Source organism: Anopheles merus, chromosome 2R (assembly GCF_017562075.2).
Source record: "Anopheles merus strain MAF chromosome 2R, AmerM5.1, whole genome shotgun sequence".
NCBI lineage: Eukaryota > Metazoa > Arthropoda > Insecta > Diptera > Culicidae > Anopheles > Anopheles merus.
Window position 1 is genome coordinate 51,202,907 of NC_054082.1, and position 144,179 is coordinate 51,347,085.

Below are 144,179 nucleotides of genomic sequence, written 5' to 3' on the forward strand. Positions count from 1 at the left end.
ATAACGAAAGTTGTTGCCATTGTATGGATGTAAACTAAACAAAAATCATCCAAGCTACCGCTGGAAAGTAACGCTGATCAGCCTTTACTAGAATTTTATAATAGAGATAATAGAGATGTTTTTTTTTTTAATGTGTTACAAGTTGTTTTAAGTATAGTGTTATTTCTATCTTTCTGCCATTGCTTCCTTGTTGCATTTCGATGTTTATTTTTTGAAGTATATTAGGGGGTAGAATTATTTTAAATTTATCTGGTATTATGAATGGGACAGACTTAGTGTGGGCGTAGTTAATTAATTTTGAGAAATATTTTATCATTTGATCTATTTGGTTTGATGTGTTAATATTTTGGAGATTTTGATTATTTGTATTGAGGCGATTATTTAAAATTTCTTTGAATAAAGTCCAGTTTGCTTCTGAGTAGCTCGGTATTCCAAAATATGTTTGTTTTGTATTAGGCCAATATTATATTCAAAATAGACAGGTAAGTAATCTGAGGTAAATTTTTGTATGGTAAAAATGTTGCAATTTTTTTCGGATTTGTTAGTTAAAAGTAGGTCTATGGTTGAGGGGAGACGGTTTGGGTCATTTGGAAAATGGGTGTGCTCTTCAGAATGAACAATAGAAAATTTTCTATTAATTTTCTCTTTGATTTTCCTCGAAGAGGGTTTTTCTCATCTGATTTGCTTGAGCAATTTAGATAAAAATACCGAAATAGGTAATAAACAGAATATCTTAAATGCTATTTCTGCGCATTATTTTGAATAATATTAACACGTCTTCGGTTAAATTTACTATCAGATTCTAAGTGTGATATCCCCCAATGGTACATGATTATTCATACGAAATGTAAGTAGTAACGTTGACCACAAAACACTAAACATTTTGCCAAGAATTGGTGTCTACGGTATGCTGAACATTTATCCTTTTTTTTTTTCTTCACGTAAAAACATATACCAACAATTGCAGAACGTCGACCTTACATGGTGGTAATGAGGACCGACAGCACCAGCTTGTGAACGATCCCATGCAGGGTAGCACATAAGATTAAGCCATAAAGTTTAAACCACCGCCACCAACGCCACCCAGCGATCCAAACCATGCTAGCTGACACGACCGGCGATTGTGGTCGACAATCGCAAACTTGGCGCCTTTCCACACGTGGAAAGAACAGACAGGAACAGAGCGAACGAGCGGGGTGAGACAAAATTAAAGAACAAGCTGAAGAAATGTAGGCAAACAGGATCATGGTGCTTTTTTGCTCACCTTTTTTTGCTTCGCTGTTACGGCTGTCTATGCACATGTGTATGTGTTTCAAGGACACCTCGTACGCAGGGAAAGTCAAACAGAGCAGAGGAGTGCGTCCGTGGAGGAGAGAAATGAAATGAGGATAATTCGAAATTCCCACCAAGCTTTGGCAGCAAAGCCAAGCCAGGATGGGTCCGGAAAGTGAATCCCGCTGCCATAAGCCCGGGCCAGGATACAATCGGTGGAAGGAAAATTGAAAAGATAAAACACCATACTGAAGTGCGAAAAGACTCCAGTTGCCGAGTTTTCCATCGGGGTTTGACGGAAAGATTTACCTGAAGCGGAGGCGGTGACGATGGTGAGGTGGCTGAAGCAGAGATGAAAGCGAATCTTGGCTGTATGCAGGATTTTTCTATGTGCTTGCTTTCAAAGCTACCCACCAGACCAAACCAGTTCAACCCGGCCCGAGGCCGAGGTAGGTGCCCAGGGATGGAGTGAGAATAAGCCGTGCTTCTTGAGGCTTATGTGCCGCCTCCGTCTCCGATGTGTGCTGACACCGATGTGATCTCTCCCGGGGCGAGAGCTGAAAAACGAAAGCCACGTAAGTCACGGCCAAGTCGGTCTCAAACCCAAGAAATGGTTTCAACTCCCAACCAGCCCACACTTTCACCAGCACTGGACTGGCTGTGCATTGTGGCAAGCGTTGTGTCAAGGATCGGACTCACCGCAACGACCACCAGCGAGTGGCTTCTGTCGTACCAGTAGAAAGGCACTCCCAGGGACTGAGGCAGGCATTCTGCAAAACGCAAAACTCGAGCATCAGTACAATCGGCATTATAAGCAGTCACATCAGAGCTGTCCTGCGAAGGGAAGACAAAAAAAGCGTGCCAGTTTGAGGCTGGTCGGCGCCAACATCGTCTTCCAGGATCATCGAGACCATCGAGAGGCTCCGGCAGTGCCAACGATGAAAGAGCAAACCGAAGGTGACATTTTTAGTTTTCGTAATCCTCGGTCGTTAGAGTTTTTTTTTTCATTCTTCCGCTGGTTTTCCCTCAACTCACCCACTTTGAAAAAGACTTTCCCCCTGTCATTCTACGTTTTTCATTTGTTTTGGTTTAGCTTGCACGGTAGCCAGAAATGGGAGTATAGGGTGGAACCACCTATCCTGGTACAAGCACATCTATCGAGAGGATTTGCTCCACTTCTATCGCCCTATAACAAGGACGAACATTTAACTTTTTTATTTTGTCCTGAGAGCTCTCTTTTACACTTTTTCAAAATGTCTCTCTCTCTCACACACACACTCTCCCATTCTCTGTATCTCTCTGTTTTCCCTCATTCGCCTTCCTTCTCCTATTGTGTTGAGAAAGGAGTGGATTTTTTGTTTTCTACTGAACCCATCTTGACGTCAGTACTGCTTAGAGGAGTATCCCTTGCTGTGGTTCATTTTGAGGTCGTTTATGCAATTCTGCTTCTACCATTATCTTGTCAAGCATCGTCGCCCGCCCAACCGACTGACCTCCGCTGCTGGATTGCACTTAACCCAGAGAAAGGAATAACACCTTAAAAAAGGTTCTTTTAATGGTACTTGATGATTTGTTGTCCTGGTCTGCGTGAAGAAATTCCTGCTTTGTCGTAAACAGTTTACGAGGTGCAAGAGATAACAATAAAATAGAAGAAAAAATGAAAAAGGAAACAAAACATAGTCCTTACAGAAACATAGTTTGCCCGTTACTGATGCGTCATAGTTTCTGAACATTGTTGTACGAAAAACAATAAGTTGTAGGAATATATTGAATTATTATCAACACCGTTTCATTCCGTCAAAGTTTGCAATGAATAAAGAAACACCACCTTCAGATGAAGCCCGAGTGTCACAGAAGAAAAAAACTGTACATTTCACAACTGCATTTTATACAATCTTTTGGCCCTCCGTGCCGTGCCAGCCCATTGAGCAATGCATTAATTTAGCTTCGTTTTGTTTTTATAATAGTTTTCATCACTGCTCAATGCCAGTTGCCTTTGGTTTGTCACTCGAACGTTACACACTTCGGGATGTGCCCGGCAATAAATCAATCAGGGGTGACAGATTTATTGAACCAAGCGAATGAGACGAATTGGTCCGGACGAAAATTAAACAAACGCACCCCCCGCTCAAACTGAGCGTCGCCGGAAGGGAAACAAAAAGCGTCTGAATTTTGGTTTCACAATCGTACAAAACCGGGCGTTTGTTTGGGTAACGAGAAATAACAATCGAATTCGTAAAAGGAGAAAAAAGAAAAAAATAGTAACATAACGAAAATTTCCACCGCAAAGCTTAGGCAATAGATTGCTCTCGTCAAAATAGAACCGGAACTGCCGTACCGTACGACCGGTGGATGATGATAGAATAATGAAATTTGCGAAATCGAAGCATACTACACAAAACAGATGGCCGATCGAAATCGTAGCGTCCAAACAGCCCAGGTAGAATAAAAAGTAATCCGTCCAATGCGTCACAATTGAACACAATACAATCTGCAACCTCAGCCTGTCGCTGCCGTTTCTTAATGCTGTTTAGGTTTATAATTCGCCCAATTCATGTCGCCAATTGCTTCTGTCGTATCTTATTTTACGGTGAAGAAATCTTCATTAAAAAAATGTGATTCTCGTTTATGTGTGGGATTATTTTTGCTGTAGCTGTTGTTTTCTATGTGAAAAGGAGAAAAAAAAATTCAACGATAACCATCATGTAACAGTGATAGCAAGTGATCCACAACCAACACCAATACCGGCAGCACAACGAAAACCGGAAACGGAACGAAATCACAATCTGTTACAAAAGGAAAAGGTCGCTATAATGAAGGTGAAAAGTTCGATGAAAAAAGGCTCACAATCAAGGTGAAAAGTTCATTCGCGAAGACAAAGAGACACGCCTATCGTTTCATTTGTGACCAGCATTTTAATTTTACTCCTAAATTGTATCACACAAAATGTGGAGTATGATGTCTGGTCTTGTGTTTGAAGTCTTTTGTGGTGATGATATTGCTTTCCGTTTGAATGGAATGTAGATAAGTATAAGTTAAATTTGACAAAAACATGTCAATAGTATAAAACTTTGCTGCTGAAATGTGGAACATTTATGCAATACAAATTACAAATACAAACACCACTCTTCAAAATATTTTGTTAGAAAACGATAGTTTTATGCTTTAAACAGTTCAATAACAACTTCCTTCTTTTACAACTTTGTTGAAAATGTATGATTAATTCAGTGATTTTTTTTTTCATTTATCGCCCAATGCACGGATTAATTGCTATTTCGTAGCTTATTAACACGATCAAAGATATAAAAAATACCCTGGCTTTCTCTAACTTACTATCAAGAGTGTTCTATCGTTTCACTACAGAGTGAAAATTAACGCTCTATAGCAGAACGATTGAAAATGAGAAGTCTTTTGTATTTTTTTAATAGCATTTAAGTTTTTGCAATTGCTAACGGTAAATAGCCACGATACCTTTCTATAAATTTTAAAAAGTATGTCAAATATATTCCAAAATACCAATTATGTCATGGTGAGTATATATTTATCTTGATTAAACCTGGAATTTCAGCATAACTAGTTTCCTAATGAAACAAAAAAAAAATCAATTTAGATTGAAAAGTTGAAACTTGGGCAATATTTTATCCACATTACGCTGTTTTTTTTCTTTTTTAAGCGTAGTGCTTTTGTAAAAGAAATTCAATCTTTTTGTTTGCTACCGAGCAACGGCGTTTTGCCCCTTTTTAACGATCTTCTGAAACCCACCTTTTTGGCAAAGTGTTTTTCGTAAATACGACTAATTAAATGAAATTCGATTTTACACGTTTCATTTTTCATTGGGGCTGTTTTCATTTCGGCCTCCGATGGGTCGCGTGTGCCTTTTGAATTAATATGTCATTAACGTTCAAAGTTTCTGTTCGCGGTGCCGTGCAGAAAGGGGTTAAAAAGTACCAGACAAAAGGTAACGCACAGCTTTTCAACAAAAACAGAAAATCAATGAGGCAACCGTTTTTTTTTTTTGTGTAAATATACGTTCAGTGATGAGGCGTGGTATTATTTCATTCGTGGTGTAATTGTACAGGAAGGAAATGTGAATAAAAAGCAACATGTTTCCGATCACAGAACAGACCATCAATTGCGCTGATATGAATATAAAATTTGGCTTCATTTTTTATCACCAAACCATAGTGGAATTCATTATCAATATAAAAAGAACTTTCAAAGTGGTTTTGATGTTAATATGTTTTTTAATAAAAGAAGCCATCATTCAAGAAATGAGTTAAAACTGGCGCCGGGTAGAAAATTGGATATGGTTTTGTTGACATATTTAACTTATCATATTATGTATGATACATATTTTGTACGGTTCGCTCAAATACTACCTCGTGGTACATAAAAATAATTTTGTGAAAAACTAACAAAACAAATCTAACAATCCTTCCACTTCATGATAGCGACATAAATTTAGACATATTGTTCTTCATGCACCTCAATCAATAACAATTATACTCACCGATCGGGCCTTTGATCAATTTTCACACAGATGCGGCTTTTGCCGGTTGTTGTTGTTTTTTTTGTTCAGTGAATTGAGCCGAATGCTTTACCTATTGTTCGACGTACTCAATTTGTCTCATTTGAGGGTTTTGGGTCACACTCGTTAGCTCAGTTTTGTTCAGCTTTTTTCAATTGAGAACATTTTTTTTTGTTAATTTTCATTTCCCACCATCTCATACATACACATGCTAATACGGCTCACCTTTGGAATTGCGATTCATCGTGACATTGTTTGCGTCAGGGTGTTCGGGGTGCTTGCATTTCCGTTTTCCTGTTTACGCTCACCATTTCCGTGCACCCACGTTGCCGCCGCTTTATTTCACCGCAGTGAAGAAACACTCAACATAAATAAATCATTTTGGGTCGAACGAGAAAAGTTCCCATACACACGTGCGCACATACGTCGATATTGCTCACGAGCAGCGCACAACGTGTGATTTTATCCATTTATTCAAATTAATTTATTTCATTTAAGGCTTTAACGGTTTACTCGCGGACCGGATGTATTATGTTGCCCTTCCATTTCGCATTTGCTCTTGTAGATAATAAGTGGATTGTTTTAATGTTGTTTCACCGAACAACATCTATAGTTTTGGAATTCTTTCCGCAAATGGATTGTTTATGGTGCTGGACACTATCGCAAATTTGAACACTTGAATAAATGACGTTTCCAGTGTAATTGCGTTGTAAATTTTTAATTAAAACAAGAAAACGATGTCATCAATAAATTTAACACTGGATAAATACAGAACAGTGACCACGATTTCATGTTTTATAAATTTATCTATTTTATTTACAACTGCAATTCATAATCATAATTTCCCTTGCACTTTACCACCGCACAGCTGCGAGTGCAAGATTCGTTTTAAGTTTTCATATTTTCAAACATTCTCAAAACGACTCGACCGCATTTCAACACCGCTTGTCAACCTTAACATGCTGCAGTGTTTTGTTTCCATTTTGTAACTAATCGATCGATAATACTTATAGTAGGACATTTTGCTCAGTTCTCCATACACTCCCCATTTCCACCGTGTGAAGTGAGTCCACAGATCCAGTATCCTGTCATTTTATGCCCAGCCCTTTAGACCTCGCTTATTGATATTATTATCTAGATAATGAATCTAACTTTTGATTTGTTTGTTTTTCCTCACTGTGCTCGCAATGTGCGGAGGCGATTTTTCCTTTGATTTTGATCATTCGACTAACTTGTGATTTTTTTTTTTGCTGTATCTGGTTTGGTTTGTTGTGTTTGCAGGTAATTTTACATATTTACAGTCTTGTAACATTCAATTTTAAATCAAACCAAACTCGTACGCTTCCCTCCCGGGACCTACTGAGAACGCCGAGGGCAGTTGAGATAATTGTGAGATGTGTGCCTGCGTTTAATCGTGGTTTATATTTCTGTGACGTGCTATGCTGTACATGGCGATCACTTGTTTGTAGCAATATTTAGCAATTTCAATTTCAAAATAATTTTAATATTATTCGAGCATCCTTGAGTGGCCAACAAGTTTACTCGAATGAGGAAAAATTAGTGTTGTAGAACAATATAGGAAAATGATTTTCAATGCGCCAATTATTCGATCAGTATAAAACATCGTCTTACTGAACGGGTGCTTGCGTCGAGTTCGCTGTTATGGGTAATGATTGAAATGCATTTGATGAGTTTTATAGTTTTTTTTAGGAATTCACACTTACCGATTCCCGTTTATAAAGTTTCGTACTATTATGCAAAACAAAAGAGCAAATATTTTGACTTTTACATTTTTCCATATAATCTAATACTTTAAAAAGCAAAAAAAAAAATCGTCGCATAAAAGTTGCAAGTGTTGAAAGCGAATCAAGGACAAAAAATTGTACCATCAATAAACTGTATTTCGTATGTGAAAATCCAATTTCCCCATCCAGCACAACCCGGCTCGGTAAAACGGTGGAAGAAGCAAAAAAAGAAGAAGAAAACATCCATCATCGATTGTGTTGACAGCTGTAACGGGCAGGGAAGTTCGAGCTAAAACGAGCTTCATATTACACCCGCAAGATAGTGGCTTCCGACATTGGCCTTACCTCCAAGTCTTTTCCAATAGTACAAGGGAGAGATATAGCAACAACAACAACAACAGTAGCAAAAAATGCCATTTTTAACGTCATCAATCACTCCGTCGTTCTGGCGCACCGGTATGCACTGTGTACTGGTGTGTCGTCGTCGTTATGCAACGGAAAGACTACCGAAGCGTCTTTCGTTCCTCCCATTTCCCGTAGTTATCGAGATACAGCCAAAGTACAGACACTGTGATAAGCAAGGTGCTCGTGGGTAAGCAGCACACCGCCAGCAGCAACGTGTACCGATTCGGGTAAGCATTTCCCCCATAGGACGAGCCACCTAGAGACGTGCTTATCCAATTTATCGAACATGGTAAGATCGCTGGAGAAAAAAATAGATAACCACTCGCATGGGTGGCACAATCGGAGGTGTGTGGTTTGGTGCAATGCGCTCACATCGTAGCTTCATGCCTGCGCCCCCGCCTACTGGTAGTGTTCCTTATCACGTTGACAATCGATTCCCTTGCCTGGCAGCTCTCGGGTACGGGTCGCTCGAGTTAGATCTGACTGAGTTTGGGGCTTTATTATTCGCTAGCTAGTGTGTTGAGTTAGGTCTAATTTGCTTAATAGCATACAGGGGGCTTCCTTTTGTGTACTGTTTAATTTCGTTTTGTGATGTATGTGTCTAAAGTTAGTTCAAAGTTGCTTGCTTTTATGATCATCTTTCGCTTACGTTGTACAGATCACCTCTAGTTGCATCCTGTGATTTGATCAAAAAACGATTTAATATTTTTTCACTATTGAGATGAATCTGCTGCAGGTGAGGAGATGCGTAATGTGACATATTTCTCTTCCTATAGTGACTTGAGCTTGAGTTTGACTATTTACATCTATTTACAGAACCAAATCGTAGGTCGATTGCACTCAGTTGCATTGGAAAAAAGCTCACTAATGTTTTTTTTCTGTATCCCTTTGGCCATTTGTGTCTCTCTTTCTCACTCCCTATTGCAGGTGCAGATGGAACTGTGACTATACTATCCTTACCTGTGCTGGATTGTTTCTTTTTTGTGTGACTTTTGGTCTGCTGCACCGCCCGGGACCAACAATTGCAACGCCACTATACTTACCCCCTCATTGATCTGCTCACAGCAAGGACACGACTACTATTCACAGCGTATTCATATCACAAAATGATACAACGGTTTTAATGAACGCCAAACGAACAAAAGCTCAACAGCTGTGTCGGTGTGCCATAGCAGCTGGGATTCTGGCGGCAGCTGACGTTTGGTCTTTCTCCCGCTCTGCTCTTCAGCACCCGTCCAGTCCAGTGCGGTAGTGATGGCTTCCATTGGAAGCAAAGCCGCTGGACCGCACAGTTAGATTGAATCTGCCGGTGCCATCACGGTCGAAATGCTGGAAGCTACACCTTCCCGAACTTACTACCCCTTCGCGTGAGGAACGGAGACACCGCGGCGCACTCTCACAGGGCCGTATCACCGACCCTGTGAGACTCCTATAGTCATACGGTGCTTTCGCGTTTCATCATGAGGGGCGTATCCGCGGACACTTCGTCCTCGGGCAGACCGATGCACACTCGCGTCCGGGCCGTCGGGCCAAGGTGCTGCATCGCGATGGCCGATGGTGGGGGAGGTGCCGGCGATCCCTGGTTGCTGGTGACGGAGATGGCGGTAATGTTGCGGACGCCAGCAATTGTTCCACCGTACGACGGCCAGTGGTGTGCGTTCGGGGTGAGCGTGCCCGGGACTACTGGGCCAGTGCCAGCCGTCACCGGATGCCGGGGCAGGGTGCAGGTGGTGTGTGAGGCCGTCGTGAAGGTCGAGGGCATGTGGCACATCGACACGTTCGTGATGGAGTTCGAGGCCTGCGGGGTGCCGTTGCGGAGCGTGCAGTAGCCAAGGGTGGAGGAGTGGTTGGCATGCAGGGCGGCCGCCATCGACGAACCGATGAAGGTTTGGTTCGGGGCAGTTGTCGTCAGCAGCAACCTGCTCGGGCTGTTTGTGTCAATGGTCGATATGTGTTGCCTTCGCTTAATGTACTCCATCTATGAAAAGAAGTAGGAGAAGTTGAACGCAGGGACAATAACATTATGTGCATTAATTTGAGTGCATATTCATAGTTGGATTAGCCCAACGGGTTTAACTATTCTTCATTCAAGATAATTGTTACACCAGTAAAGCAACAAAGTATTTCAGGTAGGCAGATTAGCCTCTAATGAAGACACTGGATGCTCTAGTGTTGTTGTTACTTTGCGAGAGCTACCAAATTATGCATCACACACATGGCACAAATAATTACATCCTTCCCGAGCTCTTCCTTACCTGATCGTCCGAATCGATAGTGTCCGGAATAACGTCCGGGTTCTTCTCGTCGCTCTCGTTGCCATCGTACTCCTTGCTGGCGACGCTCTTGTCGCTCGGTCCGGGTGACGACGTCCGTACGGTGGTTCCCTGAGCCGTTTCCTTGTTCCGCCGGCCACTCGCGCCGCACGGAAACTTGAGCGCCAACACAATGGCACAGCTGCCAATAAGCACAGCTGCAGCCAGCCCGATCGCAATGGACAGGGTTGGCGTAAGGGGGAGTGGAGATCGTGGCCGCTCCACTGCAATCAAAACGAACCAAACGCGGAGAGAGGGGTGATAAGTGATCCTGCAAGATGTGACGCTCCATGTTGGGGTGCTGGGATGGGCTCGGCATTGAAACTTACCCTTTTCAGAGTCCTTCATTTGCTTCTCGGGCAGTCGCTGGGTGGCGGCACTCATGACGTACGGTTCCGATCGACCCTTGGAGTTGAAGGCGTACACGGCCAGCTGGTAGACGGCGCTTGGATGCAGGTTCGGCACGGTAAACCGAGGTACGGGTGATGTATTGTTGAAGCGCATCTCCTGCGAATGGCTGTCGCGTAGCTCGAGAAAGAAGGATTGAGCTAACCCACCGTTGAACCCTTCGTAGCAGCGCACGGCGAGCGACGTCATGGACACGTTCGCTACAGTGCAGTTGTGCACTTGATCTGGGCGACCTACAGCACGAGAAAGAGAGAGAGAGGGAAAGAGAATGAGAGGGGAAAAAGCGCCCATTGCAATGGGAGGTATCATCCGTGCGCTGTGGTGCATCGACCATAGAAGGCCAATGCCGAATTTCAATGGTCTTACGACTCATGGCGAACGGGTGCGCTCCACGTGCTAAATTGGAACGTAGTGCTTGTCCAGCGCACGTGGGAAGCTCTGCCAGTAGAATAAAAATGGACGCCCATACATCCATCCGAGCTAGTACTCATAAAAAGTGCACTTCCAATTAGACGTTCGTTCCTTCGTTGATGCTACTGCTGCACAGCTGACGATCAACGTTCGATAAACCAGCCAGGTGATGAAATGATTTTTCTTTGTGAGCGTAATAGAATCAGCAGCACAGCAGTGCTGTAAAAATGAAGAAAGGAAAACATCCCGCTATACCATCGTCTGTTACGTTGGGAAAGCTTTTCTTTCCTTTTCTGCCCGAGAAGAGGCAGTAATTGGTTGTTTGTTAGCTCCACCGCCAAACCTGCTTCAAGACGAATGTGACAGTAAATGTGCGGCGTGGTGCGCGAAGAGTTTACGGTACCGATCCATCGTCCGTGCACTTTTGTATTTTCGTTTCGTAGAAGAAGCAAAAATAAGATTAACTCTCAAACACCTCAAACGCCGAGCCGCCATGCCCCCTGCTGCAACACAAATGCAGCTGCAGCATTCGCCACAAGCGGTCGATGCTGATGAAAAGTGATTCCTAAATAGCTGCCAATGGTACTCGACACTTACTTGCCGTGTTGGGGAATTGTGTGAGCCCGCACTGGTTTCCTACCCCCTGCCAAACTGTTTTCCACGAATACCGGTGCGGGAAAGTTGTACTCGCATTACGACAGGCAAGGGATGCTCCAGATGAAGCCAAGCTACGGAAAGCGGTCCTTTGCTAGTACGAGTGGTTCCCCAACGTGCTGCTGCCAAACAACAACTTCCAACACAAACAAACTAACATAAAACTTCAAAAAACTTCAGCGGCTAAAGGAGCCGCTCCACCAGCAGCACATACTGGGATGGAAAAGGAATGCGAGATCGGTGCACACTCGGCATTCCCATTTACTTCTTTAAACCTTTCAGATCTCCCGTGCTTACTATTTTTCTTTCTATACCGTTCGCAGTCGTTTTGCTTCTCTGCACCTTTCTAAAAGACCACAAACAAACCTCGAAATGAACCGGTCTCTTTGAAAATTTGCCAAAGTCACCACAAAAACATAATAGAGCTGACGATGCTGCTGCTGCTGCTACTGCCGCCTCTGTTTATTCGCAGTTTGCCAAGATTGGTGTTCCTTTGCTTCACATTGTTGAATTAAGCTGGAGCTCAGCAGCCAGAGCAGCTACGTGAAATTTGGTGGTTTGCTTAAATGTTTGTTTGTCCCGTAGCTCCCGTTGTTGGTGCTAGCAGTACACACAGGACGTAAGGTTTACAGTGTGTCAGAATACTTTGCCCGAACCATTTAAATGCGCTACTTTGCCCAGCTAATCACAACGGTATGATGACCGCAAGGTGCACCATCATTAACTCAACGTTTTGAGCTGGCAAATAGAGCAATGGAGAATTCTTCATGTTGATAGCACATGTATGCTCGGCATTTTGTTTGCAAGCAGTTAGATTCGTAAATGGGTTGATGATTGTCTTGTAAAAAAAAAATTCACTGCTTGCCGAACTGATGTTGGATTGGAAGAATGATTTGGATATTTTTTTTTGTTTCGTCAGTGAGGTGTTTTGTCATGTTGGATAAGTTTATGTCCAATTTTGTACTCTCTAATTTTAATTCTGATCCTCTAATTTCAAAATTTAATTGGTACTACATATAACATCAAAATGGTAAAAAGTAAATTAAATATGAAATCTTCAAATATATGAAATAAAAAATATATTAAATCTTAGTCAAGATTTAACGATTTCATCAGAACATTTATTATTGTATGATTTTTTTTGTATTGTTGTTTTTTTAATTCTTTAATTCTATTACTAATGTATCATTAAACGCATCAAAAGAAACGAAATTTAATTTCAAACGAAACAAAACCAATCTATTTGAGAGAGGTATTTGCATTTTCATTCACTCCAAAGGTTTCCTTTTCAGGCAATTCATTTCTTTTAACAATAATAATAAATGTTTCAATAGTTGATTTTAAGGTCCTTCCATTTCTAGTTGATGATTTGTCTTCTAATTAGTTTGTCATAAACATAAAATTTAGATATCCTATTAAGAACCTTTAATTCATTTCATATTGTATTCTACTTTCAGCTACAAGATTAACTGCATACACCTCAGCATATCATCGTATCCCAGACGAAAAAGAATAAGCGACAACAACAACAACAACAACAACAACAACAACAAAATGGCACAACACGGTACTAATTCCCAGCTCAAACATCTACATACTATCTTCATTCGCTGTACGTTCATTCCATTACCTTGCGGGCTGTGTATCATCCCCCATTCTTTTATGTTCCTACAAATGCCGGAAAATTTTAAAGGCGACCTTTCGCACAACACTTTTACCCACTTTTTGTGCTATTGTCTTCGAGCAAAGCCACAGGAGCATTATGGAAGAATGAGCCATGTTGCAAGCCTCTTCCTTCAGCAGGGCGGCGCTTCGCACAGCCACAAAATGCAGACAGGTGTATCCCTTTTTTGCTGCCTCTCCTTCACAGGTCGATGATTCTTTTGTTTCTCATGGTACGCAACCGACACAAAACACAAAAACCGCCCGTTGCAAGCAATGCTGCCCTATCCGTGCTACCTTGTTACCCTTTGGACACCATCTTTGGCCAACGTTTGGGTTCACCGCACCGGACACGACGATGATGTTCGAAGCTCTTCCACTCATCAGCCATCAGCCATGTGGCTACTACGGCTTCAACCTGGTAATAAATGAATAGAGAAACCGACGCTTTGGATCTACCAGCATCTGACCAGGTGGTTGAAAATACAGCGCCGTAAGCGCCTTTACCGCGTCACCCCAAGCCGTCTGTGCGTTTGTGGTGCCGTGAAGGGATATTTTAATTTTAAACCAGAAAACATCATTTCCATCTTTCGACTGTTGGGTACACGTTCATATCGTCCTTCGAGTGGGTGTGTAACTATCCTTCCCAGGGATCGGTGTGGTACGGAAACCTTCTTTCCACGAACGCATGTCCTGCCGCACATAAACACACAATTGCAAGCCTTTACTGTGGTCCGCTTGGGTCCATGGTTTTCGGTGCAATAAAACATTTTGGAGCCAAATTCAGGGACAGGATGTAAGAAGAAAGATTTATTTTTTGTTGATCCAGCGCAAAGAGGTGTGCTTGGAGCGTTGCCGTCCTCCCTACCCTTTTGTTCTTTAAGCGTATTATTTAATATTTAATCTCTTCTTTGGCTAGCACCCATGGGGCACTAGCCTCATTTCCTCGACATCCGCTCTGGGATCTTTGCAGTTATAAAAGGGACCAATGAAATAATAAACCTTTGCAGCGCACCACTCACCTCACAATGGCTGGAGCCAAGTGTAGCAAAACAATTTGCTTGACAAAAGATGAGCCTGGATTATGCTGGTTAATTTGCACTGCGCTTCCGAATGTGTTTTGGAACAATTGAACGGAAGGCTTTACTAGAGAGGTTGTTGAATGGCTTACCTTTCACCATTTCGCCATTCGAACATCCCACTGCTAGCAGACATCGGTTTGCCTCAGGAACATTTATCAAATAATTACTCCCTTTACCATTTGACCGTTTACCGTTGAATTAAAACAAATAACCTGACACGGTACATTTTCAATTTAGTTCACCAATCAAAGAGCCCCGAAAAATAGAACCAAATATTCATTCATTAACGAAAGACGGAGGCACCCAATCTAGCATGATTTGCGCTGCTCTGTCGAACGGAGTGATAAGTAAAATTGATTTTCTTTGTGCCGTTTTGCTGTTCGGTGCGCCGAACGAACCCACGGATGGCGGGGAAAGAAATTTATTCGAAGAATATTCTTAATGAAATCCCTCCAGGAAGGCTTCAGCGAACGCCGGCCCCGGCACAAGCACACTAACATCACCGGTGTACCGGTTACCGCCCAAATGCTCAATTTGATCGAAGCGTTTCACTGAGGTTCGCTGGTTTGAATCTAGCTCCGTTCGCCTTTTTTGTTAGTATAATTAAATTTTGCATTCCGTTTCTCGTTGCTCGGTCTTTGATGTGCATCATTAGATTTTCTAACAGCTGATTAATGCTATCAGTAGACAGTGTGCAGACCGTTTCGCAATAAATATGCTAATCAATCGTGTTGTTTTTGCCCGGAAATGTTTTAGCACTGATCCGGTAAACGAACACACGTTCGTTGTGTAGTGTATAAGCTTCGGCAGAACGGTAACAGTTGATGGTTTACTAATGCTAAGAAATAGATAGAAATATTCCAACAATGTCTAAACCATCGTTGCCAGCTTCTATAAACGTGCAAAATCCAATAAACCTGGAAAACAGATTTGAAAATAATAAACTCCCCGTTCAACCCCGAATCAGCTTAAAACAACTCATTTTGCTATTCCTCTTGATTAGACGAAGCATTTCCATGGATTTAATATAGAACCTTACTCATCCACCGTCTCGTTTGGATGGTATGGGCTAGTCACATAGGAAACACTGCTAAACAAGTAATACTAAAACAAGCTAATGGATGCTTGCCTTTCACAGGACTGGATCTGTGGAAATATGTTTTGTTTTTTTTTCTCTCTCTTTTTCTCCATGACTGGAAAAGCTGTGCATCGGGGTTGGGTTTTGATCTGGGCGTATGAAACAACCAGTCTCTTTCCTGATATTCCAAGCTCGTACATAGTTTCGTTCAAGGGTGTTTGGGAGGCAATCGGTTGATTTAAAAATTTACTTCCCTGCAGCGAGTGCGATTGGATTATCTTCCACCCACGGGTTCGAGAAGAGGACGATGCTGTAGATATGCTTCCGTGAGCTGTTCTGAAAACTCACTCAATCGATTGAAGCATAACGATGGTCGATGAGGTTATGAGATTTCATTATAAATTCCTGATTAAGGAAGAATAGTACAGAAATGTGCTCGCTTACGGTATCAATCTTGGCGTACCGATATCAGTTTGGCTCACACAGGAAAGTTGTTAAGAATATTCCAGCAGCATGTTAGCAGCAAATCAACCCTCATCGAACTTGTTGAAACTAATTTAATTTACAAAATCGAATGAATGCACAAGTTGAATCTAAGAGTTGTTGCTGAATGGTGCCGTAATTCCAGAATCTATTATTAAGCCATCACAAACATTCATATTCGACAAAAAGAAGAACAATAAGCTGCCAGAACCAAAGTATCCGTTCAGCGAATTGAAAACATGTCCAGCTTGAAACAAATCTTTCAGCCGGGTGAAAAAATCTCATCAAACTTGCACCGAACGGAACGCTTGCACAAAAACGCTTGGAATCGAGCAAACGAGTGAGAGTTATTGGAGCAAAGGAGAAAAAACTCGTACGACATCTAACCTAGAGTAATCTCCATCGCAGATTCGATGCGGAGTTCATCGTCTCGTTCTCGGTAACGATTCGGTTGGAAAACTCACCTGCAGCAATGATGTGGAAAACGCACGGCTGTCGTTGCTTGCCGATCTTGTTGGTCGCCGAGCAGAGCAGCGTACCGTAGTCCAGCTCGGTCATTGGCGTATACGATACGATCGATGATGTGCCTGCGAGAGTGTGTGTTGCAACGGCGGCAGGTGGCCCCGGGGGTTCATCATTTATTTGCCAGCACGACAAACGCAAAGGTGGAGAAGATATTGCCAGAACAAAAAACAAAAAAAAAACAACAAAGAAAGAAACAAGCGAGTTAGTGAAAGTTATGCAGCCAACTGGAATTAAAATGAACCCGAAAACCGGAGAACGAGTTGAACACGAACGCTGAACCCGTTGCTCCGCTGGTATCAGGGCATTTTCTGGTACCTTATCGCTTTGCACAGTTACAACCTGCCCGCCGATCTCGGGGAGGAATTCAACAAAGAGGACTAGGCAAACGGATTCTAGGTACAAATCAAATCTCCGCTCTCAATTTGGCATACATTACCTAGTCTTGAAATGTGGCTCGCCTGTACGTCGATGCTTTCGGCTGAATTATTAAACGTCCACTTGAACTCCACATCCGGTGGATTAGCGTCGACGACGCAGCGTATCTCGGCATTCTCCTGCTTGGCCACACCGTACACCCGCGGCTGGTTGGGTGCACAGGTCGGTGCATCTGTTAAGCGAGCGCAAGAAACGAAACGTGACAGCATGGCAAAACTCATCCCCCCAAACCCCTTTGTTCTAGCGTTGGGACTGGCCCACTGGTCCCACACTTTCTCTCTCGTCAACCGGGTGGAAAATGAAAAATTCAATTATTCACTTACACATCACATTGAGCTCGAACGTGGGACTGCTGCCTTCGCCCTCGGCGTTGAAGCCGACGCAGGTGTAGTTGCCGGCCGTGGTTCGAGAGACGCCCTGCAGAACGAGCGAGTGCTTGCTAACGATGACACCCTGCGATATGTTGCGTGTTAGCGTTTTGTTCTGCATTTCCGTCGTTGGTAAATTGGCCGAGAGAAGAAGGGTAGCAAAAATAGTTCAACATGAAATGCACCGCACAACAACAAAAAACCTGCCGTCTGTGAAAACTGGACACTTACATTGTGCTTCCATTCGACCTTGTAGACGGCCGGGTGAGCCTTGACGATGCAGTCGAAGTAAACGTCGGTACCCTCCCGGATTGCGTCCGGATCCAGGGAGCTGCCGAGTCTGACGGACGCGTCCGGAACGTCTGCAAGTGATATCGAACGGCGTTAGCGCCAAACGGTTGCGGTTCCCCTTGCTGAGGTGCATACTTACACTGAATGTCCAGCTGCCAGCCATCCTCGAGGGCGTCCGACTGCACGTACGTGTTGTACGCCTTGCACGACAAATATTTGCCCGCATCGGTTCGGTTCAGTACGATGGACAGTGTGCTTGTGGTTTGGTTGCCGTCGGCCGACGTCTGCCACGGGAAAATGTTGCGAGCCGTGGTCAAAATGTCACCGTTGCGGGTGTCGGAAACAAAGCGGGTTAGCTCGTAAGTGTGCTGATACAGATATGTGGTAGACCACGTGTGCGTCTACACGGTTTACTTACCGTTTCTTTGCTTTTGTCCAGGCGCACACCGTCCAAAAACCAGGTGATGGAAGCTGCTGGCCGTGAACCAGCACTTTGGCACAGAAGGTCATATCTTCGGCCGGCCGACAAGGGCTGATGGGCGCCGATCAGTCTTATGTTTAGTGGAGCAACTGGACACGAGGGCGGAAAGCAATTGAGCAAACAAGTTGAACAGAATAGAAAAAATCATTTAGTGAAGACAAACACTTTAAACCACCAAACGCCAACAAACTTACAATTCATATCGATCTGGACGGACTGCTCCACCGGATTCGCCCGGGCATGGTTACTCGCCCGGCAGACGAGCTTGGTGTGCAGGTCCTGGCGAGTGAGTGGCCCGAGCGCAATCTCGCTGCGAAGGTGCTTCCCGAGTGGCATGTACTTGGTGTCGGCCACCATTGCCACGCCGTCCCGGTACCAGGTCACGGTTGGTGTTGGTCGCCCACCGTACACGTCACAGCGCAGCTTGATGTTGTCCCCTTCGCTGTACGGTCCAGCCACTGTCGTGCGCTCCATGCCGAGCTGATCACGTATCACCATCCGCTCCGGGGGGACTGCAAGTAATCAACGGTTCCGGGCATTGCGTTTCGATGAAAGAAAGAGAAAGCGAGACCGAGAGAGAGAGAGAGAGAGAGAGAGAGAGAGAGAGAGAGAGAGAGAGAGAGAGAGAGAGAGAGAGAGAGAGAGAGAGAGAGAGAGAGAGAGAGAGAGAGAGAGAGAGAGGTAGAGACGGAAGAAAGAAAAAGAAGAAAAAGTAAATAAAGTTAGCACCAGAAAAGTAATAAAATTTCTGATATAATAAAACTTGTTCCTGTACACGCGCGAACCGAATCATTTCCTGGATTCGGGCGGCAGGAAGCGATTGCACTGGAAATTCACGCTTTCCCTGCTAGCTCTACAGTCCGTGGTCTCTCCCAGGTTCGTCACACTTAGCACACGCTCCCGAAGCGCTCCCGGTTTCGTGCTAGAACAGGATGTATACTTAATGGAAAATCTTGAAAAACTTGCCCTTCGCCGCCGAGCGACTCGGTTTGCCTTTTCGCGTGCCTCCGTGCCAACTACCTCACCATCGCCTTTCCCGCACACCAGTGTTCTGGAGTGACCGAAAAACTTTGCCAAACGGTTGTGTCGTCTGCAAGGGGCTACTAGTGCAGTCTCATTTTCTTGTGCACTAATTTTAATGATCTGCAGTTTAATTACGTTTCTGCCAGCGTTCCTTGCCTTCGTCGTTGCTGTTGTGAAACATGCTAAAGGCAGCTGGTTGGTTTTACTTGCTTGCGGTACCATCTTGGTAGCACACACACACACTCACTCACCTGGTTGATAGAGGATGAGCCAGGGCACACAAAAAAAAGGAACAACTCTCGCAAGCTCTTGACCCGAACAGTACTTGGCAACCAAAGGCAACGGAGCATAATGAAGGGTGCGCAATGGTTGCTGACGAGCGACCCATGATCCATGATGAAGTCCACCAATGGCAACGAAAATTAAAACACGAAATTGACACTCACCAAAGAGTCTTTTGACTGCCGTTAAGCAGCCGTCGCTTAATTATGCACTGCAGTGAATCTTGGGACGGCACATTTAAGCATCTCTTAAAGAACAGCTCAATGCTGTGCTTAATTCAATCGGATGTGCTCGTTCTTCCTGGTGTTACAAGTGAATTAAGTTACATTCTGCACTGCTACTCAAGCGGTGAGTTTACCATCTACTACCCCAAATTAAACTAAACTAGCGTGATGTGCTTGCTAATGATTCAATTCAAAATACCAATAGTTTAAGCAATCATATCATATCATATTTCGTCGCTAAGAATAATGTTGGCATTTAAATTAGAGTGCTCTGTAGTATGATGAATATTGTTTCAATAAATGATACGGTAGCATAAAGAGATTTTGATCGTATTAAGTTTTGTGACAACCATACTCGCTTTTGGAAAGATTCCGGGTGCTAATGATGATCGCCTCACTTTTTTGACTGCTTTTTCAATGAATCATATGATCCCAATAAACATATGAATCTTATCAAAATCGAGAGATACAAAATGACAGTCAGCTATAAAAATTAATAAATCATTTACCAAATTTTAGAACGCCTTTCATGACGTTTCCTTTCAATCATAATAAAATTGAAGCCTAAAAATACCTCCGAAATAAATAAAAAAAAATTTATGCATTTTTTCCGTACAATGATTTCTATCAACAAATTCAAGAAACTTGAACAGCCGAATACTTTAAGCATAGCATTAAAGAACAGTAGAGATTCAAATGATATAGTTACAAAGATTATACAAAAAAGTAAAACACTATTTATTGATCGTGGCAATCAATTGTGAAAAAAATTGTCAATTAAACGTGAAAAAGGGCATTACAAAAAAATAACATAACAATTACTATAAAGTATGCAGCACTATATAGCAATTAGACACAATGCAGAGTGCAAAACACATGAGTATTCTTGTCTTTTGTACACCTGATATAACTGCAAAATGTTATAATGTCTTTGAATTCAAAATCAATTTCATATACTAGAGTCGCATTAAATCCTAAACTCATTACCGCTTTGACTTGAATTATGAAAATTTTTAGCATAGGCACTTGATCATACCTCTGCATAATTCACTTTTCTAGAGCAAACCCTCTACATTTGAAAAATAATAAGGGGTTTCCTAGAATTTCATTGCAAAAGCTTTGCAAAATTTTATAAAATTGCAATGATATTTTGATTCATGTTCCGGAAAGTTTCAAGCTCTTGTTTTGAACAACGAACGTTCTAATTCAAATTTCCGACACCATCAAAATTTCGTCAATAATCTCCACAGGTACTTACACACTACCTTTTGATTTTTAACTTCTTTTAAGGCTTGAGCATCCAATGCTGAATGTTCGAAGGCATCGACGGATAAGTCGTTGCATTCATCTGTACATCAACATTTTACTGACTCTCTATATATGTTAATGAAATTCCAATAACAATGACTACAAACAATTCCTATAAAATACCTTTCGTATGATGCCAAAATCATTTGTCCGAGGATGATTTTTTTGTCACAAACCTATCACCACATATGAAAAAAAAAAATCGTACCATCCGGTTTTTTTATTGGAAAAATCTCTTCACACGAATCTGAGCGTCGTGTTGCGTTACGAATAGAACTTAACATAAACGCAGCTAACTCGCTCGTAAAACAAACAAACCAAAAACAGAACCAAAATCAAAAACTAAATAAAATAGCTCAGTAAAATTGCCAATAAAAAATGGCAAAATATAGCACATAAATGAGAAAAATGCCCATCAAGGGAATGAAGCCACTGTTAGGAGACCGCCACACGGCAGCAATCATATGCATGAGCGAAAGGACAGTTTTCACATACCGAACCCAAAATGGAGAATGTGTACTGGAACCATTGAGTTGTGTTTTCAACGAGTTAGCACAATTCTTTTCGGTCGGTTAGCGCCCGGGGAAACTGCCGGCTCCATGAAACGGACAACCCACGTGTGAATGTGAATACCCGCAGAGAGAGAGCGAGAGAGGGAAAGTTAAAAAAACAACAGACGGTACACATACGCACGCATATCCCCCCCCCCCCCCACACACACACACACACCCAGCCACGCATAATGCATGAGCCATCCATATTTTGGAACACTCGGTGTTACCGCCTGCCTATGGTCTGCTTCCCCTTTGCAGTTTGCGGAATTTGGAATGCGCAGAAACAGAGAATCCGACTATTGTTCTACATATTTCATATTTTATTCGCGGCAAGCACACCACATGGTTGGATGAGATGAGGTGCGGCCTCTTGCTTTCCCCTCCTTCCCTTAAGACTCGCCGTCGAATGGAAAGCGGTCGCGAGTGAGTCGTTGAATATCAAAGCACTCCCTCGTGGCTAATTTTCGCTGTAAAAAGTGAAGTCGTGTAGATGGGGAGCAGTAGTAACCGAGCAGCGTCGTGTGTATGTGGGATGAAATATGGACTCGTTGAAGATCCAGGCGACCGGGAAATGCGCGCTGGTTCTGGAGCCTGTCTAACCTAAGGGGAATCCAGGTCAGTGACCTAGGTTTGGTAGGCAGTGGGGAGCGGGAATTGAAGCAAAAGTAAAACAAATACAGTTTAATGGCCGTTGCTGTGGCGTTTGGCGTTGCTTCCCTTGTCGAAACTGGATGCACAGTGCTCCTACTGCTGCTGCTGCTGCATGGGTGGCGTGGCTTCCCCAGCTCGAATGTGCCCCGGGGATGTACATGCAGTACAGCTTTGGAAATTGTTTGCCAAGAAGGATGATACTCAAACAGACTGGAAAGAAATAAGGGAAAGTGTGCAACAAGAAAAAAAACGGAACTATCCGTTACAACCACTCATCATTCGGCAAATGCCATTTATAGGGCGGAATAGCGAGCCGGCAATTGGGCCGTACACTCACTCCACGGTCGCCACGGAGACAACGGAGGACAAAAATGTACTAATGCTGCATTGTTAGGGGTACATTTTAAAGCGAGGAAAATTCTTATTTCCACCCTGAATGGAAATGCTAAAATAAAATACCAAGCACGGACGGGAGTGCATTTGCTCACTCTATAAAATTCTCGGTGCTACCCGCAAGCGGATTATCGGTTGGGTTGTATTGTGCACGGCATTTAGTTTCCCGGCAGCTGGCTTTCTGTCTATAATGCTGATGGCTTGCCGAGTATTGGCTTGCCAACAAATGAAGGAATACACCGGTGGCATGGTGTAAGCAGCATAAGCTCGGTGTGCAAATAATCCATAAAATATTCTTTGTACCTCTCGTTCGTCCATTAACTTTTGTCTCATCCATAATGCTCTGTTCTGGGAATAAAACCTTCCCCGTAAGCTTGTGCACTAATTTACCAAAGCCCCAGTTTTCGGTCCCCAGCTCTAACGCTATCGATTTTCCATTGTCGGAACAATCATAACTCAACCAAACCCATCACTGCATGCTTAGTTTTGCCCGAGGTTAATCTTCTTAATGAAAATAAATAACAGACTACGCAAAAAAGGGGTTTTCTTCTTTGAATTAGAAGCTAAAACATGGCATTCTAACGCAAAACCATTCCGTTCAGGCGAGCGTTTACCATAAGGATTATACTTTCGATTGTTAAATAACTTATTTCATCTCTGACAGAGCCGCTCCAAAGCTGCTTTCCGTTTACATAATCTCTTCTCCCCGTTGCCCCACAAAGTGTCGACCGCTGTTTCCTTTCCTGCTTCTCCAGCCCTTCCTTCACCACAAAAGCTCATCAGTCATCGGGCTCACATTGACAACCGACGCACCTCCGGGAAAGCAATTATCCACCCATCGGCCGGCCGGGTTGATGCGTACATCTTCTCTGCTCCTTTAGACCTTCTCTGTGTTTTTTCCCCTTCCTGCTAGCTACTGTTCTTCGGGTACTTAGGCAACAGGAACGAAAAAAAAAATCATGCGGGAAAATGCAGAGATACCCGGGTATGAGGTACGGGGCACAAAGGGGAGAGGCGCAAAAACGATCCATCCCGGGCTCGGCGGTCCAATCCGGTTGCCGGTCAACGACGGCCTAATGGTTGCGTTGTTTGTCCAAATCTCCCATCATTATTCCCTGCTTAAACCATTTAAACATAATTAATTTACAGCTTGGCGAGTTGGCCGATCGGCGCGGGAATGGCATCGGGGCCACGCAAAAGGGAAACTCCCCAACCGAAAAGCTTTCCATCACCGTTTTTTCGGCCTACCCGGGGCATCACTCGCATCGGCTAGCGACTGGAACTAACGAACGGATTAGTGACAGCGACGAAATCGGCTAGAAGAGAAAGTACTTTCGGGCCATTTTTGGCGACGCGAGAATAAGCAAAGACAGCAATAGCAGCAGTAGACGATGGGTGGTTAATTTTCCCACCAATCCTTTTCCCCGAGTGCGGAATTTAGCGAGCTAGAGTGTACGGTGGTTTCATCCCGGTGGATTCAACTTTTGGTGCGATCCGGACCGACAGTAGACACTGATGATGATCCTTCGTTTTTTTTTCATCATTTCTTTTTGTTGCTTTTGACATTCACAACAAAAGCAGGATATTTGACGTTAAAGAGTGCTTTTTTTCGTTGTTGGAGCAATGCGAGGACCGTCAATAGAATTATTTAACGAGTGACACATGGGAGCGGTGTTTGGTGCAAAAGGAGAGCGAAATACAATTAAGTTAAACGAGACACGTTGTTTTAGGCAGACGCTGAGCATCTTTGCGATGAAGCAACAATACATAGAATAGTTTTCAAAAGAAACCCATCAACACTCTACTGTGCGTTTTTTTGTTTGCAAAATCACTTCGAAACTTGAATGCTCGTAAATCATTTCTCAGTCCACGAAACTGTCCAGGAAATGAAGTTCTCGGTGTGGAATGTATCTTTCAACTTTAACGAACGCACGGGCAAGGTATGTTTGTGTGTGTGTGTGTGTGTGTGTGTGTGTGTGTGTGTGTGTGTGTGTGTCTCGAGAACGTTCCGCAAATGGAAGAGCACCGACGGAAGCTGACGCAGAAGCAGGCATTAAACACACATTAGAGCAAAGTGAATAAATCTCTTGTGCAAAAATAAACCTTTCGCCCAGATCTCTCACAGAGTCCCGTGGCGGTGGTTTTTACTTAACTGCCCATCCCTCAGTTCCTCGTCCCTTTCACACCATCCCACTCGGTCCCGATTCCGGTTTGCCAAAGAGTGCAGTATTACGATTACGCTCATCCTCCCTTTCCTTGCACATTCCCTCTTCTTCCCAACCCACCCATCGGGCGGCTTTTGTGGTTTTTCCACGCGAAGCTAAGAAGAAAACGTTGATTGTTCGGTTTTGCTAAGCTGAATGGCTGCCACACCCGGCCCATCCCGCGTGTAAGAACGTGGCAAAGCGTAGGACGAGAACCTTTCTCAATGGCTGGCAGCCTTCCTTACGGCCAAGCTGGCGGGAAAGAGTGGCCCGAGCCTTCCCAGCGCCCAGTGCCAGCACCAGAAAGCATTAACGGCCCCTTTCACGTGAGCTGCAGCAGCCCCAGCCGGAGGTTGCCCACAGGCTTTATGGATTGGAAGTGCCAGTGCGGGGATGAAATCGAGCCAGACGAACCAGTGCGAGGGTGCGAGGTAGAAACCAGTGGGCACAAGGATTCCACTTAACGGTGTAGCCAACAGTCAGCCAAGCGAGACGTGAAAGGCACAAACGGAAAACTCTCGATACCTTTCAGCCTCTCAGGCAGGACGGAGGGTCTGAAACAGGGACGGAGGAGCGGGGCTAAGAATGGTGAATGAATAAAATGCTTCTAAGGGAGAGAATTAGCGCCAAGATTTCACCGAATCCGCCCGCAGCCGGTTGGCACTGGGCGGGCGATGCGCAAACAAAGAAAGCGAAGCGAATTAAAGCAAGCAAAAGCAGATGTTTTCTCGTGCCCCGAACGAAAGGCTTCGGTGTTGCTTGGATCGCTAGCTGGTTTTTTTACCAACTATTTCCGTCCTGCTTTTGGCCTCACACTCTGGTAAGCATAGCTTACCAATCTGCTCGAATTCTAATTGCCGATTCAGTTTTACCGTCTCGAAACCATGGACGCTTACACGGCATTGCGAAACAAAAACCACTGCCTGGGTGCACTGAGCCGAAAATAATACTGTACCATTCCACTCGCAGCCCTCGGACCCTGGAACAAACCCCAGGAATAAGGTGAAACAGCACAGCGAACAAGCGCACAGTTCCGTAAGTAAGTTTGCTGAGCAATAATTCTTGCATCGTACTTCCACCGCGTGCTCCATGCACTTTGACTTCCTTCCATCGGGGAAATGTCTCGCCGTTTCATTCCATTTCTTAAAGTGCAACCATTCCACCCTGGGTCGATGTCTTTGGTGCCTGGACGCCCCACCGGATTCGAGCTTCCCGTAACGGCAATTGCAGTCGCTTAATATTTTTGCTACCGATAATTTAACACAGCTGCAAATGGAATGGTGAATGTGGAGTCCCTCTTCTCGTATCCGGAGCGGTGGGCACGTGGTACTTCGTTCTTCATTGGCAAATTTAGAGGCTCATGAAGCACAGGTACGAAAGTGGGCAAAAATTAACCCCCACCAGCTGTTTTCCGATATCCGGTTTCGAGTTTGGTGGCCGATATGGGATAGGGTTCGACCGCGGTGTGAACTGTGGTAGAACGCGGTCAAGATTAATGTAGCACGGACTGTAGCGTGAGATCTCTGCGCAAGGGGTTTCTTTCTATTTCTTCCACGACAGTTCGATTGCACTAAAAGCGGTGCAATTTATCTAACATGGTTTGCGGAAGCATTGCATGGATGGAAGTCGATCGTTCTGTTCTTGCTGGACTAGTCAAACAGTAGGACCCGAGGTGGAAAATTGGTTTTAAACATTTGCGAGTTCCACATTGCTATAAATTAAACATTCAACGAACCGTACTGGTAGCAAGTAGAAACAGAAATGGTTGCGGTTTATTTGAACAATTTGAACTAGTTTCCAAACTGAGGGACCTTGAAAACTGATTTATTTTTTACAAATCTTTCTTGATTTACACATAATTTATGTGAGACATATAATTGAACTTCCACGGAGAATGGGAAGCGTCCCATTTTGAGGACACAAATTATCCCGTGATGATGATTTCAGCCTTCTAGGCTCATTCGACGTATCACCTTGAAGTGGCTCTTCAAATCACGAGCGCTACACAAAGCGCCTGGTTCGATTGGGCGGAAGGATTTTATCATTTGCCAGCCACGTTTCCATGGTTTCGATAGCACTTTTTACGACACGCTCACACTACGCGCCTTATCAAACCCCGGAAATGAGAACGGAATGAATGACAAACGGCAGCCATAAGGAAGGATCAAACAGCTTTTCCCTTCTCTCTCTCTCTCTCTCTCTCTCTCTCTCTCTCTCTCTCTCTCTCTCTCTCTTTTGCTGCCTATCGATGATGCGTTTGACGATCTGTTTTGGCTACGGTCAGCTATATTTCCGGCAGCATTTCACTGGATTTCTGGCCGACCGGATATGGTTGTATGTGTGTGGCAGTTTGGTTTGTGATATTCGGGTGTTTGTATGTGTGTGTATGTGGTATTCCAGTCATAGGAAACATTCTGCCTCAATCCATCCCGTGGCAAAATGGCAACCACTGATGAGCAGGTCGAATTTGAATACCGCCCGAATCTATCCACCAGCATCGTTTGGTGCTATCTCGTGCTCTGCTGGTTGCTTTTATATTGTTCGTTTTCCACCATTTGCTACCATTGCTGGCCGGGGGACCTCCCAAGTGTCATCGCTGTCGTGTTTTTATGTTTATTTCGTTCCATTTCATTTGACGTTTCGCTTCGGACGTGCTTTTGCGGTGCGCACTGTTTTGGGCCCGAGGTTTTTGCCAGCGTGTCTCGGGTTTGTATGGGTCATTTTTCGGCTACCGTTGGATACATTTAGATTTTAACGACTACCTTTACGGCGAACATCAAAGCGAGGGGTCCCGCATCCTGTCATGGTCAGGCGTATCCTATCAAAACATACGTCAACGTTCGTTTGTCGGCCGTAAAAATCGATCAGTCTGAAAGTGTCCAGGTTAATTTTAGTGACTTCGTGTCTAGAGTATAAACTAAACAGGAAATTCCGTAACATGCATCAACAATTTTTCTCTTGAAAGATACATTATGCAAAATTTAATCTTATTAAGCATAGCTCTCAGATTAATTTAAAAACATATTTAGAGAGTAATTGCAGACGAATGTCAAAATAACTCACAACTTTCAGTTTCGTATCAACTCAGATAGTACTCATTATTTGCCAAGACGATCAGAAAAGGCAAAAAAGACGCCTTTTACAATACATAAATACCTTAAAGCTCAACTTTTGTCCCCAGATGCTATTTTAATGCCCTGTCGTTGATGCCCGTTAATATTGATTGTTCGAATCAATAAAGGAATAAAAATCAATAATAAATAAATGATCTTTTGGCAAACAAGTGGTCAAGTGGCATCATTGATCTTGACACGACTCGTGCAGCTCATATTGCATTCAGTACAAACACGGAGAATGGAAACACAATACAGTACCGTTATGTTTTAATATGCTTTTATGCTGCCCTCCTCAAACATCTTTCCTGTGAATAACTTCCTATGAAAATAAAAAAATGAATGTTGTATTCTGTTTTTTGCTACACATTGTTCAATATTTTTTGCTGTAGCAATCCCTGTAAAACCGAATTCTAGTATAAAATATATATTTTAAAATGAACTTTAATTTATACGCTCCAACCGAACCAATATGCTGTTGTCCCTCTCCACAGATAAACAAAAAACGCTTCCTTTCATCTTCGACTTTCATAACGAAATTAAAATTTCTCGTCAACAGTATACGACCCGCATCGAGCAAAAGGTCTTCATCGACTGATAACATTGTGCGATGATATGGCGCTCGTATCGCTTCGCATCAATTACACCGCCCGATGGGAGGAGCTCATAAAAATGGCATCGTTATTGTCACTTTCACTCAAATGGCGCACGATGGCGCTCATGGTAGCTTTGCCGCACAGCCAAGGAAGGATTTTTCCCTCCCAGTCTGCCTAACAGCACTGCCTCGCACATCCCGCAGCCAGGCACACAACAACGGCTCTGTACCGCGTGAAATCTAATCTTCACCGGTCTTGCGGGTGAGCCATCGCTACGTTTCGTCGCGCATTCACACTTGACTAGCAGCGACATTATAAAAGGTCGGTAAGATCATAAATGCGTCATCGTGAGAAGCAATCGAACGCAAGCTGCTTTTTTGCTGTTGATGCTGCTGGCGCGCGAAAGACTCCTCGCCCTCCCTCAGCGGAACCGTCGGCGCGAGACGAGCCGGTGAAGATGGAGAAATAATGGCCTCGTGGAAAGGCATAAAAGTTCGATTTCATTTCCCGTCCGATACGGGCACGTCCGTCGGTCGACCACCGCAAAGCGTACACTCAACGCGTGATGATGGGTAGGCAGGTGGGAGGGAGCTGAAACTTGGTTCCCTGCCGAAATGCGATGCGTTTTTCAATACACCAAAGTTATGCGCCATAAAAGTTATACATTTCTATCGGTGATCGCGCATCGCGGCTTCGTTGCGCGTTCGCGGTGGGGAAATGTTTTTACTTATTTTGCTCTGTTTTTCCATTCCGTGCGCGACAACCATCGCCTCGCACCTCGCGGCTTTCCATCGTGCCAGCGGATGCCAGCGCTGAGGATGAAGGCATTTTCGCCAAACCGAGCGTACGCGCTCAAGATCGTGCCAAGGACGTCAGCATCAGCGCGATGGCACCATTATACCGAGACACTCCAACTCTCGAGATATTTATTGTGGTTTTCAAGATCCTGTCCCCATCCTGCCCCTTTCGGTATGGGCATGGAAAGCAAGCGGGACTGTTAGTCTACGGGATGGATGGCGATGGTGCCAATGGGAAGGGAAAAGGGTCGTGGCTCAACCATGAACCTTGTGTGAATAGGATATTGAAAATTATGCAACATGGAAGAAAGTTTTCCATAACTTCTCGTCTCCTATGCGCGACATTTGAAACCTTTCTTTCCGGCACCCGTCGGTAGAATAATACTTTTCGCTTTCGGAGAAGGGACCAGTGGCGGTATGAGACAGCTGCTGCTGTTGTGTGCAGGAAAAAGGCGATTTTCCAATAGAAAAAATTTAACAAGCATCTTTCCGACCGTTCGCCATCGTGGCAAGTGTTCGATTCCGGTTGTGCTGTGCGGTATTTTTCTCAGGGACTTTTCCGTGCGTGAAGGTTGACAAATGCATCTGGATATGGTAACAGCTTATGCCACAGACTGTTTTCCAATCACAAAGCAAAGAAAGGAAGAGTATCGGGAAGAGAGAGAGAGAGAGAAAGAGAGAGAGCGAGAGAGAGAGAGAGAGAGAGAGAGAGAGAGAGAGAGAGAGAGAGAGAGAGAGAGAGAGAAAGAGAGTCGTTGGGAGTAGTTGTTGCGATCCACGTATTAAAAGTTTGTGTCCGCTGTTTGATTGTGGAATCGGTGTATACATGTTTGGTACATTTCCGCTATGGCATTTATTTATCCGCCTCAAGAGTTTCTTACAATGTGCACAAATAGTTTGCCTTTGGTACTGTTGTTGTTTAATGCTACAAGAAAGCTTGTTTTGACAAGCTTGTCTGTATAGCATTTAAAACATACTGCAAACAGTTTGAATTGTTTGTAGAAAGATTATATCAGTTGGTGAATCGTTTAAAAAAGAGCAACTGTGTGTAAAGCTTTTCAAAAATATTTGTTATCCATTTACAATAGAAATAGCTTTTATCTTATTCATTACTTACGAGTTCATCTCTTCATGCCTTTGCTAACCCAAATGATTTGCAATGGCCTATCGATTAGAGCTGCCGGTTAGAGCAATGTGGCAACAATTTTAGCCACAATTTCAATTCATCGATAATTTAAGCATCGATAAGCAACCGAAGCAATTTCACGACAAATGCAAAATGTAAAAGTTTACCAAACCTACACCATTTTCTTCTCTAACCTTTTTCTCTTTTCACGTTCGCGATAGTTTCCAAGAAACAAACATGACATTTTACATTGCTTCTACTATTTTTGTTCGGCAAGTTTCATCTTCTCCAGCAAACTCTCGATAGAATCCTCTGCTCTTCCGTACATTTTGCAACAAATAGAAACTGAAGATAACATTTATCACGTCCGATTTGATGCCAGAATCTATTTCAAAGTGCTTTCGGAGGAAAAAGAAACCCCGGATTTGCTAACAAAACATGCCGAGAAACATGCGTTTGACCGTTGATCTCGGCCCGGTCCCATACGCTGACAGTCGGGGGGGCTGGGGGTAGAGCACGGTATAGTGTGACCATCCATTTGGGATACACGTTTTATGTTTCTTCCATTTCCTCAGCGGCGCCCACTAACTGGCGGGACCTGGAGAGGGTCAATCGATGGAATGTGCCTGGCCTTCGTTACGTACCGACAGAAAATGAAGAAGGGAATGTTCTTCTTTCGTTGCTCGGATTTTGTTTAGTAAACCCTTGCTTTCTCTGTTCGACCAGCTGTGTAAGGCTTGTCGCAAAAAAAAGAAGTCAGCTAGGGTACAATCGTTGACAAACAATCGCTCGAGATGCTGGTGCTGGCGAAACGAGCCCTGTTTCTTGCGTTCAATCAGCCGGAAAGAGGTGATCTTAACATTGCCTGCTCTTGATGTCTGTGAGTTTGTTTTGTTGTGAATGAGGCTTGCAAAGGACCGTGGGGGAAAGGAGAGTAACGGGCTTGAAGGAACCAAGTTTTCCTCAATACCGGATCAATCAATCCTGCCAGCAGTTCAATGTTTTCCTTCCATTAGGTCGACCCATCGCCGCCGGTAGCAAGAGGAAAGAAGGAAAAAAAACAATAGGATAAGCACGAAGAACAGGAAAAACAAATCGTTTTCACAATGGAAGTCACCACGGGACCGTCCTAGACGGTTACACTCTCCGTACCCTGGTCCTGCCACGGCTCATTCACTTTTGCACGATTGTTTGCCGGGGAGATGATGGCCAAAGCGACCATTTCTTGTTCCATTACTATTCTTGCTGCATCCGTATTTGATGACCCGGGTCGCACAAGAGCAGCGAACGAGGTCGCTCCGGGGTCGTACGGAGCCCCGGAACGGATGGGAAAATAATCAATTTAACATAAATCGATCTGTTGAATGAGATGATTATTTGCAGCGCGCTCTGTTCCCAATCACCTCTCGAATGATTGCAGATGATGGCTGGTTGAACGGTTTGTCGCACGAGTGCAAGAGCAAAAAGATCGATTGTGAGGACCGGGCGAGCTGGGTGTGGTTGGGCGCCCCAGCTAACAAGCACAAACAGTCGTAAGTGGGAGGTAGTTGAGAAATGCAACAACGGAAATGAATCGGTCAGATCTCGTTAGTAGAAAAGTTTGAGGTCACAACGATTAGTGCACCCGGCCACGGTTACTCTTCTCGAGACCGTTCCACGGGGCGTGGGTCAGCTGGACGACAAACAGCTTGACAGTGGTATAAGCCAAACGGCCAGGAATAATGCGACGGGATGGCAAACAGCAGCCTCGCCCACGAACGATTGTTACTGTGCCTCGTACTCGAGTGTTGAGTCCCTGCGCGTCCACCACGGGATTTGCAGTCACTGGCAGTCATGCGACAAACTCATTCCGCTTGCTTTCGCCCTTCATATTTACGCTTGCTCAGCGGGCCCCGGGTAGGGCTAGGGCTCATTTACCGGGGAATGAGTCGTTCGACAGAATTATTCCAGAAGGAGCAATACAGCAGCAGACCGAGGCCGGCTGGGTGAAACTTTTGCTTCGCCATTCACCGGCTCTGATTACAGTTTTGTACAGTTTGTCTTCACTAGAGACAACAGCGGTGTGAAAACAAAACCTACACAAGGAACATGAGTACTGCCCCGGAGGGAAAAGTCAGAGGCATAATGGAGAGCAAAACTTCAGCATAAAATCGTTTCTTTTGCTGTACAAAAATGCAATTATCAGCTCAATTACTCTGCTAGCGAGGAAGTGAACTGTCTGTGCAAATTGAAATTGAGATTCATTTTTTTATGATTTGTGTTGCACTATGCTGTTTGAAAGAGGACAATTTAACAACTTTATTGTTCCCATTGCTCTTTTGCCCAAACCCATCCAGCATCCAATCGAAACCGACATCAAATTATGACAAAACAAACGCCCTTTAATAGAGCGATAAAAAGTCATCGGTCAATCGTCAAACTCAGCACCTCGTGACGAAACGCTCTATGCTCGTGAAATCTCATCCGGGCAAGAGTTCGAAAAGACTCTAAAAAGAGTAAATAAAACTCACTACTTTACGGTACATGGATCGTTACGCCGCAGCGAACGAACACTTGATGACTTCTTGTGGCCGTATGTAATGGAAAAGCGTACACAAGTCCCGGCACATCGACACGGGCAAGCTGAAACGAGGAGGTCCGTTTAATAAAATCAAAACCAGCTAGCAGAAATCTCCCAAGAAGCGACCGAGGACGACACACTCTTCCAATTCCCTGCGACAACGACGACGGCTTTTCTTCCGTTCGACCGGCGTAACGCGACGCATGGAAGTGGACGGAAGAATGGAGGAAAATAACAAAACTCACATTATTACGTTATAAATTTCCACTTTAAAAGGTTATCTAAGACCACCTTCAGATGGCAAGTACCGATCCGCCTACAGTGCAGTGTGCCCGGGACGCCCGACAAACTTGTCTTCTTGGGGCTTCTGCCACACCTACGACATTTACGCGGCAACTGGATGACTGGTTAAACCACTGGCTTCAAGGATACTTCACCTCCCCTCAGTGAGTGTGGAGGGGTTTGGGCTGCCGACAGAGCAGATTGCTTCCCATCGTAAGGGGTATGTTTGTAAACGGTTTAGGTTATTTTTATTCCATCAACTTTTCACTCACAACATCACACTCCCCCGTTCTGCTGGGTGTTTAAAACACTTTTTTGCAACAAAAATTTTGCCCTTACAATGTGTTGCGATGGCCCTGGGTAAGTAAATGTCGCAAAATGCATCCCTAGATAAACATGCAATTTTATGAGTGTTCCCGAGACACCGCCATTCAAGAATCGATATTCGAGCCGTTTGATGCGTACTAAGGGGTTTGGCGCAGCACTTTACTGGTGGTAGCTTGTTATGTTTTGATTTTCGCTAGCAGCATGCTTGATTTTTATTATTTAATTTGTTTTGCCTAGATTTTGTCAGCAATCGGACTCCTGTGAGAAAATTTGAACGTTTTTCATACCAAGAATTGCAGCAGTAGCTCTATCAGTGAGCAAAGTCAAAACCTTTGTGCATCTTTAATTTTTCCTCAATCTTCTTCTTCTTCTTTTGGCACAACAACCGCTGCCGGTCAAGGTCTGCCGGTACCCACTAGTTAAGTGAGCTTGGTTTTCAGTGACTTATGGATTTACCCATAGCAGAATAATCAGTCCTACGTATGGGGGCACGGTCTATTTGGGATTTGAACCCATGATGGACATGTTGTTAGGTCATACGAGTTGACAACTGTATCTCCAGACCGGCCAAAATTTATTTCCCCAATCTATTTCCTAATAAAAGGTAAAATAATAATAAAAAAATTAAACCCAGTTTTTTAGCTAAAGTTTTAATTTGGCGTAATATTAATTTTAAGTAATTTGAAAAACATATTTTTATCATTCCTCTCTAAAAAGGAATCCTGTAGGCTGTCATAATATAGTCATTGGTTAATCCAATTAAATAGCAAAAAGTGAACTCAACACCCATAATTAAACACAATTCCGTGGATGATCAAGCTACACAATTGTAATACGTTGAATAAACATCAAGTTGTGTTAAAATGCACAATTTTCAAATTGCCTCAGTTTGTTGTGATTTTAAATTAAAATGACACCTTGACTCATTATCCACATGTTACCGTGAATCAATTTATTACAGCCAGATAAAGGCTCAAACCACATTCTCCCTGACATACCGTGTGGCTTGCCCATGTACGCCAAATTAGATTACGAACGATTTAATAAAGCTTCAAATGATTCCTGCCACGTGCGAGTAATATTATTCTGATGTAATTCTAACCATGCCAGTTATGTTTCAAGTCTATGTGAGCATGTGAACCGTGAGATTTCATCTGTAACGTTTAGCATTGCATGGCTTTTCTTTGCTTTCGTTGCGGATCAGGAAATTCGGTTTGACATGGACCGAAAGCCTTGCAGCAGTGATTGGCAAGCTGCATGCTTTGCTGTAACATTTTTCACCCTCTAACTACATGTGCTGTTTAAGTCATGTCCGTCGTGCGTGTCGATAAAAGCCTCTTTGTGAACTCTTGTCAAATGTGTTACATTTATTTGCTCTCTGCTGGAAAAATCTGTCCCCTGTCACGGTATCGTCTCAAGGTGCGTGGTTTGTACACAAATATCAATTTATTATCCCACTAGAACAGATGCTAGGTTATGGAGGAAGTGTGCATAACGAGTCGTTTCCAGTATAACCCCCCTCCCCGATCCACACACACACATCTTATCCTTCATCCATACCCCTCTGCTGAAGCACACAACATTCCACATGGGAGCGAACAAGCAAACTGTCCTCATAGTAGCATGGGAATTTCATAAAGCTGCTCCTTTGCGCGGACTGATAACTAGCATGTCTGTTATATCGACATAGGTTGTTCTCCTCCTCCCTTCATTCAGCTTTCCATTCCGATGGATCACATTATTCTCTTTGTTGGTCTTTTTCTCATCGATACTCGATACAACTCAAACAAGCCCAAATAAGGTCGCCCACAGCGTGCGAACTGATGGACTGTGACACAACAGTCCTCCTTCGGTACTCGCTTACGAGCAATCTTGACGACACTAATCCATCTGGAGCAGCGAATCGAGTGGCATTCGGTCGTCAAGATGTCAATTTGGGAAGTTTTGTGACCTGCCATGCCATGTCATGTATGTTTGAACGGACCTGCGAACGGTCCCGATTATGATTGGTCTATCTTTGATTGTGTTTCTTTTTTCGCTAGACATGGGACAGATCGAGCACTCGAGACGAGTTTTTGATAACGACCTCAATGATTCCGTTCGGTCCGGAACACTCTCATGCTCGTAAAGATATGTCACTACCTTCCCGAGCGTTACGTAGGACTGTATTACGTACACTCTTCTACGATTCGCTGTAGTTTCTCTTTAACGACAGGCTCACGACGACGATGCTTTTAAAGCCTTTGTTTGATACTACCGCCAAATGAAGCACTGGCGCGGGTGGAGGAAACCAAAAAGTAACTATATTTCTATTGCATGGAAGTATACTTGGATGTTTAATATCCGGACGGGACGATGTAAGCTAGTACGTAAAGAATCATCAAGCTGACCTTTATGTACTACCAGCACATCGAATTGGTCCCCGGTGGAGCGTAAAAGGCGAATCGGGCGTGGTTTTAATGCTACGAAGTACAAGCAAAGCTATTGATTCTGATTTATATTTAATCATTACACCGTTCAGTGGAATCGGCGATAAAGCGTTGTGGCTGTTGGTAAGCCTTTTCCCCAAACGACTATAGCCGAGCACGGATTCGCGCAACGCTAATGGTGATGATAAGTGACGCAGAAGGGATCGAAGATCGAGGCAACGGCTTGGGGAATACTTTTTCACAGTCAAGTGATTGATAACTCGAGAGTGGAGCTAATACATTGGGGTGAAAGATGTTCAATGCTTTAAAGAGGGGAATTGTATTATTTCTGCAATAGCATTTCAATGCTCAAACGTTAATGAATTCTGAGGATATATCGAATAGTAACAGATGATTATCCAAAGTATTACTTAGTGGCTGTAATTCTTTCTACTATTGAAGAGCAACTATACGTGACTATTTTTAACTTATTTATTTAGTAGCAGGAGTTAGACCTACGATTGAGAACGCGATACAAAGTTTTTACCCATGACGGGCATGTTGTTAAGTCGTGCTAAATAGCCACCATGGGACCGGCGCTGCAATTACTCTTCTCAGTGGCTCTTACAATTAAATGTTACTAAAATAAGACAGTGTTACTCCAATGATTTCTCATAATTCAAAAGCAAAGACAACCTTTTCAGGACGATAAAGAATATTTTCTTCATGTCAGAGAAGTTATGCGTTAGTATTCGCTTACCTATAATTGTGAGATTTACAACACTGTTTCTAGTTTGTGCTACGATGAAATCCACACGACATCGATACATGCCGCTGTCGGTTTCGCGTACATTTTGCACCGCCAGTTCACCCGGTTCCTTTTCGAACTGGAAGTAGGCTCGATCACCAAACATGGAGTCGTCCGACCAGCGCTTCGCCGATCCTGCTTCCCGTCCACGGGTATCAGCACTGCAATGAAATTAAAATTTAACAATCATTAATCAAATATACTTCATCACAAAACAATAATTGAACATCGGGCGACACGATTAATAGACGTTGTGTTAAAGATATATTTACAAATATCGAAATAAACTAATTTCACGGACCAATAAAACCACAGACACATCATCTTCAGGCTATTTCAAAAACACTAAGCTTTTCCAAAACCTGAAATTATTTCCCTGGAATGCATACAATTTCAAGAGATTTTCGTTTTCCATCACACAGTTGCTAAAAATAAAATCAAACGCCACTCAGCGTTCCTTGCTTCTAACGCACAGTTTACTGTATTTCAAGACAAATCTCAATCAAAAACTGTGTTGCTGTGTGCGCGCTGCCTTCTATCGTTCACCTCCAAAGTACCGTGTGTCCTCGTGGGAGTGGAAACTTCCTTACGATCCTAAGGTAAGACCACCAAACACGGACCGACACTTCAGACTCTCGTAAAAAAGAACAGTACACCGAAGATGAATTATTTATTCACACCTTGAGAAAAAAAAATCCTCACGAACGAGAGGCAAAATCATCACGGCATATCGTCACGACCTTTCCCCACCCAAGGAGTTGAGATTGCTGGCCGGCCGCGAAAGGACAGCAAACCATCCCAGGAAACATGATCTACATAATTGATGAAGAATTGATTGAAGTGTTGCGAAATTGAAGTAGAGCGAGAAACATTGTCGTCACCCGCAGCCGATGATGCGCAATGTCATTTACTATTGCGCTTATTTGGAATTGTTTGTCCACCGGCCGTTTTCGAAATGCTGGGTGCGTAGTGTTGGATCGAAGTTGGGTTGACAATCGGTGGAAACAATATGATTTACGATTTCTATGTTTGTTTGCACTGATTTGCGTTGGTGGATCCTTTTTCTAATTGGGATTAAATAAACAACGACCATTTTCAAAATCTCCTTGCAGCGTAATTTTGGAAGTTTTTGTGTATTATTAATTATTGATCATGATGTACGGTTGTTGAACACATTCTAATTAATTTAATTAATTACGCTAGGCTTATTTGCATAAAGGAAACTTAAAATTGAAAACCTTTCAAATGATTGCAAGATGTTAATATTAATAAAGTATTCAACCAAAAAATTTTTAGATAAGTAAATAGATGAAGTTTTCAATGGATGGGATGTTTGGTCTAGTGTCGCTTAATCCTCTGACAAACTTGGCTATCAGTGGCTTATTAAATACCCTTAGCTGTATAGTCAGATATTTGCATGAGGAGAACGGCTCATACCGTATCCTGAAGATACGAGGTAATAAAGTTGACAAATGTTGACAAAAAAGTAAAAAATGACGTTAATGAAAACATCTAAATAAAATCAGTTATTTGACTCAGTTGTGATCTATTCCGAAGTTAATATTAGTAAAATGCTTGTTTCCAATTCATTTTTGCTACTGTTTAGTGCTTTATGAACAAACTATCTAGCTATTTTCTAAAGAGGCTTTTTATCATATGGTATAGCATTTTGTCGTTAAAGTTTTGTTAATGTGTAAATTTTAAATGCTGTCACGAGAAAGCTCTTGTTGATGAAAACAATTTTGACAAAGTTGACACTTTTCTCAACGGTTTGTTTAATATATGTCAGCTGTGTCAAACTCATTTCATCAGAGGGCCGCAAGTACACATTTTCAGTGATTCACGGGCCGCAAAGTTGAGAATAAAAAATGTTCCAAATTATTCATATAAAATACTGTTTAAGATCATTATTGTTAAATAAATTGACTTTTTGTACTCCTCGCTTCAAATCTGGAATCGTTAGTTATTTACAAATTTGCAATGTTATTTTTCTATGTGCTCTTTTTTATTTGAGAAAAATGGTAAAATTACTTTAAAAGTCACATAGGGTAAATGTACCAATAGTGGTGCAATTTATGGTGGTACAGATGTATTCTAATGGATTTAAAGTGTCTGGAAGGACAATGTTTGAATATTTTAACACATAACAGTTGGAATATGTTTTATCTTCGCAATCACAACCATTTTTACCATGAAACACATCAAATTTACGAAAAAATACATATTTTTGTGATTGCTTCGTTGTACCTATAATGGTGGTATGGTTCCTATAGTCGTCGTATTGTGTTCCTATAGTGGTGGTAAACAAGGATGCCTCAAAACAGTGTATAATAATAATATAACTTAGTTTTGAAGCTGTTTTCGTGTGAATAGCAAGGATTACTGCGATAATAATGATTTCTTTCGTAATTTGATCGTAAAAAATGTATGAATTTGGTTAATGAAAATATTGACTAAAGTACTAAATAAAACCTGTCGTCAACCCATACCCAGAAGAGTTTGCTTGATTTGAAGTCGATTTTTCACTCAGCAAAATAAACGGCCTTTGTTTGGTAAATTACTTAAAGAAAACTCATTTTTGTTGCTTATTTTAATGAAAACAGTATGACATGTCAAAAATGTCGTCGAAAAAAAGCTAAAATTATCTGTTTTTATTGATTTTAGAACTAGGACCACTATAGGAACATGCCTGTTTGATGTACCTATAATGGCACTATGGTAAAAAACACTTAAAAATGCATAAATATGGTCAAAAGGCTTAAATATGGTCAATTTTAGTAAAACAATTACATTTCATAACAGTTATGTTGAAAAACTAGTAATTGCGTGGTTATGTGGTCATTTAGAACGTTAACAAAAATATGAGTATCGTTATGAAATCCTAAGGATTTTGGAAAAATGTTGATACCTTTCACAAAATAATGGATTTTTCGGTTACTAAGAAACGGAATGGCCCCATTTAACTTTAAAACCCTTTGTAAAAGGCTAGAGAACATTTCAGACTATCGTAGATAACTTAACTACTTTTAATTTATCGAATGAGACGCATTTTAGTGCAATACCACCACTATTGGTACTAGCACCACTAAAGGTACGTTTACCCTATAACTTATTTTATTCTTATTATTAAAATAGGATATTTTTCATTAGTTGCGTTCTCACAAGGCAGTTTTGCTAGAAAATATCTGTCAAACACACTTTTTCACTGAGGTAGGGGAAGTCTAGCAGTGTGTAGCGAATCTTATTCAAGCAATCCGAGCTATCCATCGCTGGATGAATAATTAAAATATTTGACCACAATTTTTCGACAGATCAAGAGATTGGTATATTCATTTCTTATAACAAGAACCTGGTTTTTATGAATAATCTTTTTAAATTACGTTAATTTTATCAGACGCAGATTCATGGTACGTGATCCCAAAAAGATCGGCAAATATTTTTTTGACACTTGAAGGGAAATGATTCACGAATTACGGTATGGACTGTGTGAGCTTACTTATTAATAAGCTATGTGTTGCAGGACTTCGGCATTTCGTTTATTTTGATCTTTAATCTAAATCTTTATATTTTATTTTTTTTATATTAAAAAAAAACAGAAGTGGCTCCAATCGAACATCAAAGATGAAATATACTAAGGTCGGAGTCGTACAGATCCGATCGGAGCAATTCGGAGCCGACTAAAGCCTTTACTCGGCAGTCAGAGACATTGAGATCGATAGGACCGTCCGGAGCCATTTCTGACTGCAGACTAGCCGCTCCGTGCGACAACAGATGACTCCAACGGTTTCGAATGACTTTAGACGGCTCTTTAGGCTTCGGACGGCACCGAGCGGAACTGTTGGTTTGATTTTGCCGGAATCAGAGTCGGATCAACTAAGAGCGGGAATGGTTTTGAGCCGTGAGGCGATTCCGACAATCCATCACTAGTTGTTCCGAAGTTTTCAAATGTGTGTATCTAGTTACTTTCATGCCTTTTTCGTTTCTAGACAGATGACGAAAATCTGTTTTTTTTTTCATACAGAATGTGCAATCGAGTCTGCACAAAATAATGCTAATATCCAGAATTTATTATAAACATAAAAATACTGAGTTTGTATTCAATTTAATGTATCTTAAGAGTCTACGCCGCTTTGTACGTACGTGTAGAATAAGTTTGTTAGATGTTATGGGTATATAAATGTAAGTTTCGATAAATATACCAAAAAATGATTGTTCTTGTCTGGAAAATTTAATACACCTCGACAAATAGTAATAACAGACGTTTGGTTTGCAGTGCTTTCAGCACTTCTCAAAATATTCTCGCGGGCCGCATTCAGAATCGACGCGGGCCGCCAGTTTGACATACCTGATATATGTAATAAACATCAAAGCATAAAGATACTTCAGAATAGTATCATTTTGTTAATATGCGTCACATCTACACAAAAGTTTTTCAAAAATAAATTGCATATAGCAATGCAATGATTCATAAATTGGTAAAGGGTTATTTTTTTATTCAGAAGAAACGACTTTGGCCGTACTGTACTACGGTAAAGGGTTCTTATAAAATTGAAAAAAATATGTGGTTCATTTTCTCTACACAGTCTATTCTCATTAGGCTGCCCCGACGTACCGTATTCCACGGGAATACAAATTAAAATGTCATGCACTTATGGAAATATAAACTAAGCGGCTTTAGAGTACATTGAGAAACAGAACAGCATTAGCGTTACAGGGTTTTGCAGTCCAATAAATAATTGCCCACATTTGAAAACACTATTGTCCATCACATGTTAATACGTCAACCCGATTTTTGTACAATGTCTCTATGATTCAAATAATTTTCGACTGTGATTGAAGAAACGTCAAACGATTAAATTGAACGAACGTATGTTTTATAAATCGGCTATTGTATTATGCATGTTGATAGTTGTTCATTGGACTGTAAAGCTAAGTAAGTTACCTACAAAAGTTAAATTTAAGGAAAATCGAATGTTTGATCCATGGCCGTAAAAATAAATAAAAGAAAACAACAAAAGCAAACAAAATGAACTATTGTTAAGGACTATGCCATGATTTCATAAATAGTGGTGCCCTTCATAACGCGTACCCTTTAGTTTTTCGGTATACGAGCAAATCTTAAATGCTCAGCAAATACCTCTCTAAAGGAATTAAGTCTCGTATAACGATCAATATCATTTGTGATCTTGGAATGTTTTGCAGTGAAGATGTCAAATTAAAATCACATCGGTTAACATTGAAAATTTCTTTAATTTCGATTTTTGCTTATGCTAAAGAGAGTTTTGATACTACGCATCGTGTCATTTGTAAGGTATATTCACGATTGTTTCTCATCTAAAGTCACGTCTTAACGTCGAAGCGATCAAAGTAATGATCGTAATTTGGCATAGTTTTAATGTATCCAAATGGTTTGTAATATAAAGAAAAAAAAAATTTGCTGTATTCTTAAACATATACGATGTCCCGTATTTTTTAAATGTGTCCTGTTGTTTCATCAACTTCATCTGGTCAGCCTAATTCTCTTTAACATCCGTATAGTGTCATATAATCATTCATATAACATTCTATACTTCTTCTTCTTCCTCTTCTTTGGCACAACAACCGTTGTCGGTCAGTGACTTACTGATTACACATAGCAGGATAGTCAGTCCTACGTATGGGGGCACGGTCCATTCGGGGTTTGAAACCATGACGGGCATGTTGTTAAGTCGTTCACGTATACGACTGTATCACGGGACCGGCTTAACATACTATACAGAAGCATAAAAACACTTGTTGCCTCATAAATATGTTTGAAAGGTTGTTTGACATCTCAGACAGATGTTGAGAAATGTCATGAACAAATTTAAATGCTAAAACAATTATGCCGAAGCAAACCTATCATGAAAAGGAGGGGCTGCTTTCAATAATAAAATTCATATTCGACGAAATGCATGTGCAGAGCTTAGACACAGGATTTACTATTTAATCATTGATACGGATAATCCTTATTGAAGGATAATTTTCAAACAAATTTTATCACAATACGTTTATATGCACTTTTCATATGAGTGTTTCTTATTATGATATCATTATCTTATTGGGACAGTACATGTAAAACCATTCCTAAAAATATGTTGGTTTAAATTAATCAATCTCAATTGAACTGTTACATCTTAATTAGGCCATACGGCCCGATGAAGATTAAATAAATAATAATAATTATTATTATTATTACAGTTATCATTCTCGTCGTAGCTTCTTGGCAATCAAACAAAATTAATCAATGATTTAGTAAACCTTATAGTGTAGTTTAAATTTGAATGTAGATGTAAATGAAAGAAATCATCATAAGCTATTTGATGACGTGATAAAGTTGTGTTTTTTTTAATCAGGCGCATAGTTGAACAGTCGAAACCGTTCCTCTCAAGTTTGTACATTTATTTGTTTTTTATTATTAAATTCACGTTTCCTACCCCACCATAATGGAACACGTTTTTCAGTATTGTTTTGCGACTGTAGTCTGTAATCGGCTTACCTGTATATGGGCGATCCTTTATCTTCCCGATACCAGAGCACCAGTACGACATTGTCACCCGGCTCGTGTGTGCTGACGTTGCACGGGAGATAGATTGTTTCGCCAACCAGCGCCTCCATCGCCACGACAGGAACTGCAAAAGAAATTGAAACCAGAAAGCGGGACACACGTTAGCTAGGGAGTGAAACATGTCAATTCAGCTTGACAACCAGCGTGTGCTAGTAGCACTGACGGCGGCACTGCAGAGCGTGTCCAGGATTTATGTCAATATTTTTGTCAACTGTTTGCCAATATATCCGCATGGGAGGCTGTCGGAAATGAACGGCACCGCTGGCGCCGAGCATGAAATGTTCATTTTTTATTTTGTATGTTCTGTGTGGCTGTGTGTGTGTGCGTGTGTGTGTGTTCTTTTCAGCACGCTTCTGTGCGTCTGGGGTTCTTTTTCCCAAAACGTGGGCGTGCTTTATGCATATTACATTCGATTGTTGTTCCACTTCGAAGTCGTCCCCATTTTGACGGGAACGGTTTATCCTTTATATTTTTTGTTGGGTTTCCTCCGCCCGAATGTGAGCGCGTGATGTGTTCGTTCTGGCGGTTTTTATACTCTCCAATGCTCTCCAATATCGACGATTGGATACCCAATCATGCCACTGCAGGTCATTCAGGAAGTAATGGTAGTGGCGAAGATAAAAGATTCATACAACAAAACTCAAATGAATATTCAGGATGCAGCATCCCGAAACGACGACGAGTCGAATGTCCGCAATGGGATACGGGAAAGCTGCAAATAACACAACGACAGCAGAGACTAGTGAAAAAAACACATACACACACATACACAAACTTCCCAACTGATGAAGTCCGTCTCAGTTTAGTCTCAGCCATCGTTTACTGCCACAAATCGTCCCCGAACGCTGTCGGTATGTCGCGGGATTGGTTTCCTGTTGCCGGACCACGTCTCGCACACGCCTCGATACAGCGTCTGTGTGCGTGTGTTTGAAATCATGAAAATGGACCCGGGACCGGCCCAGCAGTACCTTTCAATGAGACGAAGCACATAGTATTGAGCTCGCAAAAAGGTTCCATTGGGTGCTGCATGAAGACGAAAGGATTCTGCACGAGGCAAACAATCCCCCCTGGTGGAAAAATGGAACAACGCACACACATCGGAACCCATAACCCACCACGTAAACGTGATCCTTGTTATTCGGCTTATCCCGTGCTGGCATGAAAGCTAACCAACGACTTGAATTCATCGCGTTGATAAAAACAGGATCCAAGCCCGGGCCCGAACCGTAACGGTGATCCTATGCTGCGTCACGTCGAGGCTCGCTTGTAACCGGGATAACATCGGCTTGAGCTCAGTTAACATAGTGGAGCCACGCCAGCGACCCGTGCCATGTTAACTGGAGCGTCCGTCGTGGTCGAATTTCGAATTTTGAACGTGTTACCTGTCCTTTTTTTAACCAATCTCTTGACTATTTAACCAACCCATACAATGAAATCGATGGAAAGGTTTTCGTTTTTTTTTTAAACATGAAAATAGAGGAAAATGACTGAATTTTACCCTTTTGAGCTGGTAGGCCATAGCCGATTTGGGAGGTGGCGATTGTTTGCAAAATGGTTAGAGTTCGTCACGGGCATTGTCTGAGATTAAATTGTGAGAGCTAATTTCGTGGTTCTGGCCACCAGCACGATTACGGTATGATGGCTCCCAAACGATTTGGCGAATAGATGATTCGTTGAATTTAAATCTACAAGAATTATTTCAGCCTGGTCTAGTCACTGACAGTGTTTTTTGAGATTAGTTGTAAGTACTTGAATCCTACGTGTGATGAAAATATCAGGCAAACTCATGTGAAATAGAGTAATCGAAAATTCACATACAATTTAATAACTTGAATTTTTATAATGAACACTTTTTGTCTATAACGATTTATACTTTTTGCTGAGGTGATAGGTTACAGGAAATAGCAGAGAGTTACAGGATATAACTCCAATTAAGCCGCTTACTTAATCGTTATCTATCGTGATTTGTGAACAAACATTTTACAAATTACATTTTTAATAAATATTAAGTAAATAATGACATTATCCAGCACAGTTAAGTTGGTTAATAGCCCTATTGTGACAATTGTGCAATAAAATAAGCTATTTCTAAATAATAACACAACGTAGGGGTTTGACCAACCCCCAAAATTCTGTTTAATAGGTTTGTTGCAAAGTTTTGGATAAAATCCTAGATTTCCAATATTATATATGCACAAACTATTGGTCAGAGACTTACAGATAAAATAAATATCGAGCCCGAAAAGTAAACATCATCAAAATATAATAAAAAAATCATATTATTTAATTGTAATATTACATTAACTTATTTGCAGCACGTTTCCCTAGTTTATTAAAATAAATTTATTTCTTTATTCTAAGACTTTGTTTTTTAATGTTAGTGAGGTAAACGCTATTTGCTTGCGAAGTATTTTTTGACCCAAATAAACCTAATTTAATACACAACTGGGTATCTTGGACCCAATTGCTTTCAATTCAACAAAATAGCTTTGTTTCTTTACCCATTAAATGCGATGTCATAATTTTAAGTCATTCCAATACCTTCATACATATAAAGAAAATATTATTAATATATAAGCCTAGTAGAACTAAGTTACTTCACATTTAACATACAAAGATACCTTATGTTTACGCACATACAAAATCATAAAAAATATGATTGTTCGAAAAAGTACTCCAATTTGCAACATAAAGCAATTTTTGTAGTTGTAATAGGTTGGGAACGTACGCGACGGGTAATTCGACAATGCTATACATTTAGGCGTCGCACTCTAGGAATACTTTTAAAACACGAGGGGTGGAGTTTTCGGATGTTTCCTGAATATTATCCATCATTCTATGAACACCTTGTAAAAGAACAAACAAAAACATGGTAAATAAGAATTGTGAAACAAAATGGAGTAAATGGTAGTATTAATAGAGCTTCAGAAAAATACCTTTCAATTAAAGGGAAAAGATGATGAAATACTTGTTTTTACACTATTGCTGAGTACGAGAACAAATGGTTCTTTGTAATGTCGTGAATCGCTAAAAGTAACCTCCAAAAATAAAATAAAGCCCACTATAAAACATTCATACTCTTTTAACAAGAAAGAAAAACCAATCATCTATTACACGGTCCGTTTTGTACAAAATCAACCATGATTGTTGTTTGCGATCCATGGCTGGTGTTTCAGTTTTCCCGTGCCTACGCTTTTGTGCACATTGTAGATGGGCAGCCAGTGAAATTGGTGTGTTGTTTTTCATTAAAAATATCATTCCCATTTCCTGCCGGCCTTCACCGATGGGGAATTGCGATTTGAATATCGATATGAAAACCGGGATTCCCAATCGCTCATTTCTACAGTTGAGCGAATCGGTAACAATTCATGAAGTCATCAAAGAGACGGCGCTTGAAAGGCCGGAAATTGTGTCCATTGATGGGAGCTGTGGTAAAAATATGGGGAGCCAGTTTTTCGTTGGGTTAGATTGCCCCTCGGCGTAATGGATACCTCTGTTGCGAATGATTGAGTTTCATCAATTGGTGTACAGTCGCCGATTGGTACAAAACAAAAGATCTATGGGCTGGATAGGCACGAAGGAAAAAAAAAGATGATCGCATTCGGGTATGGAAATGTGAAACTAAGCGGCGATAAAACAAACCCCGGGAAGGTGAGTAGCAATAGCGGTATAACAAATTTATCCCACTCGGCTCACTTCTAGGGCTGAAGGGTCCGCTGTAAACGTATGTACCGCTTGGACCAGTAAGGATCCGGTCGTGTATGATCGATAGAGTCGGCCAGTCGGGTAGTAAGCCCAGCAGCTAAGCAGAAGGATAGGGGGTTTGCTTAAGCGGGAAAGAAAAATAACCCCAAATGGACAGTTTGGATGGATGAATGCATAAATGGAGGGATGGTTTTGTCGAATCATATGTTTAGTTATGCTGACGTCATCAGCACAATAAAAGAAGGCTTTTGGTTCGTATTTGCTTCATCAAGTTTTTGCAGAGTCACACTTTTTACTCCACACTCGTCCGCTTCATGCAAAGGAAAGCTGATCTTTTGCCACACACTCGCATCGTAAGGGACAAGTTTTGACCGTCGGTTCCGAATAGTAATCCATCTGGCGCGGTTCAAGTTGCTGGTTTACGATGGGAAAAATCCGGCATCCACAATCAAAGGATATTACTGAAATTACAGTGATTTTTACGACGCCTGCTAACCCACGACAGATGACGGAGCAGATATCTTTCAGAGTGCTTGTGGGTAGTTGAAAGAAATGAAAAAGATACAAAGAGAAGCTTGCAATTTGGTTCATTTGAACGAATCCGGTTGACCAGAAGCACTGTGGTGGTACCAGATGCATACATGGAACGCGGCCAGAGTGTGATGGTGTAAACCAATTTACTTGTCAAACCTGACCCAGCAGTACCGGTAGTTAAATATTAAAAAAAGATCGATATGCTGATGTGTGATTTATGTATGGAAAATATTAGCCTACCCACATCTATTGGGCTAGTATTAAAATATATGCGATGAAGTTTGTTTGTTTCTTGCCTGGCAATAACGCAAAAATGCATTGAATTGAAGATTATCAGCATTTTGTTAAACTTATTGTATACAATCCTATAATAGGCTGTGCGTGCATGATATTATACTAATCTGTATCATTTATATGATCTAAATTTATTCGTTTTAGTCAGTCCTGCCAAATATGATCAGATGTCCCGGTTGTAAAGGATAAGAGATAATTAGCTTAGAGTGTACTTACGGCAAACTATTATTTGCAGTTTTGCCCAATCAATCAAAAAAGGACATTTTTTTGAGATATTTTGTATGCTACTAGCGTTGCAGCCGTAGCAGTGTTAGTGTTTTTAGGCCTGTTTTTTTCGTTAGAAATGTGTTTTCAAACGTTTTAAGATGAAGTAGCCTTTCAACTTATCCAAAGCATTGATTTCGTTTGACTGCTGAAATTGACGCATGCCTTTATATCTTTTGATTTAAACATCAGCAAACAAGGAAAACCAGCAAACGAAGGCTAGTTCGCACACGAACAATTGTCAGAGATTATTTGCATTTAAAATGTCAAATAAATGACGATAACACCGAAATCATGCCATCGAGACAAATCTAATTTATGTCATTACGCTGTTTTCCTGTGACGGGTCGGGAATGTGAATATGGCAGTACAGTGAGACGAGGACATAATGCTTTTCATTTATTATCCCCTCTTCAGGCTGAGGTTACCCTCCATTGCTTGCACACAGACAGATATACATACACCCACGTGTGATGCTCATTTTGGAAATTCAATTGGCTTTTTCACACCGTGTATTATATACATGGCACGTAGCCGAAGTCGATTCATCGATTCACGTGATGGCTTTCCGGTGGCTGTCACTAATGAAAATTATCACCATAAACGTTCGAGTATTATCAACGACTCCGGTCCGGATAACTCTTGCAGGTTAGCATCGGTATGCAGTGTCACTGGGGTACATTCAAAACGCACAAAACGACTCGTTTGGCTGCGCTGAAATGACCGATGAGTTTTGGGATGCGCTTTATAATGAACTGTGGATTGAAATGATCGTATGTGGTAAAGGTAAAAATTATTTTCCATCTTTCTCATTGCTTCAGCCAGAAGGGGCCCATTCAATTGATGGCCTGACAATATTTGACACTCATAAAAACTCAAATTTTCAAAAAATTTAAAGCGAAAGCAATCATCGATGCTAAGTTGCAAACATCTGCTCTAAATCGGTAATGAACGGAAAAATCTTCCTTTGTGCTACACCCAGCGTGACACGTTTCCAATGAAACGTCTTATCGACTGTTCAATAATATTACCAACAATAAGCTGCTGCTGTCGCTGCTGTAGGCGGAGATGTAAGGCGCGTTAGGAAAAAGCGCGAGGGAAAGATTCTTTCCGGCACCTCAAACATACGGGCTGTCAGAAATGCTGCCTTTCATTCGCTTATTTTGTTACTTTCACTTTATTTCTGTCTTTCGTTTTCGAACGTCTCTCGGCTCTCCTGCTTGATGTGAAGCGTGGTAGACAAATTACAAATAAGATTACGATTATTATTTCCCAATGTCGAATCCGACTCTTTGCTCTGTAGAAAGGAACTGATTTTTTCCTCCATGCCTTAAATGCTACCAAGCGGCAAGACATTGTGGCGCATTTACTTCCTTTTCGCCGTTCTTTTTTATGGTTCACTTCAAACGAGGTATTCACAACCAAACATTGAGCACTCCTTCGAACAGTGTGAGATACAGCGGCAACAGCCCACGAGCAAAACAGGGACCAATGTTATTGATTTAGCAAATAATCTCATGGAGCGCCAGACGAGACAGGTGGAACGTGGCGTCAGCCGCATTGTCGACAATCAACCGGCCCCGCCATCCAGAAGCATCGAAATCAACCAAACCATCGAAAGACAATCGTTGCTGTCGTTAATGGTGAACGATAGACCAAACCGGCGTAACCGCGCGTGCACTCACTCGTGAGCACATTGTGGGACGTTTGATGATCGTTGCGCGGCAAATCTAATGGAACGAAATGATAATCTGGCGCTCGTGATGGTATGAAACGGATCACCGACCGAAGGATACCGCCAGTTGCGACCGGATTACTCGACAGAGGGTTCCGCTGTAGCTTGCTTTGCTAACAGTAATCGCGCTTCTCTCGGCTTTTCCTCGGTAGCTAAACTCCGACACGGCTATACAGAGCTTAGGCTTGTAGAGAAGCCAAAACGGGCAGTGAGCTGTCGTGCGTAGCACAATAACGGAAACTAATCTCGTGCAGTTGTGATTTTGCGAAGGTTTCACATTAAGTTTCGACTGTGGTTGTACCATTGCTTCTTTATTTGTAGCTCATTCTCGGTGTCTTTGTATGGTATGCAGGCCCGATAATGTTAAGGCGTCATTTTATCGGTTCATTGGACCGGATGCACTTTTTATCCGAAAAATGGAGAAAAAAAAATAAACTGACATCTTTATCAAAGCGAATATAATGTCACTATTACTTATACTTTCGACCAATGAGGCATAGAAACGTGGTTGATGTTATAAAATATGTATGTTTAAAAATAATTTATTCAAAATGTTGTGCATACCGCAGGTAATATAAAGCATTATCTAGATTAAAACGTTTTACAATATCAACTGACAATGACTTATTTGATATTTTACTGTTGATGATTTTAGGAACGTAAGAACTAATAATCCAGTTGATTAAAACAATCGCTTCGTTTAATGTTTGGCCGCATCTAATCTAATCGATCAATTATTACATAAATGGTATAAAATAAAAGCGAACACCCACAATAACTGACCAAACTTGCAAAAATACTCCAAAACAGTACCGATTAACCAATTGACCGCAATCAAAAGATTGCCGGCACCGTTGTGGGCAGCTCGGTTGCCCGGCTTAAGCTGACCGATCCTTTTTCCCAATTTTCGTTTGAAGTTCATTCCATCCCTTTTAACCGTTTGACTTCGCTTTACCTCATCCAAAGCATCCCGGGGTACACGTATTGTGAGTTATCCAGCCATTTTCCAACCTTTCCGAAAACCCCAGAACAGAACCGGCTATATTTCAATCGATAGCCGGTGCGATGTTGCGGCAACACGGCTTAACCTACGGGGAAGGCGCTCCAGTTAAGATGCTGTGAAATTGAGGACACAAATCGTTTGAAGCGAACCGCACAGCGCCGGGCTCATCCGTTCGTCCGCTGCCCAACTGCCGCCCTCCCGCCGGTAAGGTCAATTAAACTTGTATTCCTCGATTTGATTGGTTCTTTGATTCCGTTTTTCCATTTCTGGTTTGTTTGAGACCAGTGGAAAGCGTTTTTGCCCCCCTCCGTTTCATGCTGTAACGTCCATCAAGATTGTAATGTCGCTTGCTGTTTTCATTCCATCTCCTTACCTTGACCGAAGGCTTTGCCAGTCATGCTACCCTGGGGATAGCGTCGGTTTGGTGGTCAGTGTGACTTTTTTGTTTGATTGTATACACACCCTCCATCATAATCAGCCCGCTTCCCCCCGGTAGACGTGGTTCACATCGATTCGAATAGGTTGTCATCGTTTTTACATCGAATCGAACGAAACTTTTCAACCGGAATTGAAACGGGCAGGTTTTCACAGAAGCCCGAGAAACTTTGAAACCGAAAAAAAATACGATCCAATTAAAATATAATTAGGCCAATTTTAAAAGGTTCCCTTGCGAATCCAATCGGTCCCTCGGGTCCGGCTCGAAACGGTACGAAATAATATGAAACTGCTGAACTGCCCTGCCCTGCTGTGTCCTACTGCACCCACCCCCGAGGATACGAGCAGGTGCGGAATATTCGAGGCTGGGATAACGTAGCTAACGAAGCATGTCGCTCACTGGTAGCAACATTTATGCCGGCCCTGAAACCTGTGCCAACGTCTGACGTCAGAATATCAATCAGTGTTGGACAGGGTGTAAAAGTGGCGGGAGAGCGGTTGGATTGTTTCATGCTGTTTTGCAATGGAGAAAAAATGGAAGGTTTTTCTTATGGAAAACGAGCGTTTCATTGTGGGGGGAATCTAATCTGAACAGAGACTGATCCCCTAAAAGGTATGTATTTTCCTAGAACTGGATGAAAAACTATATTTGATTTTAGTCTACAAATATTTTATCAGCTCCGTCTCCACCCTTACCGATTCGTCACCAACGTAATGGGATTTCCCAGAATCGATGGATTTGATATCGGTTCAAACAACAAAATACAAGATGGATTACACAAAATGCTACTACGCAGTTCAGAATCTTCGTTGAATTGGGAAAATTTAAACAAGGGAAAATCCTTTGCAGCTTTATGTAGTAATAGAACATATTTTCGGCAACATGTGTACTAAATCTCTTTTTCCACCATATTTTAGAGTTTAGTTATATAAAACTAGCCCTTTCTAAATAAATACTGTGAATTGAAGCTCAAATATATTGCCCAAAACGCTTTTTTATTCTTTTTATTTTCTGTCGAGTAATTTGTCAATTTTAAATAAGTCCTATATATTTTTTTATTTTAAAGCACTACCATTCAGTTCTATTTGCTTGAAATTTCCTAGATATTCACAATGGATTTACTTTCTGTGCACCATTTGCCGAGATTGTAAATCTTTTCTGAAAGAAATCAATATAGAATTGAAACAAATAAATTGGCTGAGACACGTGTTGGCCCCATGGATCCGAACAAAAAAATAGGATATAAAGAAATCGTTCTTAGTCTCAATGAAAAACAAGATGCAATAAACAGATCTTAAGTCTCTGAGCTAAACAAGGTAACAACTTTTTATGCGGGTAGAAGTAACGTATCGATTCAACGCGAAATATACGTTCGCAGTCCTTACTGAACGTGTGCTCAGCGCTTGCTCGCCACGATTGTATACAAAACATCGTCTCAATAGCACATCGCAAGCATATTTATGCATTTACTTCGTTAAAATAAGATTTTGATTTCAAGCACTCTGTTTATGTTTGCTCAGTTTACAAAAATCAATATAATGGTCAGAGAGAAAACCAAAAAAACTCCGCGGGAATGTTTTAAGCTCGTTGTTGTTGAAATGTTGAACAATGACAAATTTTTATTTCGTTCAGCATTTAAACAATATTGTGAAGCCTTTGTTTTGCTGAAATGTTTCAGGCTAAGTGCAATAAGTTTTTGACCTCAGTTCAATTTTGAAATGTACATTTTGTTTCGCACTCCTCTCTGCTAACGCTACGGTATTATCCCCATCAGCTGAACAAAGAGTACATTCTCGCTATCGTACTAGCTTTTGATGTTCGATGGCAGCGACACCATCAAAGATCAGAATCAAAATTAATTAAATGGAAATGTCTTCCTGCCAAAATTTCCGGCCTTTATGCTGACGTATGCATTATTTAGTCTAACTTTGCTGTGTTGTTCCTATCGATCCGCTATGCCGTGCAATGCTGCAGTGAATGCAGTGTATGGTTTTTGCGTTTACCAGCAGATCGAAGAGCAGCGGCCCGGGTACGGAAAGTGGGAGTTGATCTAATTAAATTAATTAGCACTTCGTTTATGGGATCATTTGCGATATGGTACGTATAGTATGACGCAATAAGTGTGTGCTCTGTGAAAGCTTTGTTTCGACAGCGTCCTATTAGCCTGTTAAAAGACGGGTAAGCTTTTAACACTATTGAGATTGTATCTAAGAGTCACAAAGTGACTGAAAATCAAATTGTTGTTACAATTATCATCGATATCGAAAAGTATGAATTTTTTGGGTTTGAAAAATAAACTTATATTGTAAAATGCTTAATATAGTTTTTAGATGTTTAAATTGGTGTTCTGAATTGGTCTACTTCATTATCCTGAACGCGTGCAGAAAAAAACACGCCTCAAGCATTCCTTTCGTCTCGTGATGAACATCCTTCGTTTGTTCTACCCAATCACGAATGGCCACTTGAGCCAGTCGGTTTAAGTGTGCTACACCGAAAGACATGAAAGGGAATTAAATCATCGTGCACAATAAGCCGACAGCCTAAAACCTGGTACACACCTGCAACTTTCGCTTACAATGATGGGTGGTGGATTCGTTGGTATGAAACGGTAGAATTAATGTTGGGCGTTTGTTGGATTTGTGGATCTTAGCTTCAAAGGAAAATGTTTGTGATTCTATAAGTCTTTTGTCCATTTTCATTGATTTATGTACAATTTTATTGCATACAATTGTTTTATGAAGATTTACTTCTGCAGGCAAAACATTATTTTCCACATTATGGTCTAAATTTTTCTTGTTACAGTTTCAATGCGATAAGCTAGTTTAGTGGAATGTGTTTATTTTAAACGAAAATACACCACTGCTAAACATGCTCTTTTTGCTATCGCGAGTACATGATATGCACAAACCATTATGTTATTACCCTACATGAAGCAGCATGTAGAACGAAAGCTCTTATTTTCACACATCTGATAAGTTTGAATGATTCTATTTGCTGCAAATGTTACTCCTTCGTGTGGTATCAAAATGTTTCAAAACACCGTTTTTGTGAAGGGTTTTTTTATCATTCACTCCACCTTTTTGTTTGCATGTAACGGCTTGTCAGTCATGCGTAATTTGAAGTGTCCAGCTACTACGGGAACCATCCACTCGGGCAGTAGATGTTATCGAAAGCGTCAGCAAAACTGTTGTGTGCGGTGAGTGACAAAGTTAAGCGATTGTGTGCACCAGCAAAAACCATCGCCGGGGATCCATTTTAGCTATGGCCTGATTCACCTCGGGAGCAGTGTGATGAGCGTTGCTGATTGGTCTGCTCTGTTCGTGAAAACTTGGACAAGCAGCACAACACAAAAAAAGGAACAGTATCATCTCTTGCCCTATTAAGGACACTACTTTCAAAAGCTGTGGGGAATAAAAATAGGCCTACAAGAAGCTAACCAGTGTGATGTTGAAGGGTGTTATGTGTATGGGAAAAGTTTCGAGCTTCATGCCTCATCGGGACACTGATTAGAAGTGTCATTTTGGTGCGGAGGAGGTTCGTTGTGGTGGTGGCAGCTGCTCTGCTGGCTCTTACACAATTTACGTCACGTAAGAGGTTTTGTGTCCCAAAATCTGATAGTAATGTTGAAATTGCCGATCATTTAGCTATTGTTAGGTTGTCCGTTGCTAATGATAAAAGCAGAGTTGGTTGTCAATTTGTCATTTTTTTAACTTTTGTATGGTTTGTTCGTAAAGGAAAAACATTGTCGGGCACAGTTTCAGTACATATGTATCGCAAAATTGTTATAAAACCATAAAAGTGTTTGTTTTTTTATAAATTACTCGTCTAAAAAGAAATTTTGCATACCTTTTCAAACTCACAAACTCCCTTTTACGTTGCAAATATATGCCTTTTATATAAAGTATCTAAGTGATTTAATAATGGTTTTACAATACTAAGTAGTATATTGAAATTTATCACAGTAACCGAAACAGCAGCTTCATTTCATATTGATATGTTAGGAAAGTAACATTTCTGCTACCTAAGATGACGAAACAACACAGCGTCTCGGCGAACGGAACAGAGAATCGTGATGAAAATGCCTCCACATCCGTCAGTCGTTTGTTGCTAGGCCTTCCGGTGAGCTGCCTCACGAACTGAATGACACAATCACGCACATAAAAGGCTTGACGTCCATAAAACCGAGCATCCGGGGATACGTTGGTTCCGCGTGTCGAACGGCATTTGCGGTAGCTACAGCCTTATGTGCCATCCATTGAAAGACCAGAAATAGAAGACAGCACGATAACATGCATATAGCCAGGGTTTGACCCACACCAAACACCATCAGCCGTCACCGAAGGGACCACCGTTGATGAAAGAACAGGATAGCAAAAAACAAACCTTCGCTTGATGGAAAAGCCCTTACGGAGCACATAATATGATGAAGATTAAGATATTACGTATTCATCTTGTGTGGATAATTTATTTGTGCTTTGGCTTTACGTTTATGTTCCGACGCCCCGAGCTCGGCCGTGATCCTGCGGTTGACGGAAAACGGGGCAGCGCTCGAAGAGCTTATATATTTCTCAGTCGTCTTCGCGAAGGAAGTGTGCGAAGAATGCAAGAAGCAAAGCTTCGCCTGGACATTGTCGAGTGCTTGAGGTAGACCGCACGGCAACTGCCATGCAGAAAACAGAGTGCTTACCACCTTTCATGACACTCCACCTGGCTGGAACGGAGAGTGGTTTTATGTCCCCATCGAAGCACACCCATTTTGCCGCATCCTCGGATGGAGACGAAAGGATGTATAAAAGCTTTAAGGAGCAAAACAACGCGACGCACAAAAAAGGACTGCACCCTCTGCACCCTGCATCAAGGCACCCACTAACGTTCATCCAGCGACAGGAGCGACGCTGGCTGGCACTACCTGACCGTCATGAAAGAGACCGACCACCCTGTATGTGTGTGCGGTTTTAGATCGTTATCAATGGCACACAATCGCAATCACCGGTAAGCAAACGACATCACCCGGCGCACCAAGCATCGCCTCAAGTGTTTCTTTTCTCATTAAAGGATGGATAAAACCGCGACACTCCTTTTGTGTTCTGCAGCTGTGGGCAGCATTACCGTGTGGGTGGTATGGTATTGCCGCAAGCCTTTCCAGCACGAGTTTCACCCCACCTCCGTGCAGCAGTTCGTTGACTGCAACGGTGAAGAATGGTGTCGTTAACTTATTGAAAAGAAATATGTTGCTAGTGTGGCATGAGAACACGGTATGCGCCACACTTGCGGTTTACGCTCGGAACCGTCTGAAGCGTTGAATAGTAGGACAAGCTTCAGAAAATTTACCATAACCATTACCCGAACTACCACCACTACTGTCAAAGTACGTCATTGCGCTGAAATAGTTGGTGAACAGTGGAATCTGTCACACTGCCATGGTGTGTTTGTGGGTATGCGTGCAACGAACTGTTCTATGTCATTCATCGCGCGCAGGATGTGCTTGTATAACGCCCTGCAGTGAATCCTGACGGGATGGGATGCAGGACAGGGGCAGGGCGAAGGTACACATTTTACCATCCGGAGGACGCTCAAAACAACATTCCAAACCGGACATGCTCGCCGTACAAGGTGCTGAAAAGCGATCGATTTTATCATCATGCTTATATGCTGGGAAAATATTTTCCCAATCCGTTTCGCAACGCTCGCTGGGAGTTTCTTTCTCTTTTCATTCCAGTTCCCTCTGTGAGCCGCATCCTTGATTATGGTGCGCCGGTGTGCACGGCCTCTGTTTACTCCGGCCCTGGTTGATTTTTATCAAACAAACGAAAACACATAAATTGCCTGTTGATGCTGGGGAATGGGATGAGGCGCGGGTATAAAGTGTCCCTTGCCTTCGCTGTTGCCGGCTTGTCGGTACGCAACCGATTCAATAAGCAAAGCCGATGGGGATAAAACCTCCCAACAGACGATCCCAGATGATTCCCATCCCGTTGCACAAACAATTTTTTTCGAAAAAAAGAACGCAAAAAAGGATGTGAACCACCGTGCAGATATTCTTGCTGGATGCTGGTGAGTTGCTTTTCTTTCGCAGGCTTTTCCTTCAGCGAAACCCCACACGAGCGCATGCACACCTTTGCTAGGTGTCATAAAACGTGCTACACATTTCGTAGGGAACATGCACAAACACACATAAACAGACTGGCATCCCTGAATCGGATGGCCCGGTTGTGTGTTCATCAGTGTAAACACCGGTGGCGGTGGCTACCGATGCTATCAGTGTAGCGTTAAGCAGTGCAACCACTGCAAAGCCACCACCTTTTTGGATTCGGTTTCATCATCAGTATCGTTTGGCAGGTGAGTGTGCACGTGTGAGGTTGTTGTATTCTTATTTTTTATTTTTTTGTATTCGCCACACTAATAAGGCCAGACCGGGCGTTAGTGCTGCTGGCTGTATTATGGGTAGAGGTTTGCTCAATTCTGTTTTTAAGTTGCAAGAATGTGATTACCTGCTTCGTGGAAAGCATGATCCTGCCGGTAAACACGGTACGCTGATTTATTTGCAGATAATTCCTTCGTTGGAGTGTTTCAGATTCATCAAAGCATAATCACTGCACTCTGTTACTTTCAAAACCTTTATAAGGTATGATGTTTGAGTGTTCATTTTTTGTTTTTGATCAGCTTTTATTTAATTATGGTTGATTTATACGCACAATGCCTTCGTTAATGCGAAGCATTGTACATCATTTTATTAATCTTTTTATTACGATTCTTAACAACAAAAGTCTTTTGAATTTGTGTGCAATCTTTATGTTTTGCTAAATCATTATATTGTTTATTTGTTTGCAAGAGTTCGTACACCCACGACCAATAACTTATACCAATAACTAATAATATATAAATGTTATATATTATTAGTATTAGTATAGTATTATATATTATTATTATTATTATTATTATTATTAGGGATTTTCCATTCATTATAATCCTTCGAGCATTTATTTAGAATTTAAAAATATAACTTTTTATTTGCTTTATAAATTAGTCCACAAAGTAGATATCTCCAAAAAAACTATCTTAATAATTAAAATCACTCTCATCTCGAGCTAAGCAGTCATCACAATTTGGGTAATCAATGATTAAATGGATCGAGAATGAAAAATACTCATAGTTACGCTGACGCAAACACATTGTAAACAAAGCAAACAGTACATCGTTTGTGAGCTGAGGTTATTTCGGATATGTTTTTCATTTTTTCTGATACGTAAGTTGATTTCAACAAATGCCATTCAAAATAGCTGTACAATAAATATTGATGACCTTATTCTTCGTAGCCTCGCCACTATCTTTCTAATGGAGATGATATTTTGTAGAAAAAGTCTATACCTATGAATTAACTTAGTTTTAATTTATCATTACCTAAATGGGGAAATTTAAGTAAAAGAAGGGGTAATTAAACTCACTTTCAACACTCCAACTGACTACTGCCAACGAATCCAAAATGAAACAAACATGTTTATCACCCACCGCCAACACTAAATTGACACACCAGGGTGATAATATCAGAACCCAGCTGTTACATAATTTAATTGAAACGTTTCGATATCGGATCATTCTCTTGTTCAGTGACGGATAATAATCCAAACAATATAGCGTATTGTTTATTTCTTCCGGGCTCCATAAATCATTTGCCGTGTATGTCACATTAAGCATCGAATCATGAAAAAAAGTCACCGAAACATCGTGCATACATTGTATCACTTGTACCACATTGTTTCTGTTATTTTTGTAAGGCTCACTCACCTGCAATAACAAACCCGGCAAAAGTACGTATCGAGCGGAAAATAATACAACATAACATAACATAATTCATCAACTCTACTCAAACCACCTTTATCGCTCAATCGACACAATAACAGCAACAAACGCCAGCACGTCAAAATAATCGCATTCGTAAACAACCATCCGTCTCCATCGTTGATCAATTATGAGTTCCATTGGGAGGATGTTGTTGTTGCTGAGATGTAGGCGAAGGGTGAAAGGTGGGGGGAGTGCTTTATCCGTCATGCAAGCTGTCACGACCTGATCGGAACTGGATTCCCTTTTCTGCCAATTCGTCCTCGCACGACTTGCACTTATCCAAATTTCAACTGACACAAACACTTCTCCAAAAGCTCGCTCATCTGTCAAAGGCAGTCGCATGTCGTGCCGAATACACGTACGGATCGCATAATCAATCGCGAAGTTTGTATGCCTGTGACTGTAGATCCGTATCGTACGCCGTCGGTGGCAAAAACTAACTGTCTACACCCGTCTCTTTCGTGGGCTGGAGCTTTGATCGTGAGCCAGAAAAGCTACACACCTCGTAACGGTTCGTAAATTCTCCTACCGGCAAGCAACACCCCAACATATTATTATGGAAGATATCGATCGTAGCAGCATCGTGGTGGCTCGTCCGTCTCTAGCACTTTGCTTCCAAACTCAACACGCATCAAACGGGTCAAATGGCTGAAAGTTTTTCTGTGAGCCTTTATCGCTCCAACGATGGGTATGTGTATGAATGGTATTTTACCGTTCTCTGCCACCTTCCATGAATGCGATATATGGAGGCCATTTTTGTAACCTACATGGCGTTGCATAATTTATGGATAGAAAAAGCTTTTCTTCCTCCATTACGCTACGAAGATGAACAAGCGATGCCAAGCCAAATCGTTCGCATTGACACAAGGTTCGGCGAAAAAGCAGCAACGAGTTAGAACTCTTGGCTTTTCTTCAAGAACGTTGATTGGAAGCATTTTACTTTAAAGAGACTGCAAATCAAAACACGCTCCACTTGGACGACTTGAAGCTTTTGCTTTTTTATATAAATTTGTTGTTTGTTCTTTTGCTTCATCTCTTTACATCCTTTTGTAGGTTTGTTTTCTGTCAAAGCTGGATTTAGGCATGATGAAATCGCCGCTCTATATCACTATTGACCGCAAGAATTGAGACGAATATGATTGAAATAGAAACTTTCATAAGAGACGACTGCATGGGCAATAAATCTACATGTATCTCCACGATAAATCATATCTCCTCAAGTGGAGCATTTGCTGGTCTTATCTTCTAGAAACGTTAGTCTCACTAGTAGTTGATTTTATCTCATTTGTTACGAATGATGTGCAAAACAAAGAACAACAACCTGCATTATTGCGCCTTGCCAGGCAACTTTAACATCCACCCCAAAACTACACGAAGCAGCTTTAACCTTAACCAATACGATACTGAGACGCCCACAGTGACATTTGCAATCTCCGTTACACCGTCCGCTGTCTCTTGCTACGGGATGTGATTTCCTGGAAAAATATCTCATTTCTCACATTCATTATCCGGCAATTGAAACTAAGGCTTCTCTTCCTTTGGTTATCTTTCGTCTCGAAAAGAACTTATGCACCCCTGCTAGATATCCTTCGCCCAACCAAATGCTCACTCTGCGCGCACGGAAAAGTTTCCACTCCTTTCATCCTAAAAACAGCCATATTTTATCTTCTCAAACATCCACAGAACGATGATGAAGCTCTACCAAAGAGTTGAAAGAACAGGCAATCTTTGCGTCCTGACCTGGTGTAAGGGGATAGTTTTCTATCAGTATTCAAAAATACAGGCTCACTATCTACTGCCAAAGCATCTTCTGCGGTGGTCCTCAGTAGCAGCAGCTTACAGAAAGGCAATGTTTCCCCGGTGCATTGAAAGCCCTCGGTGTATACGGTTAGCGTCGAGAAGACTTAACCTTATTCTAAACCAGCGTTTCTGTTGAAAAAGGGAAACGATCTCTTCAATGAGCGTACTTTAGGGGGCACAGTTTATTTCCAAAATTGTATTAGAAGGAGGCAATATATGGAGCTCACGTTAAACAACAACATTGCTAATAACATTTGTTCACACCAGAGGTTGGAAAATTGTGTTTTGGAGTGTTGCTGGTCGCATCTAACCTTGGTTGGTAATGGTAGATTGCAGTTTGGTGCTTAATGTCAATGGAGATTTTTGAAAAGCACAGTATAAATTACAAACCTAGGTGAGCAAAAGAAAAGAACCCATGCTTGAGGAATTGGGGTTTGATCAGTGCAAATGAACAACCAGATGAAAGTTGTGTAAGCTGTAAGTGATGACACAACAAACTCAGAAATGCTGTCATGTGTTCTATTTACTAATCCAAGTAATGAGATGTGAGATGTATTATCATTTATGACAATAAAATAAAATATGTCACAAAGAGACTCTTAACATGGTTGTCGCATAAAATGTGATTATTATCTACAATGGCACTAATAAAAACAAATTAACAAAGCAACTTTATATACCTTAGTGGTTTCCATTTTTTAGCTGCCTAGGATCAAATAAACAACACAGTATTACGATGTGACGCTGTGATTACGTTGTGAATGACATACTTTTGCCGTTTTTGAAGACGCATATTCTGTGATGGGCTACGGTCGCTATAAGCAAGGATGGAGAGCTCTTACATTTATTGTAGGTATTACTAGTTACAGCGTATGTTATCAACATTCCGACGAAGCATGCTGCAGTCATCACACAATAAATGATGTCTATCAATTCAAACATCATATTACTTTAACGTTTCCGAAAGCAACGTCTATAGAATGGTTTTCGTTTAGTCAAAAGAACAGAGCCTCACAATTACAAGTGAATCTCTTTTAAAAGTGATTGTCAATTGAAATTGCTGCACATGTCTTTAAGAACGTTTAATACTAACTGTTCAAATCGTGTTCGAGTTGCTTACAAATAAACCCACAACGTCTCACAACCGTGAAACTGACAACACGACCCGCTGACTGATCGGATTTCATACCATATTTGTTGGTCCTTACCATTTTCAGCACTATGTTCCCGTATTTTTCGAATTCTTCAGCAATCAGCGTACCGCTTTTTCTCCATTCACTTAACGACACTTATCTGCCATTTTATCTACCCATTCTCTATCCCTCGCTCTTTCACCATCTCTTTACATCCAGCTCTAGCTTACATGCATTAGATTGCCGGTAGCAATATTAGCGAACAAACGAGCCGCGACACACAAACTTCTCGATTGTCTGTGTAAATGTCTCATAATGTACGTCTCGCAAGCGGGGTAAGCATTTCAGTGCCATCCTGATCTGCCTTCACGCCATTATCCCTGCCTCACGCGGCATTGGTTTCCGCAGGATGTATGAATAAAACGTGGCAAGGCACTGTCCTCGAAACGTCGGTGTGTACATGTTGATGAATAAATTTAGATAAAAGATTAATTAAAGGAAAGGAAATTTACTTCATCCAGATGACGCGTTAAAGTAGGAACCCGAGGCTCCAATCATCGTGCGAGGAGCCATAGTGCCTACATCGTTTGGTGCTGGTTCCGCTCGGCTGGCGAAGTTTCATTCCAATCCCCATCCCATCTGCCCGCTGCTATTCTAAATAATGCTGCCTCAGCACCGGTGGTAGATTTCACTGAAGAGAAAGTTGTCCGCGTGTCTTTGACGTCACTCCGATGCCTGATGAACCTGAATGATGATTATGATGATGCTGTACCACACTGACGAACATGCCACAACACCCCAGCTCCCATCCAGGAATGACGGATGTTTCCATACGACGGGGCGTACAGCGTATCGTGCCAGCAAGAGCCCAGGATGGTCCCGATGGGCCTTCGAAGAAACCATATATCTTCTTATCAAATACTTTCTCACCCTTCCCTCAATACCACCGCGCCACTGAAGTACACAGCATCATTGCACCAGCGGCTCCGTGACAGGCGCTAGAGAAAATCTTGCCTGAGAAGGCCAACTTGCCTTTGAATTTCTAATCTCCGTCTTCGGGCTGAAAGACGCTGTCTTGGCTTTCAACCGGCAAGGGAACACGGGAACACGGAAACGCAGGAACTGCAAAATGATGAACTACGTTCAGAACACCACACGGGTACAACACGGGAGACGGTTTGCGCTGTGTTAAATGTTAAATTCTGTACACTTCTCCCTTGTCCACCAGAAACACCCGTTGGCTACGTTCGGCTCCGTTGTCCTTCAACGTTCTGAGCGATATCATTTGACACTGTGTGGCTCGTCGTGTTCATTTCCAACGCCGGTGAAGCCGTTCAACTCTGTCGCATATCCCAAAACTCCCTTTCCAGCGCAATTCCCATCCCAGTCACAGCTGAGTGGCCACTGGCATGTGACCTGCTGTGATAGGCCACCGCCCAGTTGGGAGCTACCACACGCTCACGCCGCAATGCCTTAGCACGATCTAACCCAGCCGGGACGGTTTGTGCAAAGGCTAAATAATAAATTGATTCAAACCCGATGACAAATATCACACCTGTCTGTTGGTTTTGCTCACGCTCCACAATGTACGTGGCGCCGTTGGCACGCAAAGTGAGACACGTGCGCAACGCTCCCTCCCAATACTATGCCCCTGGATACGTTTAGTTTTTCCCCCCTGGTTTATCCCACTTGATTCGAACGGAATGTTTGATGAATGATGTTTGGTGTCAGAAATTGGTTTATTGCTCGTTAATATTCAGTTTTTCTTCTCGCGTTAGGTGTGCCACAATGAACAGTTTACCATTTTGCACTCGGAAAGGTTAAAGGGTGTGTAGTGTCGCGCCGGGAAGGTTTGGAATGACATTTGTCTAACATAGTTTTGCTCTTTGTATAAGTAATACAAGCTTGCACGTGCGTGTGCTATTGTTGTTCGGTTTCAGATTGCGGATTGAATGTGATGATCGAAACGAATTTTCAACAGAGAACAAATACTGAAAAGCTCTCGAGTTATAAAAAGCAAACAAGCAGTAAAGGCTATCATGTCATCGCAAACGAATCACTTTGTGGACATATACAATTGGATTATTCAAGCTACTTAGATTTTAGAGTGAAATAACTATCTTCATGAGCAACGATGGAATAAGCTGACAGATCATAACGTTATGCATCGTTGAAATTAAATAATTCTTTCAAACACGAAAATATCACATAAAGAATCTATAAAATAGAGGTCTGGATTTTTTTTTCGATTGAGAGGGTTCATAGGATGATTAAAATTTGTACAATACAATACAATACAATACAATTAGTCTCATAGAAAATTTATTGCTTTTCAAACTCCAAACCAATATAAACCGACGAACCATAACTGCACTATTTTCCTTTAGGTTTTCTTGCTTTCGTACAAAATTATTATCCCAATCCATTTACCGAAGCATATTTTCAACCCATATATTTTCATTCCATTAATACTAAACCGTTCTAACTACGGTACACCGCGGTATTCGGCGAACTACACGCGCTAACATCAAAGTAATTCTCGTTCACTGCTCACTGCAAATGGTTCTCAAATTTCACACGAGCCCCCGCATAACGATTGCATTTGACAGAGAATTATGGAGTGAACTCACACACACACATACACACACACATACAAAAAAACAGAACATTCATCGTAAACGCGTACGCGCAGCCAAAAACGAACACCAAAATGCTATTTTGTAAAGTTTATTCTACCATCATAACTCATCGCTAGATAAAATGTGCACGTGAAATGCGATAACGGGAACGCGGTGCGGCGAACGAAACACACTCAATTTTTCAGACAATTTGGCAGCAAGATTATGAACACCTCGTTACACTTATGGCAATATCGATACGGCTATATTTTTTTGTTTAACATACGAGGAACCAAAAAAATAAAACGAAATACCTCCTTTCATCCATTACCGAGACTCATGCATCATACCCAAATCAACGAGCTGCTGTGAAACGCGAACAGTTTGCCACCGAGTGTTGGCTATCCCGGACTCGTGCACCCAACATTCCATGAATCCTTTCAGACCGAAGTTTAACAAAGTCGTGCCAATTGTGAGCGTATGAACGTACCCCATATCTAACTGTGCCATACGGTGGGGGGGGGGGGGGGTGCAGTCACAGGGGCAGGAAACCAAAAGCACATCCGGCTCTTCTCGCTGGCACATACATACTCACACACACACACATACACACACACGTACAGATATATAAATTTGGCAACCGAATAAGAGTTGCACGAAGGAAGGGCGGGTAACGGTGCGATCGCTACCAATAAATAACCTTTTATTGTTGCCCCAGATCAATATATTCTCATTTGTGCGAATTTGCTATTGACCCAATTCACGTGCCTTCCCTCTTTCACAATTTTCCCAATGGGTGCCGGCAATGAGTGGCGAGCGCGAGCAAGACCGTTGAGCGTGTTTGGTGTGTGCCACTTTTCATTAATATTAAAAAAGAAGAACGGCGTTAAAACACACACACTCACAAGCCCACCCAAAGGTGAATTTGAAATCGGTACACCACGCTAAACCACGGCGCTGATGATGGGCTGGCGCAGGGAATGAGCGGAACACCACCACCCGTCAAGCTTTCACCCCAAAAACTCACGCTTTTATTTGCACATAAGCTACCCGCCAATCTTGGTTAAATCGGGGAGGTGGGCGAGCAAAAATTGGTTACCGGAATGCAAGAAGCAAAACGGTAACAAATTGAAACACAAACTTCACAACCATGGGCCAAACGCTAAGGGCAAGGCGTGAAGCGTGCCCGAGACAGCAACATAAAATCGACAAATGTGGCCCGGCTGGAAAGGGGTCTTGAAGCAGGGCTGGCTCGGGGGAGAGGAGGCGAATTGGAAATGACGGTACCGTGCTGTACAATTTATTGCCCAAACCGTCTGGGCATAAATATTTCGAAATCAGTTTTCGCACACTGCCTTTCCTTTTGGCTTTTGCACCCCTTTTTCGCAGCAGCTTCTCTGGCCTCCCCCGTGCTGGATGGAACCTCCGATGTTCCTGTCCTGTCCCTGGAATGTATTTTACATTCTATCGTCACTCCATAAACACGCGAGCGAAGCTAGAGGACCGGCAGTACGAAGTAAGAAATTATGGTACGAGACTTACCCTACCGAAGGATTATCGTTTAATGGGCACACTAACACACACACATACGAAAACGCCCCCAACAATCTCGGCCCGTCTGAGTGGGTGAACCGGAAAATGGCTGACGCAACAGGGCACGATCCTGATGGCGGGATCCCCAGGGCCAGGACAATGTCATAACGTCAACGGCAGCGCGTTGGAACGAGCTTTCCTTTCATTTGTCTGTCCGAGACTGGTTTTTTCTCGCTTTTCTTTCTCGATTCCCTGATTTTCCCATCGACTAAATTCGCAGCGATTCTATGGTGTCGCTTCCTGCTCGGCAACGACCAAACCCGTCAGCGTTTGCGTCCTAATAGCCCGTGGATAGTAGCCCGACCGGGCGCTTATCTCACGCTTTCCGGCTGGTCAACCGGCCAATAGACCACGCAGCCACGAAAGTGCCGGGAACATCACGTTCACAGCGGGCATAAACATACATCTTGCCGCTTAATGGTTTGCCTACCGGTTCGCCTGTCCTTTTCATTCGCAATGCAGGAGTTTGGCTGGGAAAGTCTCGCTGGGGTGAAATATGCCCCCTTGACCATGCCATGCTGCAGTAGTGCCGGTCCGCCAGCCGTTCTCCATTCTGTGCGTACTGATTAAGGTGGTTCCATCGATTTTGCCCAAAGTTTTCCAACCGAGTTGATAATAATTTGCTACGACCGGGCTCTTATCGCTTCCTTCTTCTCGGTCCACTCCCGGTTGGCCTTTAGCACGCACGTCAAGGATAGCATGCGCTGCCGGAACTGTCGGAACAAATGAGCACCAAAATCATCGTTATGAAAGGAGCGTTTCTGCTTTCTTTTTCATTTCTGTTCACACCCGGTCGGAGCAAAAGGAAGGCGCATTGAATTGGCATGAAAGAGAAATACTCCAATCAGGCAGGCAGATGACTTGTATCGCATCGAACAAGGCGCCACTGGAACAATGATTTGAAAGCACGGGTGGTGGTGTTGATTGTTTTGCCCGCTCTTGAGACGGTAAAAGAACTGTTCTGTTAGACGAAAGCACAGAATTCGGACTTATGAGATGCCATCACCATGAAACACTTCACTTGAGAGTGACACTACATTGATTGCTCAAAATGGCAACATCCCCATTCGAAAAAAAAACCTATCTACATTTGCCATTGAATCGTCACAATATATTAATACAGTTTTTACGTAAATCAACACTTTCCAGCATTTGTGTCTATCAAGCTAAACTAAATAAAGGTTTCATGGGCTAGAATGCAAACCAAACCGTCCAAAAGGTCTTCATTGCAAGGGGTTTCTTTTTCCAGCGCTGAAAAACTTCCAGAGCAACCTAAAACAATAGCTGTCCCGGAGTAGGATGCTGCCAAAAAAGTAAAATTTTCATCACCATTTACGGCTCAAACGCCCAGCAACGGCCCAAATGTTCATCTTTGCTTGTTTCCCCGGACGACTGCCTCTCTCTTTCCCTCTCTCTCTCTCTTCCTCCCTCTTCCTCCCTCAGTCACCCAAAGCAACCTCAGCTGACTCAGCCGCTTTTCGGTATCGATTGTTTGTACAATCACTTCGGAGCGGAAGTCAGAGCTCTTGTTTCCGCTCCATTAGCATGACCCGGAACCCGGTGTGTTGCCGGGGGACTGCGTTGGTGTGTGTGAGGATTCTTAGCATGTGCGCGCGAGCGTATGTGTGTGTATGGGATGCCGAACAACTTTCGATCTGTGCACGAAAAAGACCAGCACAAGATAGCTCGGGAACTGATCAGTCGGGACGCTATTTTCGTGCTTCCCTATTAGCATACGGTTTTCACGACACGGCACAGGGAAGAGACACGACGGTAGCCCCTTGGCAGGAGCCTCGTGGTGGAAGGAAAGAAGGACGGGTCCATTTGCCAAATATTTCGATGGAAATTAGGTGCTAAAGCCGAAATCATCATCATTTGTCGAACCATTCAAGCACACCAACTAAATGAGGCAAGCTCGCCGGGGTTCCGGGACGCCGGGTGAGTGCCACGGGACGACCGACGAGGGGAAATGAGGCTTGGAAAACATTGTCAGGTCAATCGGAACGTCGTCCGGAGACCATTTCGAACACGGCAGCAGTTGGATCCCTTCGGGGCAGGGCGGATAGTAGCGGATCCAGTTTTCCCGGGTGCGTCTCCGGTGAACTCGTTTGACTTATTGCGCCAATGCTTGTTTACATTCGAGCTTCGGTAGGTTGTCGACGTTGACATTTCCGGTAGACCGCATCCCGAGTCCACACTTTGATCGGATCAGGGGCAGAAGAGTGCACTTTTCTCCTGCAATGCCCCGTGTGGTCCGGCACCCATATCGAAATAGGGGGTTTGGGTTCAAGAGAATGGAACGATAAATTATGAAATAATGCACGCATAATAAAGTGCACGCAGTGGCTCGTCGAAAAAGCGGGACGGGTTAGTCAGAACATTTGCATCGATACGAGATCCGTATTGAATTAGAGATCCTGGAAATTGTTATTATGAAGTGAACTGGCTCGAAAAGGCATTTTGAATGCATAAATGATCGAGAATTGCTGCAGTACTTTAGGTTTAACGGGGAAAATGATTGTTACAAAAATCTTTGTAGAGCAACATATGCATTAAATTATAGAAGAGCTGCGCATTTTATTGAAATCATTATAAGTAAAACATACTTTTTCCGCATAATCTACATATTTCCAAACACATACACAAAGTGCTTAGGAAGTTATTTCCAAACTGCATAATTCTGCAGACCACCAGGGTTAGGTCGTAGCTCAGAACGATTGTCTAATGGCCTGTCCATATTTACCCTACCCACTTCAATAACCTCCAGGGCATAGCATTTGCGTTGAAATGTAAAATCAACTGAAGCGTTCTTTCTACTCGACAGAATTGCAATAGCTGACGTTTCGATCGATTCCAGCCTCCGGACACTCCCGTCCTTCAGCCTGCCCATACCGGATCCAGTCCGTGTGCATTGAAATATGGCCTCTGGCTACGCGCTCCATTGGCGTTACGCTTTCGAATCAATGTCCACGCGCCGGAATCGAGCATCGGGATAGGAAAATGAAACAAAAATCACCTGCAAATGAAGTTCGCTCGTTCCGGGTGCTGCAGCGATACTGCCTGGAATATGACGTACCGTGAAGCAGCGTGTTTAACCGTCCCGCACAGCACAGTAGCTAAGGATTGTGTATGGAAACCGTTCCACACCGCGTGTCTCCACGTACCCATGGTCACCGGCTGTGGTGGGCAATTTCCGACCCCGGTGCCAACGTTTACGCTTCCACGGGCTACATGCGCTGCGTTGTATTGTTTTATGTGTAGCATAAAATAACTTAAAAACATATTTTGTCCACTCTCTGCCCCCCTTCAATAGCGCAGCAAACTGGGAAATGTCAGCTTTACCAGGTCGGGTGCTGTTTTGGGTGCAAACACCCTGGGAACGGTACAGCCGCCAGAACAGCGGATCCGGTGCGCGAAGTGACCCGAACGGAATCGGACATAATTCGGTTCAGTATTAGAATTTATAAGTGCGGCTGTTTGGTGTTGTGTTTGCAAGTTTTATTTGCATCTTTTAGGTTTTTTCTTTCTTTTAGGTTTTTTCTAGTGTGTATTGGGGCTTTTGTTTGGTCGTATTTATCGCAGAGTGTTGGTGTTTTTTAGTGGTGAATGCCTGTTAAGCCAGTATTCACTCTTTGTTTCCATACCATTGCACTCCGTTCCAGTTTAGCAGAGCCATTATTATTGCAAAACATGGAACCAACCATCCTTCTGGCTGTGTAGGCCTATGCTTACATTAGTTTACATGTTCGATCGATGCAAGCGGAAGGTTCGCGTTTGGTTAGTGTCACGTTTTGCTGTTTCCATTGTCAGCCCTCGGACGGTAAACCGGGCATCAGTGGATTGTTACAGAACGAGCAATGTGTTTGGTGTCTGGATTAGTGATACAATGTACAGGACTAGCAATGCCAATTTTAAACAAATTTTTAGTAAAAATTTGGAAACATTCAAACGTATCATTCTCGATCTTGCTCAGTTGATGGTAACATAATAAAAACAAATGAGTTAATTCGTAGATATTACTCATCGTGTCCTAAATTAACGTTACAAATTTCCTTATTTAAATTATTATAGCTTATTCTTATCTTATTCATCATTATCACAATTTGCCACTGCTGAAAACAAGTGAATAATTCAAGAAGGAGTTAAGCTATTGATTGTGTGGAAATGTTTAAAACATAAAGAAGTATGAAAAGGTAATTTGTTAACTTGAATAACTTTATTTGCTAATTAAGGTATGATTAAATCCAATATAGTGATAAATCAATAACTTAACTTACAAAAAGGAAAAATAAATGCAATTTTTAGCGTATGAGTAGTTTCAATAATCACTTATATCCTGATCATGCCCCTTTTATCACAATTCACTGGTTGGCAAACCGTGCCAAAAGCTACAATGGATGTAATTCCATAATTTGTTATCTCTTGACTAATATGAAGGCGCCGAAAAATAAAACCCAGCTCTCAGACAAAAAGCACTTGGCCACCACTCAAACCCATTTCGTATCACGATGATGGCAAATGTTTGCCCGGGGAGAGTGTATGCACACGGACGTAATGCACTTGTGGGTTAAACCGCTCAAAAACTATCCACCACAGTACAAGCAAAGAGCCAACAGTGTTTAAAGAGACCAAAAAAAGCCGGGAAATCATGTCACACTTAGTTACTGCAGCTCTACTTGGCGTTATTACGAGCGTCCATCGGCGCCTCGTGCCAAGGCGATCGAAACATTGCCAATATTGCACCCACTTCCGTGTCCGTGTGCTTCTCCTTGCTTTCCTCACATCCCTTTACAGTCGCTTAGGGAAACAACAGGCCAACTCAGAACATTCCAGCGGAGTGTTGGGTCGTGTGAGAAAAATATGCTAATGTGAAAGTATTCGGCTCCCTTATTGCACACCACTTGTGCACGGTCGATAAGACGAAAGCAGCAGATGACGACACAACGACGAGCCTTGCTCCCTTTATCCCACCACGCTCTCAGGGGCAGCAAGCAAGCAAGCAAACAAGAAAGGAAAGCGTCGAACATCGAGGCCACTGCAAATCCAATGAAAAGATGAGCAGCGCCGATAGGGGGAAATGCCGAGCCGTACGCGGAGCGGGGCAAAAACTCCGGAAGAAAAAGCTATGAAATATTTGAATAATTTCATCTCCTTCCTTGGCCTTGTTGGTGCCTCCCCTTTGTTCACCTAAACTAGGGAGACATCGGTCGGTATCGAGAAAAGTTAGTTCGTGCTCGAGTTCCAGTTTCGCGAAAGTCACGAACAACCTGCCCCAATTCTCGCCCACATCCCCGGGACTCTGGCTATCGCTCCCGGGGACGCTATTTTCCAGCACAAATAGTACCAATCGAATCGGACCAGCGCTTCACTGGCTCACGGTAGCCATGTAAAACCATGTTCAAACCCTTGCATGCGGCCGTGATGCCCACGGGCTTTTTGCAATCGATATCGCCAACAACGACCGTGCCTGATGATGGATTCGTCGGCTAAGCAAAGCCTCGTGGGCCAGACCGTTCGAGTGGCACAAGTGGTAATTTTCACCTTTCTATAGTATGCTGTATGCATCTTCCCCGTTCACTGCAGGCTACCATTTTGCGCAGGGTGCCTCTTTTCGTTCTATTCTACAACACCAGCAGGGAAAAGTTCACTCGTAATACACAAAGCCCCAGGGAAATCGGGAAGCAACGAAGGTGTAAAACGGAGCGTTGCATCGATTCGCTCCTTGTCTCTCTATCTCTCCCGGGACGAAGTGCACCCAAGGTCTCGTCAAGTGACGGTGCTCGTTCCGCCATTGATGATGGTGCTAATAAGAAAGATTGAGACGGGTTTCTTTCGTTTTTGTGCGCTTCAGTTCACTCTATCTGACGGAAGTGAATCGAAAAGCAGCTGAAAATAAAGCCTCCCGCAGGACTTCCAGCCGAGCGGTTCAGGAAATGAGACACACCCGCCCTGGTTCCGCTGGCTGCCTTTGCTCCGTTCTAGGATTAGCTCTTTCAATTCAGCCCTCCCGAATCTCAGCCCCGTATACAAACAGCAAAGAGACGAAACGATCACAAAAAACGAAACTTCTGTTTTTGAGATTTTTATTGTTCATCACATCTCATAAATATGTTAAAAGCAGGCCCTTGCCACCATTCGCTCACTCTGCATCCTTCTTCGAATCGTACGTAGCGCTCTGCTTTAGCCCGAACAGCAACAACCAACGGCTGGTAGGCGACCGAAAGTTTCTGCTAGCAATGGAAAATACGAAACTTTGATGCGAGATCACCGTCGCCGACTCTACTTCCCTTCCTATACCCCTCCCCGATGGGTGCGCACGTTTGCGGGAAGGTCAAACTCGTAAAGTACGGGTACGGGTCAAGCACGGCGCAAAGTTGCAAAATGTTGCTCAGTCGCCGACTGCTTTCCCTTCGCGTATAAACTTTGCATGGAGTTTATCATCGAGGGATGGAGCGAATAAAACGGACATGACCTGTTTCGTGTACGGGAAGCGGCGTAGCGCATGGTTGCACGGTGGCGAGCAAGTGGACAGGCGACCGGTGTTGAGGGACCTTAGATGAGAAAAGTTACGAGCAAAACCTGCACTGAATGTGTGTTTGTGTGATTGTCAGAGTGATAGAGAGGAATAGAGAGGGAGATCGATAGAGAGAAGGAAGAATGAAACGTCCTAGAAGGTGAATGAACCTTTCTCCTATCCCTGTGCGTACGTGTACAGATTTTCCATCCCAAACTTGGGCAGACCGCAATCAATTGATAAACTTTGATTTATGTACGAAGCAGCACATGTTTGTTATGAACCACAGGCACAAGATGACGCAGCCAAACGCAATGTTGCGCCACAATTTTCTTAAACCTTTTTGCTCTGGTCTTGTGACGCTATTTGTCTTAATAAATCATTATAAATACAAATTACAAACCCCGAGAGCTAAACTTTCTGTCAAAGCATTAATTCAGCGTCTAATTGAGATGAATGGGGCTCAAGACCGTTCCCAAGCAACTCCGAGCGACAAGTGAGCTAATGTGAGGAGAGGTGGTGGCACAGTGGTAGTGGAAATAAAAGAACTCACACACTCATTCATGAAGTTTACAAGCTTGTCGTTTGCAAATGAACCATCATCTGGTACGAGCTCCGCAACCGCTAATTGACAGCAGAACATTGGTCTTTTATCATGTTGAGTGACATTTTTGTTTCGAAGCGCCACCATTTCCACATTCCCTGCCGCTTTTCCTTCCGGTCACTAATTAATTTGACGGCGTGCAACGTACCATTTACACACACGTACACCCATCCGGACACATTCACGTTACCAACCGTAGAAATGAAAAGGGAAAAAATCTACCGAAAGCACCGATTTTGTCACGTAAAAAGAAGCAACAAACTCCGAACTCCCTCAGCTACCAGTTATCTGGTAATTAATCTTTACAAAACGGAGTACACCAACGGGAAGGGCGAACGCTGCAAACAATCGTTTCGTATTCGCTAGAATTAGCCAGCAAAAAGCAAACGCGTCTTCTCCGTGCTTCCCTGAACTCCAGCAGCAGCGAGAACAGGGGAAGGAGCAGGACACTTTGTTGGCGGCCAATTGAAAAGAAATTCAATTACAACAAATCGATTTCGACAATGGACGCAGCATCGTTCCCAGTAACGAAACAATACAACAAAATACACAGACACAGGGAGAAAGGGAAATGAATCACCGGCCAGCATGCTTTGCTATTAGGTGAAGTTTTATGTGGGGGAGAAAAGAATGGCATCAGGTAGGGCCACGTTCTTCGGCGAGTTGAATTCCAACGTTTTGGCGCTGTTTGGCGCATTTCCTACCCTTGCTCCCCGCCTGGTGAAATAATATCCGAAATGTATTTGTTGGAAGTGAGCGGGGGCAAAAAAACACACACACACACATGCACACTCATAACCTCTTTAATCTGCCCGCAAACTGAAACCAGCTCCGCAAGGGCCCGGAACCAAAAAATGGTGGGGGGAGGAGGTAAATTCAATTTTCCTCGCTTGTTCGTCCGAGCTCACCCGGGATTATGTTTCTTTATGATTTTTATTAGTTTTATGCTTGTTGATTGCTATCGTGTTTCCGATTCGATTGTGGGCGGCCTCGAAGGCAAGCAACGTACATCCTTCGCTTATGATTTTTATCAGCTTACCGAGAGCGGGAGAGGAAGGTGAGCCGTATTTTCCCTACCTTTTGCCACAGTACGCCTCCCGGTACCACTGTGCAGACGCACTAAACGGTTCGCGATCCGGCGTACGGTACGTACGGTTCTGCGGAGGTCATTACACATCGTTTGCCGACACAGGGTTCTTTTTTCCCCTTTTCCATCGTCATGTTATGAGAGGAAGGCGTAGCAAATCGTATGGCTTTCACTTTCGAGTAGATCACTTGGCGTGTAAGTGAGCAGAAGAGTAAATTCAATTTCAATCCCCCCGCTCTTTCCGAGGAAACCCATAAATCAACAAGCACATGCCCCAAAATCCATGCTTCAGCCTCAGTGCCTGCTTCGGGCGCATGTTTTGAAGCGCCATAATTTCCGACAGGCCACTACGCCCCCGTTCCTCGGCGGACAGTGTTGATGAGGGGCGTGGTCGTCCGGTGTATCAAAGTGCCTGAGATTTAAAGCAGAGGAGGCTGGAGGGCAATAAAAAGTACGCTGCACAGCGAGTGGGTCAAGTGTTCGCAGTGCTTGCGCCAGCGAGATGGGCAAAGAGATGTTATCAAATTTGATTCAATTATATCGGTGTTCTTTCCGCTAACAAGCGACCATATTTAACAATGAACCGGAGTGCAGAGAGCCGCCAGAATCGTCCATTGGCCGGAGCTACCGGTTTCTGGCGGAAACGGAAGCACGCCGCAACTGGGCCGGAATACCGGAAGTGCTCAAGCGGTTGGGTTGCGGTCGTCCGGGGCCGGAGGACCGGTGCGGCTGGCAAGAGATTGCGCCCCGATGCTCGGTGCAGGTTCGGAAGAGTGTTTCCGTTTCGTAACGAAATAAAATGCCTCCTTCCCTCGGTCACTTGCCCATGCCCGACCATACCGCACCGGGTGTCTTCGCTCACACGTTTGTGCTCAAAACCGTGCAGCTGGAAGTGGATTATTTTTATGTGTTTACAGCCACACCGTTTCGTCGGACTGTTCGTGGTGCTCGTATTTCCTGCGCTTGGTTGACTCCTGGGGTTTTTTGCCCGACCGTGCCAAATACAAAGTGTGTATGTGTATGTGTGTGCGGGTTTGGTTGTATGTGCATGAAACCGTTCCAAACCACTCGAGGATGTTCCGGTGCTTCCTTGTGTTTGTGATTTTTATTCACAGCCAACCCGTGTTCCTTGTGTCCACTGGCAGCCCTTGGCCGATGGATGGTCGAAATTTGATTTCCAACCGGAAACAAACGTCCTTTACCGCTGTTGCTCACAGCAACACAACAAGACTGGACAGTTGCTTCGATCCGTCTTGGAAAAATTCCGTATTTATCAAGCAAGGTAAAGGCAATGGGCACTTGCCAACGAGCACGCTTTTACCATCGCACTACGTTCCCGCAGTACGCTAAGAACGAAGGACAACTGTCAATTATAGGGAAAAGAAGTAACTCAGTTGCTAAGTTACTTTGGCTATAAAATTCAATTTCTATTTGCAATAGCACCGGTTTCAAGGTAACTGAAAATACGTTTGACGTAACAAAAAAAAATCCTAAACCTCCCCAATGTCCTAAAGCGTGTTTGTTTATGGGCGAACTCTTCAATAACCTGATAATGGGTACAATATGAGGGTCGTTAATTTAATGACGAGCAAAAGATATCACATATCACATTCTAAAACGAACGCCGTTCTCAATCATGAGAGTCTTGTTGAGAAACAATCAATTGAGTATGAAGATCTTTCTTTTTTTTCTGCGCATACACTTACAGAGATGCCATAAAAAGGACTGTAAAGCGAGATGATGATTCATTCGCGGTAAATATTCTTCTTTTCACTCTCCATATCGTAAACAATCATTCAAACGCACATGCATGTTTATTGTGAAAGCCACATGCGTCGCTGGAAAATGGGAAATTGAAGGGACTTTTTCTTTCCCCACAGCCAACCGAAGACGAGTTAAATCTTTTTTTTTTCTATATTTCGGCCAGAAAATTGCGTTTCGATGAACCGGTTAGTGAGGTGACACTGTGGCTGGCTTTGATAATGTAGCTCCAAAATGATATGCACTAATACCGGAAGCATATTTCATTCCTGTCCCGGAAGCAGTCTGCTTTGGCTCACTCGGTGCTCGGGGCATGCAATATAATGGCTTACGAGAGATGCTATAAATCATTTAACCGTGCGTAGCAGGCCCTCCGAACCGCCTCCGATGTTGTGTCAAAACTTTACCGCCTGCTCAATGAATTCTACAGGCACACGTGCATACATATACACACGCACAAATCACTTTGCCCCGCCGGGTGTCCTGCCAAAAAATATCATAAGCGTAAAAAGTAACCATAAAACATTAACCACTTGCGGTCGTGCCTGTTCGTGTGATGAAGATGAGCAAAACTAGACATAAATTAATTGCTTCGCTCACTTGAGCTTCTAAGCGCACGCAATATCGCACTCTAACATTCATGTGTGTGTGTGTGTGTGTATTTCAGTGAATGTGTAGTGTGTTTCCGGTGTTTTTTTCGTTCCTTTCTTTTTATCGCTGCTGGTGTGCCTCTCGGAATGACTTCTCGATCGAAGCTCCAACAATGCGACACAGCTTGATACCCAGCTAGGCCGAGAAAACATACTGATATATTGGGCACGGTCTAATAAAACTCATAAATAACGTACTTGAACATTATCGAAAAGACTGCAAAATTTATTGGCCGCTTGATTTTGCAGGGCCGCGTAGAAAGACCGTCGACCTGTGTGGGCCTTGTGTGTGTGTGAGAGAGTGGAAGGGAAAAAAGGGAAGGTAAGGAGAGGAAATCGAATGAGTTGGTCGTACGTTTTTGTTTCGACTTTCAGCACGCACCAGATTACTTTCTCACCACAAAGCACACACATCGACCTTTTTCTTTATTTGCTGTCCTATAAGGCAATTTTTATCACGTGCAGGCAATACCTTTTGTTTGCAGAAAGTTGTCACGTATGACAAGTGGGTTTTGAGTGTCGTTGACCAAAACCTAATTTAAATTGATACTTTTGCATCGTACAGCAACGTCCCTTGAAAGCTTGCCACATTGACAGTGACTAGAGGAATCTCGGAAAATGGTAACCACCCAGGGAAAAAACGGTAGCAAATTGTGGTTTGTTCAAGTGTGCTTTCAATGCAATACCTCACTTGAAGCTGTAATGAATTATTTTTGGAAAATTCATATAGCATAACAAGAGAAGAAGCTTCCTGAGCAATGTATCCTTGGCAACCGTTACTATTGAATTCAGTTGTTCATTTTACCATGACCATTTGTGCAAAAGGTTGCATAGCTTTCTTCAAATCTCAACAATTTTCATGATTGACCGATCCGAAACCATTGTTCCGGTCGTTTCTGCCCTAACGTCTCCCTGTTAACCTCACACCCACTGCACCGTATCGCACTAGACTTACCACACTGAGGGTGAAGGTCGTTATAAAGCAATTTTCTCGATTTTTGTCCCAAGAAGCAGTGACCACCACCGCCAGCGGTTGCTGGCGGCTGACGGGGCTTCTTTCGCCCGAATTTGTTCGTACTTTTGTCGCCTCGGTTTCATTTTATTCTTTTTGCTCACGTAGCCATAATTAAATCTGACTTGGCCCGTGCTCCACAGCGGCAACGCAGGTCGTTAATTTAAACTCGATTAGAGTAATCCAATTATGATGAATTTCAGAGTGCTTAGTGGTGCCCTGCGGGAAGCACCAAACTTCTGGGCCTTCCTCGCCCCCCTACCTCGTGCACCGCGACAATGCGTGGACTTAGGAAATGGATTCGGTTCAAAGGTTGCTATGTATCGGGGATGAGCAGCGAAACCTGTGCCGACGCTCAGCGACGGTTAGACAAATGGGAGTGCGCTAAGTATGATAATGGTATAAAACAACTCAAGCGATTTGTTTCATTGGAACCGTCGGCTAAGCCTCAGTTATGCTAATCCATTTTGCGTCCGTTAGAAATGGTGCGGGTTGAGCAGTTCACTGCTCGCATCGATGTGACAACGCCACAAACCATCGGATTGTATTGCTTTGGCTTAATGAAGTTGACAATGTTGTGCATTGTCTGTAGTTTTTACAGCAATCAAAGAATCGTACAAAGTACAGTTTGTTTTTGTTTTGGATTAGTTAACCAATGAGTGTATTTAGCATCAAAATGCACGATAACCATATGTACACAACTATAACATTGTAATAATCAAAAATATAAAAATGATAAAGAAATTTCATGAATTTCATCGTCCGACACTGCAATTTATTTTACACTTTAATTTTTTTATGTTTATCATATGAATTCTGATGAGATAACAACAAATTCCAAATTTATGAAATCAAGCAATTCAAGACGTTTCTTTTATGTCATAATTTCAAAATGCATGAAATATTCAAAAGAGTGCTGTGTGGTATGAAACATCCAATCCTCATATACAAGGAACATCTGCACAATGCATCATTAACAACGATCAAGTCATTTCAGAGGATATTAAATAGAAACATCGTGACACGTGAATGTTTCTTGAATGATGTTTGAACTCAAGACGGGCGTGTTGTGAAGTCTCAGCACATCAAAAGCCAAGCAAACCTTTTCAATCTACTACTTGACAAACAAAACAATGATTGATGTGCTCCTTTTCTAACGAAACATTGCTTTTCATTTCAGTCATCTTTATCATTCTTGTTTATGATGCCCCTGTTACGATCACAAACACTTTAATAGATTGAATTCACACTATTATCGATTACCTCGAGATGCTCCAAACATTACAAACGCGTTCTTTCTATGTACCACATCTGCAGTGTTTGCGGTGCTTTCAAGCGCTATTCTAGGAAAGTCTATCATCCAGTTACCGATCTTCTACGGTAAGTTAAGACTTTCCACAATGAGAGCACGACAACTCCACTACTCCTACCTCTTCAAAGACTCGCAGCTCAGTTTTGCGTTTCCAGCTCACAGCTATGATGTTTTCTTTCGCACCCGCTCTGCAGCTTTTCTCTTCTTATCTTCCTTTGCTCTATCGATGCCTTTCCTTGAAGCTTGGAAACGCGAGACCCAATTTCCCACCGAAAATATGCTCGATGCTTTTCTTGTTTTCCGCCAGTTAATGGCGTCGCATTTTCATCTCCACGCTCTTCAAAATTCTTCTTGTCTTTTTGTTTCTTTTTTTTTGTAAAAGAGCCGAGCCGAGTTGGTAAGGAGCTCATTTGGTGCCCATTTCTCGGTCAGGCCGCCATGTTCTTCAAACTTTTCTTCTCGGGCTACCGGGCGTCTCCATCCGTGGGGCTGAGTTATCAAAATGTTCCGAACGACCTACCATCCTACCACCCAGCGCATCGCCGGTTCGGCTTTTCGGCTCGATGGCACCCTTCACCACCGTTGGCGTCTTTTTGGAATTTTTCCTGTTTTTCTTCATCTTCCCCAACCTCACGTTCTCACGTCGCCACACACAAACCACCCAACCCCATCAGCTACCGCGTTCAACGCACAGCACGGCCCCGCCCTGTCGACGCTACGCTTCAGTGCAAAGCAAACGAAAGGCGGTGAAAAAGATTGTCCCAACGGTATGGTCGGTTGCCCCGAAAGAGCAGCATAATGGAAGAACAAAGTAAAGACCATCGATGTGTATAATGTTACCTCGAAATCCGGACAGGCTTGGAAACTAGGGACAGTAAAATTCCGTGTTAGTGTGTATGTATGTGTTTGTGTGTGTGATGCTTAGGAGTTCTGCTTTTCTTTTCGACCATGCTGTATCCAATGAGGAAAGATGGTGGTGATGATGCTGAACGCAAGTCGGAGGTGCAAGCTGTCCGGTTTGTTTACTTTACGGGTAGGGAAGGACGAAAAACAGGACTTCAGCCATGCAAAACCGTTATCTACCTAAATGTTGTTTTTTTTGCTCCACACCCGAGTAATAGGGAATGAAAATTCTTCATTTGACTTTTTCCTTTTAAACTCTTCCCGTACCCTGATTCAGTTTGTCAGAGAAATTTTAAAAGACAAAGAGTAGAATCAGAAGAAGGCATTTTCGGTCGACTGCGTAAGAGAAGAAAAAACACGAATTTTGTATTTGCTCGCGGCTGTAAATCGTCATCGCTTCTGCATAGAAGCTATGTTTTATCGTTATCCAAAGAAATTGTGTTTTTTATTATCATACCTTTTCAGCACTTTGAGTCATTTTGACTTTGATTTGAAGCAGTATGGCCTAGTTTTTTCTTGGTTTGTTTTTAACAGTAATAATGTTTTATTGAAATAATGCTTTTTTCGAGATTCAATTCAAAAAACTTAAAAAAATTGTTTATATATGAGTTTTAAGAAACTACAATCAAATTTTGTCTTAATTTTAATCTTTTAGTTTATAATTCCGAACACGGTGCATCTTTTTTTAGTATATTTTGAAATGTTAAAATAACAGACATGAAGGATTGAATTCAGACTACAATAAAGACTAGCTATTAGGTTGTTAAGGCCATTTATATTAAAAAACCATACAAAAGATGATTTTGAGCAACACATACACGATCACAACAATTTGTTTAAGGGATAAGACAATACATTTTTTGCACTGACTCTGAATGGTTTGATCTTAATTCAGCAGAACATGCTACTTTTGCCAGCATTCAACTCGCAATTGGTTTGTATGAGTATGAGTTTTTTCAATTGATCTTTTAATAGTTTCATGATCTGAAATGGTTGAATTGTAATTAATAAGTCATGAAGTTTGATAGTTTTCTCTATAAATATGGTCAATTCACGTTCTGCTACTGCGATCGTATGGGCTAGATCACTATTTTCTGTATACTCTTTTCTTTTGCCTTGCTTTCTTCCTTTCTCGTTGGATATCTCGACTCTGGTGTGCTCATCCAATTTATTAAATATATTTTTTATAACTCCTGTTAATGCTGATGAAGCATGTGTTTTATGTTAGATGTGGTAGGTTAGGTCTTGCTTATCAAACCGTTTATCGTGAATGCAATTAAACGAATTTGCATCTTTTTTGCAATCTTCTGTGGAATGGTTGCCACTACAACATAGGCACGCATCTTAATTAATACAATCAACACTCTTACATCCAAACTCTACTCTATTAGAATACAATTTGTATAAAAAGTTAAATAATTGGTTCCAGGCCAAACAAAGTGCAGCTATATAGAGATTACATGCATCACAACCATACGGAATACCTTCAAGTGGCAACAGTAATGCATTGATCCATTCTTAGTATCTAAATGCTCGCCTTCATGAGCAAGTGGATCAAAAATGCATGCAAGAACACACTCATCAATACACCTCACACATGTGAAACACATGACTGAAGCCGATCAGAGCCTAGAATATTGTAAAATAAGAAGGAAGAAAATGGAGTAAGTTAACTGATGATACTACCTAACTTACCTCACCTGGCGGTAAGCACAGCAAAGCTCTCAGCACCGCTATCTGATGTGAAAAGAGTTAACTGGACGTGAAGTAAACGCGTCCATGGCCCACCCCAGTTTTTTTCAATTTTTGTATGACTTGATGAGTTTTGGACTGGAAGTGGGTGTTAATGTTTCCTCTGCCTTACACTTTTTCTCGACACTTAAACCTGCCTCATTTGGAAATAGAATGATATTTAACGATTCTTAGTATTGAAACTCTCGGAATGATCACGATTTCTTGTCGGAAACAAAAAAATTGCTCGTTTTGCGAGGTTTTACTCGTTAAGGAGGGTATTTGTAAAGCATTTATTTTTGCTCACTGCGCGAAAAACTTGTTGCAAAAGGTACTGGTTTTGAGGGGTTGTACTGTAGTCTATTTCTGGTATTTAAAAGACGTATTTTCATATCGACCTAAAATTGTAATACAATTACCAGGTACACCTTCGTTTTGAGGTTTGATCACTTCAATTATCTCCTCGATTTCGAGGTTTTTGCTCATCCCAGACAATCTTAAACCATCTTAATGGATATGAAGTAGTTTATAACCTCCCTAGCTTAATCCCTATGACATATTTAGCCTGCTCATATTCGTGTTTCGATTTTAACTCAAATAATGGACCATGTTTCACAGTTTCTGCAGTTTATTTTAAATTTTATGTTCTTTTGGATTTAATTCGATTCTTAAATTCACACGCGTTTTATCACACGACTGATCCGTTTTGGGGATTATAATCAGTGTTTTGTTGTAGTGTCAGTGAAGTACAGTGGCTTTGGATGTCGGTATTTTTATCAATATCAGAATTATCAGTTATTCAGTATATTAAATCAGTTATTCTTCAGTATATTAAATGCTACATTTCCGTATCATAATAATTCATTCGAATGATATATTTCTTATTATTTTATTCATATCGAAACAAGTGGATTGAACGAATATCAATTTTTGATACAATCATAAATAAACACAACTGGTTTTCAGGACCCCTTCAATAATGTACTCTGCCCTTCGATTCTTACTAATTGCAACATACTTGCAATGCCAATCATACTAAAAGATGTCGATTTTGAGAGTTTTGTTGAGCTATGTTCGAAATGCTTACAATAGATATTTTGCATTCCGAGAAGACCTAACCAGAAAACATCCTGCAGTCCACCAAAACATCATACCCGGAATTCATAGCAATGGAAACCTGAGCGATGTTACGGAATGTGGACAGGAGCATGTTTTCTTTCTCCGAAGGACTTTATGGACTTCTTTCATCTGTTTTTGTGTAAATAGTGTAATTTTACCATTGATGTGGAAAAATAAACGACCGTTTTTCTTTGTTGCAACGTTATCAGAATTTAATTATAAACAATCAGACCACCTGTTTAAACGATAACATGCAAGCACATTCTTGAGAATCGATATGCTATCACAAGGGGGTTCTGTGTAAAAATGGAGATTGGAATGAAATTAAGCAGAAACATCGATAACTTTGTGTTGACATTAACTTCTCATTTTTCTCCCTGTCTGACTTACTGCAAAGCCGCACAGGAAATATAAAAGAATTCAATCACGACTTGTTTGAAAGGCCATTTTGTAGTTCACTGTCTGTGTGTATGTTTGCTACGTATTAGTTCAAATCAATACGTCCGGAACGTGCAGTACACTTTCTCGTCGGAATCGCTCCCAGCCGTACACTTACGTCTGTGAAATGGAAATTGAAACTAAACTATTGCTTTCATAATGCAATTGTGGAGAATATGCGAGAAGGAACGAATCATTTTCAGCAGCGCCGAGCCGAGCATTTGTCGTCCCCATTCGGGCGCCCTGGTTGCGCTGGGCCGTTGCCATTGGAAAAGCCGAGGTCCTGAGCGGTTGCCCACCGGAAATGGGAAATTGTCAGGAAGTTGACAGGATTGGTTGCAGGCGTATCTTCTGGCAGTCGACGCCGGGCCCCCTTGTTTTTGGAATCGTTTTGTGCAAAGGAACACGACCCTCCGTGCGAGCGATCCCGTGAAGCCATACGTCTTTTCCGCTACGCTACAGGATTATGCATCACCGCACCAGCTCCATTGCAAACCGACCGCAGTGTTGCGTCGTGCTGTCGGCGCAAGCCTCCACTCCCAGCACACTCTGGCACAAAAACATTGGGCATAAACTGGGCCAAAACCTCGAGGTGCTGGAGAGCCGCCGGGTGTATGAGCAGAACATTTTCCACCCTGAATAACGAATACATTATTACTATTTTCGGATGCACTGCGCACGGTACTCGGTGCAGCGTGGCAAAGTGTCGAAAAGTGAATCGCAGGCTCACTTCTGCACAGCGAGCACACTTTCCCTAGCGGGCGGCATTGTGGAGCAATGATTCCAATGCAACTCGTCTAGCCGACTAGCCCCGGTTGGCCCGGTAAAGCTGATCTGTGCGCAAGTCACTGTAGATGACGAGGGGCAGCCCTGACCTCCCGATTCCAATCTTGCTGGAAACAAATTTAGGAAGCTTAACATCTTCCTCCTCGGCCCAGACGAGGGAGCGGCACCTACGCTGGGGGACTCCAAGCGTGCACGATTGGACACCGACGCTCGTGTTCGATGGTGCAAACGTTTGTGTATTCAAATGTTATGCTAAAATATTTAAATCTTTTTTTCCTCTGAATTTGCTCTCGGGTAAGAGAACGTTTTGCAGGCTGCAAACAACAGCAACCGTATCGAGCCGGCACCGGTCCAGGGCCAGAAGTTTGATCAGAGCACACTCGGCACTGGAACACTTCATCCCAGCGGCAAACTCTCGAACTGGGTGTAGTTGCAAAACCGAGATGCTGTCTCGTAGCAACATTCGACTCTTGCTTCAAGGAGAGCGGACAGAGAGCGTCCCGAAGAAACGGTCGGAAGCTTCGGCCGGGAATGATAGCTACTTTCCCTTTGTGTCCAGCTAGTCCTTCGTCACTCTGGCAACATGAAGGGACACTCTCGTTTCGCTCCTAGTCCTCCTCTCACTTCATGCATTATGAAGCCGTTGTTTTAATTGAATTTGTAGAAATTTGCATAGCATTGTTTAGTTTATTATGCCGTATAATTGTGCGCCCCTTGGCAAATGGCTCTCTGGGCCCCGGAGGTCGGGCCGAGCGGAAATGGTTGGTCAGCCCTCGGAGAAGGCTCGTTAAAAAAGGTATGCCAATTGGGATGGGCTGCAGGCAGGAAATGGGGGTTGAATTTTTCAAATTTTCCAGCTCCCAAAAGCTCGTTCAACTGGGAGGCAAGACTTGAGTGCATAAATTTGGCTCGTCCAACCTCAAGTTTCGTCTCTCAACTGTTGGAGAGTTTTCGTGATAAGACCCTGGGTTTTTGAACAATGTTTATGGCAAACGGGCCGGGTTCCGGTTGATGGTTGATGTGCTTTTTCTTTCTCTGCTAGTTGTGTGATGCTTTATGACAGCGAAGGAGAGACCTTTTTTTGTTGTTGAGTAAAGAAGGTACATGAATGGTCGTTACGCCATGGTCCGGCTCTCTGGGGAGTTAAGTCGTCCTCAAATGTCTTCCCCGTCTGAAGAAATGGCTAGCAATTGTATCCAAATTTTTGCTACTCTGCTACGACCGCGACGTACAATTGGGGGTGTGGAACATACAGGCAAACTTTTCCCTATGCAAATGTGCCTGTGTTTCCGTGTTCCCCTTCCAACTGCACCAAGGAGGTCGCTATCGTTTCGATCTCATACCTACGCTCCAACAAGATAATGTCAGATGACTTTTGACGAAGGTTTCGGCGTTGGCCAGGATCCCGTTGCAAGTACGATGTCCGAAACCGATGGGATTTTGTTTTGGCATTTCCTGTTGCTGTGTCGCCTTTACCTTTCCTTGTCTTGCTGTGTGTCACTTTTTGCTGATAGAAGCAACAAGCGATCGCGACTCTGACCTGGCCTGATTTCACTGACAGTTAAGGTACGGTAAGTGCGTGCGTGCGTGCGTGCGCGTGTCACCGCTGGTGGTGGTCCGAGCAGAGTGTTGGAGCTTGTGACAGAATTACGAAATATGATTGATGGTGATGAACATTTCAACGTACCCGTGTCCGGTGCGTCGCTGGAATGGTCGGCCGAGACCCCCACACTACCAGCCCGGTAACAGTTCTTCGGGTGTAATTAACGTAATGAGGTTCCTCGTTTGCCGGCGCTCAGCGGTGAGATTGGGTATGTCCGTCAACGCAACGTTTGACACTCCCGCACTGCTCGGCTGGTAGGTTAGTGGAGGGAAGAGCGCTCCATGATGGATTACACCGAGCCGAGAAAGTCGCGCCGGGGCAAAGATGAATGATCTTCCCCGGACCAGCGGACGGATCGCCATCGCCCGGACCGACACTGTCGACGCGAGATATGCGACGAAAAGTTTGCCCTAATTGCCAGCGGTTTAATGCTCGTCCGGCGCGATCCGGGTACGTCGGTGGTGGCGAAATGCCTGATAGGACCATACTGGATTGGATCGAAGCAGTACGGAACGGGGCGGCTTCTAATTAAATCAGCACGGTGAAAACTACTACCTACCATGGTATTTGTAGAAGCTTCCGGGACAAATTAAGCGTCATTCATTTGGTACGGTCAGTTTTAGCCTCTGTTTTTCGATTCAGATATTTTCGTTGGCTAAAACTAAGATTGGAGGTACGTATTGTGCGAAACAAAGTTCCAAGTTTCAAATAAATGCTATTTGTGAATAATTGTGGTCAGTGTAGGTCAGCACAAGACTCTTTGGATTTAGTTATTGATTTGTTGATTGAATCTATTCGAAATTTGGCTTACTATCGGCATGTGATATACTTGTGATACATTTGCTGAATATAGATACTACGGCTCTACTCTAAAAAGCTAACAATTTCTATTTAATTTAGCATTATAAAGAAATTTTTCGCAGAATAAATACATCATTCTACTGCATTACTTCCTAATTATGTAAATTTTTGAAGCAATGCTGTCCTACCTCTATATTCTGTACATACATTTTGCAACAGAATGTGCTGCTACCGGATAGCGAAAAAAGTATAGCATTTTCACACTTGAGCTTCTTTAAAAGTACCAATTTTCACTTCTACAGTGACGGTTTGTTGGGTACCATCATTTTCTCGCGCCCGAACCCTTGCCCGCAGACGGTTTGGGTTGCTGCACAAAGTTTCTCTGCGGAAACCAAAGGCTTCCGATTTCGCTTCCTGTACCACTTCCTGCACAAACATGAAGCACTCGAGTGCTGATCCTCGTAAACGTTCCCAGCCTGCTCCGTCCAACAGGGAGTCGTCGGTTGCCGAAAGTGAAGCTAATTGCAGATTAAAACGAATGTTTGACTAAGCCAACTGTCAGCGAGCGGTGCTGGCGGCGCGGTACGAATGACGGGCCTGGATGAAGTGACGGAATTGAATTGAACAACAGCAAATCTAGACAGGAAAGATCCACCGCAACGACTGTTAGCCGCCTAGTCAACTCCTTCACTTGTTCCATTTGCTTTTCGGTAGCCCTCGAACTTTCACTGATTAAAACGGAGGACGAACTGACGGGAAACGGTCAGTTGGGTTTGGCGCACGCAGTTTTGACAGTATCGGGATCGGGCTTGGGCTGAGGCGGAGAGAAAAGTTTTCCTTTTGCCTTCATTAAGCTCCACACTAAATCACACATCTTTGGCCCGGCTAGAAGCGAGCCGCGGAAGTGCGGGACACGACACAGACACAATCAAATCAGAAACAGCATAAACTGAATAAATAAGCGTATAACTTTCCTTGCGGTTCGCTCGATAGCGATGTTTTTATGCTTAAGAATGAATTTTAGTGGCGACGGCAGTGGAACAAGATTGGTTAACGAACATACTTTGGCCTGTGTTTTGACACATTACGGACTTAAATTGTGTGAACAGTTTATGATGCTGCGACGGTCGTAACAAATTCTGAATAAGTTAGTAAATCAGTCTGATTTTTATATCGTTGCAAAGCTATCTATTATGCCTTAACTATCAAATATAGAGGATGATGTGGTACATAAAATAACATTTTTTTAATGCACATTTGTTTAAATTAGTTTGATTTTCAAGATATAATAATTATTTAATTTATGTACAATATGAATAATATATGTACAATATGCATTATAGTTCTAATTGATTTTTTCTACATTTAACTATGCAACAATATAGACTTCTCAGTTCCTAGTTGCTCCTTTTCAAACACAGACGTGTTATAAAATCTTCTTGCAATGTCTACCACAATTTAAACACTATCGTCTTTCGCCGTCATTGTTGTTCGTATTTTTTATATAAATCTAACAATCTCTTTCTCTTCCAAGCTACATAGAAGCACACATGCACCCGTTCAAGCGTACCGATAAATGCAGGCGACAGCATTGCAAGCGGCAAGCGGCATCAAAACACCGAACTAAATTGGATGAATGTCGGTGCGCTGGGGAGCGTCCGGACAAAAGAAATGCAAATTGCACGTAAATGAATTCGTATAATCAATATGTGTCTGGCAGGAATGAATTGCATACAGCATGTTGTACCAAACATTCAGTCCACTTTCAATTACTTGCTTCGCAAATACGGGCATGAGGTGAGTTCTACTTTGTACGAGTGTGAGTAGTGTAATGACCCTATACACATTTGGAAAAATTGGCTCATTTGATATAAAATATTTCAGTTTATCAGTTGGATGACCATCCGTGTAATGTTTAAAACTCTCAACTCAACCGTGCGCTGTCCGAAACCAAACTAAACAATAAGTACATCACTACGCACACAAGACCAAAACTAATTACATGAGAAAGCACTCCAACATGACGACACCAATCAAACCATGGATAAAGTCACATTACAAGAAAATTAACTATTCAGCATACAACCAACGTCGAATGTTACATCATATCCCGAGACTTTGGTTGAATCCGATAAACTCCATCCTTCTGCCAAAGGTTCAACTCTTTCCATGTTGTTCATGTTCAACAATCATGCATACAATAAATTCACCACTACGAGTCCATTTTTGAAGTGTGTCTCAATTCATTGAAGATATATCGACACGCACCAAAGCACTACCGATACCATGGTAAATGAGTTTATCAAATATCAAAGCACGGCATTCTTCTACCATCTATTTCAAATGAATTTGACACCTTCTGGAATTGCATGTTTGCTCGGAAATTTAACACAGCTTTGCTCTAAAACAGCAACCAAAAAACAGCACAGAGCGCCGGCTGTACTGGAAGGAAATCGTAAATTCTATCAAAAGGAAGTTAGTTCAATGGTGTCAGCAAACTCGCACCATCCGGACGCCTTATCCTTGGTGCTATGGGATTGTTGCTGCCACAAAATCGATACGAGCAGCAGCAGGCTCAGGAGCGTACAAGTCCCTCCTATTCCTACGTCCTGGGATGGGAAAATAGTTTTGCCCTTTGTTGCGGTTCCGATTCCACTTTGAAGGATGTTTGGCTTCGATGTAATATTTCAACCCGCTCTCGTGTGGCACTACTTCTTCGAAGGCCTCGCTTGGCCTTTGCGAAACGAAATCCAGTAGCTTTGGGAGTGGAGATGGAAACCACTTAGTCTGCTTGGAAATGCATCAATAATCTTGCCTCTTTTACTAGCAACGCTAGTAAAGAGGGATTGGTTTGTAATGTCTCCGGCACAAGTACGGGTACACACAAACACACATGCGCCCACACACACACACACACGAAGGACAACACACACGAAGCTAGTGCTCCATCCATCATCAGATTATGAGATTAAAACTTTTCATACAAATAAATTGATTTATGATAAAACATGCATGTGTGGCAAAATGGTTTTCTGCTATCGCTGGATGCAAGCTGGATCATACGCTCGGCTACCGAAACGCTCGACACGTGAAGAAGATTTCTGTTTGACATTTTCTAGCAGTTTCATCTGTTAGGGGCACTGCATGAGGCAAATTTGATAGAAAGCGATGGAACTTCATATCAAACGAATGCGTCAACTGCGTGCTTTTAATCCGGATAAGCAAAAGCCTGTCCAATAAATTACTAAGCACGTTGGCAACAAGAGCACCAGCACAAGTCAGCCTTACATCGTCGTAAGGCCCGACGAAACTCCATGAACTGTTTGAGTTACGTCAAATCAATCGCTTACAGTTGATTTAGAAAAGTACAACCGACGTCGAATTCGTGGAATTATAAAGTAAATTGAAAGCAGTTTGTGGTAGATGTCATGAGCAGAAGGTACGTAAAGGATTGCTTTGCGATGTGAATGAAAGGCATCGTCTGAATCTAGATGGTGCAGGTTGATTTTATCCTTGCCTAACAAACCATGCAATGTTTGCTTGCATGTTAGTAACATGGATTTCTTATGTCTGTTTTTATTGTACGTTCCATTTGTGAGGCTTGCCATAGCATAACCTAAACATGATATACGCTTTCCATCTCAATTACTCTCCCTCTGGTAGCCTCAGGCTGACGTTTTCAAATATCACTCCGCTTGATGTACCATAAACCACGAAATGTTGCCAAATTTGCGACACTCACCCGCTTGCCGTTTCCATTCCTAACGAAACTTCTTCGTCGAAGCAATTCCTCCGACAACTGCTTGCTTGAAATTTAACGGGCGACCAGCCATTTGATTTTCCATCATCATCAACCATACGCCCCCTACATGCACCCGCTAAGCTCAGGGAAATCACGCCACTGACAAGAGGTCGCGATCCATATCCTCCCACCCGATGGAAGTCGGCGCGATGGCACGACTGCTGCAACGATGCCCTATAATCGAAATAAGTCGAGCCCAAATTGTTATCGTTACAATTTTATGTACCCACCATTTGGACTGTATTTTCGAGGGTGCTTCATTGCGTCGTTTCTTCCTCTTCGGTCGATCGATTTCAGCCCACGCGAAGAAGCGCAGCTCAAGTCAACAGCATTCCAGGGCTGCTGTCTGCTGTCACCCTGCGAACATTCAAGGAGCACACTGACACTCCCGTTAAATCCATGAAATTACTACTTTGGCTCCCTCTGCCACTACCACTGCCGTGGGTGCCGCGGCTTGGGTGGGCTATGGCTCGCCATTCTTGAGCCGGCTACAAAAGTTCATCCACCGTAGCCATAAATTAATAAAGCAATGGACCAAAACGGAGGCCATTTTTATAACGGCGCTTCGTCATAATTTACCATTCATTTTGGCCTCCACGCTAGCTACGCTTCCGGCAGAGCAGTTCAGTTTGGTAATAATATCAGCTCCATCTCTCTTTCCCTCTTTGTGCATTTCCTCATCGTGACATATTGACAGTAACTTATTTATCACATTCTCAATCTTTTACGCGTTCAATCTTTGTTACGGGTGCATAGATTTAGCTGATAGATTTCATCTGTTTGAAGTTTAAAGGAATTTTCATTTAAGCATCAAGTGAACAGAAAGTTATACAGTGTCACGTTTAAGAAAATTGCATATTATGGAATGATGGTCAAAATTATTATTTTTGATTTTATTTGTTGTTGTATTTTGTTTTATTTTGTTGTTTATTATTTTTTATACTCATTCAAAAGGGCTGGCCTGGTGGTACAGTCGTCAACTCGTACGACGTAAAAACATGCCCGTCATGGGTTCAAGTCCCGAATAGACCGTGCCCCCATACGTAGGACTGACTATCCTGCTATGGTAACAATAAGTCACTGAAAGCCAAGCTCACTTTACTAGTGGGTACTGGCAGGCCTTGACCGACAGCGGTTGTTGCGCCAAAGAAGAAGAAGAAGACTCATTCAAAAATTTGTATAAGGAATTTTATCTCCAAGTTTCGTAACTTCTTATTTCGTTCCAATACGCAGTGATCAAAATATTAATATTAAAGACACACTACAATAGTTTGATCCTGCCAATACATTTGAAGCAAAGATTTGTACCATTCAGCAACCAGTGGATGGCAATAACCGAAAAGCTTAAAAGGATTCACCGAATTCTGCATAGTTTCTTACAGCTAAGGTGATTTTGACAGAACAAAAACATAATGGATTCGTGGCCACATTTCTAGGATATCGCTAAAACAGCCCGAGAAAAATAAAATCTGGTGCATACGTGAATATAATCGCCAAAATCACGGTGTTGAAAAAAGACTCATCCCTTTTGAACTAGGTGACAATGTTGAGTTCTACACAATAATCTTTTCGATCATCATAAATGTCTGATATTTTTTCCTGTCTCTCAAACAGCTATAGCAAATATTTTTTTCCTGTTTATATAACATATTAAATCTCGTAATACATAACATTATTTTCTCATTTTGTGTTTCTTCTTCTTCTTGTTTGGCTCAACAACCGTTGCCGGTCAAGGCCTGCCAACCCACTTGTGGTGTTGGCTTTCAGTGACTTATTGATTTCCCCCCATAGCAGGATAGTCAGTCCTACGTATGACGGCACGGTCTATTTGGGGCTTGAACCCATGACGGGCATGTTGTTAAGTCGTACAAGTTGACGACTGTACCATGAGACCGGCCTCATTTTGTGTTTATTATTTTTAAAAAATCTTCAAAAAATGAATGAAAAATATTACATAATAAGAAAAAACAGTTTAATTCAACGTTTGCAGGCTTCTTCATCGTACAATAAGCGTTAGCGTTTTTATGCGCTCAGCGATTAACTCCTGCGTTCCTGTTGCTCGACGAAAGTCTGGCCCCGATTGGTCTAATGCATCTTTAAGACGGTTGAAAAAAATAAAATCTAAAGCGTACGCGGATTACAGTAGAACGAGATCATCGCTGCATAGGAGAATTTTTTTCGATGCACTGAACAATTATCGTCGACAAAATCGTGTGCTCTACCGCTCCTTCATTCGCCGTACTGAAAGGCAACTATTTTCTAAGCCGACACGGTTCCGGAGCTTCTGGGACAAACGGCGCAATATAAGTAGCATCCCTCTGTCAATGAGCTACAATGGCGAAACTAGTATCGATACATCCGATATCTGCAACACTTTCGCCAATCGTTTCGCTGATGCATTCACCCTTCCTGTTCACAACCCTAACACTCTAGCAGAGGCCACTCGCAATACTCCATCGGATGCTATCGATTTCATTATACCCACAATTGACGAAGCATTAGTTGCGCGCACACTCAGCGATATAAAACCATCTACATCATCTGGACCTGACAATATTCCCGCATACATTTTGAAGCACTGTCGTCAATCACTCGCACCCATTCTTGCCAAAATATTTAATGATTCCCTTATGCGTGGCACGTATCCTGCGTCCTGGAAACACGCGCGAATGGTTCCTATCCATAAGAAGGGCAGTCGACTTCATGCTTGCAATTATCGTGGCATTGTTTCCCTATGCGCTTGTGCAAAGGTGTTTGAGCTCATTCTATACAATCCACTACTCACAACAGTTCAAAACTATATGAGCCCTAGTCAGCATGGATTTCTCCCAAGGAGATCTTCCACCACTAATCTTGCTGAATTTGTTGGTTTCTGCTTCAACCACATGGATCGTGGTACTCAAGTTGATGCAGTATATATCGACTTCAGGGCTGCGTTCAATAGTTTCTCTCATGATATTCTACTCTCGAAGCTAATAAAACTCGGTTTCCTGGACTAGCACATCACCTGGCTGCGTTCATACTTAACTGGTCGTTCGTACTACATAAGCATAGGATCTCATCGCTCTCACTCCTTCACCAGCTCCTCCGGAGTGCCTCAAGGGAGTAACTTGGGACCGCTACTCTTCCTCATCTAAATAAATGATCTATCTTTTGTTTTACTGCCAGGCCAACACCTAATGTACGCCGATGACGTAAAAATATTCGCTCCAGTTAGAAACGACAGTGACTGTGTACGCCTTCAAATGATCCTTGAGAATCTCGACAGCTGGTGCAACAGAAACGCGCTCCAAGTGTGTGCTGATAAATGCCAGTGTATATCATTCAGCAGAGCCCGTCACCCCATCACGTTTACATACACTATGCTCAACACGGCTTTGGCTCGCACGGCATGTATCCGTGATCTGGGGGTGCTACTCAACCAGAAGTAGCATCATTTCGCCCTCACATTGACAGCGTTGTTGCGAAGGGAAATCAGCTACTCGGTCTAATTACGCGGATCTGTAGCGAGTTTACCGATCCCATGTGCGTCAAGTCGATCTTCTGTGCCATCGTAAGGTCGTGCCTGGAGCACTGCTGTCCGATCTGGTGCTCGCTTGGCGTTGGTGACATCAATCGCCTCGAAGCCATTCAACGGAGACTCATTAGGTACGCCGTTCGATTCCTTCCATGGTAATCCCACCACGCTCGGCCCTCCTACCATCAGCGGTGTCTGCTTCTCGGACTTGAAACACTCTGCTCTCGACGTAAAAACGCTCAATGCCTTTTCATATTCCGGCTCCTTAACGGAGAGATCGATTCCCCGGCATTACTAGCCAGCATCAATTTGTTCGCTCCCTGTCGGATTCTTAGATCCAATTTCCATCTCCGTGTACCGCGTACCCGCAACAACCAAAGCCAGGAACACCCTATTATACGTATGTCCCTCGAGTACAATGAAGTGTTAGATTTGTTCGATTTTAGTATGTCTACTTCCACGTTCAAGGAGAAATTGCGTCTACGTCACATTTAATGTTTCCTTATAACTAGAAGTTTATTTATATGCTCCTTAATTTAATTATAAGGTTGTCGATTAGACACGATGGTCCGTCGGTTTATATATGAAATAAATAAATAAATAAATAAATAACCAACAAGCTTTCATCAAAGGTGCCACACATGTTGTGACTGTCCAACGGTGAAATTAAGATATGGTTATATTGTATGTAAAGTAACCCAATTCTTCTTTTTTTGCCTTATTGCATAACGTCTCCTTACAAGTATCGATAATCCATGTTTAGTGTTGCAAATGCGACTTTTTTTAAATTTAAAAATTTTATTTAATTCAATTTCCCTTTTCGAGCTATTTATGAATGTAAGGTAGAAGAAACGTTAAGAAAGATAAGACTAGATTTCGTAAAAATCAACATACTTTGCAAGCCGTCTTTTTGTTTTCAAAACAATAAAACACAGACAGGAACGGAAATGCATATCATAAATAAGCTCAGATTTCTAACAAATTCAGCTTAACAAACTTTGCAACAGGATTGCACAAAATATTGAACAGTTCAGACTAGCAAAATATTCTACTCAGTGATCATTATCGCTATCTTAAATAAATAATATCCTTTCCGAGGGTCGCTATACGAAATAAGTATAACGCGATCTACATACTCACTACTCGCAAACGATCCATGCATCCATTCGCCAATAACATAAACAACCCACGCCCGCACACGACAAACGTTAGAACAGGGTGAATCAATAAAACAAGACAAGGGGACAAAAAGGATCGCATTAAAAAACTCCATGCGAAAAAAAGGATAAGACGGGTGAACATTACATCCTCGCTCCTCGCGGAAAACAAAGGAGACAAGTGATCCAGTCAAAGATAGCGAAAAGCGTACCCCTGAGGATCGGGTTAACCTAGAAAGTAAAATAGAATATAAGACATTTTTTCATTGTTAATAAAGACTTGCAAACTTAAACTCAAACGAAAAGGTCATGTGTGTGCTGTTTATTTTGTTCTTCCCCATCGTTTTCAGTGGAAATGCCTGCGCGTAGGTATCGGCCTTGTTCTGTTTCTTGATCAGGCAAAAAGGTATTTTAAAATACATTTAAGTTTTTTACACTTAGTATTGAACCACTAAGCGATATGAGTAACAGTATACAAAGCAAATTAGTATTCCAGAACTGCTTTTTATCATGGAAATGCTTAAAGAATTTTACTAAGGTTCAACATTGACAATGGAGACGCCTAGTACATTATACTAAGGTTTTACAAGGATTATGGAGACGCCTGGTGCATGTTGTTTACAATCTTGAAGGTGAGGCTGTACACTTTGAGCGCCGTGTCATATGAATTCGCATGACGACTTTGCTCATCGTTCAGCTTTGTATTTGACGCTCAATGATTCTCTTGAGAACGTAAGAGGTAGGAAAGAGAGAACGAGAACGACATTTGCTACATCGCTTATCGCAGTGAAAAAAAAGAGTGATAACAATCGTACGAGAAATTGCCGCTCTCATCGCTCTCTTCCCATGCGCTACGTACTCACTCGAAAAACTGTGACGTCAGGCCGGCGATCTGAGTATAAAATCACTCTTTTTTAAGAGAGTAAAGTACATGATGCCTCCACTTCACTATTCGAGAACTCGCTGTACCGTGCCAGAACATTAAATAATTCATATCGTTTACCATACATGTATGGGTACGTGAATTATAATACTTGCGCATAATTCTAGTACTACGGTTTAGCCTTTAAACTAGTGATGGGAAAAATGAAGATTTCGTCGGAATCGATTCCGGCTAGCTCCGAAATTTTCTGGAATCGATTCCGGATAGTAGGTCCGGAATCAGTTTCCGGAATCGATTCCGGAACCAATTTCGGAATCGATTCCGGAAACAATTTTGGAATCGGCTCCGGAATTGGTTCCGGACTCGGCTTCGAAATTGGTTCCGGCATCGGCTCCGGAATTAGTTCCAGAATCGGAATTCGATCCGGAATTGGTTCCAGAATCGGCTCCGGAATCGCAATTGGCTCCGGAATCAGAGTCAGCTCCGGAATCGGAATCGGTTCCGGAATTGGCTCCGGAATCAAAATCGGTTCCGACATCGGAATTGACTCCGAAATCAGCATTGGCTTCGAAACGGAGTCGGTTCCGGCATCTTCATACGAATAGGCGTTTGGGTCCAATGATGCTATGTGTTGATATCGACAAAGAATCAAAATTTACTTGAAAATGATCTATTTACATGGAGAATCGCGGACTTATTTCGCTTCCCACACTTCTTATTTCAATTCAAACCATTCCATTTCTGGAGTCAAGTTCTGATTCCGGAGCCGATTCCGATCCCGGAATCGATTCCGGTGTCGGCTCCGGAATTGGCTCCAGATTCAATTCCGGAATCGGCTCCGAAACCAACTCTGGAATCGGCTCCGGAATCGACTCCGGAATCGAAATCGATTCCAGCATTGGAATCGGATCCGGAACTGATTCCAAACACGGAATCGGAATCGGGTAGTTCCGATTCCGAGCTCCCACCACTACTTTAAACACTACCCCATTAATACAGATAATTATTTTCAAATCATTTATTTTCAAAGCTGTCATAAGTCACCAATCTCGATGGAGCTACTTTGCCGTTGATAAATTATGTAATGAACAACCCATTCAGTTACATCCATACATACATACATTAAAACATCCATTATAGAGGAAAATATTCGCTCATGATAAACATTGGCATGGGTGTGGGTTTTTCAACAGATTCAATGTTTGAAATTGTGTGGTTTTTGTTTTTGGTCAACATGATTATTTACTAATGCTTAATTATAACTACTTACCATCTTTTACACTTCCAGTGTACTGAACGATGAACAATAGCAACAGTCCACCTAACTGAAGCAACGCTGAGGACTCCATGATGACAACCGTATAAGTTTATTTTCCTTTTGCCTCAACTTTGTCCTGCACTCGAAGCTGTGCAAACCATGCCGTGTGTGTGTGCGGGGTGAATACTTTTTTGCGACTGCTGCAGCTTGTGTTGCTGAGGCTGCTTATCTAAAGCAGATGGTGCCGTTACGTCACAGCTGTTTGAACTCCAGCATTCGTTACCTGCCGCATAAAAGTTGTACCTCAAAATGCTTTTAGGAAATGTTTTCTCCCCGTTTGTCGAGAATCTTGCCAGACTCTCTTTTGCGCTCAGACACTCCGTCGCACATGAAACGTAATTTCGATGCTGCAGCTGTTGTAACCGGGTGCTTACTCTCTAGCGAAAGCTCCACTGCTGTGCCACAAATTCATCGATCAACTTGCCCGGATGGAAGCTAATTTATAACTTTGAACCGAAGTGGTATCACCGGCTCAACCTTCCGCTGCTTTCTTGCAACACCAAGAAGCACCCGTAACCATACACTTCACTTCAAAAGAAAGGCAAACCCATAAAAAAGAACCCAAAATAGCCGCGCGCAAAAAAGAGCCCTGCTCACTTCAATTCACCAATACGGCAAGGTTTATACAAACCCGGAAGTAGCATGGTACTGTGTGATACTTTTTGTCGTAGTGAAAGTTTTCGATGAAAAAAACACGCTCTCTTCCATCCTCCACGTCGAATGCACTGAACTTTGCTTAAACTCACTGAATCGAACCAAACTTTCTCATCAGCCAGCACACTTTGGTCGACATTCGCACGATTTTCAAATCACTCTCCGCCAGCTTGCCAACGGTACCTGATGGCACGAGTATGATCAGCCTGTTTTGTCACAACCATTTCTGTTGCTTAGTCACAGGAGTTTATTGTGAAGCTGATTAGCTCTTACATGTTCAAACGTTTTCAACCAACAAATGGAAAATAGACTTTGTTAAATGTTACTTTCAATCGCTCAAGACTTCTTTTAAGAATATTATCTTTCAGATTTAACGTTAACCTTCAACTCCATTTCCATTCCATTTTATTGCTGTTGTAAGCAATGCTGTGACTAGCATTGCTGGGGTCGAGGTATTTCTGCAAACTGCGTTGAACATGATGCTTTTTATCACGTCTTTCAATGGTAAGTGAATACAATATTCAATGATTAAGTGTCGTCGCATGTTGTAGCACCAAAATCTGTAAATGAGAAAATAATAATACTTAATGCGATTCTATAGTTTTATTTAAATAAGAGTTATAATTTTTTTTTTGGGAAATAATGTATAATGCATGTTTTCAAAAATTATAAATAAAGCTCGTTTAAAAAAGTAATTTATAGTCAAACATAATTTAAAATATAGAGCAAACTTATAATAATAAATACTGATAGCTTCACGATGCACCTTCTTCTTCCTCGCCAAATTTTTACATGCATATATTAAATTGCTTTAATATTCCGAAATTATGGTTTAAATTATGTTTAATCATTAACTCGAAAAATGAATTTCAAAGATCAACTAAATTAACCCATGGCATTGTAAATCACACTAAAAAAAATTTGTTCAATTATTTAACACTAAAACAACCATAATATTTTATTATTTAAAAATGCAACACAAAACTATGAAAAACTGTTGGTGGGTAGAAGCATCACAATTAAGGGGAACGCGATTCTCGGTCCAATCCAACAAATTGAAACAATGTCAAGCGTGAGTTAATCTATTTCACCATTCAAACTGAAACCATTTTCACGAGTAGAAACTACATTCAAACCAACACGCAAACCACGACACGGCCACGCAAAGTGTCCTGATTTTGGCAAACGCCCCCATGGTACACGGCAAACAAAGAGCGTACCAAATACGGGAACCATTTTACGATTAAGTAAACCATGCTTCGCCGGATAAATAACTATCGTGTTAAGCGTCACAAAAGGTACGTTTCCGCAATCGGTAATAATGGTAATGATTACAAATCGCGCAACACTCTCTAGCTCGTTGGCTAAGCAGCGATTGGTGTGAAAAATATAACACCCCCAGGCAAACATGCCGTGTGCCGCTCCATTTTGGCATTGTACTGAATGGTGCAAAAATTACAGTTTGCCTGCCCACCCACAAGCTGGGACTTTTTGTGTTTTGTTTTTTTTTTTCCTCGTATTCTAGGCATCCTCTCCATAGTGGGCGAATAACAATAAACACCAACTCAATCACAAACGAAATACCAACCAGCGTCCAAGGGCCCAGCGAAGCACGCGATTAGTAGGCAACATGGAGCGAATGTTGTTACGGCTTTTCGTTGTTGTGCTGCTTCATTTTCTACACCTCCGCCGCTTTGCCACCCGTTTGCTATCCCGCAGGAAGCACATCGACAAACAGTGGTGGCCAGCTCACAATGCACCCTCACGTACCGAGGTAAGAAAACTCGCGTTTTGTTTGTACTTCCTTTCCCTAGCCCACCTGTACTCATCGCACAAATGATCGCTATCCTCGTCCATTGTAACATTCGGCTCTTTTATCTGCTATTTTTCATGCATCCACCACATTGGTGGATGTTCTTGTTTTTCTCTCTTTATCTCTCTTTGCATTGTTTTGACATAAAAAGTAATAATTTTGTAACAATCTTCGTAATTTTGTAACAACAAGGAAAACCAGTGATTCCTGGGGTAGTAGAGAATTTTCTCTATCATGTTCAAAAACTGAAAAACTAGCTTTACAAACAGCAAACCGCAAGAATATGTTTTTCGGAAGTTTGAACTTTTCTAAAAATTGAATAAAAAAAACCTGATAAATAATCAAAACAGAAAAGTCATAACGTCCGTTATTCAGTTCGTCAGTTTGTCTGACTTCATTGTAAGTATAAAAACACAGCATTTTTTCCAACATCGTGTTCAACAAATAGTAGACTTTTTTTCAAATTTAAATTTTTTTTGTTCCTAAATTAAACATCGTATATCGATAAAGTTTGACTAATCAACAGCATTTATTGGTAAAAGCAAGAGTTAAATAATTTGTTACACAATGATGGTGAAATGAGTATTGCAGTTTAGTTAAACTCTTTAGTATACCAACTTTCCATTCACCAACGGGCTTGTGGTGGAATGCAAACGGCACAGATATCTCTATAATACGACTTCACACCATCCAAGCACCACAAACTGTCATAAATGATTAGATTCAATTACGAACAACCACAATCACCGCCCGATGATACTGAAACACAAGAAAGCCATACACAGAGGCAGAACGAGAGGGAGTGAAAAGCTCGCATTGCAGCCAAATACATTGCGATGAAGGATTTGTGGTTTTCGATTCCGGCCTTAGATTTCAATCAAACGAATTGTTGCCCGCGAGACCGTTTTGCACAGTGAAGCAAAAACGGAGAAAGAAGAAAAAAAACGACACTGCCGCACACTGACCGGCAAACATGACAAACATCGAACCGAAATCGAAATCATCGTAGCGTATCCCGGCGGAAGTGATGTCGCGCGTGCTGCTAAAACCCAGCTGCATCATCGGAAAAACGGTTCAGTTTGGTACCGTTCACGGGCGACAGATCTCCCTCTTGCCATGCCAGTTCCTGGAATACAAGCGTGTGTGTTAATGTTTGTGTGTGTTTTACCGTCGAGCCAAGAGTCGTCGCAAACGACTGGAAGCTTTTCTGAAGCAAATCGTTGATTAAAACGCAACTCAACTATGGTGGCGGTTGCCATTTCATTTCCAGCCATCAAAGCTTGTGGCCAATGTGCGCGGGTTGCGGGCTATTGGTTGCGCCCGGGAACCAATCTTAACGAGTGTGGTGGCTGGTGGCGGTTGCGCAAGAAAGCCAAAAACTTTGACCACCATCCGAAGCCGAAACTGGGAGCGCGGAGCCACCAAACCAGCCCGAACGGGTTGGTCGAAATGTGAAACTAGCGCACAGCGGCACGGTGGTGGCAAGGAATCAAATCTTGTGAGCAGGAATGGGTTGAAAAACACAGGACACCCAACCGAACACACGCCATCCATGCACAAACCTACTCGATGGATGAATGTTGCAGATTTTGATGCATTGAGGTGCTATACTACTTTTTTTATCTCTCTGCTTGTTGCAATTCTACATCATCTCCAGCAAAGCACCTCGAAGCATCGTTTTGTCATCGTCGATGTAGAGTGAAGGTAAGCTCGCACCGGTCGCTGTGATGCAGGTGCAGGTTTCCTCTTTCACGTTCTGCGCACTGCCATCGACCATATGAAAGGCTTAACGTGATAACAAGACCTCCAACTACCAAGTCTTCTCAAGCATCATCGGCGAAAACACACCGGTTGCGAACCGTGCTGGTCCCGGTTTAATGAAACGTTCGCTATTGAAAGCCGAGCAGCAGTAGCGGCGCCGATGGCTGATGGGGACAGAAAATTCCGCGGTTTCGCCTTGCGGCCCCTCGGTGCGCACGCTGCCACGAGGGTAGAGGGACCTGTACAAAAATGAGCACAATGCCGTACGTCGCTAACAACGTGCATTTCAAAATAAAAACAAATACGCGGTGCAACATGTAGCGAGCGAGTCATTGCTATCTGGCGGCGGAGGGTGTACCGGCGCCGGATTGTGTCCTGCGGTTCGGCAAAAGCTGCACATCCTCATTGCTGCTCACCGTCGCGACCAGCTGCAACGTCAGTCGCTTGACGATGAGCAGCGATGAGCATTGAGTTGAAGCAATATGAACCAAAATGCAAAAAAAGAACCCCCGCAAAAGGAAAAAGCGCTCTAAGTGCCACAGCGAACGGATACGCCAAAGATTTATGTCAGAATTTGTGCTTCCATTGAGAGGATTGCATTGTGCCGGATTGAGTCGTGCTGTGGCTGTCACGGGGCGCTGCAGGGAGCTTTTCCGAGATTTGCTGTACATTCAACCTGGGCATTTTTTTCTGTCAAAGAACACATGCATGTAGGTAGCTATGTGAACAGTGTATATGTGTATGCACCAGTGCTCTGTGTGCACTTTGTGAATAGAGCTGTTGGATTTTCTTTCTTTTCATTACCGTACCGAACTGTCGCCCTGTCGTGTAGCTCGACCTGTCGCAAAGAAAATGGAACAGTGTTTGAAGCTGTTCTATTTTGAAGGAGATGTAGTGGTTTGCGAATTAAGGAAGTCACCCCGGATTTTATGCTCTTGGGGGATGGCGACGATCAATACATGTAATACGATGGGAAAATTGTACGTGAAGTGCACAGGTAATACAAACTGTTCGCAATGTTTTTCAACTACTTGGGGTTTGTAATACTAAATGACACTTACATACTATTGTAATAGTGTAGCACATTTTTCTTTTATTATTTTCTTGATCGTTTTTAAATACTCATGACATTGTGTACTCCTGGCAAAATAGATTTGAAATTTATTCCCTACCATACGTGATGTTATTATTTATTAATCGGATGCCAGTTTTTTTACATCAAAGTAATCATATTTCCAACCAGAATACAATGGAATGTTTTAAAAACTCTGCACATTTGTTAGATAATTGATACAGTTTTTAAATAAATGGTATTCATGTGGACTTTTTTGCAAGCAATTTTAGACAATCGGTCACTTGTTCAGATGTGCGCACTGGATAAATCATAACTAAACATACAAAAAATATTATTTGTTGTAAGTTTAGCGAGTGTTGAATCATTTATTTAGCTGCAAAAACAGAGCAATACAATAATGATTGGAATGAGCATTATGAAATAAATACATAAAATACATTATAATAACACACGGAAAGAAACCAAACATAAAAGTTAGTTAAAGTTCATACTTAAAATGACACTTCAACAAAATCATGCGAAATAAGTGGTAAAACAGCATAAGATCGCTTCTTTTACTGTAAGATAATTTGATAGTATTCAATGTACCTTATATACTAAATACCTATTTAATTACCTAATTCAAATGAATGAAAAAATGTCAACATTAGGAATGAAAAAGAACGTTATGGATGAAAGAATGTCAAACAAATTCGTCTTCCTAGCTTTTGACTCATTTACATTGGCCAAACGCTACCTAATTTATCAACATCAACAAATTAGCTCGAGATGTTAAAGGAGATAACATACTTTACATAACTGTTTGAATCAATAGACTTACATTATTGTCGTAGTTACGCATGAATCTTGAAATAGAAATAGAATACAGCCGAGCTTAAACGATATTTCTAAAATAACTAAACATGCAATCGATAGTTTAGACTAAAATCGCTACATAACGATAGCAAATCAAACTGCTAAATAAAACGAATCAGTTGTGTAATTCCAGCTCGAAGTAGGAAAAAAGAAGCCGCAGTAAAAGATAGACTTTCAGACACTTGGTAGAGTTTTCAGACTTATTGTGCTTCTAAGCACCGTTTTCAGATCCCATTTGATTAGCAAACAGATCGTAGAAATTAAACCAAATATCATCTATTAGACGTGGATACTACTTTAAACACGTTTCATATGTAGGCCAGTGTAAAGCTCACATCAAACCTACAACCTGACAAGCGCTGACGAGTGACAATTTTATTCCCAAAATGATTGATGGATGAATAAGTCCTCCGTTGGGTCTATTTTCTTTTTTTTTTCCCTATGCCCCAAACTCGCCCCGCAATCCCCTAGACGGAATCGGATTGGCTTTTTATGTCTTAAAATGTTTGTTTAGTTGCTATTTTGCTTGCTACTCCTTCTCTACGTTCTCTTCCCTTGTTTACTTTCACTCCTTCAGTGTCTTACCTCGGTATTTGTGAGAGATGTTGAGTAGTTCGACCCATTTTCGACCCTTCTTGAGAGTTGCCTTCTAATGCTATCTCTGACAAAAAATACCGACCCATTCATTGAACCAAAGAGGTTTATTTCTTTTTTTTTTGTATTCCAAAAAACCGGCAGTGCGATATCGCTACGAAGAGGATTATTCATACGAAAGCAAAAATACGTTTGGTGACTGAAGGTGCGTTGCCCTCGGTCACCAAGACTCACTCAAATCATCTCACGAACGAACGACACTGTGTGCCGTTTGTTGGCCATTCTACCGTTCAAAATATAGTGCCTAACTCTGGCTGTCAATTCCATCCTAAAGTGGTCCAGTTCTGAACAGGCGCTAGGCTTAAAAACACGGTGGGTGGTGATACTTTTTTCCCGTCCTTCATAGTTGCCAGTTGCTACCCATTGCTTTTTGATGCTGGGAATTTGACGAAGGCCAACCTGCCGGCTATGGTCGATACAGAAGTAAGTGTTTCTTTTTGCTTTCCTCCTGAAAAAAACCCCCAAAGGTCACCCTCGACGTGGGGCGATATTATAATAGATGCGCACAGAACATACAGAGACCATGCAAACCCAAGCAACAAAAGAAAAGGAAAATTGCACAAATATTTAACAACAAAAACCCAAATTTCAGGAAATATGTTGACTACTCAATCCTCGCCTTTGGCGACAGAAAACGCCCAACGGCTGGGCATCTGCATGTCATCTGCCAGTTTGTACTTCCAGCACGGTTGACAGTGAGGTTGAAAAAAGTTCCATTTTTCTTTGATTTTTTTCGTCAACCTCAAACTTCAGGTCGTTTATTTTGTCTCTCACCCCCTGCCAACCATTTTACCATAAAGCCATCTATCTTGCTGTGGCCGCACGCAATGGCAGATACCAGCCAACGATTCCATTTTTTAGAATGATAAGCATTACTGCTTCAGGCATTGGCCACACACATACTGTGTGATAAATTTCTAGCAAAACCGGACATGCCTTTGCTTTAACAAAAAGACAAAAAGTGCTTGAAAATAAACAAAAAAACACCATCGCTGGTAAATTCGATTGTTTTTAATCCATTTTACTGTATGTTGCTCCTTTTCATTTATTTTTTTTGTTGTTTGACCCATTTTCCAATTGCCATTCTGTATTGACTTTTCTTCACCATCGCAAATGGTAAAGCAATGGTAATGTTTTGATTATGGTTCGTTTTATGTCTTACTCGCCAACTGTTCGTAGTAGCTAGTGCAGTTAGTAAAAAAACGTTAACCAAAGACAGACACCAACGACCGCACAACGAAGACGAAAAGAGCCCGATCCCATCCGAACAGACCTATTCGCAAACCCTATAAGCCTACGGGCGTGATGACGAAAGAGAATTTCTGCAAACAAAGCTGAACAAAAAGAGCAAAGCAATGCTCTTAATCTTAATTAATTAAAAAGGATCTAACATTAGTGAGAGTGGGCGTTACATCAGTGGTACACTTTTTACTTTACAATTTCGAACCATTGCAAAGTCTTCGCATGAGCATGGCATGAGTCCATTGTTTCAACGCTTGGCAAGTGAGGGGAAACAATACACACGCCAGCGAACAGACTCACTGGGTGAGTGGAACATGATTTCATTACACAACAAAGCTGCTCTAGTTTTTTTTTCTTTTTTTTTCTACTCACTGTTTTAAAAGCTTTACTTTCCATCTGACTTGGGTGGGATTGTGTTCGAACATCGATAGCAAAAAGTGCTCACCTAATTGTTTTCTTTGCAAAGTACCATGTAATGTACTGGGATTGAAAAGCGATGTTTTTTTTATCACTTTTTATTGTTTTGTTTCGACCCCACAGGATTACACACAAATTTTCGAAACATTTTCCAAGTAGTGTCTCTTTCACAACGAAACCATTCACAACGGCAGTTGCCGTGATGTAACACAACAGACGGTCCTATTTTGGGGATGACTTTGCCGATTTCACTTAACAATGTAGCTTAACAACGAAATGAGAAAGCTCTCTATCTCGGAAGGAAAGGCATCTTTTTCCCCATTGAATAGTGTAAATCCAATTTAATCCGAACTTTCTTTTTGTGCTTCACCATGCCGCCACCGTTTGATTCGAACGAAATGTTAACATAGCACAAGCGAATGTAATCATTTCTGCTGAAAATTATTAGCATTTTGCAACGCATCTACAAGATTTCGAGTGTAATCTTGTTCATGATACGCCTCCGAACAGGAAACGACGGATTCACAAGAAGCCGAGCAGCAATCACCCTCTTAAACAATCCATGGGGCAACGTCGATAGCAATCGAAGAATTACGCCGCTACCCTTAAAACTACCCCCACACATAAATTCGGTGCCTTTGATCCGGGGAGCCTGCCGGAAGAAGCGTTAATTTGCCGCAGTAAGCTGTGCTACCCGTTGCGCCGTCCCATGTACCTCGCCCACTGCAACCGTTTGCGTCCTGCCATGCCATTCGTTGACTTTCTTAATTCAGCACCGACACCGGCATCATTAAACAACTTTCTCTCAAGAACCGAAGCTGAGCTGAGCCCCAAAACACCATTTCCCCCCGAGGCCGACCCATGGACCGTGGTCCCGTTCGGTATAAATCAATTTGACACCGCAAAGGTTCCCGGTTGCCCCCTGTTGCGATAGTTTTTCGGTGGACCGAAATTTCACCACAAATATTTATCTTGATCAGCAGCACAGTTTTTGGGGGCGACAGAGGGGGAAGACTCGGCGCGTCAAGACAAGTAGACCCCCGCCAAATCAAGAAGGAAAATTTCCAAAACAGTGTCGTTCTTTTAATGAGTTCAAACCGACCCGGGCTGGTGGCTGGTGGCGGTTAAAGCTGTAACGTCCTACGATTTGCCTACCACACGTTGGGCAAACAAACCACTCGCAACCCACCATTCCACAGCTTCCAAACCGGTGGGTCGCTCCCGTTGGCTGGATTGTGTCAACAGCTTTGCCAGCATTGCCTCCCCGGCCCTACCAGCACGCTCCTCGGCTGCGGCCCCGGAGCGGCGAGCCTGGCCACATCCTCTGAATGCGCCCCATGTGCCCCGGTGTACGTGTGTACGCATTTTGGCGTAGCGGTTGAGCAGCACACCGGCAAGCTGGAAAAGCGACACAGCGAGCGGATAAATATAAATTATAACTTTGTATGTTTGTTTGCGCAGCCCTGGGACAGGCCGGGCCGTAAGCCGGGGAAAATTGGAAAATGGATTCGCTCGCATGGAGTCCGGATCTCGCAAGGGATTCCGGCGCAAGGCGTACGCACGGCTATCCCTTCAAAGACCGGTTATGGCTTTTTCATTTTCTTACGCGTGCGTTCTTTATCGGAATGAGCACCAGCAATACGCGTATGGGGTGTGCTATTCCTATCCGAAACTCACCGTACAGTATGTGCCAGAGAAAGTCATGATACCATGTATGCTTGTGTGTATGTGTGTGTAAAGTTTTTCTTACCATTCTTTTTTCTGTCAGTTACATTGCCAAATAAAGTATCCAAAGGCTCAACAGGGTCGCTTTATATTTCTATAATCGTATTTTGGGAGTTTCAACCATACGCCCGGGCACTCTGGGAATGCAGACAGATGCGAGTACAAGCCGTCAGCCGCTTCGGCAAAACAAACGATTGACACGGACCACATGGGGGAAAAGAATCCAACAAAACCGTAAAAATGATCCAGAAAGTGGCCGGAACTTTTCCAATCACTCCAACGCTCCCCTTCCAGTGCAAAGGAACAATTGTTGGGCTTCCCTTGTACCCGGGGGCTGGTTCATGCCCAGGAAGCTCTTAAAGTAGTGTTTTACATAATTAAGGTGCTTCCAAGGCGGCTTCGTGAACCAAGAGTACGCGCCGGGTATCACATTTACCTAAAGTGTAAGATTAAACACGCCCAACTTCACACCTCGTTGAAGCTTAGCACACGATTGACGCGCTAATAGCCGAACGGGCACACTCGATACAGGGCGACATGTATTAATTTTTCATGACCGCACGGTGCTACAAAAGGGGTTTCACTTTACGCCGGATTCATTATCGTAGTGCCGTGCGCGGTCTTATAAAGTCGAGCAGTCGAACTTTTGACGCTGCCGAATCCATTAGAGCGCTGTGCCATACCACATCCAACATTTCCGACAGCATTTGCTCGCACCAATTGAACGTGGAAATTTTCGCTAGTCAACGCAACGCGCCTCTAAGCCGCAACCTCGTACATCTTTCGTCAGCATCTGAGTGCTCGGATGTGGAGGCGCACTAATTAAATGAAAAGCAATTGACTGGAATTAAACGGTATGTACTGTCATTAGAAAACAACAGTTGTTTGTCGAAATTTTAAGCGTAAATAATGCTTCCTTATCATTCCACCATTTTCCTAGCCTGGGCTATACTGCCCCCACCCCGAAGCTCATTTGCTTCAGGTGGAGGGGAAATCGGCACAAACTTTTTCGTTTGTTTGTGTTCTCTGTCTCGCTCCAAACAGCTGCCCAGGTGTTTGGGCATCGCTATCAGCATCTGCTCGCTGTTACGCTACGGCTTTCGAGGAAATGGTGCGCGTATAGAAAAACATTCAACACAAGCACACATACATAAACTCATGCGCTCTTGAGAAGTGTTTCCTTATCGAGTTCGGAGAACGCTCTAAAGCAGACAACGTTTGGACATGCTTCACGAAGCCACTTGAAAATTGTTTCGCTTTGATGGCATCTCAAATCCATCGAGATGAGATCAATTATGCTGGCCTAATTAGGGCACTTTTTTTCTTTTGCATTAAGCTACGATACATTTGATCAGATTATCTCATTCCCAAGGGAGCGTTGTTGCAAATTCGCATGTAAATGTTTTCGTACATGACTTTTTTACTGTCGTGTACGATGCACTATGAAAATATTTATTGATGCTGAAAGTATGGCTATCAAAGTAAATCGTAGAAAGGGAATATGGCTTTTGCCTAATTTGCATGTGAGCCGGAAACACTGTACATGAGTGTTGGTGCTGGATAATGAGAGATAATTTGTATGTCAATATAAAGTCTTGTTACAAATTTAATGTACTGCTCTGCGTTACAACATCTTTACCAAGTAAATGAGCTTTCTCATTTAACTGATACTGAGAACTGATAAAACGTTGGTATTTATCGTAATACACAGTATGAGGTTAGAATTATATATATTTTGACCAAACTTCACATCTTTCATCCAAATCGAGGTCTCAAACAAGCTGCTCAAAATACAGAGCGTGTGCTACACTGCTCTGTACCAAAAAAAATAAATCAGTAAAAATTAAACCAGCTGAAATCTGTCTCACTCAGTCTTATTCAACAGATCAGAGAAACACAACCGAACCCGAAAATCGGAAAATAATTCGAAAGTACGGGACTCAGCAGTCTCGAAATAATAAATATTATTTCTTAGAGGCGGCACGGTGTACTATTGCAAAGCTACACCAGCCCCTATAAGGCCGTACGGGATCGATTTCAATGTATATCTTCCTGCCAATAGGGAAGAAAGACTATTAGGTAACGTGGTATAAATAAGCGTATTAGCCTGCATAGGTCACCTGAACCTCAAAGGTATTTATATTGAAAAGCGGGCGAATGTCCTTTTCGAATAATTTTATCGGTTATTATCTGTAGTATTGTTAAATTATCAATTATAAACGCAATTTCAAGAACCGATTGGTGTTTATCAATTATTAAATGATCATAAAATACAACTAATAACAAAACATAGTATCTACTTAAAAATATCCACAAATTGTAATGTTTCTGTAAAATTATGTTTCTATAATCCAAACATAGTTCTTGCTATTGGTAGAATTAACTCAATTGTTTAATTCCACAAGAAAATAGAACTATTAAAATCCTTAATGCAGATGGGGCAGCACCATTGCACTTAAAACACGACGACAAAATGCTTACAAACACAAAATTACACCGGATTACCAACGCATGACGGTGAATATTGATTGATTTCGGGAAAGTAGAAACCCAACCCCAATACCACTCACCAGTATGAACCAACGGCAGTAGAATACGAATTGCAAAATTCTTCTAAGAACGCTCTCTGCTCAATTTGATGGCATCGAAACGGGGTGAAAGAGAATGTCAACGGTATTCAAGCGACGGGGCACAACGTGCAGTGCTATGGAATCAGCTTCAACAGAAGCGATTAATTCGATTTATCGTGTCACTCGCCGTTCCTACATTGTGGCAGTTACCCGTGGTAAGAGGTTGCTGCTCCATACTGAATCGAATGGATCATCCAATCGACAGATTCGTTCAACTAGACCACACCAACTAGCCATGCTCGGTGGTGAATCCGCCCAAGCGATCCCCGGCACGGTATCGTTTTGCATCGACTCCTTTCTGGCGGACATTCAAATCCTGGCACCGACACGTTTTCTTCGTCTGCACCTAGACAGACAGGAAGCAGACACGAAGCGAAAGGATTTCTATTCGTAGAACCATCCGCACCCTGGCAATGGAAGTTCCTGCCACCCTGCTTACCATCCAAATTTATCGAACGAAACGGACGTACAAGAGGGAGACGGCCGTTTTTCCCACGGTACTCTAGCATCCAGCAAGTGACACTGCAGCGCCCGTCTTCGGCGCTTTCATTTGCACGAAGCCCCATTACGTGCTCCAGCCCGACGAATGCGAACGAAAAACACCAAAACAAAAGCTCGTCGAACCACTTTGTCAGAGCGTCTACTGTCTGCTACAAAGAATCATCTTCACTCCGAATGCCAAAGCACATCCCATCGAAAACCAAGCACAGTGGGCGAGCCAAAACCGGCGCTATCTGGGACGATGGCTTGATTGAAATAAAAATGGCACTCTGCGGCAAAACATTACCGAACACCACTCAGCACAATTAGATCCGTTGGCGAAGCTGGTGCGGATGTCGCTTAACTTCTAGCTGTTCCTCTCCACTCAGTTGCTACCCACACAGCGACAAACCAGCAACCTTTGCGTAGAAGCCTTTCGTCGTTTCCGTTGTTTCGCTTTTTTCCGGGAAATGAGAACCTCCACGAGCAGCTGCTGGTGGTCGACGAGCGCTTTATACGACACGCTTGTCCGATGCCGGAACGCGTTTTGCTTTAATTAGGAATTTATTTGAATATTACTTGAATGTGTTGTCGTGTCGGTTTTCGTTAATTTCCATCCCGTACCGAAACCCTGGCCAAGCCCCTTCGCGTGCCTTACAATGTATTCAGCACCTTATTTGTGCTACACTTTGGTGAGGAGAAAAAGAGATGCCCTCCCTCTCAAAGGTTCCATTTGCCGTGAGGTAAAGGTGACGCTAAGAAACTTTAGCCCATTATACAAACACCGCCATTGGAACGAGACGCTCGTGCAGGGGAACTGTAAGCATTGGTTCTAAGGATTCTTGGGAGGAAGTAACAACTTCCAGCTATCCCCCTCGGTCTATCAGGCGGTTCGAAGCGGACCGTCACACAATGCCGTGCCGTGTCGAGTGGCTGTGAAACGTGAGAAAATTGCCAAATACACGTGGCCCCTCGAATGGCCCAGCGCAGGTAACTCCGGCCAGCGACCGGGTAAGCTAAGGATGCAAACGTTCAAAGAGGATGTGTTTTTTGTTTTCTTTGCTCATTTTCGTTTTCACCGATGTCGTTTGGGATGGATTGAAAGGACCAGAGGCACGCGGTGGCGCGACAGCAAAAGGGGTCAAATTGAAATGAACTAATTACGGAGCCCAAGCAGGTCTTCCGTTGCCGTTCTCGAGGACTGGCGCTCGTACTAGTTATGAAAATGGCAGCAGCGGAGGTGCAAATGAGTGTAGAAAATCAAATCAAATGAATGTTAACCACTCTAGACGTCATTGTTGGTCTCGGACCGCTGAGGCTAGGCTAGTGGTAGTGGAGCTGCTCTGCAGGTGGCTGTTTTCTCGGCAAAGGCACGTAGTTTCATAAGGTCTAGGCAAAAAGCAAGCGTTTCAATTGAATTGCCGCTTTGTGGATGGACTGTGTCGCAGGTGTGCCGTTCCGAATGGTAAGTTTTTGTGAGCTGAGAATTGGTTGCACGTGGAATGAGTATTGCTGATTAGTTTTGATAAATTACAACATGATTGTTTCTATTACTTAATATTATGTTTTGTTTTTCAAACCAATTTATGATTTGCATTTAAATGTTACAGAACATTTCAAATGTGTTACTTTCAACTATTCCGTCCGCTGCCTGTTTTCAAGTAATGAGCCATTGTCAAAAGAAGTAATATGTTTCAGGCTACGCTCAGAGTGGGCATCTTTATCGTTAATATCAAGTCTGTTAATAACATCAAATCTGTTGACCTTTTATATTCCGTTCATTTTTATACTCGGTCTTTGTCTATGTCTATGCAATAATAAAGTTCTATTTATACGTCCTCCAGTAGTCTTCATGAAGCCAAAATCATGGTGTCAGTTTTGCCATAACTGTACCATATTGAAATATCTGAGACAGTACACAACCGTTTTGGATGGATTGAAGTTATCTGCTGTTTTTGTCTCTATTATTGTGAATTTGAACTCTCTTGGCAGCTCAAATGGTTGTTACCTATTTTATGTTCAACATTTTATATCATATAGTGGCATAAACTTATAAGATCTCTTATAATGAAGTGTACATCGATTTCCTGCACCGTAAAAAATATACCGTTTTTCTTGGTACTTCATAATTTAATCATAGTTGAATCGTAATCAAAATGCGGCCTTAAGCTTAGTTGATGCATTGTTGCATACCAAGAGAGACTCGATTATCGGCAGAAAACATAAATATTATTTCTAAAGACTACTCCAGACAAACTCAAACATACAAGCTTGTCCGTTATTGATTGCAGCATTGTCATTTAGAATCATGGTGTGAATTGTCCAGTTGATTATAACCTTCTGAAAAACCCTTTTATTCATCGAATTGTTATAAAACATTATGGTTGTACATTAATTTTGATGCAAGTCCAAGAGTCTTATTGGTTCATCTACAACATTTTCTTTTGTTATTTTTCGTATCGTTTCGTCAGGTTTCCCAGTAATTGTAATTGATCAAATATGTCATGAGCATTACAGGCATATTGCTTCGATGAACATCATTTCTTGCCAGCTTCATTTGCTACTTGTTTGGTTTCAGATAGAATTTCAATGATTACATGAATGTGATTGATATTTTACCTTTCTACAATGAGTTTTGGAACCTTCCTTTTATGTATTATGTGTTTTATGTGACCTCCAGCGTAATAACGAAAAAGGCAAACTATCTTAGATAAACTATTTCACATGAGCTCTAATTTGCATTATCATTCGAAAGTATTATTTCTGCATTATTCAAAGATAGCTAATATCTAATTTTTCTTTATTTTTGGAGCGTTACTCAAATCTTGTGATCAAAGCAATACTCTAAATCATCTAATAAAGTCCACCATTGATATAAATAATACATTCACATGTAGTAGCTACCAACACAAAACATCATAATGTTCTGTCTTCATTTTTGCATTCTTAAGCTTTTCTCTCCACCCCTGTCGACGAAACCTCTGGCGTATTTTACGAAACATATTCATTATCTTAAGGAATGTGGTCGCTTTCCATCCCTGCTACCGGTACTTCTCAGAATAAACGAGTCACTCTCGCACGTTCTCTCATTCCATCGCTTGCGAACATTACATTTAATCTGTTTTGATGTTGATATGCTAAAACCCCGGACACGAGCTTTCGCGTATGGGACATCCCCCGGTGGGAGAAGATAATTAGAAAATATGCCCCAATGTAAACAGCCCCACTCTCCTAGCAAGGCTCAGAGGAGACTTTTCTGAGTGGAAATGGTAACAAAGTCGTCTTAGCGGAAGACGGTTTGCTTAATTTGTGAGAAACGGCCCCACAGCTTGTGTGACAACTCGGCGCATACAATCGTGCAAGAAAGTGCTCGTTAAGATAAACAGGCTTCGGTTTCCTCGACTTTGTGCTGTGGTTTCTTATTAGCAGCAACAACACAACACGACGTGTCGTTTATGACACTGTCATCAGATACAGCCCGGCATCGCACGAGGCACGCCAATGTGCGCTGATCAACGGAAGTGCAGGATTAAGCAAGGGTGAGCCAAAGAAACTCAGAAGAAGACCGTACGGGGCAAAAACGACCAGCTATTGTGAATATTTTAAAGTGACTAAAAGTAGCCAACAAAACGTCAAGGGGATAACGATTTCTGCGAAAATGATGTGCTGCTTCAGCATAAAATATCATCATTCAGTGTAATGTTTGCAGGCCCACTGAGAGGATGGGAAGAAAAGTATCTCTCCAAACAAAGGACGAGCCATGCCTCCACTTTTCAACAAACTTTAAAGAAACATCCCCAACCAACGTGAAGTGTGCATATTTTTGTCGCCTCATCCAACGAAGCTTCACCGGGAAAGCCTGCTCCATATCATCAACGTATCGTGCGCAATGTTCAAACAGTCCATCGCTCTAAACACCAATCTCACGCGCAAAAAATAACGCCAACACCCAAAGAAATGAAGCAGCCGAAAAATGCCCTGTGCCATTCGGCGCATGTATCTCTCTCTTGGTGTCTTCTTTAGCCCGTAAACAATGTACACAAAAAAGTGTGCCAATCAAATGGGAAAACGGCACGCCACACTGCTCCTACCACAGCCACCTGGCCAAGTCCAAGTCCGGCATCCGCGCAGATCAGTAACTGGGCGACGGCTGGCAGCCGGATAGGATATCTTAGCCTTGGCCACTGTTCCATTCCTCCCGCTTCATGCAGCATATCAAGTTGGATGGTCTGTGTTCGGAGGAAGGAAATTAAATGAAAACCATCCCATCCAAAATACCGCTCAGTTGTTCCGCGAACAGACGCTTCGTGCGCTTTATGAAAGACAGCCCGGAAAGTTTTCGCTCCTTGCTCTGCGAGATCGCTTCTCCTTCGTGCGTTTTTGTGTTTGTATCCAGCAAGGCATCCATTTGGGTTGGGCCAGGAAATGGAAAGCGCTTTTGATGATGCTTTTCTCTAACGAAATTCCTCACTAACTACAAAGGCAAACAAAAAATCAACGCACATTACCTTGGAGAGGAACACTTTTCCCTTAACTTTGCGGGATGCGGCTCCTGGTGTTTGAGCTGCTGGTGCTAAACAGAAACAATCTCGCAAAAGCACGCAGCCATCACCGAGTAGGGGCGCACCTAAGCGAAAGAAAAACAACACAAACACTGCACCACCGAATGTAATGATGGCGGTAAATTTTAAAAGCATCATTTTCTTGCCACGTTTTCTTTGGGCGCCCGCGGTTTCCTGGACACCAGCAAACAACGGCGACAAGAACGCACGCGGTTTTTTCACATCTGGCTTTTGGTTTTGCTGGGTGCCAGGGCGGTTGTTTTCCTTCGCTCCCCGTTCGTTCGCTGTTGCCGGTGCCTAAGCATTACTTTATCTTTGCTTCTGGCCCTCCCCCGCCGGCAAACGGCGAAGAGATGCGAAGGGAGGCGTTATTTGATGGAGACAAAGTTTTTATCACTTTTGCTGCGTTGTTTTACACCCACACGATGTCACTTGATGGTCGCAGCAGCGCTATGGGGAGGGAACGTGATTTTTCTCTTCCTGCTGCACCACTCCCTTTCCCACGCCCTATCAAAAGCTGCTCGACCATGAGTGTGATTAGTTTTGCTTTTATGCGAGAGCAAGGACAGCTTTTGTTTTTGGTTTTCCGTTCATCCGAACGCATCTACTGTAGTATACTGTTGCAGTTGGGGCTTTTTTGGGAAGCATGTTTTATGACAATGAGGGACTAGTACCGATAAAAAAAAGCCTCACACTGTATGCAATGGATCAAAGCCCCGCTGACCGTGTGGCTCCTACACCGACACTCCGATGTACCATTAAAAATTAATTAAACCCTGTCATCACCGTTGCAACATGTTTCATCTCACCACGTGGTCGTGCTGCAAACGCAAACAGGGCGCGAGCTTTAATTTGGCCAGCACTGCTTTATTTTCCTCTTTTTTTTCATTTTTTATTCATTTAGTCTCTCCCTCTCTCCCCAGCTCACTTAACCACTGTTGTATTTTTGTGGTTTTCAGCCTTTGGAGGGACATAATGTCGTCACACTGCAAAGCCTGGAATGGGTTCAACGTATCAACAGAAAAAAGGAAACGCAGCTTTATCTTTTTTGTTTAGAATATGCTGTACAAGAAGAAAACTTTGAACCTCTATTGTAGTTTATTTAACATAAAGAAAATAACAACAAAATCATAAAAATTAAAATGAACCTCTACAGCATTCCTGTTGAAAAGACACATTCCCCCAATTATTACCTCTTTTGATGAGTCATTTAAGCGCTCGTTCTTGTTTAGTACCTCGCACTCCAACCTGGTTCCCATTAGCAATGCACACAACCGTTTCGTTTCCGTTTCTATGAAATCTATCTATTTTTTCACGCATTTACACTTGCTGAAAACACTTGCCATCCCTTTGATCCACTTTCCAGATGCTGTGCGCTTCTCACTCTTTCGATTAAGCTATTTTTGCTCTCACGCGTTTCAATATTTCCCGCACACACACACTTTCTCACCCAAAAGCACATCAAACTCATAGACACAAACACATAAACACAAACACCCCAACTGCAGGCACACTCACTTCCACATTCCGTTGCTGCAAACAAAAAATAAAATGGAAAAACAACAAACGGTTAGGTTTATTTCGGCCTCCTTCTTGCGCCCCAGCAACATTCGCCACGATAAACTTTCACCATGATAAAGTTATGATGAAAAGCTGTGTGTGTTTTCGCTACATGTTTTGCCTTTTTTGGCATCTCTATTCACTGTAAAACCCACTGGCAACCAATGGGCTAGACTGCTTGCAAACTAGCGGTTCTCGAAGCTAGCACCAAGCATACACACGCATACACTAATACACTTGTTAGCCACGGATAGACCCACCACGAAAGGTTTGTGTAGGCTGGCGAGTTTCCATCGCACCAACGATACGGACCGCGTTGGAATGCTGACCATGGGCAGGACGTACTTAGCAAGGGACTAACAGCAACAAAAAACGCCAACCCTCACCTACATAAACTCAGGCACGGGTCTATTGGATCTGGCTTGGTGGTTGCATTCCGGGATGATTGTGCTAAACGATCCATGGTCGAATATTGCCACAAATAAAGAAACACACCGCAAAAAAGCAACACCCCTCACACACTAACACATGATACAAACTTTTACAATATCACCAGGGATATCGTAGCTCGAGGGATTCTGTTTTTATTTTTTGTGGTTGCTGCATTTTTCCACCCGTTTTCTCCCAGCGAGTTCCATTACGCACGATCGAACGAACACTTTCAATGGTGCTGTTTTGGTGAAACGATTTATCCCACTCCATCCGAGGCACCACCTGCTTCTCCCCCTACTATGCCGTGGCGGCTTACGTAGCTTTGGGTCCAATTATCCTTTTCAGGCTTCGTCGACGGAACAGCGTACGGGTGGAGCAATAATAAATTAATATTGCTTTCAACATAATCCATCGCGGGCACTTCCACTTCAACCGTAAGATCAACCATAGCCATCAACCCTTCCTTCCGCTTAATCCATATCCGGTACAACTGAGTGGATTCAAGAGCTGCAGGTCACTCGAAAACACCAGTCTGCATCCTTCCGCAGTGGTTATTCCAGCGTAGCTTCTGGTCGGCTGCATCAGACTTAACCACTGCGACTATCACTAGCCTATCATGGATGCGCATCGATGGCGAGAGAAGAAGCCAACCGAACGATGACTGTCTGCTGAACGACCACCCTGCACCAGCCTGGCACCAGCTGAGTAATCCAGATGCACTAGGCACGGGTCGTTGCGTTGAGCCATTTCCCTCACCAGGCTGGCTTTGCAAACAGAAGCGCCTGCACAAGCTAACACCGCACCGCAAGCAACGATTTACGCGACCAGCGAGCTTACCGTTACCGGCACAAACGCACTGCAGATTGGTATCTGTTTTCGGACCTAATGCCACTCGGGTCGAGTCGGTCGCTACCTCACTGGACACACTTGACTGACATCTTTGCCCCACATCACACGCTTTGCTCTGCGACGTAACAGAGGGGTTCCACTTACTCACCTTACAACAAAGTAGCGTTTGCACTTATTAGCAGAGACGTTGCGATTTCACTTTTCTAACTGCACGTCTAACCTTGCGACTACACGCAAACGCACTAGTGCACACGCACCCACATCCAACTTTCGCCTTACCACATGACACTTCTGCTTCTGGCTGGTCAGGGACGGCGATTTGCGATCACATCCGCATCTGTCAACACTCGCCCGCGGACAGCTGTGCGCACCGTCATCTTCATCTCGCGGGGCACGGGCCCTTGGCACAATCACCCATCGCCCGCACTACGGAAGGTAGCAAAGGGCGAACGACTTCCGCTTATTGTGTTCCACTATACTCCGACCGAACTACACACACACGCCCTAACGGGAAAGAAGGTGGATTCGAACGCGCTGTGTCGTCGCACCGTCGTACCGTAGGCTTCGCGGACTCAACGTCTGTCGAACGAAGGCGTCACACCAAAACTAAGGCATCGGGAAACATTTTACGTTCGGAGCGACCAGGCACAGGCTCCATGGTGTACCAGTCGGCGAGCAGGAAAAATGCAGCACTCACGCTCACACAAATCCGCTCAACGCGAGAGCGATGCTCCCGTACGGCGCAATGTAGTGCAACGTGAGCCACAGGCCGTACTTCTGCTCTACGCGGAGTGTGTCCTTGCCCTTGAGTGACCAATGCAATGAAGCGTCTTTTGGGGAGCAGCAGTTTTGGCAGCCCATGCTCCTTCAATTTCATTCTCTCTGGAGATTCATATGCATATCCGGGCGCTCACCAGGATCACCAGGGGCTGCTGGTTGAAAACGGTACTCTCGGCTTTCTGCCGTGCCCGCCATGAGTGAACGACCGGGCATGCGCTATCCGGCCAGGGCGAAGAACCTAGTCGGCTCACCGGCTGTCAAGGGTTGTCTGACGAGGCGCCAGACCACCACTGGCAGCTGTGTAGGGTAGCGCCCTCTAGATCTGAACTTAAGCACCAACAAAACGTCTTATTCGAATACACTGTCTTGGAGGAAGTTTTGTATTTTATTTCCTTAATACTAAGCTTGCTATTTTTCGTACGATAACACATTTCTGCCATCACTTGAACCTTCCATTACTAACGATGCCTCTATGAACTTCCCAAAATTCCCACGCGTTCCCACGTACTGACCGGATGTAAAACGTGCTAATTCAGTCCTGTTTACCTTCATTATTCATAATTTTGTCTGTTGACTCAAAAGACTTGCCGCTGAAAGCACAAGCGCTTCCTTCACTCGCGGCCTTGCACTGTGAAAATCTCCACGCGCTTGGTTTCATAGCGCTTTTCTGCCAACCGGTGCCCGGGCTGATTCTTGGAACGTGTATCCTTTGATAGGCTAGCGCCCCGCGCCAATCCTGCAATGCGTGGCCGCTACTTGCGCTAGGTGAAAAGTTAAAACAAAGCTTTAAACATTAACGCCAATCCCGTAATGGTCCAGGTGTGACCCACGCCGAGTAGGTGGTAGGCAATAAGACTGTGGTTCGTTGAAGACTGTGCCTGCTGTTAGTGAGTGTGTCAGTGTATGGCTCACTTTTCTCATCCCAACGAAGCTGCAAATTTCATAAATCTTTAATGCTTGATTGCCCAACTTTGCTCACGCAAACAGTGGGAACTTTAAAAAATAATGCCCGAAGCAAAACGCCTGGATTATCAAGAACGCGAGATAACTGGTGGGGTAATTGTATCATCCAAGTTTTGTTGTGGGAGGTGACAAAAAACAGGACCGTCCTGCACGGCAAAACATTGCTGGGGTCTCTTCCTTTAATACGCACACACGCTGAATTATAGTTTACATTCCAACCCCAAAATTCTAGCCCACGTTGCACTTTAATTTCATACCACGCTACTTTTGCAAAATGTAGTATCTTTGGATCGTAAACACACACAAACAGGAACACCAAAAATGAAACAAAAATGTTTTAAAACCCGGGAAAACAGAAGCCCACTCATAGAATTGCAATCGAGTATAAGGAAAAGGTACGAATAACCTACAAAAAAGGCGGCAAGGTACGGCAAATGAGAAAAAATTGAAACACATGGCCGCGTCGTCGAGCCAGTAGTGTCAGCACAGTCAACTGGTATGGCACACGAAACTTGAGGCTCAGGAAAGATACAAGCAATAAATGGCAATATAATTGTTCCCAAAATAAACAAAGCATCCACAGCCTTAGTCCTGCTTAACTGTGCTCACCACACCACGCTGTGTCTACACCTGGTACATGTATGGCCGGCAACGGAGGGCTGCTCCGACGATGAAGGCATCATTAGCGTGTTTTGGTGAACTGAATCGGCATTTCTGGGTTTGAGCTATTCTGATAATGTTTTTATCCTAGTTTTACTTGTATATGTGTATAAGTAATATGTTATGCAATAAAGTAGCATGATTGATTAAATATGATGCTTTTTTCTCGAATTTTTAACTACATAGTTTCTCAAACTAACTTGTAACTGCCTCTAGACGAACAGAAATTTGCCTTGTAAAATTTGACCAATTTTGTTCCATTTGTATTTGGTTGTTTAATTTTTTTACCAGTCTATACAAAGTCTCATCCATCAAATCTGTGAATCGAACCATCGGTCCCATGGATGGTTTTAAATTAAAGTTTCAAAATTTAAGGCAGTCATCATCATCTCAAAATTGTGTGTAATCAATTCAAAATTTGAGTCCAAATAAATAGTTTCTCGGAATCCTACAATACTTATTAAACAATGAAACATCTTTTGAGGCTGGTTTTTCCGGTGCAAGTTACTTGTGCAATTTTGCTTGCATGTTTACATGTTTATGAATGATTTCATTTTTTGAAATAATGTTGAAATAATCCACACTGAAAGCGTGAGGTGTTTTAGGCGTGATGACATTATTTCTGCGGCGGATCATTCATACATTGGACTAAGCAGCTGTATGGGGTACGCAGCTTTAAGGGACGAAGGTTCAACAAGGACACTCTCCCTGAAGCATAAAAGTTTGTAAGCTTTCTGGAAATCGTATTTTCGTAATAAACTGTGTTCTGCGGCATAATAATTATTTATTTACGGTATTTTCGTCTAAAAAATGTTAGCCTACTTACCTGTTTTTTCGCATCTTTCCATCTAAAAATTCACATTATTTATGGAACATTGCGAGAATTTGCTATTAACTTTAAAAGGATCTTCTTGATTAAAATAATTTAAAAACATACCGTCACAGTTCACACAGTTTCCAATAAATGGCTTTTTGTTTCAAAGTGTTTTTATTTTTTCCCATCCAATACGCGAAGTCTACAAACCCGGGAAGTTATCTGCTTGGCTTTAGTGTATCTTTTTTGGGGTCAAATATAAATATTAATAGAAGACACACAAATATACAAATATAAATATTTACACAAATATACGACCATTATTTAAATTCCAATTTTGAACAGTGGCAACACGTAATATGCCAAATATATAAAAGTATAAAGTGTTGTTTTTCAATGTTGTTGTAATTTTCACTTCATGCCAGGGAGAATCTGGGGTACTTTTATTAAATTTTGTGCAATTCGGGTTTGCAAATGAAAACTGATTGGCAACAAAATAACACTTGGGGATTACTGTGGCTGATATTTTTTTGCATTAAAATTCAATTATCACAGTTTCCATTACGTACCGTGTAAAACAACATGGTAAGATTTGTGTGTCTAAAGAGCTGAATGATTAATTTTGATCCTATTTGAAATCGTGTACCGTGTGAGGTTTTTCTTTGTGTGTTGGTGTTATGTCATCAAGCGTTATGGAAATATTTATCTACTCACATATTAACCTGCCAGATTCAAGAATCAGGAAGTATTTTCTTTTTTACTTCGGTAGTAGATCCCACCGGTAACGTAATCACGCCAAACATCGATAGCGATTGTGAGATTTCAAAAGCAAGTGACTTTGGAAATAAGTCATTGCCCAAGCCCATCAAGGATAAACCGGCTTCATTAGCGGATGACGCATTAATGCTGACGGGCTTTTTCATACTATTTCCAATAATGACCATCGTATGTATTTTGTAGCACACGTTTCGATGCTTTTACACTCCACACAGAGACTCAAAAAGTAAAAACTCGCGGGAAAGCTACACAAACATTACAGGGTGCCATTTTTTCATTCTTTGTATCGGCTTCAATGTGTTGGAGTAAAACGGAGGAAAATAAAACAATGTACCCTCTGACCCTGGCCAATTTCCCATCCGGTGTTCCTTTTTTTATGAGGCGATGGTAGATTTCGCTGTCATCGCCGAATTCTCTAGCCAATTCCGGAAGGATGGATTAACGAATCCCATTCAACCCGGCTTACATCATACCACCGCCACCAGTTTCACACAACTGTTCCGGTGTCTTATTGGCAGATGGAAAAATAGCCCAACCTTCCCCGTGTGCATGGTCCTGCCATCCCAGCCGCGGTGCCTGCGCTCAAGTGCATGTGATTCTTGTGATTAATGATGATTTATGATGGTAGTAATTATTGTATTTGTGATTAAGTGTTAATTATTTTTCATAAGCCTTCCGGTGCTATTTCGTATAGGAAAATGTTGTTTTCATCCATTACGGTGCCAGTTTGTCTCATCCTTTTTTGTGGAAGGTGCGGTAACGAACTGCCAAAAGTGCAATTTTTTGGGCACAGTCAGCCACAATGACTTCTACATTTCGTGAATTATCTGAAGGCACTAATGACTCAGCGAATGAATGAGTTGTTCTTTCGGTGTGTTGGAATTTCAAAGGACAGGAGTGTGCAGAAATTAATTTTCAAAGCATAAATAGCAAACAAATATCGTACGTCTTTAAAAGGCTCCAAATCTTTCGATTTACTGTATACTACATTGTAAAAAAAATAAATACCTAAACAACGACAATTTCTAGCCTGAACATGATTTTTTAGCTAAACAACCCAACAACACATGACATTCCATTCCAAGCTTTACCTTCAATCACCCACTTAATAATCCATGTATCACCTAACCGACACAACATCATCATCATCAGCGTTGGCGTCAACATGTCAGGCCGATCTAACTGCAGAGCCACCACCCTTCTCAATCAAATTCAAAGAAATTTAGCTATTTTGCTGACGACTGACGATAAAAAGGGGTTCACAAGACGCGAACACTGATGGACCTAATGAAGAGAAGAAGCACCAAGGCTTATCAGCAGGCAGCAACATGATCAACAGCAACCAAAGCATCTCCACTACAGTAAAACCGCAGAATCAAACATCGCCCCAATCACCACCAGGTGTCTGCCACCGACAAACAGCCACGCACTCCAGTGGCTCCGTTTGGCAAACAGGCAGTAAGGCAGCCCGTGCGCGACCAGCATCAGCTGAGGAAAAAAAGCAACCTTTCGATGGCAACTCAATATGGGAAGTGATGGTATCGGGAATCGCCTCTGATATCCTGTAAGTTTGCAGCAACTGCCTAGGCCACAACACTCTCACACATACACTCACGAAGAGCGAGGCATAACAGAGCGTACGGTGAAGAACTTGGGCAAAAATAACAAAATGCCCGGAAAACATTTCCAAGAAAGCGATAAGGATCTCCAATTTTCGTTTTTTGGGGGAAGACTTTTTACATTTTTTCCTGACTTTCTTTTCGTGTAAAGCTCTTCAACACTCTTTACCTTTCAATCCACTGGTCTCATTCTTTCTTTCTCTCTCTCTCTTACACCATCCCACTTTTATCTTGCAGCCTTTTCCAGGCTAAGGTATCGAGAGTTTTTTGTGTGTTTTTCTAGTATTGAATTCTCCCATCAGTACAAGCAGTGAGACTTGTTTACGCATTTCCCTGACGGTGTCGTGTCTGAACTTTGCTTCGGTGCATGCTACCGCTCGGGACCAACAAACAACAACGGCCAAACAAAGAAGAGCATACCAATGTACTCGACAACTTGAAAGTTCTTAACCTCATTATTTTTTTTCTACAGAGGTTAAATTTCAATGCGGACTACGCGAAAAGTCGCCAGAACTGTTGCAGCACACTGTACATAACTGTTCGTTTCAATCATTTCAGGAAAAAATTAAACAGATTTTTTTTCTTTTGGCTCAACAACCGTTGCCGGTCAAGGCCTGCCTGTACCACACTACTTGTGAGTTTGGCTTTCAGTGACTTATTGATCCCCCCATAGCAGGATAGTCAGTCCTACGTATGGCGGCACGGTCCATTTGGGGCTTGAACCCATGACGGGCATGTTGTTAAGTCGTACGAGTTGACAACTGTACTACGAGACCGGCTCAAACAGAAAAATAGTAACAATAATAATCTTTTGCAAAGTCGATAATGTATTATGATGCTACTAAAATGTTGGATGCTTCTACTCTGCGGTAAGTTTACACGCCTGTACCTAAGTTTCGTGTTTTTGCTATATTTTCGAAATATAATATATCGGTCGGTACGTAAACAAACATTTGTGGCGGTGAACAATTAATTTAGCGCATTTTCAATTATTAATATATTGCAATTACTAATTTACGTTATTTAAACCGTCTAGTTTATATTACCGAAATTGAATAAATTACGAGAGAATGTTGATTTTACTTAGATTTCTTACACTTCTGTACCTTTCATTTATTTATTTATTTATTCGTACCCATAATGTCTTGCTCAATTTGGTTGACACAACTTAAATATAATATTAATTCTACCCTATCTCTAACTCTATCGGGTTGTGCCGTTATTAAAGTTAAAGATTAAAAGCAAGTTTCGTTTGCAAGTATCAGTAGTTAAGTTAAATTACATTGAAAATCCTGTTTGGCATATTCTTGTCCAAATTGTTCAATATTTTTAGACGAACTTTTCTCAAGCTTTCCAAATAGTGGCTTAAAATGTATTTACATAGGAAAATTACCAAGTTTTCAGCATGTACCCTTTTCCCAATTAGTATTCTTTCAATATATTGTACCTACCGTAAGCAATGTTTAAGGTGAACTTTACAAGTAAACGTGATTAAAGCTTTTTAACAATTTTGTTTTATCAATTCTTTCAATGAATTAAATTGATGAACTTTTGTGGCTCAAAAGATATTGACTATAATGAAAATATTGTCTGAACGTTGTACTGTTTCAGTTTTCATTGGTTTTATGTGTAGTTTAAAAAAATATAAAAATTACTCTCAATTGACATCATTAAAATGTTCTATTTGATAAAATTATGTAAGGAGTATTCCATTGTACAATACTGTAGAAGCGTCATCAAACGGTATGATTTTTTTTTCTCTTCCTTGTACAGTTACTGCTTGATCGACATAAAACCCCATTCGCTTTCACTGCCAGCAAGCAACAGAATGAAATCCGTTCTGTTTGCACACTAATTATACGTTGTCATGGTTGTCGTTCGCGGTGTTTAATCTTAACTAAGCAAACAATACCTTTATTTTACCTATTATATCATTTCAGGCAGATGAATAAAATTCCCAGGATCTACCAAGAAGCTGTGTTTGATTTATTGCACCAGCTAAGAAATTACGAGTCTGAAACAATAGAAGAAAATTTTCATTCCATGTTATGATTTACTTCCATCACCAACGCTACCACGACCCACTGGATGGAGATGTGCTGATAGGTTACTCTGCTCAATTGGCATAAGCACAACAAAACGAACAGAAGAGAAGATTTTCTCAAACGACACCGAAAGAAACATTCACCACACGAGCAACGAGATAGAGAGAGAGAAAAACCCAGCCACCATGCACACAGAAAAGAAATGACGGAAAATATGAAGTGAAAGGAAAAGTTCTTAATTATTTCTACGTCTCTTCATCATTATCCTATGAATCGAAGTAAAAGGCTTACCTACGGACGCTAAGAAGCGACTGCACGCTGATGAATGCGAGCAACGGAAGTGAGCAAAGGAAACAAAGCGAAAGAAAAATATCCCGGACTTACTGCACCATGTGATGAGGAAGGGTCAAACTCGAAGCGTTAAACCAGCACGGTTCGTTGGATGGCCCCGTGAACAGAGCAGAGGAGGCAGAAAAGACAAACCGCGGCTAGAACTGGCTATAGCTGACCGAACCTGTGATGAGATGCGTATTCCCTGTGGAACAAACTTTACCCGCAGCGATTTGCCCAGTGTGATGGTGGACGGGACGCCTCGAATCGGGTTGCGTGTGTCTGTCGGCGAGAGATAAGAAGGGACAAGTTTGTTGGAATTAATTACCGTCACTTATATCTTCATTTTTTCTCCCAGCTTTCGGCACTCAGCCCAGTGTCCTCAAAGTTTGTGTATATCTTTTTTATGCTTGTTTTATTTTCTCTTCTTTTTTGCATTTGTTCCTTTTTTGTTGCTCGTAATACAACCGTACGCAAAAGGGTCCGAGATTCAAAATGACCGAAGCAAGCGTTAGATTGGAAAATGTTTTCCGACATCTCCCTCTTGTACACAACAGATTCCAATATATAGGCCTCTTGTAACTGCTTCACGTTGCGAGAGTAATGTTCTTTTTAAGCGCAATGCCATCATTTTTGTACTCTTTTTTACAGGAGCTTGTAAACTTGCCTGATAGCTATGCTTCCCAACTCTAATCACCTATTGCAGGGTAATGTTTCTTTTTTTAAGGTTGCTCCACAATTCCCCTTGCCCGCAAAACTCGATCTGATGTCCAATGTTTTCCGTTAGAAAATTGTGCCTTGTGAAATCTTGTACGACCAACCATCCGTAGACGCGTACAATCGAGGGAAACACCCTCACCGGTGGCGTTTTAATTGAGATTCACGTGAAAACGGAAACATTTACCTGGAAGCTACCGCAGAGAAGGATCGGAGCAATCAAAAACCGAATCACAGCGTGACGCATCTTTCTTCTCCACTTCTTTACAAGCCCACGCGCCTCCACCGTAGCTTGGTGAGAGGTTTGCGCATGATTTACGGCGCCATAAGGATTACGGGTACGAGCTTCTTCCGCACAGGCTGCGGAGCATTGGCCATAAGTTTGGAAAGTCCGGAAAGGATTTCCAAAGTTTGGTTACCAGCAGAACCACCCCATGCCCGAAAAGAATTAGTTCCCGAGCGCGCTCGCGCGAGATGTTGCTTCATTATTTTTGTGTAATGAATAATTCGAACACCACCATGAACCAACCTCGCTCACCTTCGCCCCCCCCCCTCCTTCCTCGCACTCAGCATGTCTGTTGTAATGGTTCGGGTGGTTGAACGAATTTATTTTACATAATCGTAACCAGCTTCGGCACAACCGCCATCCACCCACCAAATGAATGCCACCCGGAGAGTGATAAGCCGAGTCAGTGCCCCTCTGTACGTGAATGGGGCAGTTTCCGGGCAAACTCGGGACAGCTGGTACGACCGGAACGCTAAACCTGTCGCGTGACAGCTGCGGGGCGTCACCGGAAGCTGAAGATTAATCAATTGTAACATCGGGAATTGGTTTGAGAAAGTTTTTAGCGCAATTTTCTAAGAATATGATAATTAAACTGGAAAACACATTTTTTACAAGTGGCTCACCGGGAAGGTTTGGGGTACAGTTGTTGAATTACGATTGATGGTTAGAACCGTACGCACATTTACTAATGCTCAGAGGTACACATTCACTTGTTTGAGGCAATTTTAATCAGTTTTTGCTGTATGGGTACAGAGTAAGTAATTATTGTTCGAAAGTCCAACGAATTTACACTCAACCCTCGGGTCACTGCTAAAGCAGCTCAGTTCAACTCTACAAATTACTGATTTCATCACACTTTGACATCTGCTCGTCCATTCTGTTTCTTAACAACAATGTCCAAGACTTTAAAAGTTGCAATACCGAATTACGAGGCTATTTCTGGGATGGGATCGACGTATCCCGTCCGATGTTATGCTAGACATTCTTCAGTGGATGTCTGTAAAGCCGCGGATTGTGCATCAGACATAAAGACCTACTTTTACCGGCACTGTACAGACAGAACAGATGAGCCGAGAGTTCTCATTTTGCGTTCTGAAAGTACCAGAATCTGTTTATTTTCATAAGAATTCAATGGTACATCAGATTACCAGGAGAAATAAGGAACGCAAGAAGCTTACTGGACTTCAAACTTATTTTTATGACATATGTTAAACAAACTGTATAATTTTAAATTTATGAAGGTGTCCTTTGTTAAGTATAACTGCAGTTGTCATCACGATTTTTTCGATGATGGTAAGATTTTTTCAATATGTGTATATCAATCACCTAGATAACAAAATATATGAGAAAGAAACAATACAGGTTTGAGACACGCACACCAACAAGAGAGCATTTGGATTCTACTGGGGGTAATCTACTGTCTTCACAAGGTCTGGAAGGTCACATCAAGGATTCTCTCATTGCTAATTATGGCAGGTGGCCATTTCCACATACATAAGTTTCTCTTGTTTCGGAAGGTCGCCCGTTGATACCTTATGGAATTGACCATATACATGTCGCAGTTGTGTTCTGATGATTTGAATTGTCACCAGATTCATTAGTTGTATTCGATGTGAAAAACGTTATTCCTTGAACTATGTTGGCCATCTGAATTGGTGAGATCTTGTGAGTGCTAATAATTTTCACCCGTTGATCGAATTTTATTTTTTCCACCAACCTGAAGAATTACATTACAGGGTTTACCTTGCCAATCTGACTCTTCAAGGTGTTAATTTTAAAATTTTAACCTAAATGAATCACCAAACATATTATATTATTCAAACGACGTAAAACATATTGCATTATTTGAGTTCAACTTAAAGATTTGTAACAAGGTTTTTAATTATTTCTTGTTTATAGATTAACTGAAAAAGTCAATATTCTTACAGATTAGTAAAATTCACAAGCAAAAAAGCTTTTATACAGCTAAAATACAAAAAAAATCAGAGACGCATTCATTGTTGACTATGCCCGATTCCATACTTCACAAGGCCCGAATAGTTTGGACAATGCTCAAATGAGGGTTTACGTTGCCTAAAAGTATTTACGGAGACCGATAGCGCTTTTACTATGTTGAATTGGCTAGGTAAACCATGTATCTTTAAAATGCTTCCGTCCCTTTCAAACCTTTGTTGGAGTTAAAGGTGGGAGTAATTATTGTCATCATTACGTTAAAATAAAAAAAATAAGTAAATATTTGCAACAACATCCAATGAAACAATGAGGTGTCTTTTCAACGCTTAATTAAATAAATTTTACCAAGCTTATGTGGAATTTGCTAGTACTTCGTTTATTGTTTTACTTGTGATTTATTTTCAAACATGCAGCCGTCCATTAAAACTTAACCAAAAAGCAATGTTTCTATAGTACACGGGATTACATTTATTGTTTACTTCTTCTGCTTCTTCTTCTTTGGCACAACTACCGCTGTCTGTCAAGGCCTACATGTACCTCTAGTGAGCTTGAGTTTCAGTGACTGATTGATTATCCGTAGCAGGATAGTCAGTTTTACGTCGGGGGCACGGTCTATCAGGGTTTTAAGCGTTTTTTGTTGATTTACTGGTACGGAAAAACAAAAACCAATAAACATTTTTTATTAATAAACAACGCAATAACATCGTAGGCAGATGCTGTTTTATTTTCTGTTACAACTGCACATACATTCAATATCGTGGATTGAAGATTTGTAATGTTAACCAAAATAAACCCCTTCAAAAATTAAATCTTTGTCTATTAGTCTTAAACGCTTTCATCGTCATAAACTAAGGCTGCTTTTAATTAATCAAAATTACATTGTCCAATTGTTGATTTTTTAAATAAGCGTATAATTTTCTTCCGGCAATTTGTTTAATCCAGTATTTGCCAGCGAGGTGGAAAGATGCTTATAGTGACTTGAACATAAACTATGGTTTCCTTCCCTACATCAATCCCTAACTAGACGTACTAAACGACCATGGCAAAGCTACGTGTTGGAATTTAAAACAACCCAACGACATCAAGCGGTTCCGTAATCTTTATTATCCTTGCCTGTATGTGCGAGTCATCAAGAAGTAGCGTTTATATACATTTAAATACAGTCCACACCTTAAGCGGCCCTAGTTAATTCCAGATTTGGTAAAAAAGCTGCAATGTCGACGACTGACTTTTCATAATCCGTGTTGCGCCTCGAGTGGCCTAATATATTTTTCCTCATCAGCTTAGCTATCGTCTTCGAAGACAATAAAGTCAAGACGGTACGAGATAGAGCGTCGCCTAATTTAAGCACACATTAACTAAGCGTGCAGACATTTTCAACTCATTCAAGATACTTGCTACGTTTTTTTCTTTTTCTTTTGAATCTTAGCCCCCTTTTGGTGGTAGTGTTTGTATTCGCTTTGAAAAATGTGTCTCATATTTCCGTACTTTGTACTTTCCCTGCCTCCCAGTGCAGCTGCTTGCTAATTTGCATGAACGTACTCGTCTACGTCTTTCACCATTGTGACCAGAGCGTTGTAGAGAAGACAGCTCGCCGACTATACGGAGATTTCAAGTGAAAACGTTTACATCACAACCACAACTTACAGCATCCATGCGCGACTCCTCATCAGCTCGCAATTCAGGATCTGTGAAGTAATAACTCAGGTTGGCAGAACTCGGCTTTAGTCATAGGAAAGCAAAAGTGCAAAGGACGCTACATCGTTAGACCGATTACGGTATGAAAATAGGGAGTAATTTGGAAGTTTTGCTGCGCGCAAACGATAACGATAATCTTACCAGTGCGACCATCCGAGGACCTATTTGTGATGCGTTTAGGGAGCAGGAAGTGCAGAAAGATGCTTCAACCGAATCGTGGACGCTACCGTCGACGGCGTGACCAATTAGAGGGGATTTTCTTATGTCATCGGATTGGCCACCCGATCCATACCGTAACGGTGCGAGTCGCTCGGTCAACCTTAATCCCATTTCCAACCCCGAACCGCGAACGTTTCGGAGCGACTAAACGAATAACACGCAACATGAAACGTGCTTGGGTTGCCGACTCCATCCCTCCCAGCAGCCAGTCTTCTGCTAATGCAATGAGGTAAGCTTTTCAAGACCACTCGAAAGGCATCGAGCAACCGTCAGCTAGTACCTTTGCCAGCCAGCTGATGAAAGGCTAATGCCTCCCTGTGAGGGCGACTAAAGGAAATAAATGTGTTCTTCTCTCGGAGGTTTCGCACACGAAGCAGGGGTTGAGGGATTGCAATGCCAATTCCGCTCCCTCTGTACGCACCATTTGCCGGATGAAAACCCTTCCCACCTCAGAAGCCAGCTGTCGACGCCTCAACGGTGTCACCGCGAAATGTACACACGAATTTTGTTCCGATGTTTTGTTCTCCTCATGCTAGGATTTTGCTGCCTCATGAAGCGCCACATCATGTTGACATCTAGATCTACAACCCCGCCAGTCCTTCCAGCTACGTTTAGATACGGATGGCTCCGAAGCCTGGATATTGAATGTCAGCAGAAGCTAAAAGCTAATGCACCACAAAATGCAACCGACGCTAACGATGGACAATCGGATTCGCCCTCCTGATGGTCGCGCAGCTACCGGTTCGAGCGTTTTAGGATTAAGGTTCGCTGTTAGCTGCAGTATGAAGCGACGGGTGTTTCATGGCGATAGCGGTTTGAAGAAACAGGCTGGGCAGAAAAACAGGTGCATCAACACTTTCGGCTTTCGCAATAACTTTTGCTGATGCAGTCTTTCATTTGCATGTTGACTTTTCAGTTTTGTTTCAGCTTTTCTGAAGAATCTAAGTGGGTTGGTATGGTACATCGTAGATATTAAATTAGTGGTATGAGTGTGAATTTTGAATTTATAGATTATACGTTGTAACTAGTCAAATCAACAAAATAAAAGAGGCAAATTAATGAATAAATAATCAAAAATTATATTAACATAAACATGAACATGAATTAACATGAAGATCCTACAGACAGCTTACCATAAGTATTACGTATGTTATCTACAAACAAACTCAGTTAGGAATAAATTCATAACAACATCAAGTAACGTGTCTTTATATATTTCAGTTCTTTTTTAAATAATTTTTCTTTCTTATTTTACAGCATAAAACCATTAAAAAGGAAGCATAAATATTCCCTTGATATGCTTCAATCGAGTGCTTTAAAAAACCCGATAAAAACTATCTTCTACATCATTCCCCCCAAATGGCATCGAACTTAATGATCCTCACTACTTCACACCGGAAATTATCGTACTGTGTCTACCTCGCAGTTCTGCATGATTGAACTTTTATTTCCACACCTTCCATACCAATTCGGTTTTGCTCGTTTCTTATTTAACCCATCACTAAATCCCAGACGGTTAACTTTTAAATCCAAGTATACCACTTTTCTGTAGTTACTTTGGTGCACTATTGTCCATGCGGCGTCGTGCACTAGTCAGCCAATTCTGAAACATCTTTCGAACAAAGTGGTTCGTTTCTGCACGTTGCGGGCATTTTTAGAAAAATTCATTATCATAATCTTCTTAGGATCAAAACTTTTCCAATATCCGGTGCAAGCAAAATCCGATTATCACTTCTGCGTCCACGTCAAAGTGCAACCTCGGACAGGATAGCCAGCACATCGCTCTGGTTGGTCGGTGCAAAATGAGTGAAAGAAAATCTTTAACAAAAAACTCGATAGTGAAAGTTTATCTTCGATGGGAAATCAATTTAAGCCAAACTGTATGAATTATCGAGCAAGATCGAGAAAGACGTGAACGCTCCATTTCCGCCAACAAGGCGATGAAGACCATTGAGGATGAAAGAATAGGGACATCATCTGACACTCAAGATGCAACGGGTGCATTTGAAGGGAAGCGAATCATACGTACAGTTGATATCCAGCTGCCAAAGTAACACAAATGTTTGCTCAGCTGTGTCATTTTTTGTCACTATCCGTTTTGATAAATGCTTAATTCTAATATGAAATTCGAAATGAATAAAATCAAATATCTCTTTGCAACGAGTGCATTCTGACAAAGCGAATTGACGACTGATTTGTCAACCAAATCGGATGCCTAAAAAAAATAAAGGCATCACAATCCCGGGCGGTCCCATGGTACAGACGTTAAAATAGCAGTGAGAAAAATTTTGTACAACGAGCATGATGTTTCTTAAACATTTTCTTTACTTCTGTTCTAGGCACTTCGGAATAAGAATACAGTTGTCTTCAGTTAATTAATTACTATAGTTTTTCTTAATTAAACATAATTACTCAAATGTGAGATGTAACAAATGAACACTTTATGTTTGATAAATAATTAAACGTATGATTTCTTTTCTTCTTATCATTTGAGGTAACAACCTGTGTTAGTTTAGGCTTGCCTAAGTCTCTAATAAACTTAGTTATTTGTGTACTATACTTATAGCAGGAGAGTTATACTATATACTTGTTATACACGGCACTAATACCCACGATGGGCATATTCTTAAGTTGTACGAGTTCACCACTGCTATTGACCCAAAAATTATTTCACCAATGATGTTTTTTTTTATTTTCATAGAATGATAATTGACAAAATTGAGTAGATTTACATTCATGTACATAAGTGTTTTTAAGCCTCGATATTAATTATTGAGCTCTTCTTACAAATTGTTTGGGAAAGTTTATAATATTCTCTGAAATAGAGCGAGTCCCTGGAACGTGTTTTAAGCGTTCCTCGACGGTCCAATTTATTTTTACTGTATGTTACTTTTAATATTCGGCCGTATCGGGGAGCTCGTTCGTTCCCGGAAACGTTCGCCGCGACGCTCATTTTCACTCATTTCACAGCCTTCTAGATCAAAAATTAGAAAACCGTATATATTTTGTATCGGTCAACCTAGTGGTATAGCCCTGTCCACTCATGAGCGACGAATGTGTCTCGTTGAACGAGTTCACCGGTCACGCAGAATTATTAAACATTTATTATTATTTATTTATTATTATGAACAAAAATAATAATCGATATTTTTTTTCTTTTTGGCTCAACAACCGTTGTCGGTCAAGGCCTGCTTGTACCCACTTGTGGAGTTGGCTTTCAGTGACTGTTTTGGATTACCCCCCATAGTAGGATAGTCAGTCCTACGTATGGCGACACGGTCTATTTGGGGCTTAAACCCATGTCGGACATGTTGTTAAGTCGTGCGAGTTGACGACTATACCATGAGACCGGCTAATAGATAGAATAATCGATATTAGTATTTTTATATTTGTTGTAGCTGATATTAGTTTTTAACCCCTTTCTTATTTCGATAATTGATGATATCATCACTTGCATTATTATTATAATTCTACTTGGCGTAACGTCCTAAGCAGACATGTGGCCTTCGACATACAGGCTTTCGAGACTTATTAAGTACCACGCAGCCGGATAGTCAATCCCTGGGGGGAAGGGTGCTGTTCATTGTAGGCTTTAGCCCATGGCGGACATGTTATTGAGTCGCACGAGTTGACAACTGTACCACAGGGGGGCAGTCCTATAATAAGTTTTATGATTTTTATTATATTTATTATTATTTTATTTGAATGATGATGATGATTATTATTATTGTTAGTATTATTGCTATTTATAATAGTATTATTTTTATTATTATTATTATTGTCATCATTATTATTTTTATTATTATTATTATTATTATTATTATTAATATTATGATTACTATTATTATTATAATTATTATAATTATTATTATTATTATTATTATTATTATTATTATTTTATTATTATTATTGTTACATTTACTATTATTATTATTTTTTATTATTATTATTATTATTATTATCATTTTTATTATTATTATTATTATATTATTATTATTATTATTATTATTATTATTATTATCATTATTATCATTATTATTTTTATTATTATTATTATTATTATTATTATTATTATTATTATTTTTTATTATTATTATTATTATTATTATTATCATTATTATTATTATTATTATTATTATTATTATTATTATTATTATTATTATTATTATTATTATTATTATTATTATTATTATTATTATTACTTTTCTTATTCTTATTATTATTATTATTATTATTATTATTATTATTATTATTATTATTATTATTATTATTATTATTATTATTATTATTATTATTATTATTATTATTATTATTATAGTTATTATTATTATTATTATTATTATTATTATTATTATTATTATTATTATTATTATTATTATTATTATTATTATTATTATTATTATTATTATTATTATTATTATTATTATTATTTTTATTTTTATTATTATTATTATTATTATTATTATTATTATTATTATTATTATTATTATTATTATTATTATTATTATTATTATTATTATTATTCATAGCTGTTTTGTTGAAAAATACAAAAAAAGGGAACTAGAGACACTTTTCCACATTTTGGAAATTGATTTAAACGTCGTAGCTGAATAGGAGATACGAATCAATCAACAATACGGAAAACCCCGGTTTCACTAGACTTTTTAGTTTACACATTTTTGATAATGTTTCTATCGCGCAAATGTCATCTGTTTATTCTTAATAATAATGTGCAATGAAGAAGTTCAATAACTATTTTGTATAAAAAGTTATTTGAAAAAATATGAATCATGAAATACGAAGTATTCCGGATGTATTAAACCGTCACACATGATGCCAAACTATTGCATCGCGAAGAGCACATTTTGAAACTTTCTAGAAAATGATCAACAACTCGTATCGAAGGAAAACTGCTGCCGACACCCGGATTCAGCAGATCGCTGAAGCGCGTCGAGTTTGTTCGAAATAACGAGCAATTAATTTTGAACTAATCTATTTAGCTAAAGATTGCCGTTCCCTTAATCGAAATCAACATCAGTCACCGCGAAGATTGAGCGGACTGGGGTTCCAATTGCTTCCCTCTCCATGTCCGTCATGCACCGTGCGATCCTTCGAAAAGCCTCTAATAGCTGTTGCCAACAGGCATGACCTGAGATGACGCTTAATTTCATCGGACGATACAAGTGGATCGTTTGTACGCCTCGGGGTAGCTTCACTTACTCGACTCGAGAGGAATCTCCTTAACTCAATACCCAGCATAGCTCACAGTTAGAGGCGATGATAGCTCTGTCTAAGGTCGTACCATCGTCATACCGACCAGGATTAGTCTTCACAACGGCTGATAAGGATGAGGAAAAGGAGAAGTGTGTTTCATTGCCTTCGGCAACAACGCAACGTCAAACTGCCGATTTTGGAAGAGTCCTCGCATCGAATCCTAAGCATTTCGTGCTTATCACAGTACATTCAACATAGTACGACCTGTTGCCAGCTGGAAACAGATTGGGGAACGACAACTTTTCCATCTTGAACTGTCTTTCAAGTTGATTGTGCAAAACAAACACACAAAAACCACTCGAATTGCTCACAAAAGTAAAATGGGAAAATAATTTTAAAATAACCAATTACCATGGAGCAATACACTTTTGACCACTTGGGAAAACAAAACTTCCATTGAAGTTTCACAACTTCATATTATTTTAAATTCTTTTTTGAGGTACCATTATTTTCTTGACAAACCGAATTCAAAGGCAGAAATGCTTTAAAAATAGATCTTTTTAATGTATTAAGTCTACTCAGAATATGAATTTCTTATGGTCGTATTGCATAAACAAATTGCTTTTATTTATAAAGAACAGGGTCCGGCAGGGCCATTTTGATTATTTGCATTTGTAATTGAATTTGTAAGAACAATATATATTCATGTTTAAAGCATAAAAGAGTAGCTCGATAGATTAAAGTACGACCGTTGTTATTCGTAAGTATTTCATCAAGCGCATTGATAGCGAAATTTATGCAATGCTATAGGTTAAGTTGTTTTTTAACACTGAAGTATGCGTGCAAACTAATTGAAAGATTTGAAAAAAGTTTTAAAAGTTACAAGTAATGTGCTGTGCTAAATATGTGCTAAATATAATTCATAGTAGAAACGATAACGAAACAAAACGAGGAAATAAGTTATACTCAAACAATCAATTCTGTTACATAGGACAGGATTGACAAGTATCTTTATCAATCATTTTAATAATCTTCTGTTGAATTTGAACTACCAATCAAATTATTGATTTGACCACTTTCTTTCAACAATAATTAGTAAATATTCTGTTTTTCAACAGTCTTCTCATAAATGTCTAGATTCGGTAGTGTTGATAACATTAAAAGCGTACTGGGAAGCAAATCCTCGATGACAGTAACTATGGAAACAATTGAAACGGATTGATCGTTGCTCGGCCCTTGTTCGTGCTTGGAGTTGGGCGTTGAAAGGCATCCATCTTATTTGCTTGTGTGACACTTTCTCATGATTATTTCCTCCATTCGAGCTGATCAGTTTGATTAGTTCAGAATAGGCTAGACAACGTTCGCAACGGTGCCTGACACAACCACAAACGCCATTCAATCATTCCTTCTGTTTCTTCACAGTCGAATCGAATTAAATATTAAATTCACTTAGTCGGTTGACTTCTGCTGACCCGACTCACCCTGACACTCAATTGACTGTGACATCACCAATATAAAGACTACAAAATTTAACCACTCGTATGCGGGTAAGATGCAAGCACAGTATGAGAACAATCAAAAGAAGATCGGGAAAGTGCGAGTTCGAGTGATGTAAAATGACATCGTCAACATTGCTCTGATTGTTTACGTTTTTTTTTATACAAAACAAAACCCAACGTCGCCACTCATAGCCCATTATAAACATCAACTGATTGCAAATCAAGCATTTAGGGCAATCTCTTTTGCTGACATACTACTTTTTCATTACAGAATCGTGACAGCACCTACCTAACGCTGGTAGCACAAGCCAAATTGCTGTTTAATGTACTTTTAGCTATAAACTACACCGTAACCCTTCAAGTATAACCCTCCAATAAAAGACAAACAACACAGAAAAGTGTCTTTGTCTGCAGCCAACCGGTGGGTTCACACTTTACGAAGTGAATTAAATTAACTAGCATGATCTATTGCACAGAAAGACGATACCGTTTGCCTCCGCCGTTTGTCTGGCAATGAAACTTCGTTCCACCCAGTATTTCTCCGTCCTTCAAGGGCAACGTCGTACAGATCATTGTAGAATATTGGACGCACCGCCTGCTAACCTCAACTATTGCTTAATACATCCCACCAGACTTGTGCAGCCTCCGGATACTGCTGACGGTACTGCAGTTCCACCAGCTGTCTTTATTGTCCACTCATGGGCTGTCCTGTGCAAACGCGTACCAATGAATGTCACTTAAAGGTGATACTGAGAGCAGTCAGACCAAGCAATTGTACCAGAGGCATTCAGGTTGCATTCATCCACTACATTCACTGCATTTTTCGTTTAATCTATTGTGCTAATGTCAGAAAGATGCCTACGAAAGGAGCGCCGTACGGTAGCATCGATACACAATTCAATGAAAGTCGGATAACGACAACCACACAACACACTCCGACCTTCATTATAACACTCACACATTTACCAAGAGGAGGTATTGTCTGGTCCGTCAAACTATGAAAACAATGGAATCCACCACTGAAGCCACCTGGAGCAAAATCCGTGGACCTATAGAAAGATTGATTTGGTAAAAAGTAGACAAAAATGCCTGCATGCACGAAATGGTTTTTGCATTTCCATATTTACGTAGCAGAGAAATGAACAAATATTTTGAAACCTTTGTAGAAGTGTATATACTTGTCTACCAAGAAAGATACCTTCAGCATGATATGGACCTCTTCAAAAAAGCAATTAGTTTATCTGCTGTGATACTCTTTCATCTCGCTCAACCTTTCCTCTCGTGTTATCTTCCGTATGTGCGTCCGTTTCCCTTTACTGGTATGAAGCATCCACCTTAACCCTGCAAAACTTTCAATTGATGCCTAAAAGGCAAAAAAAGGAATGAAAATTAAATTTAAAGTGGCAAGTCTCGCCTTTGAGCGACACATACACACACGTACCAGCCATTAGACAATGGAACCGTGCGTGCAAGCCGTAATTAGTGTCTAAAGAAGGTGAAAGGTACTTTCGCCAAATTTTTGCCTCCGCTACTGCTGCTCTTTTGTTTCGTACGGTGGCACAACCTTGAACCATGATGACACAATTTGCGCAACATCAAACGAGACACTGTGGGGTTCGGGTCACTAATTAAATTCCTCTTTCAATTTCACCACTGAAGAATGGGGTACCGGCATTTTCTGGCTACCAGCTTTTTATGAAAGTCAACTACAACAACACTAAAAACTACAAAAATGCAAGCAAAAATAAACAAACGCTTTGTTATACATCCTAACACATTGCACGGAAAGTTAGGTTCCAAACAGGCATTATTTGACGAGTTCAGAAGATCGGAAACTGTTCAAATTCCATTGGTTTGTTCCCGTTTGTTGCAGATAGCTGTTTAGGCAGCCTTTGCACATTTTTAATATAAAACATGCTATTTATCTCATTTGCTGTTGCTAGACAATTCGTAACTGAAATTACTGCAGTACCTAAAACATAAAGATAGTCATTTTAAAAAGACATGAAATACACCAATAAAGTGTACAATGCAGTACTTCCACAGTGTGATACATCAGCATAGCTTTAAAGCTGCACTGGCATACTAGCATACGAGTAGTAGCGACTTTAAAAAAATACAGCTTCGTAGTACAATAATCACATATCTTTGCATTTACATAAACTCACAATCCATCAAATGAATGGGCAGTTTGTAGTTCACCAATGCACAATGCTCTTGCTAAGGAAGTATTGGTCACGAAGCTAAGCATAGGCTACAATTATTTATGCTAATTTGTTGCTGTCTCAAACTACTACCTTGCTTTTCAAGGAGATTGTTGGTAGATTATGGGCTGGCTGTGCAGAGGAAAAAAAAATACAATATTTACTTCACTCGTTGATTTACCTCCTGTTGCTGGTCCGTACCGTCGCTATTGTAGCTCTGATATCGATGGCGTGATTGGTAGTCATCCGTACTGACCAATCATAAACCACAGAAAGGTCAGTACCAAAGCAACTGCCATCATGTTTCTCAATCTTTCCTGACATGTGTGTTGCACGGCTATATATTGTTTTGTATATAAGGAGAAACAGGTTCATGCGTGATTAATTCGTCTTTTGCGTGAGGATCGGAGCAGCCGGACATCTCACGGAAGTGCCGACGGTGAACGGTGTTTGAATCAATCCATGCATTAAAATACAGAAGCACTAGAAGCAGCTTCAAATGTTTTCATTCCCGAGGGACTCAAACTACTTCCTTGCACCTTCAAAATATCGTTTACGCTCGCTCATTTGCACGTACTTCCGTCTGCTCTTCCTAGTGATACGAAGCGTCTGGCAAAGCACGGATCGGCATGCGGAACCGGATGTGGCCTTGTAATGATCAGTCGGAAATGTGGATGGGTATGTGAGTCGGGGCAATGGTGAAGAAATAATAAAATCTTATACGGTGATTAAATAACAGTCAAAGTTGCTTAGAAAATTATCAACTTCCGTAGTTTGCATACGCCGCAGGACATTTTCAGCATGTACACAAGCGTCTCCTACGCGTCGATCTGGCCGCAAACGCAAGGAAGCTACTGGCGTTTTGCCTTCTATGGGGGGAACGTAGCTACGCGTGCGGCAAAGGCAAAGTTTTCAACCGGAGCCAACCTCACGGCTCCGGCCGGAAAGATTTCCGGAAGCAATGCTAGGTGAACGTAACCCACCCTCAAGAGTTGCGTGCGTGAGTGAGCGGGGTACGAGACTGGGGTGCAGCATGATTCGCTCGCCGCTTATAAAACCTAAGGCTGAACGATTTCCTCACAGCCTTTTAATGGGCAAGGCGTTTTCTTCCCAGCTCCCAGCACGCGAACACGATGCGTAGCATAATCGGAAAGTAAAAAGTGTTTACGTTCGGTTCCTATTCCACCTCTGGTAGTGATGTGTCTGGGCGGTGGAGGGTACGTGTGTTCATTAGTGCACAGGCGAGAAGGTGTACATTAAACCGTCACGGATTTATGATTTAATTACATTTTTCGCCAAACCGGAGGGTGTTGATTTTATGCGAAGCATGCAAACTTTCTTGACGTGGTGGCGGCTGGCTCGAAAAAAGAAGAGCCGTGCCCAATCATTTGGCCTCCTTGCCGCTACCCCAACAGGAAGAAGTCATTTTTTTCCTAAGCTCTCCTGCACGAACCGAAGCGTAAATTAAGTTGCAAATTTTTGACTTACAAATAAATCGGTTATAACCGGTCTACTACCAAGGGTTTGGATCGAGTGTAATTTTGTTTAGAATGTGGTGGATTATTCAAATGAATGGTACGAAAACGCCGATTTTCGTTTGGCTATGAATATTCAAATCGATTACATTTGGAACGTGGTTGATTTTTTCAATTACGCTCTACATTCAATTACTTCATTATCAGCGACATTTCATGTGAACATTGGAACTGCAAGGGAACGAACCGAAATATTTCGCGTCACATCCGTAACACTGATGCAATGTTTTGTTCATTGTGTTTTAGTTGACCATTTTACATATCTTCATTATTTACTACATACAAAACAATGTACAAGCAATACAAGCCGCAGCCGTTCCTTCTGAATAAATGGGCGAATGAAGAAAACAAAACAATAAAGCATTCATGATATTTGTATGGAGATAAATAACATGCGAACATTCAAAGCTATTACATTATCATCATCTTATTTGTTCTCCTAGTTTTTGGTTCAGACTAATAAAAATAAATTTTAACACTGAAATATTATTTTACTTGTTGTTTCCTAAACATAAATTGTCACATTCCACATACAATTCAAAGGAAAACGATGAGCAAAGCATTAAAATAATAAATTTTTGTTTTCTGTGGTGCATTTTAACTACTCACGTTTTTATATTATTTAATCAATGCTTGATTTAAGTACTATTTAATGTAATTGTATCGAAGTTATCGACAAATAACATATTAAAATCATAAATTTGGCTTTGACAGCAGCATCCTACTGTTCCTTTTTCTTACAATGTCTTATAAGAAATTTGGATCCAAAAGAGGTACCTATTGTTAAATCGACTTTCTCTCCACATCACACACGCTATAGTACAATACAATACGCTATCATTCGTATTTTTCTACTTTAATCATAAAAAATTTAAAATTTAGCTAAACATGCACAAACAGTACGGAAAAGTGCGATTTTTGAATATGAGTATAAAAGTAAATAAACCAATAAATAAGATTCTAGATACATGAAAACACTCCAGATTTTTAGATAATGTAAGCTTTAGTTCGAACTTAACTTAGCCAAACTCTGGATACCAAACAACTAGATGAACCGATCAGAAAAAAAACTGTCATCCAATGCTGGTAGCATGTATCTATTGCATCTTTTTAAAATAAATTTTGAGTAAAATTTCCTTTCGTTTATTTACCTTCCATTATAATATGGGTTCCGGTACTGTCTTTGCACCCATCTCAGCATTGTTATTATAACGACGAAACAAAGCAGGAAAATGCACTTGCAAAACAAAGCACAGAACCACTCCAGTAAACTCGTTACGAGGCATTAGCGTGTACACTGACCATTGCATCAAGCTTGCAGCAGTGTTCCACCACCACCACCCTGGCATGAAGGAACCAGATGCGACGAACCAGAAGATTTTCGGGCGTGAATTGCATTGACTATGAGCTGCTAAATTTCTTCACGTCCGCTTTTTTCATACTCCCAACGCTCTACAAATTCGTTTCACCCCTCGCTGGCGTAGGTGTAGGTCCGATCGTAAAGCGCTTCCCAGGAGAGCCCAGGAACAGGATGGCACGTAACAAGGGGTTGCAACGTCAAGGGGAGATCGTAAAACGGGTCGATGCAACGGCAAAAACACCCATTGTCGGTGTCGTTAAGGTCAACGGCGAGGAAAACGACTGCTTCCAACACCAAGGACCACGAAGCCGTGCCACACAGGTCGTCACTAGAATACGCGATTGCCTTGTACATATGGGGCTTGGTGTGGGATGCAATGGTTTTCTGCGGCCCGAGATCCCAGCGAATGAAATGGTTACACCGAAGTAAAGCAAAAATATGACTCTATCAAAAAATACGTCCAATCACTGCACCTCCAATATTGAAGGTGGTGCGTGGGGTGAGGAGCATAGTGAGTTTTTGGTGGAATAATTTTTGCCCTCCCTTTAACCTTCCATAGAGCGAAAAGAAATATGTTAGCTGTACCCAAAAAAGGACGTGGTTTTTTGTTATAGCGATATCAATAAATGTTTAAGAATGGTAGCAAATTTAGCTACAGAATGTCTTTTTGCAACAATACAGTCGTACAGAGTATCCAAATTGATGCTCTTGGCGAACCTTAACGATCTTGGCTTTAGAGGGGCGGTGCAAGTAAATAAATACCGATTCTAAGCATCTGACCGCCACTGATGATCTCTACAACACACTTACCTATAACGATGCAGTGTGGCGATTATGATAATCGGATACTAAACAATTTAATAGACAGGAATATCCTCCATTCACGGTGAAAAGGACAAAGCCTAAATACAGAAAAAATGTTTGATTAATTTCCAATAGCTCGTACCGTCAGAAATTTCAATAATCTCATCTAGCTTACCAACAGCAAATAAAACCCGCCGAACCTGAAATGAACCGAAATACCTCACACACGAGCCGGCCACGGCAAGAACCAGAAACTGATAATCCACGGCAAAACCAAAATCACAGTTCGATACGGCAACGGAAAAATATTCAACACTCGTTATCACCAATGTGGAAGCGAAGCACCAACCTTTAAGCTGAAAATCAAAAAATTGCTGCAATAAGTGTATGAAACTAAAATAAGAAAAGCCACGCATTTTCAATAGCAGAAAATCTTGTCAACCTTATCATCTCCGTTCTTTGGGACGCCGTCCCAACGAGCCATTGGATGCACGCGGCTTGCCCGTAAGTCGGACGAGCTTATCAGTTCACTCTCAGTGCCCGCGTGCCTTCGCGTAAGCGGATCGCTATATTGCCCGTTTGCGTTTCGTGCCGACAGAAAACTGGCTGCTGGAAGAGATTAAGTACGAATTTGTGAATCCCGTTGGCCGCTTCAC

The 144,179-nt window shown here is 41.9% G+C and overlaps 1 protein-coding gene and 1 long non-coding RNA gene across 5 annotated transcripts in view; both read right to left on the reverse strand.

The window, feature by feature from the left end:
* Window positions 1-6,586: 6,586 nt before the first annotated feature.
* LOC121588030 (neural cell adhesion molecule 1) lies at window positions 6,587-118,653 on the reverse strand. 3 transcript variants are annotated; one of them, XM_041905519.1, is made up of 15 exons: window positions 118,603-118,653; window positions 116,399-116,738; window positions 97,290-98,551; window positions 43,314-43,446; window positions 36,749-36,957; window positions 18,335-18,652; window positions 18,078-18,229; window positions 17,799-17,943; window positions 17,600-17,730; window positions 17,324-17,483; window positions 17,002-17,172; window positions 16,505-16,627; window positions 10,592-10,903; window positions 10,206-10,486; window positions 6,587-9,928 (listed from the first exon to the last, which is right to left on the reverse strand). In XM_041905519.1, exons 3-15 carry the CDS (start codon window positions 97,366-97,368, stop codon window positions 9,386-9,388), a joined length of 2,757 nt encoding a protein of 918 aa, XP_041761453.1. In that variant the 5' UTR covers window positions 97,369-98,551; window positions 116,399-116,738; window positions 118,603-118,653; the 3' UTR covers window positions 6,587-9,385. The 3 variants fall into 3 exon arrangements, with proteins under 3 accessions (XP_041761453.1, XP_041761452.1, XP_041761451.1); XM_041905518.1 differs by having other exon boundaries at window positions 118,326-118,646; XM_041905517.1 differs by having other exon boundaries at window positions 118,195-118,646.
* A 10,720-nt stretch (window positions 118,654-129,373) lies between these two features.
* LOC121589880 overlaps window positions 129,374-144,179 on the reverse strand; it is a 15,205-nt gene continuing 399 nt past the window's right edge. Inside the window, exons 2-5 of one of the 2 annotated variants that reach the window (XR_006004355.1) lie at window positions 143,966-144,132; window positions 143,699-143,879; window positions 143,530-143,621; window positions 129,374-131,848 (exon numbers count right to left, since the gene is read on the reverse strand). This is a non-coding gene — a long non-coding RNA (uncharacterized LOC121589880). Of the gene's footprint in view, window positions 131,849-143,529; window positions 143,622-143,698; window positions 143,880-143,965 lie in introns of both variants that reach the window. The other variant, XR_006004354.1, reaches the window with a different exon arrangement.

Bases quoted from the DNA above. Each gene is read 5' to 3' on its own strand.
- LOC121588030 (XM_041905519.1), bottom strand. From the start codon at position 97,368: ATGGAGTCCTCAGCGTTGCTTCAGTTAGGTGGACTGTTGCTATTGTTC. The intron at 18,230-18,334 runs GTAAGTTTGTTG...CCTCGTGTCCAG, and splicing joins CGTCCAGATCGATATGAATT to TTGCTCCACTAAACATAAGA. The intron at 16,628-17,001 runs GTAATGTATGCC...ACACTCTCGCAG, and splicing joins GAGCCACATTTCAAGACTAG to GCACATCATCGATCGTATCG.